Source organism: Raphanus sativus, chromosome 6 (assembly GCF_000801105.2).
Source record: "Raphanus sativus cultivar WK10039 chromosome 6, ASM80110v3, whole genome shotgun sequence".
Lineage (NCBI taxonomy): Eukaryota > Viridiplantae > Streptophyta > Magnoliopsida > Brassicales > Brassicaceae > Raphanus > Raphanus sativus.
This window is the reverse complement of record NC_079516.1, coordinates 20,517,277-20,657,971: the sequence shown is the minus strand read 5'-3', so window position 1 is coordinate 20,657,971 and position 140,695 is coordinate 20,517,277. Positions and strand designations below refer to the sequence as shown.

At 34.8% G+C, this 140,695-nt stretch overlaps 18 protein-coding genes, 1 long non-coding RNA gene, 1 other non-coding gene and 2 pseudogenes across 29 annotated transcripts in view; 8 read left to right on the top strand and 14 right to left on the bottom strand.

Moving 5' to 3' along the window:
* LOC108808082 (uncharacterized) overlaps positions 1-634 on the bottom strand; it is a 2,496-nt gene extending 1,862 nt beyond the window's left edge. The window contains exon 1 of the mRNA XM_018580281.1: positions 620-634. Coding sequence (XP_018435783.1) covers positions 620-634 — 15 coding nt within the window. The remainder of the gene's footprint in view (positions 1-619) is intronic.
* Positions 635-2,924: 2,290 nt separating this feature from the next.
* On the top strand, positions 2,925-4,861 carry LOC108808083 (WUSCHEL-related homeobox 8). The gene is given in 9 exon segments (XM_056987058.1): positions 2,925-3,023; positions 3,210-3,268; positions 3,270-3,351; positions 3,354-3,661; positions 3,663-3,782; positions 3,784-3,823; positions 4,517-4,561; positions 4,564-4,745; positions 4,856-4,861. Coding segments are annotated over 9 exon segments (939 nt in total). The 5' UTR covers positions 2,925-2,926.
* A 4,826-nt stretch (positions 4,862-9,687) lies between these two features.
* LOC130496430 (uncharacterized) lies at positions 9,688-11,937 on the bottom strand. Its single transcript, XM_056988495.1, has 2 exons — positions 11,631-11,937; positions 9,688-10,788 (listed from the first exon to the last, which is right to left on the bottom strand). The coding sequence occupies exon 2, from the start codon at positions 10,786-10,788 to the stop codon at positions 9,730-9,732; it is 1,059 nt and encodes a 352-aa protein (XP_056844475.1). The 5' UTR covers positions 11,631-11,937; the 3' UTR covers positions 9,688-9,729.
* A 3,486-nt stretch (positions 11,938-15,423) lies between these two features.
* LOC108806935 (uncharacterized) lies at positions 15,424-17,269 on the bottom strand. Its single transcript, XM_018579151.2, has 8 exons — positions 17,015-17,269; positions 16,550-16,590; positions 16,381-16,455; positions 16,215-16,301; positions 16,077-16,111; positions 15,898-15,983; positions 15,741-15,806; positions 15,424-15,651 (listed from the first exon to the last, which is right to left on the bottom strand). Exons 1-8 carry the CDS (start codon positions 17,079-17,081, stop codon positions 15,617-15,619), a joined length of 492 nt encoding a protein of 163 aa, XP_018434653.1. The 5' UTR covers positions 17,082-17,269; the 3' UTR covers positions 15,424-15,616.
* Positions 17,270-21,047: 3,778 nt separating this feature from the next.
* On the top strand, positions 21,048-22,254 carry LOC108806830 (transcription elongation factor 1 homolog). The gene is made up of 5 exons (XM_018579032.2): positions 21,048-21,211; positions 21,473-21,587; positions 21,664-21,734; positions 21,808-21,829; positions 21,919-22,254. Exons 2-5 carry the CDS (start codon positions 21,475-21,477, stop codon positions 22,085-22,087), a joined length of 375 nt encoding a protein of 124 aa, XP_018434534.1. The 5' UTR covers positions 21,048-21,211; positions 21,473-21,474; the 3' UTR covers positions 22,088-22,254.
* Positions 22,255-22,303: 49 nt separating this feature from the next.
* LOC108806829 (protein NRT1/ PTR FAMILY 5.2) lies at positions 22,304-26,482 on the bottom strand. The gene is made up of 5 exons (XM_018579031.2): positions 26,240-26,482; positions 25,925-26,142; positions 24,920-25,485; positions 23,895-24,336; positions 22,304-22,717 (listed from the first exon to the last, which is right to left on the bottom strand). Exons 1-5 carry the CDS (start codon positions 26,409-26,411, stop codon positions 22,304-22,306), a joined length of 1,812 nt encoding a protein of 603 aa, XP_018434533.2. The 5' UTR covers positions 26,412-26,482.
* Positions 26,483-31,651: 5,169 nt separating this feature from the next.
* Positions 31,652-34,640, bottom strand: LOC108810982 (protein NRT1/ PTR FAMILY 5.2-like). The gene is made up of 5 exons (XM_018583051.1): positions 34,526-34,640; positions 34,212-34,429; positions 33,050-33,615; positions 32,450-32,848; positions 31,652-32,117 (listed from the first exon to the last, which is right to left on the bottom strand). The coding sequence occupies exons 1-5, from the start codon at positions 34,638-34,640 to the stop codon at positions 31,652-31,654; spliced, it is 1,764 nt and encodes a 587-aa protein (XP_018438553.1).
* Positions 34,641-48,717: 14,077 nt separating this feature from the next.
* Positions 48,718-49,879, top strand: LOC108810456 (uncharacterized). Its single transcript, XM_018582563.2, has 2 exons — positions 48,718-49,104; positions 49,255-49,879. Exons 1-2 carry the CDS (start codon positions 48,931-48,933, stop codon positions 49,825-49,827), a joined length of 747 nt encoding a protein of 248 aa, XP_018438065.1. The 5' UTR covers positions 48,718-48,930; the 3' UTR covers positions 49,828-49,879.
* Positions 49,880-51,777: 1,898 nt separating this feature from the next.
* Positions 51,778-52,302, bottom strand: LOC108808084 (pentatricopeptide repeat-containing protein At5g46100-like; annotated as a pseudogene).
* Positions 52,301-52,823, bottom strand: LOC108810051 (pentatricopeptide repeat-containing protein At5g46100-like; annotated as a pseudogene).
* A 2,032-nt stretch (positions 52,824-54,855) lies between these two features.
* Positions 54,856-58,024, top strand: LOC108805731 (triose phosphate/phosphate translocator TPT, chloroplastic). 2 transcript variants are annotated; one of them, XM_018577661.2, is made up of 12 exons: positions 54,856-55,359; positions 55,444-55,509; positions 55,600-55,665; positions 56,089-56,167; positions 56,384-56,504; positions 56,585-56,680; positions 56,761-56,873; positions 56,953-57,030; positions 57,162-57,278; positions 57,349-57,448; positions 57,548-57,648; positions 57,744-58,024. In XM_018577661.2, the coding sequence occupies exons 1-12, from the start codon at positions 55,109-55,111 to the stop codon at positions 57,759-57,761; spliced, it is 1,206 nt and encodes a 401-aa protein (XP_018433163.2). In that variant the 5' UTR covers positions 54,856-55,108; the 3' UTR covers positions 57,762-58,024. The 2 variants fall into 2 exon arrangements, with proteins under 2 accessions (XP_018433163.2, XP_018433164.2); XM_018577662.2 differs by having other exon boundaries at positions 55,232-55,371.
* Positions 56,257-56,328, bottom strand: TRNAP-UGG (transfer RNA proline (anticodon UGG)). Its single transcript has one exon. It is a non-coding gene; the product is annotated as a tRNA-Pro (tRNA).
* An 8,126-nt stretch (positions 58,025-66,150) lies between the features above and the next one.
* On the bottom strand, positions 66,151-69,057 carry LOC130496182 (uncharacterized). 3 transcript variants are annotated; one of them, XR_008935251.1, is made up of 7 exons: positions 68,750-69,057; positions 68,550-68,662; positions 68,290-68,401; positions 68,115-68,199; positions 67,372-67,494; positions 66,704-66,910; positions 66,151-66,637 (listed from the first exon to the last, which is right to left on the bottom strand). It is a non-coding gene; the product is annotated as an uncharacterized LOC130496182 (long non-coding RNA). The 3 variants fall into 3 exon arrangements; XR_008935252.1 differs by having other exon boundaries at positions 66,151-66,600; XR_008935250.1 differs by lacking the exons at positions 66,151-66,637; positions 66,704-66,910; positions 67,372-67,494 and having other exon boundaries at positions 67,523-68,199; positions 68,750-69,043.
* Positions 69,058-69,225: 168 nt separating this feature from the next.
* On the bottom strand, positions 69,226-70,715 carry LOC108808085 (uncharacterized). The gene is made up of 2 exons (XM_018580284.1): positions 70,460-70,715; positions 69,226-70,340 (listed from the first exon to the last, which is right to left on the bottom strand). Exons 1-2 carry the CDS (start codon positions 70,713-70,715, stop codon positions 69,226-69,228), a joined length of 1,371 nt encoding a protein of 456 aa, XP_018435786.1.
* Positions 70,716-79,352: 8,637 nt separating this feature from the next.
* LOC108808086 (uncharacterized) lies at positions 79,353-82,604 on the bottom strand. The gene is made up of 8 exons (XM_018580285.1): positions 82,533-82,604; positions 82,364-82,447; positions 82,038-82,215; positions 81,757-81,905; positions 81,494-81,661; positions 81,166-81,219; positions 80,910-81,056; positions 79,353-79,724 (listed from the first exon to the last, which is right to left on the bottom strand). Exons 1-8 carry the CDS (start codon positions 82,602-82,604, stop codon positions 79,353-79,355), a joined length of 1,224 nt encoding a protein of 407 aa, XP_018435787.1.
* Positions 82,605-89,673: 7,069 nt separating this feature from the next.
* Positions 89,674-101,374, bottom strand: LOC108812384 (cullin-4). Of its 6 annotated transcripts, XM_056988761.1 has the most exons (22): positions 101,206-101,374; positions 100,947-101,088; positions 100,748-100,872; positions 100,455-100,639; positions 99,994-100,125; positions 99,559-99,711; positions 94,020-94,130; positions 93,589-93,935; positions 93,144-93,324; positions 92,921-93,043; positions 92,548-92,835; positions 91,964-92,089; positions 91,723-91,824; positions 91,555-91,608; positions 91,247-91,353; positions 91,105-91,165; positions 90,887-91,018; positions 90,659-90,796; positions 90,451-90,531; positions 90,233-90,313; positions 90,081-90,161; positions 89,674-89,921 (listed from the first exon to the last, which is right to left on the bottom strand). In XM_056988761.1, exons 6-22 carry the CDS (start codon positions 99,700-99,702, stop codon positions 89,808-89,810), a joined length of 2,271 nt encoding a protein of 756 aa, XP_056844741.1. In that variant the 5' UTR covers positions 99,703-99,711; positions 99,994-100,125; positions 100,455-100,639; positions 100,748-100,872; positions 100,947-101,088; positions 101,206-101,374; the 3' UTR covers positions 89,674-89,807. The 6 variants fall into 6 exon arrangements, with proteins under 6 accessions (XP_056844741.1, XP_056844742.1, XP_056844743.1 ...); XM_056988762.1 differs by having other exon boundaries at positions 99,559-100,125; positions 100,947-101,123; XM_056988763.1 differs by having other exon boundaries at positions 99,559-100,125; positions 100,455-100,669.
* Positions 101,375-110,963: 9,589 nt separating this feature from the next.
* LOC108808079 (alkaline ceramidase TOD1) lies at positions 110,964-118,813 on the top strand. The gene is made up of 5 exons (XM_056987055.1): positions 110,964-111,301; positions 111,406-111,606; positions 111,901-112,353; positions 117,148-117,258; positions 118,440-118,813. Exons 1-5 carry the CDS (start codon positions 111,043-111,045, stop codon positions 118,811-118,813), a joined length of 1,398 nt encoding a protein of 465 aa, XP_056843035.1. The 5' UTR covers positions 110,964-111,042.
* Positions 118,814-120,833: 2,020 nt separating this feature from the next.
* On the top strand, positions 120,834-123,564 carry LOC130496219 (uncharacterized). 2 transcript variants are annotated; one of them, XM_056988109.1, is made up of 4 exons: positions 120,834-120,910; positions 121,325-121,798; positions 121,896-121,952; positions 123,266-123,564. In XM_056988109.1, exons 2-4 carry the CDS (start codon positions 121,335-121,337, stop codon positions 123,288-123,290), a joined length of 546 nt encoding a protein of 181 aa, XP_056844089.1. In that variant the 5' UTR covers positions 120,834-120,910; positions 121,325-121,334; the 3' UTR covers positions 123,291-123,564. The 2 variants fall into 2 exon arrangements, with proteins under 2 accessions (XP_056844089.1, XP_056844090.1); XM_056988110.1 differs by having other exon boundaries at positions 121,325-121,821.
* A 648-nt stretch (positions 123,565-124,212) lies between these two features.
* On the top strand, positions 124,213-125,484 carry LOC130495633 (uncharacterized). The gene has a single exon (XM_056987054.1). It carries the CDS (start codon positions 124,225-124,227, stop codon positions 125,482-125,484), a length of 1,260 nt encoding a protein of 419 aa, XP_056843034.1. The 5' UTR covers positions 124,213-124,224.
* Positions 125,485-128,595: 3,111 nt separating this feature from the next.
* On the bottom strand, positions 128,596-129,204 carry LOC108811198 (uncharacterized). Its single transcript, XM_018583242.2, has one exon. The coding sequence runs from the start codon at positions 129,195-129,197 to the stop codon at positions 128,772-128,774; it is 426 nt and encodes a 141-aa protein (XP_018438744.2). The 5' UTR covers positions 129,198-129,204; the 3' UTR covers positions 128,596-128,771.
* Positions 129,205-129,864: 660 nt separating this feature from the next.
* On the bottom strand, positions 129,865-133,623 carry LOC108806763 (DNA replication licensing factor MCM3). Its single transcript, XM_056987596.1, has 15 exons — positions 133,479-133,623; positions 133,283-133,389; positions 132,982-133,190; positions 132,769-132,899; positions 132,451-132,689; positions 132,131-132,367; positions 131,892-132,055; positions 131,591-131,790; positions 131,352-131,511; positions 131,077-131,276; positions 130,926-130,985; positions 130,734-130,823; positions 130,457-130,650; positions 130,147-130,366; positions 129,865-130,011 (listed from the first exon to the last, which is right to left on the bottom strand). Exons 1-15 carry the CDS (start codon positions 133,539-133,541, stop codon positions 129,955-129,957), a joined length of 2,331 nt encoding a protein of 776 aa, XP_056843576.1. The 5' UTR covers positions 133,542-133,623; the 3' UTR covers positions 129,865-129,954.
* Positions 133,624-135,850: 2,227 nt separating this feature from the next.
* Positions 135,851-136,891, top strand: LOC108812485 (uncharacterized). The gene is made up of 2 exons (XM_018584762.2): positions 135,851-136,365; positions 136,450-136,891. Exons 1-2 carry the CDS (start codon positions 136,152-136,154, stop codon positions 136,608-136,610), a joined length of 375 nt encoding a protein of 124 aa, XP_018440264.1. The 5' UTR covers positions 135,851-136,151; the 3' UTR covers positions 136,611-136,891.
* The last annotated feature ends 3,804 nt before the right edge of the window (positions 136,892-140,695 follow it).

The window sequence follows — 140,695 nt, the reverse complement described above, 5'->3', positions numbered from 1 at the left end:
GAGAGAGAGAGAGAGAGAGAGAGAGAGAGAGAGAGAGAGAGAGAGAGAGAGACAGAGACAGAGACAGAGAGAGAGAGAGCGAGAGAGATGTCGAAATTACCTGAATGGAGACAATCGGAGGAGCAACGATGTGGAGGAGCTAACTATGTTCTTCTTCTTTTCTCAAAACCCCAAAAAAGGAAAACAATCTTCTTCGCGAGAGAGATAGATAATTAGGGTTTGTAATGTTTTTTAATTCGGGTCATGGGTTGGTTGTGGTTAATTTAATCGGGTTTTTATTCTCTAACCGGGTCATAATCGGGTAGTTTTTGGTTTAAATAGGTTAGTCATTGGTTAAGTTTAGTTTAGGAAACACTAACCAACTTTAAACCACTATCTGTTGGGATTAGTTCGATTTTCAAAGTTTAGAGGAAAACGAGTTTCGAACTTTTCTCGTATGTGGAAATAGGTTGTTATACTTTGGTGGTGTGCAATTGAAACGAGGTCGAAACTTTGTGTACATTTATTACTATGTCATAATTATGGTGGGGAAATATGTCGTCTTCCCTTGTTTTTGAGTTCGTGTGTGTGATCAGCATCAATCAACTCAAAGCATATAGTATGTGTTTTAAATCATTACTGGATTCTGAACCATCATTTCTTTCTAAAATGGATATATTTTTTGTTTTAGTTGCTTTTGAAATTTTAATTTTTATATTTAAATTTTTCTTATAATCATATTGTGTTTCATATTAGTATAATTTGATAAAATAATCTCTTAAGTTAATGAAATATATATTTAGACATAATATTTATCAATAGATCATGTGTTAAGTTAGTGTGTTTCACATTTAAAACCATGTTAAGGTAGATGGACTTTACACTTAAAACTAACTAATGATAAGAGGAGTGATCCATCTATCTTATATATTGCTAAGGATTCTTTCCAATATCCGATGTGAAACATTTGTCTCTAATACGCCCATTCAAATGATGGTTCTTTTAGCATCAATCTCGGAATGTTCGGGTAGGATCGATGGGCCGACTTTTGGGCTAGATAGATAATGGATCGGGTTGGACTGTGTGGATCGGACTCTGATATAATGTTAAACTAGATGGGCTTCCAACCTAAAACCAATTGGTGATAAGAAGGTTGACTCATCTATCTTATATATTGTTAAGGATCAATTCCAATATCCGATGTGGATCTTGTCCCTGATATGCCCCCTCGAAATAATAGCTCTTTGAGCGTTAATCTCGGAATGTTTGGACAAAAATCGATAGTAAATCAGGTTAGACTACGTGGATCGGACTCTGATGCCATGTTAAATTAGATAGGATTCACACTTAAAACCAATTGACTTTAAGTACGAAGTCCATCTAGCTTAACATCATATTTCTTTTTAATATAATAATATTAACATATTTTACATAAACATTCAACTAGATACAACTAGAACTCAACCATCCGATGATGCTAACCAGAGAAAAGAAACTGAAATTCACAAATTTTCTTGTTCAAATTAATTGTTAATATAATATTAAATCCGTTATCCTCTTCTGTTCCACATATATCTTCATTTTGTCATCATTCATTCAATAAAAATCCAAAATATTCTTATGTTTTTCGTAGTGCTTCCGCTAGGGCTTTACATAAATAATCATATTTTTTTATTGAAATAATTAAACGTATAAATAACTGTTTAGTGTTTACACTTGAATAAGGTAGATAAAGATGTCTGAACATGGATTAGAGAAAAACGTGTAACGGAAATTTTTGCTGTTTGGTTTTTCATGTTCTTTTAACCCTGGAGTTTTCATGTTTAGGCCCTTTAGGGTTACTTAGAAATTGTGTGTAACGGAATTTATGGTTAGTTTTTGAATGAGATAAAACAACCAGAAACTATTAACACCATTTCCAGAATTTTGTTGAAGTTATAATATATGGTAAATACAAAAAAACGCCAATTCGATTTGGTTCAAAGTTTTTCAGTATTTTAAAAAAAATTCTTAGTCAAAGTTTACCTATATACATTTTGTGTCCTTCTAATTCACAATCTTAATTACTTTAACACTTTCCATGAAACTACCTTTGTAGGCATTAACTTTTTTTGTTAATTACTTATATTTTCATCTAACTACATTTTAAGCATAAATAAAATAAACAATCATTCAATATTTTTGTCTATATTTTCACTTGTTTTTGATGATAAAATATTAAATGATAGAACAATTATGATATCTCGAGTCAATCCAAAACCCACCGTCCCTTATATAACCAATCAATGTCAATAAACTAAGTAAATAAAGTACCAAAAATTATCCAAAATAAATCCATCGTATTTTTTTGGAAGAAAAAAAAATTGTTTGGTTAAAAATTACCATTCATTAGCAGGGCTACAAAATGAGAAGAAAAAAGCAAGGAATTCCTGATTATTAGAGTTGTGAAATTGGTATAGGCAAATTCAGATCATGTGGTTTTAAAATCTCAGAAAATACAATTTGATTGAAAATAAATAATAGAAGCCAAATCCATTCGAAGGGGTTTCAAATTCGAATTACGTAGTTCGAAATAACAAAAGTGAAATGAACATAGGCGATATAATACAAATTCAATTGTTTGAAGAAACAAGAAATTAGTTTTCTTACTTTAAGCCTCTTATAAAAGAAAAATTCCTTACATTTTGACAGATACGTACTGTTTTTTTTTTTTCGCTGACAGACAGATACGTACTGTATGCAATGTTTTTGCTATTTTCTTGTATTTTTCTCTGTTGTTTTACGTTTTATTTCCCATTAATTATGAATGATGCACACCAAAGGGTAGGTAAAGGGGCTTATATATAACGTGAGAGCAACTTTGTTATTCTCATTTAACCTAGATCAACCCTAAGAACTCTCTCTATATTTCTCTGTCTCTAATCATAATCATATCACCAATATCAACATGTCCTCCTCGAACAAAAATTGGCCTAGCATGTTCAAATCCAAACCCCTTAACAATCAGCATCATCATCGTGACATGGATACTTCCTTTTCCTCGGGTATCTATCTAATATATTTTGTTGTTTCCATGTAAATCATACATCACTTATATGACTGACTATAGAAACAAGCTATATGATCTTATGTGTATATAATAATATATATATATATAATATATATATATATATATATATATATATATGTTAAGACATGCATGATGATTTGTAAATGGATCTGTGAATCAGATCGTGTACCAGATCCTAAACCAAGATGGAATCCTAAACCGGAGCAGATTCGGATACTCCGAATCAATTTTCAATTCGGGTATTGTGAATCCACCTAGAGAAGAGATTCAAAGAATCCGGATCCGACTTCAGGAATATGGTCAATCGGAGATGCAAATGTTTTTTACTGGTTTCAGAACCGGAAATCACGGGCAAAACACAAGCTTCGTGTTCTTAAGAAAAACCCTAAAATGCTTGGTTGTAATCCAAACAAGACCAGGAAGGACAAAATCATTACTCCTAGTCCTAGTGTTGATACTACTGATCCTTGTTTTGGTTTGGTTAACCATGAAACTGGTTTATTTCCGAGTCAAAACAATGAGTTGGTAATAACTGAACCGGCCAGTTTTTTATATCCGGATGATAATAATCCAAGCTTTGGCCAATCAGGGTTTGGTTTTGGTGATTTTTGTTGTGCGGCCGGTGGTATCTGAAGAGAGGATTGAGTTCGCCGCCGCTAATAACGGCGTTAATATGAACATTCCGGAGATCAACTTTGAAGGCGGTGAAAATGGTTCTTTCCCTAGTTCGGTTTTCTGCAACTGTTCCATCAACCGTCAATCAGTCACAAGGTAATCAATCAGTTCCTAAAATCTAAACACACACACACACACACATATATACAATATATATCTTTATTATAGACATGTAATGAATCTTCCTTAAGACTTTCACTTGAGAACATAATAGAATAATAACCATGGTAAATTTATATTTCCTTCTGATGTTGTTTTGTAGCCTTACCTAAAGTCTAATGTGATTGGACATCCTCCTGATTTCACTTATTTTATAGATGTTAAAATAAGTGTAAAGAACACATGCCGTTTAAAAGAAGGTTTCCCCAATAAACGTAGGATTTAATAATTGAACAACATTTATATTTATCTAAGGATGCTTATATTGTTATATGTATTATATATATATATATATATATATATATATATATATATGATATGGTATAAGTAAATAATTAATTATCTACGGATCCTAATTAATCTTCTTCTTCTTTTTTGACTGAATTTTTTTTTTTTGACCGAGTAACGCATGCATACGTGTTTTATGGAAATGACGTTTTGGTCTTTTAGATTTGACCGCTTACAGTTAATTTCCAAAAACTCCCTTGGGGAAATTTCTTATATATTATCCAAGCATATTTTTCTGTCGATAGGGTAAATTTCTTCTATTTCTCTACACAAATGTTCTAAAACGTGTTCTATTAACTTATAATTACGATGAGAAATAAGATTCATGGTTTTTTGTTTGTGCACGGGAATATGCAGTATTATTCGGTGGTGGTGATGTAGGAGATTATCTATTCCGGAGAGATTGACGGTGTTCATCAACGACATGCCTTTCGAAATTGAGGGAGGATCATTCAACGTTAGAGAGGCATTTGGAAGCAACGCTATGTTGATAAACTCGTTTGGACAACCTATTCTTACCGATGAATTTGGAGTTACCTTTCAACCTCTCCACAATGGTGCTATTTATTATCTTGTGAGTTTTAATTGTGATTAAAAAAAGTTTTGAAAAAATTTAAACGGTTTAAGTCTTTGTTTATTTTTCAGTCTAAAATTTTGCTCAAACATTTGTGTTTGATTTTGCAGCTTTAGAAAATGATATTGAAGACCTGCGGTTTTATGGATGAATATCTAATAAATAAGGGGATTTCTTCAATTTGTTTAATTTTCTTGTTTTTTTGAAACTTCGGAAAAGATTTTAAGTAAAAAAATGAATATTTTGTTACAACTTACTTAATGTTTGTTTCCAACGATATCAAGTTAATGTGTTGTGCAATTCTATTTATTTTGTTCTCAAATTTTTTTTATTTGATATTATTTTGTGATGTAATGTATATTAACTAATGATGGAAAAATAGATGAGGACTCATTGGATCTTTCAAAGATGAATATGATTATTTATTTTCTATTTCGAAGTCTCAAAACTGCAAGGTAACTAAATAAATTGAAGAAATCTTCTTATTATATTAGATATTCATCCATAAAACCTAAAAGTCTTCAATTCTCATTTTCTAAAATTGCAAAAATCAAACACAAACGCTTGAGCAAGTTTTAATTAGAAAAAAAACTCAACCAGTTAAATTTTGAATAATTTTGTTAAATCACAATAAAAATTCAAAAGATAATAATATTCACTGTTTTGGAGAGGTTGAAAAAGTAACTTCAAATCGTCGGTAAAAAATAGATTGTCCCGAACAATGTTATCAAAAAATGGTGTTGCTTTCCAAAAAGCTTTTTTGATGTTAAATAATCATGCTGTTCTAATCCTAGTGTTCTTGCTTAAGAACTAATCGAACCAAAGAGAGAGAGAGATCGGATGCTTTGTTTGTGAAAGAATGAGATATCTTATTCCATGAGTAATGAGTTCCTTATATAGGATTACATAGCTTGTAGACCAAGTCTAATAACTTGGAGTAGGGAACAAGTAACTTGGAGTAGGGAACAAGTAATTTGGAGTAGGGAACAAGTAAATCTAGAACATTCATACTAGACATCACACAATATTCATAACACTTCCCCTTGATGTCCATTATGCTGCAAGATGCTATCTCGTTAAAAACCGAAATTGTAATGCCATAACCGTCTAGAGTTTGTAATGCGTTTGGAATACTGCCTCGTTAAAACCTTTCCATGGTAAACCCAAAAACCCAATGTGGTAAAAACGGGAAGCCATGGATAGGAAAAAGAGTACAGCCGCATTACTTCCCCTGAAGTGAACATCACTGAAGGCTTCTCAGTGATCGCATACCAATCTGCTGCATAAGCTTCCTGAGCGTGCATGTTGGTAATGCCTTAGTGAAGAGGTCGGCTGAGTTCTCGCTTGATCTGACTTGGAGTACCTTGACCTCTCCTTCCTTCTGTAGATCATGGGTGAAGAAGAACTTGGGGAGAACGTGCTTAGTCTTGTCACCCTTGATGTATCCATCCTTGAGCTGAGCTATGCAGGCCGCATTGTCTTCATAAAGAATGGTCGGCTCGTCTTTACCATCCGTGATTCCACATGCTGTCCGAATATGGTGTGTCATGAGTCTCAACCAGACACACTCTCTACTTGCTTCATGGATCGCCAATATCTCCGAGTGATTGGATGATGTGGCTGATATAGTCTGCTTGACTGATCTCCATGAAATGGCCGTGCCTCCATATGTGAAAACATAGCCGGTCTGGGACTTAGCACTGTGTGGGTCGGACTGGTAACCTGCATCAGCAAAACCAACCAAATCTTCTTTGTTTTGGTTAGCATAAAATAAACCTACATCCTTAGTTCCTTGTAGGTATCTTAGAATGTGTTTGATCCCATTCCAATGCCTCATGGTCGGACATGAACTGAATCTGGACAATAGGCTCACAGCAAAACAGATGTCCGGCCTAGTATGTGTAGTCAAGTACATCAAGGCGCCAATAGCACTGAGGTAAGGATACTCTGGACCAAGGACCTCTTCATCCTCAGCCTTAGGTCTAAACGGATCAGTGTCTAGACCAAGGGATCTTACAACCATGGGACTACTAAGTGGATGACACTTATCCATGTTGAACCTTTTAAGAACTTTTTCAGTATAGGTCTTTTGATGCACAAGGATTCCATCTTTAAGATGTTCAATCTGTAGTCCCAAGCAAAACTTGGTTTTTCCCAAATCTTTCATCTCAAATTCTTTCTTGAGATACTCAACTGTTTGGGAAATCTCTTTGGCCGTTCCAAGTATGTTTAGATCATCAACATACACGGCTATGATCACATAGCCTTGGCCGGATTTCTTAATGAATATACATGGGCTTACTTGATCATTCTTGTAGCCTTCTTTCAGTAAGTACTCACTCAATCTGTTGTACCACATACGACCAGATTGTTTCAATCCGTACAAAGCTTTGTTAAGCTTGATGCAATGCTGTTCTCGAGAACCTTTAGCATCCTTAGGTATTTCAATACCATCTGGTACTTTCATGTATATATCATTGTCCAGTGGTCCATAAAGATATGCGGTTACTACATCCATTAACCGTAAATCAAGATTTTCTCTTATGGCCAGACTTATAAGGAATCTGAATGTTGTTGCATCCACCACGGGAGAATAAGTCTCCTCATAATCGATTCCTGGTCTCTGTGAGAATCCTTGTGCAACAAGTCGGGCCTTATACCTCACGACTTCACCATTCTCATTTCTCTTTCTCACAAAGACCCATTTGTAACCCACTGGTTTTAGATTGTGTGGTGTTAGGAGTATTGGTCCAAAAACACCTCTCTTCTTGAAAGAGTTTAACTCCACGTTTATGGCTTCTTTCCACTTAAGCCAATCTTTTCTTTGCATGCATTCATAAATGGACGTGGGTTCTAGATCCTCATCATTTTCAATGATCTCAAGTGCTACATGATATGCAAATAAATCATCCATGTCGACATGTTTTCTGTTCCATTGTTTTCCAGACATGACATAGTTTATTGAGATCTCTTCATTGTCAGGTGGTTCAGAACCCTGAGTTTTGGCGTCCCAAATCTCATTAGGCCCCTTAGCAACCGTGCCAATGTTCATGTCTGAGGATGCTGGTACGCCCGGCCCATGTCCGGACGTTGGTTCGTCCATGTCCCGGTCCTTTTGGACGGACAGATCGACCACATCGACCAGCTCCTTCATCCCCTCGCCCACGGTCTGTTTAGCACCTTTCTTACTTATGCGGGGGTTCTTATCTTTGGAACCAATTGGTCTACCACGTTTCAGACGTGTCTTAGACTCTGTAGCAACTTGATTTTGTCCCTTTTGGACATTAATTCTTATTGGTGCATTAGCAGCTGGTATATATGACTTGGTCATTCTATTTGGGTCAGCAAAGGAATCTGGCAATTTATTAGCTAGCTCTTGAAGATGTATAATCTTCTGAACTTCAAGATCACAGACTTGAGTTCGAGGATCTTGCCATGCTTGGGATGTATGATTCCATGTAATTTCTTTTACCAGCTTGCTATTATTTCCTCCCAATGTTGGATACTCAGATTCCACAAAATGGCAATCTGCATACCTGGCCTTAAATAAATCACCCGTGGTTGGCTCGAGGTATTTTATAATTGAGGGAGAATCATATCCAACATATATTCCCATCCTTCTCTGAGCTCCCATCTTTGTTCTTTGTGGTGGAGCTATTGGATAATAAACAGCACATCCAAAAGTCTTAAGATGGGAGATGTCTGGCTCTCGACCCATGAGGAGCTGGGATGGTGAATATCTATGTTCACTAGATGGTCTGATGCGTATTAATTCCGCAGCATGCAATACTGCATGTCCCCAAGCTGTGACTGGAAGATTACTTTTCATGAGTAAAGGTCTAGCAATCATCTGAATCCTTTTGATAAAGGACTCGGCTAGGCCGTTCTGTGTATGGACATGTGCCACGGAATGTTCAACTGTCACCCCCATGGACATACAGTACTCATAAAAGGCTTGGGAAGTGAATTCACCAGCATTATCAAGACGTATAGTCTTCAAAGGAAAGTCTGGAAAGTGTGCTTTCAATCTGATGATTTGAGCAAGAAGTCTAGCTAAGGCTAGATTCCGTGTGGATAATAGGCACACATGGGACCATCTTGTGGACGCATCAATGAGTACCATGAAGTACCTAAACGTCCCACTTGGTGGGTGTATTGGTCCACAGATGTCACCTTGTATTCTTTCCAGAAAACCTATGGTTTCCTTTGTCACTTTGACTGGTGATGGTCGGACTTGGAGTTTTCCTTGTGCACAAGGTACACATGTATGGATCTTAGGAACAACTCGTCTACCTTTAAGGTTATGACCATTAGAATTTAGAATAAGTCTACGCATCATAGATGTTCCTGGATGCCCTAGCCGGTCGTGCCACAAAGCAAAGTTCTCCTTGAACTCTTTGCTTATTGTTATAGCATTGGCTTCGACCGCACTGATCTGAGCATGGTAAAGACCAGTGGATACAGCTGGTATCATTTCCAAGACCTTCTTATGGTCTTGGTCGAGCTCAAAGATGTTTAAGAACTCTTTGGCTCCTTCTCCACTCGTTTGAATATGAAGACCATTCTTGCGAATGTCTTTAAAGCTCAACAGGCTTCTTTTAGAGTTTGGAGAATACAATGCTTCATCTATTTCTAGATGTGTCCCATTTGGTAACAAGACATAAGCTTGGCCGTGGCCTTTGATTAGTGATGATACACCAGCTATTGTGCTCACATTGGCATCTTTCAATGTTAGATTAACAAAGAATTTCTTATCTTTAAGAATCGTGTGGCTTGTCCCACTATCAACCACAAGTGTGTCCATACTTCCTTTCATTCTAGACAATAAAATATAATCTGAATCATTCATATTATTATTGAAAATGAAAGTAAACATAGTTTATTCTTAAAATAAAACATAGAATGCAAAAGCACTTAAAAAAAAAAATTCTCAAAGCCTAAAAACACCAAAAGCATTCAAACACAAATCGTTTGATGCATCACATTATTCGACTGGATCATCATTCAGCATAGTGAGTATGTCTGAAGTCTCAAAGTCCATGAGGTCGTCCTTGTCATGATCAAAATCGTCCTCACCATCCTTGTACACCATGTGTGCTTCCGGATTCTTGCCCTTAAGACTCTCTTGATAGAGGTCGACCAGATGCTTGGCTGTGCGGCAATTCTTTGCCCAATGATTCATCATTCCGCATCTATGGCAAGGTGAGCTTGCAGGATTTTGTGGCTTCGAAGAAGTCCCATTGCCTCTGCCTTTACCTTGTCCATTATTGGACTGGTTTGGACGGTCATAAGGGGTGCTACGCCCTTTGCTGTTGCCACCTTGTCCACGTCCTCGCCCATGACCTTTACGGCCACGTCCTCTTCCATATGAGGATCCGCGGCCCTTATGGTCATACCGGACATGGTTGGCTTCAGCACCATCATTAGGCTCATTTGAGGTATGATTTGCCTCAGGGACAGGCTTAGATCCAGGTGGTCTAAGCTCACTGTTCTTCAAGAGCAGCTCGTTGTTCTGTTCTGCAAGCAATAGACATGAGATGAGCTCACTATAGGTCTTAAAACCTTTCTGTCTGTATTGTTGCTGAAGCAACATATTGCTTGAGGACATTGTCTGGAAAGTCTTTTCCAACAACTGCTTATCAGTTACAGTCTCGCCACATAGCCTCAGTTTTGAGACTATCTTAAATAAGGCTGAGTTGTACTCATTCACAGACTTAAAGTCTTGAATCCTGAGATGAATCCACTCATAAGTGGCACCCGGAAGAATCAAGGTCTTCTGGTGATCATATCTCATCTGAAGCTCTTTCCATAACTCATATGGATCACTCACTGTGAGGTATTGAGCTTTCAAACTCTCCTCAATGTGATGACGGATGATCATGAGGGTCTGAGAGTTCTCTTTCTTAGTAGCTTCGTTCTGAGGAACGATGCAATGCTCTAGGCCTTTGGCTCCAAGAGAAATCTCAACATCTAGTGCCCATTGTAGGTAATTGTCACCCCTCACACTTAGAGGTGCAAAATCCAAATTTGCGATTTTGGCCATCTGAAACAAAGATCAGGGTGTTTTAGGTCTTTAGAAAATTTTATTTTCTTATAATTCATCCATCAACTTGGTTTAAAATAAGATGGATGAGAGCATGGTCTTAGTCGTACCTAGGGTACACTTCATTGACTCATGCAGCTTGTGGGCTAGCTGTACTGGAAGGTACTTCATCGACCAATACGGCCTGTGGTCTAGTCGTACCGGAAGGTACTCATCATCGACCATGGTCTATCATTGACCTTATTGTCTAGCCATACTAAGTAGTATGGATCATTGACTAAAAATTCAAGATCTAACCACACAATGGTGTGGATCATTGATCAAAAATGTGGAAACATAAGACTAATTTTGTTGTAGACATATAGCGTATCATCCTTTAATAAGGGGTATCACTTGTTGTCTTATACAAAATGAAAGTCATGTTATCACATGCTTAAAAAAAAATTTCTTATGATTTAAATTTCCTTTTAATCTGATATTAACTTTAAGGATTAGATTTTAAAGATTTAAATCAGATTTTAAGTTTTGGTTAAACATAGACTTTATGTTTTGATTTAGACATATAGCGTGTCATCCTTAGAAGGGGTATCGCTTGTTGTCTATTACAAAACTAAAGTTATGAGGGATTTTAGGGTTTTGAGATCCGAAATTTTAGGGTTTAGGTTTAGAATTTCGGATCTGATCAAATATGATCTAATAGAGTTTATAAGATTTTATAAAATCGATTTATATGTTTTTAAACAAGAACTGGATCAACTTTTAAAATCGGATTCAAAAATAAGAAAGATGAAACCGAAAATAAACTTGAGTTGCAAGTAAAAATTAGGGTTTTGAGATCTAACCTTTTACTTTGCCGATTCTTCTCCTTGGTTCCTTTCTTAGAAACCTTAATCAATCAAACAAAGAAAAGGATTCAAAGTATGATTAGTTTAAGATCTAAGAAACAACTGAATGTAAAAGATCTTAGAGAGAGAAGTGGTTGGCGGCGGCTAGGGTTTATGATGGTCTCCGAGTTGGTTGATCTTGAGCAAGATCGTGCTGATAACGTGTTCTAATCCTAGTGTTCTTGCTTAAGAACTAATCGAACCAAAGAGAGAGAGAGAGAGATCGGATGCTTTGTTTGTGAAAGAATGAGATATCTTATTCCATGAGTAATGAGATCCTTATATAGGATTACATAGCTTGTAGACCAAGTCTAATAACTTGGAGTAGGGAACAAGTAACTTGGAGTAGGGAACAAGTAAATCTAGAACATTTCATACTAGACATCACACAATATTCATAACACATGCCCCAATTTCGAAAGGCATGTCAATGATGACCACCGTCAATCTCACTGGAGAAAGATATTCTTCAATATCCTCACCACAGGATAGTATTACATATCTGGTGGATAGAATCTATCTTATTAAAACAGAAACATTACAACTTTTTCTAGGTGGATTTTAAAGTTGGACCTTATGCAATTAATGTTATATTAATCTATTTATTATTAGACATGCCTTTTTAGAAATAATTAATATCAACCATTACCCTAGTTTTTCACTTCTTACCTTATTATTATATCCACTACGTATGTTTCGTTATATTGCATATATTTTACTATAAGCTAGATACATCCACTAGCATATTATACTATAAGATAAATTATTAATAATACATCTACTAGCATATAATACTATACGACAGATTACTAATAATACAATATATTATATGTATTCATTAACTTGCATCTATCAATATTAGCAATACTATAAAGACGACTATACTTTAAACCTATAAACCATGATATACTAATTTATAACAAAAATGATATTACTGTTACAAATTAATTTTTATAAAAATTATTTATAGCAGCAATTTGTTATATAAGATAAATTTAATCAAGACCCAAATTTTTTTTTTCCTGTTCAGAAAAAATAAACCTACGAATATATACCATTAAGTTAGCAAAAAAATTTCCGAATAAATAGTAAATCTCACCAACCCAAAAATGAATTAAAAATATAACAAAAGATATTATGTTTGAAATTTAGCTCATTGGATCGGGTATAAATCTGTTCATTTCAGGTATGAGTTCTTCGAGTTCTCAACATTTGGATCTAAGTAGGTATTTGATTTTTTTTTGTCCGGGTCAATTTTTTTTGGTTCCAGATCATTCTAACTTTTTTTATTTATAAATCTTAAATAATATACAACATGTATATAAAATATGTGAATCAAAAGATAAATCCGCGCAGGCGCGCGGATCATGATCTAGTTGGGCTTTAAAACAACTTACGTCGACTGGCTAACATTGAGAACAAACATTAACTAAGCTGTAACAAAGTTCCAATTTTTAATTAAATCTTTATAAAAGTTTCAAATACGCAAGGTAATTAAATAAATTGAAGAAATACCTTTATTATATTAGATTATCATCTGTAAAACCACAAGTCTTCAATCGTCATTTTCTAAAGCTGCAAAATCAAACACAAAATACTTGAGAAAAATTTTAAACAGAGAAAAAAATAGACTCAAACCGTTAAAATTTTGAATAATTTTGTTCATCAGAATGAAAACTCACAAGATAATGAAAACATCGTTTTGGAGAGGTATTGAAAAGTAACTCCAAATTCATCGGTAAGAATATTTGTCCAAAAGAGTTCGCTAACATGGTGTTGTTTCCAAAAGCCTCTTTGACGTTGAATAATCCTGCAGTGCCGGTCCGGACTAATACGGCGCCTAAAGCGAACTAGAAAAAATATTGCCCTTAACTAGAATTTGTTACTATATAATCATTTTTAAAATTTGAAAACATTCTATATCTTTGATCATAACTCATAAGACATAAAAACACTAACAATCCTACAACAAAAAGAAGAAATATATAAAATATAGAAAAATAAAATACAACATATATGATATAACATATTAATTTTAGTTTTCTGTATTTTTACAGTTTTAATGTATATCACCTTAAGCTAATTTCATATTTTGAGTTTTTTTTTTAATATAGAAAACTTGCAAAAGATATAAAAATAGTTACGAATGAAAAACTAAATTTACATAGAAAATTAGAAGAGAAGAATGACTAATATACAGTTTTGTAATAGAGAATCTAAAGATTAACAAAAAAAATAAAAAAAACTGTCAATTGCTAAGATAAAAAAAATAATAATTAGTTTTGTTTGATCCTCTTGTTTATTTTATATCTGTAATATAACGAAATAAGTTGTTAAAAGTAATCAGTTTTTTTTGGCTATAATCATTATCAAAAACGAAAATTTAGTTATTGTTTACTTTTGTAACTTTATAATTTGTATCATATAATTTAATACATATATAAATGAAACATACATTTGTTAGAAGGAAACAAAACTAATTAGCCAGGTAGATAAAAGGAAATTAAAGTTGTTAGAAAAGGTATTAAAATCTTTGATTATTAAATATTTTTATTTGTTGCCATTATTAAAAAGAAAAAGAAAATAAAACAGAATAGAGGAAATTCGAACACGTCCCTTGCACATAAAAGAACACTAGACACAAACCACTACACTAAAGAGTATTTTGTAATTTGGCGCCCCTTATAACATAAATAATTTTGGCGCTTAAAGCCCTGGTTTTATGGGCTTTAGCCCAGGGCAGGCCCTGAATCCTGTCGCAACTTCGAAAAGATTGTTGTTGATGAACACGATCATATAATAGGTAAAATGTTTAATTCTATAATACGTTTCAGTTTTCAATCCAACTTGAAAGTATTCAAATTGAAGAGAAAAGTTGTTAGTTAAGGTAAGCAAATAAGGTGGGTTTTAGAACCTAGTGAGTAAAAACGATTAATAAACAATAATCTTAATTCAATCAATTTATTAAGCAAAAATAAGTGATAAGGAAGGTTTAAAGATTAAACTTATGGGATTAGATAATGGATTAAAAATTAATAGGTTCTAACTTAAGATGCTAAACCAATCATCAAATAACAAGCTTCTTCAACTTAAGATGACACAAGTAAATCAATTTATTTCATGATATCAATTCATAAGCTAATCATGCATTTATCATCAATTTCCATTGGTTAATTACACTCAAACATACACTAAAAGCAAGTCCAAATAGTTATTAAATATTCATAACATCAACTCTCATTAGTTAAACATGTAAGCAAGTTTATGTTTAAAAAACATGTAAACAAGTCTAAGTAGTTATTAAATATTCATAACATCAACACCTATTGGTTAAACATGTAAGCAAGTTTAGTTTTAAAAAAACATGTAAACAGAGGAAACTCATTCATGTATTTTATCAAACACTTCCCAGACAAGAAATAACCTAAGATATAGGTTAATATTAACTTAGTCTGTTTGATCTAGCATCAAATACATCTCATGTGTAAACAAACAATGTCAAAACACTTCAGTCGGTGGTTAATGTGGTTGATATAAAAGAGTTACATACAAATTTGAGAAGCGTTTACGTTTCCAAGAAAAAAATAATGCCGTCATATTTAACTACTCGATATAGATATGTTTAAGTATGGAGATGCATTTAGAAGAATAAAAATATTCGAGGAGAAATTAATTATAAAAAGATGAAGATGGTGCATAAGGATGAGTTGGCTAGAATTGTCGGAGATGGTGTTGTTTATAGTTCTTTCAATCGGATGCTAAAAGACTCAATAACTTTCAAATGTATTAGGATCCACACGGAATTGAGTAAATAGGTAAAGGCTGTATCTGTTTACCAATTGAACAAAAGTAAAAAAAAAAACGCATCTTAGTCGCTGAGTCTTGTTTTGTTATATATATAGTTATAAAGTAGGGTAGTTCTCTGATGAGCTTGAACACTTAGCTCATTTGCGTGCATCGACTTTCTTCGCGTCTCTCGCTACAATAAACGTGAGACATTAAAAAATATCAGAAACAATAAGGAGAAGACTGTCTTTTTTTCCAAAACCCAATGATGTTTTATTTTACCTGCTTTTTCCTCTTCTCGCTTCTTGGCAGCTTCTTCTCTCTGTTGACGAATCAGAGCCAAACGATCTGTACACACACACGCACACAAGGGATAAGATAATTAATAAGCTCATCAGGTAACGAAGAAAGAGAACAAGAGGTTCATTGTTGTTTTTACCCAAATCCTTTCTTGCTTGCTCGGTTTTGCCTTGCTCCTGCAACTTCATGTATCGCTCATGAGCTCGCTGCTTCTCTAGCTCCTCCCTGCAGAAGACCATATATGATGGAACTGTTTTAAGAAACTACTCATTAACACATGTTTGTAAGAGATTTAAATGTTCAGTATTAGCAACAAACCTTTCACGCCTTGAGAGTTCAGTGGTTTTACTTGCCTAATAAACAGAGAGAGAGAAAAACACAACGTTACTAACACAAACATAGTTTATATATATGGAGAGATCCACATAAAGTAGAGATTACTCAAGAGAAAATTACATCAAGGTCTCTTGCTTTCAAGGTCTTTGGCTTAGCTCTGTTAGGGTTATCAACTTCGATTAGAGCTTCATGTCCTTTCTTCTTCACCTGATATTATTAATATACCAAAATTAAATATGAATTGCCATAATAGATGAACATAAGATTATAAAGGCTTTCCACTCACATCAGATTCATCTTCGGATTCTTCTTCAGATTCCTCAGACTCCTCTTCGATATCTTCTTCGTACTCTGCTTCTTTCTGATAATGTCATCAAAAAATGCAAAAATCATTCACCACTACACACTTAAACAAACAAACGTATAAAACTTGTACGAAAAAACTGCCAAAGTACCTGCTTGAATGACCGAGGACGTGCAGCAGAAGTGCCCGCAACTGCACAACACACCAAAAAAAAAAAACAATCTTGAAATATTAAATCCCTAGAAAATAAACCGAAAATTCACCGAAAACTGGACCAGATCACACTAAATTGAACACTTCTGAAGATCATCAGAATCAGATATTTTACACATGACTCTCTCAAACGCGCAAAAAAAAACACAAAAATAGTGAATCGAAAACATCAAATTTAACAACTAAAATAATGGAAAGGACTAAGACATGGCAGCTTCCAATAGAGTTGAACCAAGTAAACGTGATACAAAAAGCAGAGTGACAGTTAAGAACTTAACCAAACTCTATCTATTATGTATCCAATGATTATCTTAACTCGTATAAATCATCTACAGAGCAGAAGAAATCAAGAAATTAGGGCAAATATTATATGTTTTACACAAATTCAAGACAAAATTCTTACGTATTTCAGCAGCGCTAGAGAATCGGCGTTGGCCTGTAGGTTTCCCCTTGAACTTGCCTCTTCCCATCGTCTCCCCCCACAAAAACTCAAATTCCGCAAGAGAATGAGATCAAAAATTGGTAAAAAAAAAAGGGAAACAGAGAATCGGATTCCTGAGACGCAAGAGACTATTCAAAAGCGAATAAGAATTAGTGGAGGAGAACGGTCACACACAGCACAACGAGACGAAAACCCTAAAGGCACCTGTCGCTTTTTGTGGATTCTCTGTTTATGTATTGATTGAGGTTGCTACTCTGTGTTATGGTCTACTTCAAGATCTTGTTAATATATAGATCCAACGGTTATTATCTCGTTTTGTAATACTGTAATAAACATTTTTTTTCCTTTTAATTACCATTTATTTAAAATATGTTATATTGCTATATTTCAAAAATATTGACAAAAATAAAATCTTATTACATAAATTTTAATTACACTGATATAATAACTATTAGTCATTGCCATATTTCAAAAACTCTGTTAAAAATATGATCTAAAAAATAAGAAAATTTACTTTAAATTAATATAGAGAAATACCTTAGTTAAACACTAAAAAAGTTTCGTGTCACAAATATATATTTTAATAATTAAAATGATCAAAATGTTTTATTAAACAGGTAAATATATAATTATACTCATTGAGTTAACTAATATAGATTGTGATTGGGGATTAAGTTTTCAAGGCTTTAAGGACTTTACGATTACTTAAAGTTTCTAAAGCCAATAGTTTTACCAATCAGACTTTATAGCTTTCCTAAAATCTCTCAAAGCCCCTAAAATCACTCGAAGTCCGACTTTTTTTTTCCCAAATTGAAATATATTAAAAACTGGCCGAAGCCCAAATTCATACATAAAAATTCCAAACAGCAAGACACATGAAAATAACAAAATACAAGATAAATGGGCCAAGGTCCAAAGGGATTGAACCCCACCGACAGCCCAGACTCGTTTACGCCCCGAGTCTCGAGACCACCTTGAAACCGCGACCGTCGAAGAGACCTCCGCCGGGAAAGGTTACACCATTGCAGAACCGTCGATTCACCGGCCGCACCGCGCGCGTACACCTACGCCGCATCCCACTACTTCACCGTAACTTCTTCTTCCGGGGGAAAGCCTCAATCGATCCTAGAGAATCGAGATTTCGTCCCTCAACCTTAACGCCCTGAAGCTACCTCACATCAATCCATCAGAGAACCGTCGGAACCGTCGGAGAGCATCATCACTCTTCTCGAGCACTCATCCAACCACCGCCTCCATCTCATGGTAACCCTAACTCCACCGTCTCCAAAAGACGGAGACTCAAACCAACCACCCTTACTTTCACCGAGCCAAAATAAACACGAATCGCCTTCATAGCCAAAGACCCCAGAGCCGGCGACGCAGATCTGAAGAAGCCTCCACCTCCCGATGCTTAGACGGCTGCGACAGATCTGAATAAGCATCCATCCCCCGGAACTTTAACGGCGACAACAGAGCTGTCGGAGCCTCTGTGTCCCGAATCTATATGAGACTCTAGCTTTAGAGTCCAAACCCAAAAAGAAGAAAAGGAGATCTCTCCCACTCAAACCAAAGACGAAAAAATAATAAGGAAGAAGCTGAAATCTATGGCATGACCGACCGGACCGACGGTGGCTAAAGGAGCCCACACCACCGGCCGGAGGGATGAAACGCGGCGGCCTTCCCCTCTCTTTCTCTCTCTGCGTTTTTTTTTTCTCTCTGAAGGGGGATGGATTGTGTTTTGCTCAAAGTCCAACTTTTTCTTTTTTGTTCACGTTTGTTTGATTTTTTTTTTAAAAGCCAGAATCTGAAGCTTTAGAACATATTTTTATTTACAGCCACTAAAGCAACAGCCTCATTTTTCTAAAGTCAATATTTCTAAGGTTTTAACCGCCAACAGTCCTAAACAATATATCTTAGAGTTTAGAGTTAAGGGATAGAGATTTAGGATTGACGTTTAAAATAAAAAATAAATATTCAAAATTTGAAAATGAAAAAAATAAAAATAGTTTCAAAAGGTATTTTCGAATTTCAAAAAGAAAATTAAAAAAAAACTTCAAAAAAGCTATAAAATATTTGAATTTGAAAATATATAATCTGAAACTATATAAAAAAATTATTCTTTTATTTATTTTATTTATTTATTTGTATTTATATATCTAGGATATAAAGATATTTTCTCCTATTAAATGAAATATTTTTGTAATTTTCTTCCATATAGTTTATTTTGTGACAAAAGCAAAAAAAATGAATATTTATAAAAAAATGAATATTTGCTTACCGAAAATGATACTCTTTTAACATATAAGTAAATTTATAACACATGTTACAAATAGTTTGATGCTATATTACAGTTCTAAAAAGTCATATCATATTTTTTCAAAAAGATTATGATGATCAGCAAAATTTAAAATTTTACTTTTCAATTAAAAAAATTTTTTGATCGAAAAAACAAAAAATATAAAAATAGTAATATCAAAAAATTTATTATAGTAAAATAATATCATTTTTAAAATTATTGTCGATGCTAGAGTAGAAAAACTTTAGTTCATATATAAAACTATAAATTATATAAATTGACATGTGGTGACATATAAATCATTTTATATGATATAAAGATTTGTTTTAACAATATATTTTTAAAAAAATATTAATTTTATAATAGACACGAATGTAAAGGGATATTGTTCTTGTTCGATTTACCTGCGGCAAGAAATAAGTATGGATATGAGTTCGTACTTTCAAGTTCATTTACATATTCAAGAAATAAGTTCTATCAATGAACTGCAACTTCTCTTAAAAAGTAATCTAGATCCTTCAATAAATCTGAATGCCCATAGTTAATAAAAAAACGGCTCTCAACCGGAATTTTCTTTTAAAAAGAACTGAACATGGAATGCTCTCGTTACAAATAAGAAGAAAGAGTAAACTGATCACGGGTTGGTGCACAAAAAAAAAATACTTATCATGGGTTTTTGATATTATTTATGGTTAATTTGTGAACTAGCCATATATCACGTGTAAATTAGGTAACTAGTTTTAATTTTGACATAATATAGTGTCAGATATTTAATACACAATTCATCTGGTTATGCCCTTTCTCTTAATATGTTACCAGTTATTATATACTATGTGACATGGCGTTACGAAAATCATATGTTGCGAAGTGTTGTATACTTACTATTAGATATACTCAAAATAATATAGAACACACAGACAATAATAAAAGATAGGTAAATAGGATGGAGAGATTGCTCCAAAATTTATAATGTTTTTATATGTTGCACTGAATTACCCACTGCATTGCAGAGTGAACCCAAATCATTCATACTAAATCTAAAATCATTAATCACTAACACCAAAAAAGAGAAATATAAGCCCCGATCTAAATAGCAAAACATGAAAATAGTACAATATTATGTTCCATTCTACATAGTTCACGTAGAATAGACAAACTGTTAAAATATGTGAAGATATGTGTACAAGGGATGACATCATCAGGTGTGAGAGTACGACTTGATCGATGAAATAAATCGCCAAAACGTTAATAGATTTGGCATATGAAAGAATTTTAAGAAGCCATGTAATAAAGTGTAATTAATAAAGAGAGTTTTTACTCAGTTAAAGGAAATAAGTGGTGTCAAAATAAAATCTGTAGCATTTTATGTTTCATGCTATACGAGGAACGCAGAATAAAAATCTGGAGTTACCAGTGTCCACAAATTAACGAGAGATTGATGTCAGATGATGAAAGAGTGGATGACATATACGATGGAATAAATGGTCAATAGAATGTTTCACGCGTAATTTGATAGCAAATAATTAAAAAAAAAATTCTCATTAGGTGACCCGATTGGCTTCAGGAGCATAAATGCATTATTACATAAAATAAAATGTGTATATAAAAAAAAACTAGGTCATTTGGCTATGTACCTAATTATGTTTTTTTCTTGGTTATATATTATTTATATCTAAGTTTTAATTTGATATTCATGAAACCTTCTTCAACGTATGGCAATACGGCGTCGTTTCTCGTAGTATCAAGTTGCAGCGATCTCTTTTTTTTTTTCTTTTTCTTTTTTCTTTTTCTTCCCCAAAATCGCACTATCTAGGGTTTCGTATCTCGCTCTTCCTCGAGGAATCGGTCTTGCGCAGTTACAGGTGTGTAGATATGAAAGTTATGTTCTTTTCGATTCTGTGAATCTATATAGCAAACTTTTTAGATTGAACTCAAATCATCTCTTACGCGATTGACTCTTTTGGTATCGTGATAAAGTAGTGATTCTTTATTCTAGATTGAAGTTTAGCAATTATTGAGATTTTCTTTTCAAGTTGGATGATCTTTCTGGGTACTTGATTCATCATGTATCGCGATAAAGTATTGATTTTTTTTTATTCTTATTTACGATTCACTGTTTAAAGCAATGGGGAAAAGGAAGTCAAGGGCAAAGCCTGCTACAACGAAGCGTATGGACAAGCTTGACACTGTCTTTAGTTGTCCTTTCTGCAATCACGGCTCTAGTGTCGAATGCCAAATGTATTGTTTTTTTTTTTCTTACCTTTCAACCAACTTAACTCTTTTGACTTCTTGTTGTTAACACGGTCTTTTCCAGTAATATGAAAGAGATGATTGGTATTGCAACTTGTAGAATCTGTGAAGAAAGCTTTAGCACCACCATCACAGGTTTTTTTTTTTTTTTTTTTTTTTTCGAATCTTTTCTTACTTTATATGTCTCTGATCATTCTGTTTCTTGCAGCTTTGAGTGAAGCTATAGACATGTAAGTAACAATCTGTTATGACATCATCCTATTCGGTTCTTTCACTCTGTTTTCTAAATCCTCTGCTTTTGCTCGAATATGGATGCCAGCTATAGTGAATGGATTGACGAGTGCGAGAGGGTTAACACTGTGGAAGATGATGTTGAGCAAGAAGAGGAAGCTGAAGAAGAAGAAGTTTATGAAGAAGAGGAAGAAGAAGATGAAGAGGAAGACGACCGTGCGTCTGTCAAAAGGAAGTTTAACTACCGAGACGATTAATCTTTTATCCAAAAAACCAGGCAAGTCCTGTTAGACATTTGCCTTTGTATCTCTAGTATCTATCTATCTGAGGAAATTGCAAGAACAGTCATTAGTGTTTTCTCAGTGACAACAGTTTGTGATGGTTGCCAAATGAATTAAAGCCTTTACCAAATTGGTTTTTATCATACATTTATGTAAAACACATAACAAGATCGAGAAGCTGAATGCATTCCCTTACTCGTTGTTATCTAGCACCTTTGTCTCCTGTTTTACATTTGCTGAGTCAGTAATCTCAGCTCTGTACACATAAGACTTAGCTACCATCAAGAAAAAGATGAAGTTAATCAAGTTTATAACCGCAAAGAGCATGTAATAGTAATCCAACCGCGACTCATTCAAGTTGTTAAGAATCCATCCTCTTCCCTGGTTCTTCGTTACCCGGGCCACCGTCGAAAGCAAAAAGCTGCTCATGAAGTTTCCAACTGCTAAACTCGTGGTCATATACGATGTCCCGAGGCTTTTCATACTCTCAGGTGCTTGATCGTAGAAGAACTCAAGCTTAGCTACTTCCAAGAAAGTATCAGCCAAACCCATTAGCACGAACTGTGGAAGCAACACGAAAATGGTCAAGGGAAGAGGCACATCCGTCTGGTGGACTAGTATAGGTGTCAAATGGGCGGGTTGTCCATTGGTCGTCCACGTCCATATTTAAATGGACTTAATATGGACACACCCATTTTTTCCATGGGTTATGAATGGATAAAATATGGATGACCATTTAAAAAATGGTCTTTATGGGTTTTGGGTTTTATGGACATGGATTGTCCAATGGACAAAAAATTGAGTTTTCCCATCAAACCCGATAAATCGGATTTTTTTGCCAAAACCGAGCAATCGGATTTTTTGCCAAAATCGGGAAATCGAATTTTCTCCGTCAAAATCGTAAAATCACAAAAACCGTAAAATCGGATTTTTCCGCTGAAACTGAGAAATCGGATTTTTCCGCCAAAATCGGGAAATCGAGTTTTCCCGCCAAAATCGGGAAATTGAGTTTTCCCGCCAAAATCGGGAAATTGAGTTTTCCGCTAAAACCGTAAAATCGCCAAAACCGTAAAATCGGGTTTTCCTCCAAAATCGGGAAATCGAGTTTTCCCGCTAAAACCGGTAGATCGAGTTTTTCCGCTAAAACCGTAAAATCGTCAAAACCGTAAAATCGGGTTTTCTTCCAAAACTGAGAAATCGGGGTTTCTAGCTAAAACAGGGAAATCGAGTTTTCCCGCCAAAACCGTAAAATCGAGTTTTCCCGCCAAAACCGTAAAATTGAGTTTTCCCGCCAAAACCGTAAAATCGAGTTTTCCCACCAAAACCGTAAAATCGAGTTTTCCCGCCAAAACCGTAAAATCGAGTTTTTCCAGTAAAACCGTAAAATCGAGTTTTTCCGGTAAAACCGTAAAATCGAGTTTTCCCGCTAAAACCGATAGATCGAGTTTTCCCGGCAAAACCACGAAATCGAATTTTCTCGCCAAAACTGAAAAATTTATCCTATGTTATGGTATTTCGAACTTATATATTATTGTACTTGTGGATTTATTAATGAATTTTAATATTAATTACTTGTATTTGTATTTATAAGTTTTTATATTGAAATTAAAAAATTTCATAAATGGTCACTAATGGATTCCATGGCAGCCCATATAAATATGGATTCTGATGGACATGGTCTTTAATGGACTGGTCTTTAATGGACATGGTCACTCTCTGTCCACAAACTATAAATGGACAAACGGATATGGGCTAATGGACATGGGCTTTCCCATTTGACAGCTCTATGGACTAGCCCGTGCTCAGCAGCGACCTTGAGCCTATACCGTTCTGTTACTGATGCAATGATCATGATTAAGATGTGGAGGATGATACCGATTCCCATTCGTTGAAGCAATGTGATGCCTCTTGGGTTTCCGGTTAGTTTTCTTGCGAGTTTAACAAATATCTGGTCGTATATGACTATGGTGACGAGCATGGAGAGTGTAGTGAAGCCTACGAGACTTGCGGGTGGGATGCTGAAGTTGCTGGTGATGTGACGGTTGAGGAGGGTTCCTTGTTTGACGAATAGAGTGATGACTTGAGCGAGCATCATGCTTGGGACGAACGTTATGAACAAGACAGGTAACATTCTTAACATTTGTTTTGTTTCTTCTACTTCTGTTATAGTGCAGAGACTCCATTTATTGGTTGGTCCGGTCTTGAGTGAAGCTCTGTCTAAGAATCTGCAACACATAGATATATCTTTAGTCTAATGAATGTAACCAAACAAAAAGAAACTCATTCAACTAGGCTTGGGCAAAAAAAATCTGAAACCCAAATTGCAAACAGAATTAGAACCGAAAAACGTTCCATATCTGATTCAGAGTTCTAGTAGTGCCCAAATAGAGTGTAAGGTGATACAAAAATGTATCTGAAATAGAAGTGCTAATGACCAAACCTAAACGAATAACTCAAAAGTTTGAATATCCAAAAGAAACCCGAAAACATGCTTTGAAAATCAGGTTAGTATCCTAAATTAATATTCTAAATACCTAATTTTATATTTATTTTAATATGATATCTAAAACTATCTAAACCTTATTTGATATTACCTGAATCCGAAATGAGTTTATCTCCAAAATGGATCTAAAACAAAGCTATAAAATACATCTGAACCAAAGTATTAGTAAACAAATTCGACTCAAACATATATGAAACCTAAATACAACCTAGAATGAACCCGAAAATTCTATTCAAACCTGAATGTACATGCCTGCCTATATTAAACCGAATAAATAAATATCCAAATGAATGTTCTAACCGAACCTTAGACTTCCTGTAGGATGGATTGGGAATGTTCTCTTGCTCTCATATTCCAACAAAGGGAGCTCATGGAAGCATGTGGGATCACGTGACATAGGCGCTTGAGCTTTACGAAGTGAAGCCACAATGACTCTAGCCATCTTCGTGAATGGGCTTCCCGTGGGAAGTTTATGACGGTAAAATGGAGTACCTACCAAGAATATGATAATGGAAATCGCAAGCCCCAATGTTGGAAGCCCATAACCTAAGGCCCATCCTACATTATCTTGAACATAAACAAGAACGGTTGTGGCAAAGAGAGTACCAAAGAAGATACTAAACATCCACCAATTAAAAAATGAATGTTTATGAATCTTCTCCTTTGGGTCAAAGACATCGAACTGATCAGCTCCTATTGTAGAAATGTTTGGTTTGGTGCCTCCTGTACCAATTGCTAATATGTATAACGCTCCAAAGAAAACGGCTAATTGTAAAACCGAAGCCTTTTCACAGTCTTCAACATTAGTCTTTGTACATTTCGGTGGTCTAAGGTCCGGTACAGAAACTGATAGTGTCAGCAACACCATTCCCTGGGAATGATACATAAACTAACCGGTTAAATCAATTTGAAGTTAACAGGTTTAATCTTGTTGTCATGACAACACGACATTGTGAAAGTCACCGGTGCATTCTTTAATCACTAAACTGTTCTTAAATTGGGTTATGGTTCACCCACGCAGCATGTCTTTTTGGTAAAATACAATAAAATTTTAATTGTGACAATATAATTTTCTTTTAAGTACTATATATTAATCTTTCTAACGTTCATCCGTCCACCAAAATCTATACACGAATCCAACTATATATAGTCATGCATTGCACGTTGTTTCAAAACTGTAGGTTATGAATGATTTTTGGGGGATTATTGTTAAACTGTAGGTTACTCTTTTATTCTACTTTTCTTTCTAAAAGTTGAGGGATTCTATAAATTATACACAATATCGGAAGAGATGATTAAACTATACGTACCAAAAAATAAATAGCGGAAGAGATGACAAAAGTAATGTAGCGGCCGAGATGGGCATCGGCAACATAAGCACCCAATATTGGAGTGAGCCAACTGGTCCCAACCCAATTGGTCACACTGTTAGACGACTGGACCGTGCCTTGGTGCAATTTAGTAGTCATGAATATTACTAGATTGCTCGATATCCCATAATAAGCCATTCTTTCAAATATCTCGTACACTAAACATTTAACATTCCAAAATATCAACCACATATACATTGTAATAAATCACATAATACACAGATATCTAAAAATAAGGGTAATTATAATACATACCAATGACGAAGGAACAAGCTTTCCAACGACCTCTTTGGGATCTTCGAACAGGATTGCCTCGAAGATCAACAGTTCCATCTTTTGTGTAATCATCTCCTACCTCTTGCAATGTCATTTCCTCCCTCCTCTCGTTCTTCTTTTTTTTTGTTCGAGGGTTGTTGCTTGGTCTCATGTATTATGTATATAAAGAGAGAGGAAATGAGCGAATGAGTCACTTGGAAAATCATAATATTTAGATAAATTGCTGAGTAATCACAAATTGCTGAGTAATCACTAATTCTGGATGAGTCACATACCTCAAACAATTAATTCAGGATTATTATTTGGAAACACCCCTTTGGTCAATATTATATTACTAAAAGTACTATTGAAAATAAGTGAAAATACTAAAATCTCAATAAAATTATTTTGACTAAACATACAACAAAAATGTTATCATAACAGGTGTCAGAGATAAGAATGACTCTTTTAAGTATATTTTATATATAAAAAGACAACTATACTAAAATATCTACCAAATTTGTTTTTGACCATTCATCATGTACCACATGTAAAATCAACCTTTCATAAATTTAGTAAAATCTCTCATATGAGAGAAGATCTCCACTTTTCTTTTCATTATTTTTCTATTTTAATCTTAAGATGAAATGTAAAAACTAGTGATGTTATGCACTCCTAGATAGGCTTTGGATTTATTATCCAAAATCCGGATTCGATCCTAGATCCGTTTCAGATTCGCTTGAAAAATAAGATATCCAAAATGTTCACTATAAGAAAATATCACATATATAGCATATGGAAAACATTATTACATGATAACATAGCGTTATGGCCAATGATGTATATCTTCCCTAGCAATTTTTTCTGACATTTTAAATAGCATTTTTGCGTACGCTATGTTAAAATATTAGTTTGATAGTGTTCTTTTAGTTGTGTAATTGTATAACTTATAATAGCAAATAATAACTTTTATTATAACATTATTAAAAAATAATAAAAAATATTTTATATATCGAAAGTGTTTACAAAATATAAATATTTTAAAATTTTATATATCAAAATTGTTTACAAATAATCAAAACATAAACTAAACTAAACCTAAACCTAAACCTAAGAATGGACACATTCTTGAGCTCACTTGACCTAAACTAAGTTGATTTCTCATATATAACTCAAAGATTGTACTCTCATCCTCCAATACTCAGGTTTGCACGATTTGCCTCCTCTGTAGTCAAGCCTCTTGTGCATCCTCCAACTTCCTTTTGCCACGGGATCCTCAACACTTATCCTCAATCAAATCCATAAGAAAAACAACAGATCAAGAGATAAACTAACTCGAAGAAAGGACTGCTACTAGGTGAGTACACATTGAAGATATATTTTTAAGAACCAAGCCAACGAAGGTACCTCAGAGCTTCTCATTGGCGAGGATCCTCAAATCAAGTATGTGCTGTTGAATCCATGCAATAATCTAACGAGATGAACAACAGAATCAATGGAGGAAAAATATTTGTGTGTGTTATGCTCGGAGATTAAGTCGGCAATGAGGTCTTGGAATGAAGAGGAAGAGAAAAGAGATGGAAAGAAAAACATAATACCATCTTCAATGCTTTACTCTAGTTTCTACTCTAGAATCAATAGAGTGACTCTATTTTAGAATAGAAAATAAAGTGATGAACAAAAAAAAGATAATTTATTCTATATTTGGAGTAACCCTATTTTTCACTCTACCATTAAAACATTTTTATTCTAAACTCTATTTTAGAATGAAAAATAGAGTGGGATTGGAGATGCCCTAAACCGTGATTTTTTTTTTCTCTTTTCACTTTCTTTTGTTTTATTTGTGAAAACAAGTGGAAGAATTTCATTTTCCTTTTTTCGCTAAGTACTTAGCGGGAAATTGAAACTTTTTCTGCCTAAACTATAGATAACGTTTTTAACATATTTAGGAATCCGAAAAAACAAACAATAGCATAGGTATTTGAAAACGCTATCTTAAAAAAATAGATTAAGTTAAAGATAGCATTTTAGACAAGAATGCTATCTTCTTGTGCTATATTTTCCCCTTTCCCTTGTAGTAATTTGAATCCAGATTCATATAATAAAATCTTGGTTCCATCAAAACTGAATCTGGATCCCACATTTTAATTTTTAGGTTTAGATATCTGGATCCGTTCCATATCTTTAAAATATATTAATATTTACACATAAAATTAATTTTATAATATTATATTTTACTTTTTAATATTATATACATAGATATAGATATTTATAAATTTATATATATATATATATATTGTATAAATATTTAATTTATGTCTTATTTTTCGAATTTTAATATATATTTTTAATTATTTTTATGAATCTGAATTTCGAATCTAGATATCCGCAGATAATATAATATCTAGACGTATATCCAGAATGTAAATATCTAAAAGCCATGAATCCGGATCCTAATACTAAATCTATGGATTCAGTGAATTCGAATCCGAATCTAGATACTTTAAATTTCGCATGTATCCAAATCTGTCTCATCCCTATTCATACACTTGATCAGATATGATAACTTTAATTTTCAAAAACATTACTATATTTATTATTATATTTTTCCCATCTTACTTTTATTAAACTAAATAAAAACACGTCTCTATTTGTAAAGTGTTACAATGATAATTAAACAGAAAATTACAGAATAAAATACTAGGCTAGCGAGTTACAAGAACCCCTCTAAAAAATAAAGCCACCAGGAAATATGTCTTTCTTTAGACACATTAACCAGCAGAATCGTGTTACTGTTACAAAAAAAACCCAGCAGAATCGTCTTGAGAAAGAAACATGAAAATGTATTACATGAAAATGTAATAAAAAACTCAAAACTGCCTTACAGTGAAAATAACTCAAGAAACATAGCAAACTACTCTAAAGGCTAATACAGACAAAAAGTATAATCTAGATCAGAAGAACAAGAGGATCTACCAAATAAATTAGGAAAATGTACGAGCAGAATATATGTATCTTTTATCGAAAACAAAATACATGTAATGATTCAAATATCTAACATTCTTCTATTTTTATTCTAAATATAAAGGAATGCTATTGTAGATAATATATTGGAGTTGATTCCATCTATATTATAGATTTATTATATTAGAGAAAAATAGCAAAGTACATAAGAGGTGATTGTATTTAGGGATGAGCGTTTGGATATCCATCTGTATTCGGTTCTGATTTATTCAAGTTCCGGGGTAGAGATTTCAGTCATATTCAGATACTTTTAAATTTTGGTTTGAGTTCGTTTCGGATTTTTGCGGATTCAGATCCTTACGGATTTTATTCGGGTTCAGATAACCCGGTTAAATTATTTTTTCAAGTTGAAAATTCATATATATTTTAAATTTTATAAAAATAAAAAATAATAATATATATCATATAAATTTTAATAATGTATGCCAAAATAGCTAAACTTAGCATAGAAATTAGTTTATTTTGAATATTTAGTTGGAGAATAAATAAATAGTTCAAATACTTTTGGTGTTTTGAATATTTTCAGCGATTTTAAATATTTAATTTTTATTATTTATATATTTTCAATTATTTATTTATTTTAAAAATTCTTCTAGATATTAAATACAAAAATAATTAATATATTTAAGTATATTTATATGATTCAGATCTATTCGGATATCCAAAATATTTTGATTTAGCCAGGTTCGGTTTCAGATTTTTTAAATACTAAAATTATTGATTCGTTCAAATCTGTAACCAATTTTGATTTGGATTCGTACTTTTCCCGGATCATAAGTGGTTTTGTTCTTCGGATTTGGAATTTTTACCCAGATCTTATTGTATTTGATCAATTGACTATTCTCAGGCTTTATTTTTATTTTTATTGTAAAATTTTATCTTGTAAATATTTGAAAGACACCCTAAATGTAGTTTTGTTTGTTTACATTGATTATTGGTTGTACTCTCTTATACTTTTTGTCATATTTTTATACATATTTAATTTTTTTTCTTAACAAAGTTGGTTAAATGAGTAATAGGTGACTTTCTCATGCATGAATATTAACGAAATAACTAAATTATACTCCCTCCGTTTCATATTAAATGTCGTTGTAGAGAATTTTTTTCGTTGCAAAATAAGTGTTGTTTTAGCATTTCAATGCAGAATTTATTAACTTTATTCTGTATTTTATTTTTTTATTGGTTGAGATGTATGGGTAATGATGTTTTTGTATCGAAAATATGTAAAATTTAATGATTTCTTAATCTGTGTGCACAACTCTAAAATGACACTTATTCAGAAACAGAGGGAGTAGTAACTAGTTAATATTTTGCTTATATTTGTTTATAAGTTTTAAGTCATTTTGTAATTATATGTGTGAGAATGAATAACAATTTTCTCTCTCTTTTAGTGAAAGCACCGTGGCCTAGTGGTCAAGGTTTAAAGGCTTCTACACCCAAGTCTGGGGTTCGAATCCCAGGCGACGCAATTTCTACACCAGGAGGTCTGGGTTTCAATTCCCGGAGAAGGCAAATTATGCAGAATATTGGAGACAAGTCTTACAAGGGATCTTCAGCATGGCGCAAGGAATACCGTCAGGAATAGATCTCATAGGGCGGCTCAGGATGATGCAGTCAGACATGAATTCTAATAAGGCAGGTAGAATGGTCAGCTGTAGTATCTTCTATGTAATGTTTCTCATTATTTCTAATAGCATAATAGATCCGCCAAAAAAAAAAAATTTGGACTAATTCTTTAATTGCATTTAATTTGTTTTTTGTCTTAAATTTGTATTCAATAGCCAGTAGACCAACTTCTTGTTGATTAAAACAACAAATCATCGACTAGATCCTAAATTTCTAGAGATGCTGTCCATGAAACTGAAAACGATTAGGGTTAGATTTGGGGAAAATTAGACTAATGTTAGTGCGTAACGTAAACTGTAGACGTCCAAGCAAATTACACACTTCTGTATGCCATACTGAAGAGATGGAGATAAAAGTGTGAATTTTAAAGATTTTGAGAATTAAATTAGCATTTTCTTCTTAAACACATTTATATACTTCCTCCGCATCATTTTAAGTGGTGTTTAAAGAAATTTTTTGTTCCAAAATAATTGATGTTCTCAATATTCTAAGTAGGATTTAATAGAATTTGAATTTTGTGACCAATTACAAAATACTATGTATTTTTTATATTGGCTGAAGAAGTTTCATTTAATAATATAATTATATAGCTAATATAAATTATATAAAAATTTGTATTTTCTTAATTTAGGCGAAAAAACCTTTAAAACCACTTATACTGATAGAGAGGGACTATGACCAGAGTATGAAGTAAATGTACAAGGAGATAATCACTGAAATTAAAAGAAAACAGAAAACTGTAGAAAGAACAATATTTCTATATTATTCATCCTCGTTGATACCCATCACCTTCGATTCCTCTTCTTTCACATCCACTGAATGAGTAACATCAGCTCTATAAACATAAAACTTAACCACGACCAAGAACAAGGAGAAGTTGATAAAATTAAGAAGCGCAAAGAACAAGTAATAATAATCCAACCTAGACTCGTTAAGATTATCCAAAATCCATCCTCTTCCACGTTTTATTGTTATCTTAGAAACCGTGGACAGCAAGAAACTGCTCAAGAAATTCCCGATCCCTAGACTTGTTAACGAATACGATGTGCCAAGACTTTTCATGCTTTCAGGAGCTTGATCGTAGAAAAATTCGAGCTTCGCAACTACTAAGAAAGCATCAGCCATACCCATAAGCACGAGTTGAGGAAGCAGCACCAAGATTGTCAACGGTAGTTTTACACCCGTTTGGTGAATGAGTCCATGATCAGCAGCAACTTTGAGTCTATACCTGTAACAAATATGCAAGTAAGAAACAGTAAGGCCATTTATTCAATACAAGAAAACATGAACTACTAGAGCCGGTTTTGGGCACAAACGGATAAAACATTTGACTTCACTTCTAAACTTTAAAGACCTATTATACAGGTCGCATGACCTTCAAACTGTCGAGATTTTTGTAATTTAAACTAACATAAAAGTGTTTAGATTCCCTAAAACTTAGATCAGGCCCTGCTAATTACTAATGGCACTATATATTTTTCAATGGAAGCATTTAGTTGATGTAAGCCCCACTTATGAAATATTTATGCAAAGTGATCATTTTATTTTAAATCTTAATACCTTTCGGTGAAAGATGCGACGGTCATGACGATGGTGTAGAAGATAAGACCAATTCCCATCCGTTGAAGCAAAGTAATGCCCCTTGGATTTCCGGTGAATTTTTGGGTTATCTTGACAAAGACTCGATCATATAGGAAAATGGACACGAGGAATGAGACTGTTCCAAAGGCGGAGAGACTCGCTGGTGGGATGCTAAAATTTCCGACAATCCTTGCGTTTATAGTGGTTCCTTGTTTGACAAACAAAGTGTTAACTTGAGCGATCATCGCGCTTGGGACAAAAGTTATGCACAAGATAAGTAGCATATTTAGCATTTGTTTTGTTTCTTCGACTTCTGTGGTTGTACAAACATTCCACTGACCGATTGTTCCTGTTTTCAGCGAAGCTCTATCTAAAAACCTGCAATATACCATCAGTTATATATGCAAAGTCGGTCCTGATATTTTGAGGGTTGACAATTTAGTAAAAAAAGTTAACAAAAATTTTGGTTCAATAATTTGGTATGTATATTGACTTCCAAAATTTTGAAGAAGTAAAGACAATGTTTCATCTCCCAAAAATAATTCTAGTTTTACATTATGATATACTAAGAATCATTACCTTAAACTTTGAGTGGAGTGGATCGGAAAGGTGCCTTTCCGCTCATATTCCAGTGAAGAAAGTTCGTGGAAGCATGTGGGGTCACACGTCATTGGTGCTTTCGCTTTGCGAAATGAAGCCACAATGACTCGAGCCATCGTCAAGAAAGGGCTTCCCGTTGGGGGTTTATGGCGGTAAAAAGGAGTGCCCAACAAGAAAACAGAAATGGAAATAGCAAGTCCCAAAGTTGGAAGCCCATAACCCCAGACCCAGCCTACATTATCTTGAACATAGACAAGAATAGTGTTGGCAAATAGAGTACCAAAGAAAATACTAAACATCCACCAGTTGAAGAATGAGGTTTTCTGTATCTTCTCCTTTAAATCCCACTCGTCGAATTGATCGGCCCCTATTGTTGATATGTTAGGTTTTGTACCACCTGTACCAATCGCTAATATGTATAATGCTCCAAAGAAAACCGCCAACTGTAGAACTGAAGCCTGCACGCAGTTTTCAGCACTAGCGGTAGGACATTCGGGTGGTTTCATTCCCGGTATAGATACTGATAAAGTTAACACCAACATCCCCTGTAATTAAGAAAATTATCAGTAAACCGGTGGTTTCCGTGATTTAATATTTCTCAAACGTCGCAGCCAACAATGCAGTCTAAGAACTTTAACCATTTTGACGCTCTAACCACTAATATGCCATGATGAGGCTTACTATTTTTCTGTATATTTCTAAATTCATATTCATGAGTTACGTTTCTAGGCATACTACAGGATTCACGTTGTCACAACCATTTTGTTATGTCTATACAGAGCCGGATCTGAATTTAAAAGATCATAAACATTTATAGGTTGATCTTAAAAAAATGACAATTAGGGACCATGCGATATATATGTAATATATTTTTTTTTTTGAACTGAATGTAATATTTTTTTTAATATGTGGAAGATAACGCGAATGATTTATACTGGTCCACAATTGACCAATGTTTACATACTTTTTTTTGTCAACCAATGTTTACATATTTTATTTTTTTGATATTCCAGACTTTTTTTTTTTTGAACAAGATATTCCAGACTAATAGTTAAAATAACACTACACATAGATATATTAATTTAGCTTTTTGTATTTTTTTGTTTCTTATATGTTAAGAGAATAGTATAATATTACATACCAGAAAACAGATAGCGGAAGAAATTACGAAAGTGAGGTAACGACCAAGTTGAGCGTCTGCCACGTAAGCACCCAAGATGGGAGTGAGCCAACTGGTCCCAGCCCAATTGGTTACATTGTTTGACGACTGGACCGTGCCTTGGTGCAATTTGGTAGTCATGAACATCACTAGATTGCTCGATATCCCATAATAAGCCATTCTTTCAAATATCTCGTACACTAAACATTTAACTTTCCAAATATCAACCACATATACATTGTAATTAATCATATACTACACAGATATCCAAAAATATGGGAAATTATAATACATACCAATGACGAAGGAACAAGCTTTCCAACGACCTCTTTGGGATCTTCGGACAGGATTGCCTCGAAGATCAACAGTTCCATCTTTGGTGTAATCATCTCCTTTCTCTTGTAATGTCATTTCTTCTCTTTCTCTCTCTCTAGATTTCTCTCTGTTAGGTAGCTTCTGTGTTTTTCTAACATGGATGTTTGGGTGAACAGAGTCTGCATTTTAACTCATATATAGACAACGAAGATGGCGGACCACACAATGCCAATCTTTTGACGTAATACATACTATCGTCCGAGAGAGTTTAGTAAATTTAATAGACTAACATTCCATTTTAAAACTTTATGGGGAAGAGGTGATGATTCCACTTAATATGTTTTGTCAACTTCTTTGTTTCATAAAGTCCAAAGGTAAAAGAGTACATTTATTTAGCTCAACACGTGAGAACATAGCTAGATACATGTGTATCATGTATAAACAGATTAAGATACGTGTCAAAACGAAAACATGCAAAACGTGAGTCATTTTAATTCTGCCAGTGGCAGATCATCCGCTGCAACCATACTTTCAGGAGACTGAAGAGAGTTAATTACCACTGTCATTCCAGTTTACAACACGGAGCTGGAAGAAATTCCAACGGCGACAAAAGGAACACCGGAAGCAGTAGATAAATTCGCCTCAGCCGATAAATTATCTACCATTTCTGCCTCTGGAGTAAATTGAATCTCTCCCAGAACGACCTGAGAGAATGTCTAAAGTATTGTTGAACAAGAACACATTGTTGAAAAAACAAGCAAGGATTAGTTTTATCAACTGGTGCCATTAATAGATATCAAATTTCTTTAAAAATAGTTATCAATTTTTTTTTTTTTTTTTTGCTAAAACAAGGGTTAAACCCGGGTCACTATTGGAACCAGACCTAACCCCCGGGGGAGTCGCAAGTCCGCGGATGGACTCCTTCTCCTGGGCATTCAAATGGGTCCTAAAGCATGGACCCATATCCGCGTTAGGTGAACAGAACAATGTGACTTAGTTTCGCATAGCAGGAGGATCGAACCTGAAACGTGTTAGCGTCCCAGACCCGTCCACTGCCACTTGACCACAAGGCCCGTTCAGTTAGTTATCAATTTTTTTTTTTAGATTTCAAAACATTATTTTTAAATAACAAAACTATGACACCCGTGCTTTCGAAAATAATAGAAAATAATTTGAAATAAAAAATAAAACGAAATAATAATATAATCTACGAATAATAAACTCTACACCATGAAATAAAAGTCAATACAATACCATAAAATCAAGAGTAATTGCATCGTACACACAAGAAAGATCACCTAATTAGCTCTATACCCATATTTTGTCGTCATTGTAATTGTTAAATTTGTTATGACTATTATACCCCTATATCACATATCTTCGATTATCACGATGTCCATGTTATGTACCAGATTGTGATCGACATAACCGGACCGACCAGGACCGTACCGACCGCAGGAGATAATGCTTATCGACTATTGTACTTATCCACTTAGGATAAACACGACCTGATGTATATATATATGTAAGACTTTTGGTCGAGATTAATAATAAGAAACACGTTTCCCCACTTAGTTTTATAACATGTTATCAGCACGAGACTCTGAAATTCCGAGCTACCTCAAAAACCCTAATTGACGGCCCCACTTCAAACAGCTCGTTCTCTCAAACCGTAAAGATCCAGACGACGATTAATATATCCAATTAAAGCTCTTGACGAGACGAATCCAACGCCGTCGGCCTCGCCTCCAGCGGACTCCGGACGCGCCCTCACGCTCTATTCTAAGATGCGCCGTCAAGTGACCTAAAACCCTGAAATTCTAAAACTCATCCGACGACTTCAAACCGTAAGGATCCAGAAGACGTGTAATATATCAAATTGAAGCTCTTGACGAGACGAACAGATCACCGTAAACCTTGTGTCGATCCGATCTTAGACGCGCTTTCACGCTCTATTTCAATAAGCGCCGCCAGAAACCCTAAAAACCCTAAAACTCTAATCTCCTCTTTTGTTTTACAATTTGTGTTTGATCATTATTTTAACTTGTTTTTGACTCTTGTGTTTAAGGTCTAACCAAGATCAAACCCTTGATTCATAAATTCCATTCAACCCAATTGGAGGTTAAGAAGAGGCGACCAATTTTTTATCCGTTCCGGTCATGCAGTTCGCGATCCGACTCGTTCCTGCTCTCGGTGGTCCAGTTCTACAAACATCAAAGTTTAGGTAATTAAAATTCTGAAATCTAAAAGAGAACCCATACTGAATTTGGTTGTATTGATAAAGGTTTAAGACTATTAAAATTTGCAAAACCCCAAACCCTAAGATAATAGATCCCAAAATCCTTTGAGTAAGTTGGAGCTTTCAAGTCCAACAGAGATTGTTTCTAACAATTAAACTCGAAACCCTAATGGTTTTGAATCTTACAGCTTGATCTATTGATCTATAAAGTAACTAAAACCCTAAATATGACCTATTATGTATTATGGTCTAAAAATTAATTAAAATTCATGATAATCTCCTAAAAATCCCCAAAGTTAGTTTTCCATCATCAGAATCCGACCCATTGGTCTGGAACTATGTGGAAAACGATTTTTCGGTTTCTGATCAGAAATTGACCCTTTCAAATAAATTCCGAAAAATTAATTAAAATTCACCAAAAAACATGATAAATCCTAACTAAGAAACCATATAAGTAGTTTCTTCAAATTCGTTTTTAATCACATAGTCATAGTGTAAATTTTTCATACCGAAAAAGTGCATAAAAAGTGTGTGATTGTTTGAATTATTTGAATCACCTAGAAACGATTGTTAGGATCTCATTCTGATTTTGGTTGAATCATTGGAGATTGCTTAAAAAAATTCGGGGTTTTCCAGATTGCAAAGTTGCAAATTTTACTTTTTTCAAAACTTTCCGGTTTTGTGAAAATTAACTTTTATGGTTTCTGAAAACTTCCATATTAGTTTTAGAATAATGGAAGATTGGTAAAACTAGTTTAAAACCATAATTGAACGTTTTCCAGATTGATAGAATGCAAAATTAACTTTTCTAAAAACTTCTGTTTTTGAGAAATTGTCTTTTATAAGTTGCTGGAAACTTTTCATTTTTCTTTTGGAAGATTAGAAAAATGCTATAATTGTTAAGATTGATCTGATTTTTTTAAGTCATATAATGGTTTCGAAAATAATTATTAAAAATGAAACCATATATTTTCGAAACCCTAAACCCTATTTTCTCTCTCTAGAATCCGATAATATTTTAAATCATCCAGAATCAATTATTTGATCTGATTTAATTTTTTTTCATCTTGATCATGTAGACAATGATTGCTAAGGTTGCATCATAAAACATTTTTTCTTAATTGATTGATCATATGAGAAAATCAGATTGCTAGATTGAAAGAAAAATTGGATTGCATTGCATAAATTCAGAGGTTGAAAGAAACTAAAACCTGCATTGCTATATTGACTAAAAAAAAAATTTGGATTGAATTATAAATAAATGGTTGAAAGAAACCAAATCACATTGCATAAATAAAAGGTTGAAAGAAACCAAAATGCATTGTTTGAATCCGATTATAAGTCAAATAATAAGACTCTAAAATCTATATTTTCAGATGTCGAATTTGGATTATCCAGCCCTTAATCTCTCTGGAGATAATTATTTAAAATTGGCCATGAACACTGCAATTGTCCTGAAGATAAGAGGACTTGACAGATGTATCATCAAAGGCGAGTATGCAACTGAAAATGAAAAATATGGGGCAGTAACAATTATTCGCCAACATCTCACTGAGGATCTCAGAGATCAGTATCTAAATATTGCGAACCCTCTAGACCTTTGGACAGAGTTAAAATCCAGATACACAATAGTGTTATTACCAAAGGCTAGGCATGAGTGGATAAATCTCAGATTTCGGGACTTTAAGTCCGTAGATGAATATAACTCAGCTCTAATCAAAATCGTTTCTAAATTGAAACTATGTGGTGAAGAGGTAACAGAGGAAGATTTACTGGAAAAGTCATTCCTCGCAGCTGATCCAAGGGATCTATTGTTACAATATACCTACAGAAAAAATGTTTCACCACTTATACGAATTTGATCTCGTATCTATTACAAGCTGAGAAGAATAATGAGATACTAAAGAAAACCAGTGAGATGAGACTTCCTGAAGCCAATAAGGCTGGAGAGAATAAGGGTGAATCCAAAGAAGCCACGTCCAGAATAATAAAAGGAGTGGTCGGCTTATACATTGCCTAAGAATCGAGATTTCGACATTCTGATTTTATGTTTTGATGTGTTTGTCATTTACATTTTTTATATAATAAGAGTTGTTTTAGTTTTATATTATCATGTTTGACTTGCTTGATAATTTCTTGAATGATAAATGACAAATGATTTTTTTTTTTTTTTTAAAAAGAGTATAGTAATTAAAATTATCCGACCAAAGGCATTGCCTAAAGGGGGCATGAATTATTCACCCAAATAAAAGACCCATTTGAGTTATAAGATTTTGAAAATGAATGGTTTCCACATTGAACCAATGGGCAAAAGAAATATAAATTCCTTAAGATTATAAAGAAAGTAAAAATCGTCCAAGGCATAAAAATGGTCGAGACTATACTCCCAACTGATCTAAACTATGCTAAAAGATCAGTATGATAAAGGCAAAAAGCCTAGGTAACCAGATAGGTTGACCACGAAATTTTATACACTTTATGGCATGACTGGACTAGCCATCCAGGTCTTTAAAATTGATGCAAAGATTGATATCGAAAAAAGGCACAAAAGAGTTATCCCATAGAATCTCACGTTGTGTAACATGTACACAAGGGAAACTCAATAGGCTATAATGTTCCAAGCATCTAAAATATTTATAGCATGTTCATGAGGGGGAGAAATGACACTCCCGTGATCCATGAACAACACTAAAAATCCGAGTGACATGGTCTATGACCATGATAGAACTTGGCCGAATTCTTTGTGATACAAAGATCACTAGCTAATGCTTGGGAACACATGAATTTACATGTAATAAAAATATGCATCAGGCCATATAAAGTGAGCATAGATATTCCCATCTAAGAATGATAAAGGGTCATGATCCAGACATAGACCATCCTAAGAGATTATGTATAGACCACCACAATAATATGTGCCGTCTAGGATGGAACCTCATAAAAAGATGAGATAAGATTGGGAATATATGTTGGATATGAGAATGCTTTCTCCCACGATTTTATAAGAAACCTTGAGCCAAATATGGGTGATCAGATTAAGGCCAGGTTTACGGATTGCATGATTAAATCCGACTATCCAACATCAGGGGGAGAAAGAAATAAGCTGGTACAAGTATAAAGAAATGGAATGGTATTAACCATCCTTGTCTTGGCAAGATCCTCGGACCAGAGAATATGATTTAAGACGTCCAAAAAAAGATCATACAAAGCTAGCTAAAAGAATGCCAGACAGATTAGACCCGAAAAGAAAAGAAAAAGAATGACTAAGTCATACCAGCTTAAGCACCACGAAATTAATGTCCTAGAAGAGACATAATCAAGTTGCTATAGAGTCTAAAGATAGACCAATATGTTCCATAAGATAAGGAACCTCGGAAATGAAAAGAAAGGTGCATATAAATGACATATCCGAGGTCATAAGGGAAACCAGACCAGACATTGAGATAAGGCTGCGCAGCTAACATCTAAGGTACCAGACCATGTAGTTTGGGACGCCAAACTGCAAGGTAAATGAAGGTTCTTAGTAAGAATGAAATCTCTAATCGATTAGTTCATGTCTGGAACACAATGGAACACTATAAAAGAAGTGTCGACACATAAAAGATAAAGATGCATAAGAAAATAGCACTTGAGTTTAAAAGATATAAGCGAGGATCAGAACCCACGAGAATACAAGAATGCATTCATAGACTAAAGGAAACCGTGGGGGTTCAAAGAAAGATTCAAAGAATCTATAAAAGAGATGGGTGTATTGGCCATATATAGAAACACCATCTGATAAGATAAAACCAGTGAAAAATAGGTCATGTGTGGGAAAGAAGAAGAAATCGTGAGACATGGACTAAGGTGTTCATATTCCTATTTACAGCATTCAAAGAATGGCTTGATTACACAAGGATACACACAAAGACTAAGGAACATATTATAAGGAGATGTACTCCTATGTGGTGGATGCTACTACAAATTCGAAAAGGTCTGGATATATGTAAGAAAGAAATGTAGTAAGTAGCATATTGATCACTGGATAAAGAAATGATAAGAGTATCATAAAGATGAGAAAAGAAATTCTCATAGAATAGTTTTGTTCCTAAACTATTCATGGACTGAAACAAGGCAGCTGCAAATGATAGACTAAGAAAATACTTAGTACAATCAGTCCATAGATCCTTATAGAGGATATTATAATTCCTTGTGTTTATGTTTATACCAAACCAACCTAAAGAGAGGTTCAATGGTTCAATGATTTCAATGATACAAGTTATCGATTGATTTTGGACAGAATATGATGGGACTAGAAACCTTAGCCATATATGGGTATATTGGCGTGTGATGACAAGGTTTATGACTTAACATGTATGTTTTCGAAAACATAGCATTGTCTACGACAAAATGAAAGAAGTCATGAGACATCATCCAGAGATAGTGACCAAAACAATGTCTGAGTCAATAATATAATGAAAGTGTCTACGGTATGGCAAAGCCATGAGACTAGAGGAACCGTGGGACATGAGAGGACCTGCAAGAAAGATTTAATCGCAGGATAGAGGTACATTCAAGTACTGGTCGAGTACTATCCGAGTACTAATTGAGCATCATCCATCCGACCAGAACATGATGACATTGTCGAGTGGTCAGCATCAAAGTAGCACGTCTTGACTATGTCCAAATGAAGTTCCAGAAGGCCGGCGAAATTACAAAATATCACAAGAATCTCATCGACCAGATAGGAATGCATCGTCCAAAGATCTACAGTGATGCATTCATCAGGGGGAGTTCATGTGTTGTACTCTTTTTCCTGTCTATGGTTTCCCATTTTGCCACATTGGTTTTGGGGTTTTTCAGGAGAGGTTTTAATGAGGCAACATTAAGCATGCAACAAACCAGTACCGGATGTGTCGTCAAGGGGGAGTGTTATGTACCAGATTGTGATCGACATAACCGGACCGACCAGGACCGTACCGACCGCAGGAGATAATGCTTATCGACTATTGTACTTATCCACTTAGGATAAACACGACCTGATGTATATATATATGTAAGACTTTTGGTCGAGATTAATAATAAGAAACACGTTTCCCCATTTAGTTTTATAACAGTCCACATATTCTTTAGATTACTTTTCTGTTTATTCATCTATACACGAAATATTGTTTTGAAAAACCTCAGATTTCATTTGTCTCGCAGCCATAAACTTTCGCAATCCACCAAACCCCGTCTTCGTGCTCAGATTTGTGCCGGCTCTCCGCCACGACATGACCACTTCCGCACTCCTCTGCGACGTCTCTGTCTTCCTCGCCATGTTCTTATCCTCAGCAGCCAAGATCGAACCAAGCCATGAATCTACTTCGTCTTCCTCGTACGTAGTCAATTCCGTCTCAATCACCAGGGGATTTTTTGTCGTCACAGCTCATCTCCTCGCCATGCTCAGCTCCACCGTCGAGGTTGTGGTCATCGTCGGGATCAAGCTCGCCGTTGGAATCAAGCTCGCCGTCGTAGATCGGAGTGAGCTCGATCGAAGGCAACAATGGCCAACTCTAACCTTTTTGCACACCTGGTCCCTAAAGTCTTGATATATTTATATGTTGCCCCAAACTTCCATAATTGTAGGAATGACCTCTTGATTTTGACACAATCTTCTGATCGTGAATCTTAGACCAAACGAGTATCCAGAATTCACAGCACTGGTCCCTGTGGTTTCATCTTATATAGTTTAGGCCCCATATGTTTCTAACTGGTTAGGAAGACAATCTTACCGTCTAAGTCAAACAGCCACTTCGTTAAATAACTTTTTAGCATGTTAGCAAACTAACCAAACCTCCTTCTTCATCATTGCACGTATGAAGTTTGGTTGTTTTGTATTTGATAGCATTATCAACAATGTATTCCCATTTATCCCACCAATTTATATTTATTCTGCTCACAATTAAAGTTAACTCGTTAATAACTTATAACCACTCGTTAAGAAGACAATCTCACCGTCCAAGTCAGACAACAACTTCGCCAAATAACCTTTTAACATGTTACCAAACTAACTAAACCTCCCTCTTCATTATTACTTTGCTACGTAACTTATTATTTCTGTAATATTATTTATAGCAGGCTAGAATAATCACCTAGACCCTTAACCCTTATGTGTCATAAGCTAATTCTACATATCTCCATCATGTTTATATGTATAATCTTATTTGTAGCCGGCTAGAACAATTATTACGACATATTTGACTAAAATAAACATGAATACACTTACCAAACATATGACGCGGTGCAGTGGTTTACTGGATTTTTATACGCCAACATGTCACGATTTTGAAACGCAAGGAAACCAATATTTTTTGCAGGCGCGTTTAAACTTAAATGAAGGGCTAAATGGACAATACACCTATCATCTTCTCTATTTTGCAGTTCTGTAACCTAATTCGCAGGCGGCCATTTTTAAACAAGTTTAATACACTGTTTTTATGTTTTTATGATTCATGCTCTAATATTACAAATCTATCATTCATGGGCAGATTAAGCTAATATCGAACAAAAATTTGAGTTTTTACTATTTTCTGAGTTTTGAACCGATGTCACCAAAATCGCGATGGCACCATCCCGCCGAGCATATTTCCGGCGCGTATTCGGTCTCGGCGTCTGCGTTTTCGAACCTAATTTACGACACATCTCTTTTAACCCACAAATCGATAATTCCCAATAACATAAACCTAACCTAATTATTCATCTAGCATTAAATAATTTCCTATGTAATATAAGGGCAGTTTTGTCAATTTGCATCTCCTACTTGCATTATCATCCCCACACAATTTTGCTTTGGGTATTTAGCTAATTATTTGATTTTTTTAGGATTTTGACCCAATTCACTCTAAAATCAAATCTAAAATATAGATAACATCATAACAAGTCCGAAAGTCTGAAATATGAAATAATATAAACGATAAAAAGCTCAATGGTCTCAAAGCTCAAAAACCCAAATAACAGCTGGTGCTCAATAAAGTATGGGATGCTAAACCGTAAACCACATAATCGGTTCATAGCATTACAACTATTTAGACCTAGCTCTAGCATGAAACTAAACACAGTATCTACTACACCACACACAACAATCAATACATGTCTAGTGTCGTAGAAATTTACAACCATACACACAAATACTCTATTCACCCCGCATTCTCCTATAACTCTATATGCATCGCTGTATAGTATTCTACTTTATACCCCCGCAAACCACTAAAGAGTCGTAAATACAAATGTCTCTGTACCCCGCAGATTTCTACAAACAAGGTGTCTATAGTAGCGACGTCTCTATACCCCCGCAAACTGCACACATTGACTCAAATATATATAACAATTCTTAACATCAATCATTTTACTCAACTGTTGAATTTTCTATTATCTTAACAATCAATAATAATAATAATAATCAAACAATATTCTCAAAAAGACTCGACCTACAGAGACTAACATGTTTAAAAACTAAACTTTCCAAAGTAATAGTACTAAACTAGCTCATGATATAACAGAGTAGTCCTCACCTTAGCAATAAATAAAACTGATGTCTATGAACTCTAGCTGCTCATATAGATTCTAAATCTGAAATCAGACGAAAATCCGAATCAGAACGCCCTTCAAACGATTAAAAACGGATCTAGCCAAAGTCTACGAAAAACTCAAACCGCTGGTCAAAGATCAACCTTTGACCAGAAATCAATTGATTTAAACCAAGAGAATTTCCTTAACTGAAATCAATTGCAATTGGACCGTTCGGTTTATCCTAAGTGAAATTTAATTAATTAACCAGTTTCACCTAACCGAAATCTAATTAATTTTAAGCTTCCGGTTTAGCCTAACCAACCCTAACAGACGCAATTAATTTAAACCGGGTCAACCGACCGGTCAACCGAGTCACCGAGGTGACTCTTCGAGTAGAGTCGTCCGAGTTGGCTAAGTCACCGGTGCCGGTCAGCGGCAGCGACGGCAGAGGGCGGCAGTGGCTTACCGGAGGAAGACGGCGGCGGACGACATAGACTATTTCCGACGGCAGAGGACGACTGCGGTGGATGACAAAAACTATTTTCGACGGCGGTGTGTGACAGCGGTGCGTGACACACACGGAAATGTCGAAACTTCCGGAAGTGCGTGCGGCTTTGTTTGAGTTCTGATTGCGGCGTGGTTGGTGGGTACAGCTTCGTCTTGGCGAGAGGAACAAAATGGTGGTCTTGCATGCACGAGATTTTTAACTGTTAGAAAGTTATGATTGATTTAATAAAATGGCCAAAACTAAACTTAAAATTACATGTGGTTCCGACAGTCACCTAGGTGATAATCAATGGTGATGAGCTATGCGTGGACGTGGTGCTCCGGTGACGATCTCTAGTGACCCTCTCTCTCTGCAAAAAAATCACACCACCCCTTAGTTCTCTCTCTATCTATTTCTCTCTTTCTAATATTTTCTTGATGTTTGGTGAAGAAAATAAAGTGATGGGATTTAGTATTTAAAGAAAACATCTTGGGCCTCTGGAAATAGGTTTAGACCTCGACGGACTGCACTACTTTGGCCAGAAATTAGGTTTGAGTCATTACAAAAACATTTAAAAACAACAATCCTTAAAGATTTAAAAATATTTAAGGATTTCAAAACAATCCAGAAATTATTTATCTTGGCTAATCATGCATTTTAAATTAAAAAAAAGATTCAAAAATACTACAAAACTCTCAAAATTGTGCTTATATATATTGACTGTCAAATGTGTTATTCAATAACTAATTTATTAAAAAATAAAATTTAAAATACTACATAAATTATGAAAAAATAAAATTTAAATATACTACATAAACTTTCAAAATCGTGTTCATATATTAATTTTAAAATTTACAGAATTTATCCAAAATAACATCATTTCAATAAATCAAAGGACGACTAATATCTTTGATGGTCAATATATTTATATATATATAAACATGATTGTGAGAATTAGCATTTTATTTTAAAATTTGTAATTTTACATAATTTGTCAAAAGAAACGTCGTTTCGATTTTATCAAGGCAAAACTTGGATCGTAGGCGTTGTTCTATTTGATATTCTAAATAGATATGTACGTACGAGGGAGAGGGAAGACAGCCATTTTATACCCAATATATTGTGGTATGTTCAATTCATATCCGATTTATATAGTTGTGCTAAAATATACTTGAATTTTTAAAAATTTAATATAACATACCTAATGTTTATTTTTCTGGCCAAATCATACTTCACTCGACATATCAGCTGCCATGTCATCTAACTTTACTGACATAGATGATATGTCAGCTAATTTTGTTGACGAGGATGGCACATGTATATTTTTTTGAAAAAACAAAACAATCATTTTATAAAAATATTTTTTTAGAAATGTAAATTTTATAAATTTTTTCTTATTTACTGAAATTAACAAAAAATAAATAAATTTTAATTTTATATAAGAGATATATTTTTAAATGTTTCGATCATATCATAATACCGTCCTTAAAAGAGTTATATAAATGTTGTAATGTTTCAAATGAAATGAGTATTGCAGTCGTGTTTCTTTCGATTAATTATGGTTATATTTATTTAAATTTTAACGATATGTTAATCTAAATTCTTTAAATGTAAATAATATACTCATAATTAATCAAGAGTACCACACTGCAACACTAGTTATTGGGGTCAAAATCGGTCACGATGGAATCAACGCCTGAAAGTCCCCGGAAAATATTTTTCGCAATATAACCTTTGTATAATTTTTATTGAAAAAATTGTACGATGAGTTCTGTCAAAATCAAATGTTAGAAACTTCTCAGAAAAAGTCATTTTTGAAAAAGAGAGATTGAATGAGAGCGAGAAACCTAAATCGAGTTTCAAATCAATTCCGAAAAGAAATCAGAAAATAAAAATCTCGCGGAAGATTGTTAAAAACTTCGTACAATGGAATGAGCATAAAAGTTTGATTGTCCGAACGCGCCGACAAACTCACCGAACGAACATGTCGAGCCAAACAAGACAACCAGCTCGCCAAAATGGCGAGTTGGACCAAGAAAAAAGGCCAAACTCGCCATTTTGGCGAGTTCGAGCACCTCCAACTCGCCATTTTGGCGAGTTAGGCCTAGAGCACGGCCCAGAACCCACTTATGATTTCACACAAAACCGAGCCCATCAATGCTATGACGGTGTATATTACTTGCAGGAGAAGGCGAATCTCGCGGAATCAGAAGATAAATGTCAAGTTTCCAAGATAATAATAAAGATAGAGAAGAAAAGGGAATATTTCCGTGAAGTGATAGACTCGACCCAGGGGCAAAAAAGGAAACGAGAACCGACTTAGAAGGCATATATAAGGGAATCTAAAGCTAAAAACGCGGGACAGAAATTAGACTCTAGAACTCTGCACTTAGAAAACCTAGGCATTATTCTCGACATGCATGTTTCTATGACTTGCGCTCATACTAGACGAACTCGCCCAAGCAGTTCGATCTCTTGTTCAATTCATTCTAACTGAAATACGTTCGGCTTGATCCTCGAAAGGGGTATGTATGCAGCCTTTCACAAGATCCAGTCCGAAATCTTTAAAACTTTTTTTGTATCTTTTCCGTTTTTGTTATCGAGCTGCGTCTCAACTAGGTTTAGGGTTTTGGATGGCTTGAACTGGTCAAAGGCTCTTGCGGCCATAGATTTTGTAACCTTTTGTAATGATTCTACGCTCTTACGCGGATTCGAAATAAAGATCTACTTTTTCTAAACTCGATTTATTGTCTTCACTTATTTTCCTCGTTTATTTGGTTACTTGTCGATGGCTCTCGTAGAGAATCCATGATCTCAGGGAAAGTTAGGGTTTCTTGGCTTCCCTCCGATTACAAAAATCGACGGTGTGAATTTCGGTTCTCGCACTAATATTGAATTTGAATTATTACAACACATATATAACTCTTATAAGTATGGTATTATGATATGATAGAAACATATAAGAGTATATTTATTATAGAAGATGAAACTTTAATTATCTAATTAATTTTTGTTAATTTTACTAAATAATAAAAATTTATATTTTCTAAAAAATATTCTTATAAAATGACTATTATAAATAATGTACACGTGGCACATTTGTCACCAAAATTAGATGATATAACATTGAAGTCAGCAAATTAAATGATATTACCGCTGATGTGGCGATTCAGATATAATTTCGCCAAAAATAAACATTAGATATGTTATTTGAAATTTTCCAAAGTTCGGATATATTTTAGCAAAATTATTTAAGTGGGTATGAATTGAACAAATTGCGATATATTGGATATGAAATGACCGTTTTTCCATACGTAAGCTATGACATGTTCTACAATCGCATTTTCACATTTCAGTTTCATCCGATTGATTTTAATTTTTGTTTTACGTGTATGTTAAGTTTCCATTGTATATACAAAACAGTTACAGATACTGCCAAGGTCCGAAACTATAAGATAGTCATGTATTATAATTAGGGATGCATGAGCATATTATGTATATATTATTTGTTTCAATTTGATTAAAATGATAGCTGTAAATCATTGAATCAATGCAAATATTAAAGATCAATATCTATAAACACGAATCAAATTACAAAATTTAAAATTTAAATGATATATATCTACTCCGATTTAACATATATATATATATAATTAAATATAAAATTTTAAGTGTATAAGTTTATATAGTTATTATTTTAATACCAATTTAATAAGTTTCGTTTACAAAATTTCTTAGAAAAGTATTAAAAACATATCGTGTGAGATATTCTCAAGTATTCATAAATTCTACAAATCGTGTGAGATATCCATATTAGATATTCTTAAGACCCGGAGGAAATCATAAATACAAGTTTTTTGCTAATATTCGTTCCCTGTTTCACCTCTAATTATAATAATATTAAGCCAAGTCAGATGAAATGAAGCAAAGTGGATATTCCACACGTCCAAGATTCCTCTACATCTCAACTTTCTTCTTATTCAGTTCCTTACTCTTTATTTTATACGCAAAACAAATTATTTATACACATTTATGTGTGTGTAGATGTGTGTATAATGATGTGTGTATAATAACTACAAGTCTACAATCAAGACAAGATAATAAAGTACAGAAGCAGGGAAAGGAAGAAGATGGAGATGTTTTTGAAGAAAGAGTACTTAGATTTGGTTCTTGTCCCATTTGGATTAATCATAGTTTTGTCTTACCATCTATTTCTTCTCTATAGAATCCTTTACTTTCCTTACCACACCATCATCGGTTTCATGAACATAGACAAATCCATTTGGGTCGAACGTATCATGCAGGCAAGTTCTCCTTCACTAAAATCTTTTTAAAATTCTCGCATTATCCGTTGTTAGTTCAACTGGCTATAAGAGTGCTGCAAGGATATAATTGGATTATCTACGAAACTACACTATTATTCTTCTTTAAATTGTTAGTTCATTTGATTACAGGCAAAAAAAGATGAATTGGGCTGTGCTCTAACTGTTCTTTCGAGCAGCATATCAGCTTCAACATTCATGGCATCCATTACTTTAACACTGAGTTCACTTATCGGCGCATGGATCGGAAGCTCACCAGTCAAAATGACCGTTTTTACGGGACCTTTTGTCTATGGGGACACAAGTTCAATCACTATGGTCATCAAATACACCTCTCTCCTCGTGTGTTTTCTTGTCGGCTTCTGTTGTTTTGTTCAGTCCACAAGATGTTTCTTACATGCGAACTACCTCATCACCACTCCTGGCGACGATATTCCACCAGAAATGGTGACGAGAACCGTTTTGAGAGGTGGAAACTTTTGGTCGCTTGGTCTTCGGACTCTTTACTTGGCCCTTGATCTATTATTGTGGCTTTTTGGACCGATACCGATGTTTATTAACTCGGTTTTAATGGTTGTTTGTTTGTATTATCTCGACACGAACTCGGTGGTACAGCCTCTTTACCACCGGACTTTCGAGGCGGAGCAGATTGTCAAGAAAATGAGAGGCTTTTTGCCTGATCCGTTGACTTTTAGATGTAATTGAATACAAAATTATTTGATTATTCATCAATTTGCCAACTTGGAAATTTCCATCGTTATAATATAACCAAGTGGTATATTTTCTATAGTCTATAGTTGATTATATTAAAACTTTAAATTATGGGAAATTCGTAAGAAATTAATCGATTATTGCATGAGATATGAGAAAGCCGTACGGAACATGTTTCGGGAACGTCTCTTCTTTGTGTGTTTTAATTATTTGCACGATAAGGCATTAACGAAAAAAAAGTGAGCTGTGTAATTCATTTCTTGGAAGCAATCAAGCAACTACTTAGACATTTTCTATAGCTTTGAAAACAATAATCATTGGGCCGGACAGGACTAATATATTATTGTACATAAGTTTTCCATTTGCTTACAAAAAACAGTTTCGTGACATACTGACAAAAAAACAACTTCCTGACATACTGACATGATTAATTGATTGCTCATGCATTCTCACGTAACATGATTTTTCTATAAATTATTAGGCAAAAATATGTAAAATATGAACACTGGTCTAAACCGGTTGGGATTTTTATATCCCAACTAAACCAGGACCATTGTATACGTAGATTTATAATCATTTTTATGAATATTTTTTTTTAAAGATTACATCACTCACAAGAAAATACTACCAAAGTTTACAAAATCAGCAAAGAACCAACAATTTGATTATTTTCCCTTCCGATTAAATTAGATCATATATTTTTGAATATTTCGTTTTTTTGTTTGAACTAGATTTAGTTTTCTAATTATTTAGCTATTTATATATCCTTTTGGAAAAATACAAATTAATCATTTCTGTTATAATTTTGAACTGTAATTCTTATGATATAATATATTTGTTGAAAATTTGAATCAAAATGTGTTTAACTATCTAAATTAATAATTACAAAATTAGAGACATCAAACTCTACATATGTTTGGTATAGTTTGTCTAGGTTCAGAAGTCAAAAAAATTTAGTTGATAGGGATCCCATAGTTTGATAAGCAGCCACTGTTACTCGAGCATTTACTCAAAACAAATAAACAACACAGGATTCAAAAAAGGGAAAAATGAAATTTGGATCTTGAGTGTTTTGGAGACTAAGGTTGATGAAGAAGCTGGGGGTCAATGGTGCTGGTGGCAACGATCAAAGAAGAGAAAGTTTTTTTTTTGTTAATTGTTAAATTTATTGATCACTTTAAAAGAATATATGTACAGCTATATGAGTTTAAAAGAATAAACTGAGACAAAAAGCTGAAACTACTCAAACTAAGATGTACTTCCGTGCGCTTCAAACCATCGCATCATCAGGCCTTGAAGTCTCGGGTTGGAGGCATACTTGAGGGAAGTAATGCGGTTCCTTATGGTCTTGTCGATCAACTTTGCTAGCTGATCCACCCACTTGTTGCTAGTATTGTGCTTTCTTTCATTACTTCCCGCCAAATGCGGTAAACAGACACTTAGAATGACTAGTCTCAGAAGGATAAAAGTGAGGCGATCATACGAACTCGTGAGTAGGCAAGACAGAGTTATGTCCCAATCAGGATCAGGATCCAAGCCAAATAGATTTCCTGTCGCTTTCAACCAAACCATAAACGTAAAGAAGAGAAAGTTCCACTGTTGTAAAAGCTCAAGAATTTCCTGATATCAAGATGAACAATTGTATACACAAGACTATAGGTCAGACTTCTAAGACACCATGTCATCTAGCTAGCCACTTACCTACAAGGACAGTTCTCGTTAACCAGGTTTTGTCGCTGATTTTCACAAAGGGTTTGCATCCGTAGAAGCTTCACTTTTTCTTACAGACTTGAATGGAACTGTTTGCTACAGACTACAGTTTATTGACTTTGCACATGCCATTATGACGTTTTGGTGTTTGGAGCTGTGGCTATGTTTGTTCAGAATGTAGTCAACTGTTACCACATGTTTGTTTCAGCTGTCTTCATATAATTTTCTTTGTATTTAGATCTCAAAATCTCTGAGAAGTGATTTTGAAGCTTCTCCAACAATCATTTCATCCAATGTGTGACATATAAGAACCTTCAATGTTCCTTTATTTGGATACACCCATCAGCCACTATCTCGCTAACTAATTGAACCGTTTTCTGAAACTCACCTTTTTACACAAACAATTCACCACAGAATCTAATGTCTCAACCTCAACAGAGATGCCTCTACTCCTCATGCTAGATACAGAGCAAATGCGCAAGTTGGATCACTTGTACAAAGACCTCGGACAACTTCATTAGTTTTCCTAACATGAATGTTTCAAGTTAACCGATTTGGAGTTATTCATCCAAGAATCATCTCGTCGAGGAAATTGGCAGCTTCACGAAACTTACTGACAGCACAGAACCCACTGATTATTTTCCCATATAACCCAGCATCAGGTTTCAAACCCTGAATATTCATTCTATCGTGAAGCTCAACATCTTCTTGAATCTTCTGCTCCTTACAGAGACCGGTGATCAGTGTGATGTAGGCATTTCAAGAAATATCTTAACACAGCGTCCACCGTTTTCTCATTTCTAAGAGGGCTTTGATCAGAACATTGAAAGATGCAACGGTAGGAGGCAGACCAATCTCTCTCATGTTCTCGTAAAACTTAAAGCCAGCTTTAACTGATTCTCTTCCACAAGAATCGCAAGAACAGTAACATGACACTTGTGGGTGGATCACAATCAAAATAATCAAACGGCCTATGAACCCTACCGTAACCTTTGCATATCGAAAGCAATACATCTTCACTAACAACACAGTTCTTAGTCTTCATTCTTGCAACGAGATCTTCAGATGCTTTGAATTTATTGGCGGAGACCAAACTCGAGACCATAAAACCAAAAGAGCTCTGGTCCGTGTAAGAACCCGTTTGCATGTTCTGCTGTTGCGGAGTCAAAAACAGCAATCAAATTCTCCACCTCCTTCTCAGCTCTCATCAGTTTGATAACCTGTGAAGACGTGATGTCTTTTGACCACTTGAACATCTTCACTTTGCTGCAACCTATTGCTTAAAAGGTGACTTCTTTCTACAACAAATCAAAGAGAGTAATAGACCGTTACAAAGAAACCCAGCTTAGCATTACGTCGAACACTTGGTGGGCATTAGTGTTTTACAGGCCTCAAACACAAAATTTGACAATCTTACAAATAGAGAGAGCAATCAACATGTAAATATGACGATCTCACTCACATTTTGTTGCATGTCTCTGAAACTACGCGGATTGTTGTTATCCAAACACTTCTCTTGGGTATATGATCCTCCTTTGGTATGTCACCAAAATAGAGTGTACTAAAGCAACAAAATAAAGTAAAAACTCCTATAAATTAATAATGTTGGTACTTATAATTATTAGTTTACAAAAATATATTTAATTTTTTAAAATATATTTATTTATAAAATAAAAATAGTTAACTTCATTGTATATATATTAATTAATTTTAGAAATTATACTTTCATATTGTTTTATTATATTTTTGTGCATATTTTTATGTTTTATAGAATTTAGAGAAAATTTCATAAATATATCTCAACTAAATTTTGTTAATTCTTTTAATGCCCAAACTTTTTTTACTATCCAGTTTAATACTTCAACTAATTAATTTGCTCACTTTTAGTGCACAAACTTAAAAACAAAAAAAACATTTTAAGGTTGTGCTTCTTTAATACCCAAACATTTAAAAAAAACTAATAAGTTTCAAAAGAAATTTTAAAAAATATTCAAAATCTAAGAAAAAAATATTAAAAATATAGTTTTATTTTAAAATTTAGGAAAGAAAGTAAATAAACTATGGAGAATTTTATTTTTTTTTAATTTCAGAAACAGACTAAATTCAATATTTGAATCTTAAAACTTTTCTTTCAAAATTTAAGATTATATATAATTAGATACATTTATTTCTCAAGAACAAAACAAAACTAGAACTTTCTGAGATTTTTTTTTAAATTATAGAGATTTTTTTTTTAAATTTTTTTGAAACTTATTAGATTTTTTTTAAAATAAATAAACGTTGGGTATTAAAATAAGTACACTTTTAAGTACACTTTTATTTTTGTATTAAAATGAACAAACTAATTAGTTGGGATATTAAAATAGGTAGTAAAAAATTTTGGGTATTAAAAAACATAAATATGTGGTTTTAGATTTAATTTTATTAAATATCATCAACATATATTGAAATATTAAAAACAATAAAGATAAATTCATTGTGAATTGTAGAACCAACAATGATAATGTTTAGTTTGTACTTATATAAATATATATATAGATGGATTATTAATTTATGATTATAATGGATCGTATATTTACATATGACTTTCTAAAAATCTATTATCGTATTATTTTATCGATTTGTGTTATATTTTGAAACGAACCAACTTTGAACTGAAAATTTTATTTATTTATAATATTTATTAATTTATTGAATATTAATTTATTGAGTTTTGTGAGTGTATCTATCAATAAATCAATATTTATTTATGTATTTTCAAATTATGGATTGTCAATGGCCTAAAATAAAGACGTATATTTTAATTTTAAATTAAAAATTATTTTTTTCCTAAATAGCACAAATTTAAAATTTTGTAACATTTGTTATCAGTTATAGGTGTCTTGATTAATTTCAAAACATAAAAATGTATAGCATAAAAAGAGAAAGCAATTTGATAAAATATTCCAAATCTGGAAAAGTAAATGAAGCACAGAAGTTACAAATCAAATGTCGACATATGTCACCAATAAAAGAAAGAAATTATCATAAATATTCGTATCTTCAAAACCAGTAAATTTAAGGGGAAAAAATCAACTTTCTTGTGACTCTGTCACGTTCATAGATTTGAAAACCACTCAACACAATTCAATAAGAGGATTTTTCAAAAAAAAAAAAAAATTCAATAAGAGGAAAAATATCTACAGAAATTTATACTGAGATTATTATTATTATTGTCATGTTCACAATGACAAACAAACAAAACATTATACGAAACAGATAAATAGACAATGATGATGATGTGGAAATTCTGACGGCCAATACTCACTCTGTCTCTTCAGCCATACACTTTAAGATAAGATGGGCCCCGCAGTCATCTAACATAAGCCAATAATCTCACGATTCTTATCTAATCTCATCTTTCTTCACCGTTAGATCATATTACACTATCGATCCGCCTGTCATAACGTAGACCGCGAAACACTTGATCACGAAGTATCCACTCTTGAAAACCACATACTTCGCTTCCTTCCCTCTCACTATCACAAACCCCATCGGTTCCAAAACCACTGAATCAATCTCGAAGATGGAGTCACGCGTGCTGTTACGCGCCACAGTCGCCGGACTACCGCAACTGAGACGACCGATCGGAGCGATCAACCGTCAACTCAGCACCGCGTCTTCTCTCACGGCTTTCGCTAAGCCGATCGGATCAGTCGGAGAGGGAGGGAACCTGATCTCCGGTCGTCAGCTCCGACCGATTCTCATCCTCGATAGCTCGCCGGAGAAGAGAGAGATTCTCAAGCCGGTTAGCGCCGCCGCTGGAGATTCAGCTGGGTAAGCAATGAGGTCCGTTACTGGCTCCACTCGGTGTTGAGTCGTTTTGACTCGAGTGATCTGACTCGTTTTGTTTGTGTGCAGGGAGACGAAAGATGGGTTCCTCGGGAAGTATCCATGGCTCGTCACCGGATTCTTCTTCTTCATGTGGTACGTATCCCTCACGCGCTCTGTGGCTTTACCGCCAAAGTTTAATAATCGTGGATTTACGGGTTTACCCTTTGTTGATTTTTATTACAGGTACTTCTTGAATGTGATTTTCAACATCCTTAACAAGAAGATCTATAATTACTTCCCCTATCCCTAGTAAGTAGAATACATTTCATCATTTTGACATAAGAAAACATGTTTACATTTACTTACGTTGATATTTTAGATTTGTGTATCTCCATTTGATTGATTATCTGTAAATTATTGTAAAGGTTAATTCACTATTTTTCAAAGTTTCGGTTTAATGTTTATATATGATCGAGCATCAAATAGTTTTGGACCAATTTTGGAGTCGAATCTGAATAATGTTTGTGGTATCAAGAGAATCCCTTGTGCTGGTCCAATTCAGATATGGTTCTCTGTTTTCTTTATTTAATATTCTTTTGTAAAATGTTCTATAATTTCGTTTAACACCCAAACAAATTACATTTTTCTTTTGAATTTAATTTAACGTTACATTAAATCAAGAGAATCCATTTGTCTTTTTTTAATATAAATTATTTTATTTTCTGTCTTCAGTTTTGTTTCGGCTGTTCACTTGTTCGTTGGTGTTGTCTACTGCTTAATTAGCTGGTCCGTGGGCCTTCCTAAACGTGCCGTAAGCTCTTCTCTTCATAAGCTCATTACAGTTTTCATTCGTGTTTGTACCTTATAATGAACAAAAATTAATATTGCGCGCAAAAAAGTGGGGCGTTTCGAGAATCGAACTCGGGACCTCTCGCACCCAAAGCGAGAATCATACCACTAGACCAAACGCCCAATTGTTTATTTGTCTATGTTATACTTTGTTAATCTCTGTTTATGTCTATTGCAGCCAATTGACTCGAACCTCCTTAAGGTTTTGATACCAGTTGCAGTCTGTCACGCCATAGGCCATATCACTAGCAACGTTTCCTTCGCAGCAGTCGCTGTCTCCTTCACTCACACCATCAAAGGTACACACTCTCTTTCGAAACCATTTGATACTAATCTATACATATAACAAAACCTAACATTTATCCTGTCTGAAACGCAGCGCTGGAGCCATTCTTCAATGCATCTGCTTCTCAGTTCCTTCTTGGACAATCAATCCCCATAACACTATGGTTGTCTTTAGCTCCTGTTGTACTCGGTAACCACTCGGACTAAACTCATTTTCTTATGTTTCTTGTGTCCCAAGTTTGTTGGATTAAACCTAAAAGAAAATCGCAGGAGTTGCAATGGCTTCGCTAACTGAGTTATCATTCAACTGGCTTGGATTCATCAGTGCCATGATCTCAAACATCTCTTTCACTTACCGAAGCATCTTCTCCAAGAAAGCCATGGTTCTTAATTCTCTTCTTCACGCTCCTTATTATAAATCTCTCAAGCTTCCATGTTGAGATTAGGATTTTTTTTTTGCAGACTGATATGGACAGTACTAATGTGTACGCTTACATCTCCATCATTGCTCTCATCGTCTGCATTCCTCCTGCCATCATCGTAAACTCTTTTGAATCCCCGCAAATTATATATAATATATATATATATATATATATATATATATATATATCTCAGTTGCGTGTGAGTCAAGCAACTTATTTATTAGGGTTATTGGTTGATCTCATGGTTAGGTTGAAGGGCCTCAGCTGTTGAAACACGGTTTCAGCGACGCGATTGCTAAAGTTGGAATGACTAAATTCATCTCTGATCTCTTCTGGGTTGGAATGTTTTACCATCTCTACAATCAGGTAACCTAAATTTAATATTCAAAGTTTCATCTTTAACCTTAAAACTTAAGAAAACCACATACGGTTGCAGTTAGCTACTAATACCTTGGAGAGGGTTGCACCATTGACTCATGCTGTTGGAAACGTTTTGAAACGTGTGTTTGTGATCGGGTTCTCCATCGTTATCTTCGGTAACAGATTCTCTTCATCACTTCTTTTTTGTCTTTCTCATGCTTAACTACAGATGGTAAATAATGAATTAATAATTAATGTACTTTGAATATTTGCAGGAAACAAGATATCGACGCAGACAGGTATCGGAACTGGAATAGCCATTGCTGGTGTTGCACTCTACTCTATCATTAAGGCCAAGATCGAAGAAGATAAAAAGGTCAATTCATTATTCGTCATTTTCTTATAAACTTAAGATTAGTAACACTTAAATATATTTTTGTAATGTGAGAAATGGATTTTCTTTTGCTTCAGAAAGGAAAGACGGCGTAGAGAGCGGCGGTCAACGGTTGCATAAACAATTCTTCCGGTGGATAATATATTTATATAATAAAAAGAACCAAAATGCAATAGTATGTTGTATGGTACAATCAACCATTGTTTTCGAGTTTTTCTTCTCTCTTTCTTTTAAATAATATACTATATTGTTTTTTCTGCCTCTTTTGTTTCCAATGGAGAACATTGTTACCATTTCTTCTACATTGCTATCATCTTGACAGATAAAAAGCTTAATAACGTATACTTTTGTTGCTCTTTTTCTTGGAGCTTTACCCCATCGTCGTGGATTACAATTTTTTTCTTGGTAGTTTGTACTCTTATATGTTGAATTGCAGATTGTTTTAAAAGGATCCATATAATAAATATAAACATATGTAAGAGATGCCTCAACTTTTTCGTTGCAATCAAAAACAAAAGGAAGAACTTATACAGATACACCGAAAATTTGTATCTGTTATGTATCCTCGAGTTCTTTTTTTTTTTTTTTTTTTTAACAACGAAAGGTCATTCTATTACTCAAAGAACATGAGGTGGTCTGAGTAACCAAACCGGAATAGAACAACCCATAAAATAGAGAACTCTATGAAAAGATCTTGCAGTCTTAGCTAGAAAATCAGAGAAGAGATTTTGCGCTCGGGGGATGTGTGAAATCTTGAAGTCCGGGAAGCAAACTAAAAGAGTTCCTATATGTTCCAGTTCCGTTGCAAAACTCGGCCATCCTTGAGGGTTCTTGATCATATCTATCACATCCTTGCAATCTGTTCCAAAAATCTGGCATGTCGAATGTTGAAGTATGTTCTCCATCGCCCATCGCAAAGCTTCCATTTCCGAATGTAAAGCAGATTCTCGCCTTGGCATATTCCGAACTCCCATTAGTTGTACGTTCCCCAAGCCATCCTTCCAAACCCAGCCACATCCACTAAACTGCGCTGTATCCGTCCAGGATCCATCCACCATGCAAATGTTTGTCAAGCTTATGACTTGAGATTCATCATTAGATTCATTCCTTCCATTCTCTTGAAGATTTGCAGACACCCTTTCATTTGCACTAAACCAGGCTTGACACTCACTCTCCGCATATCGTACCAATTCCAATGGATCTTTATCAATTCCTCTAAACAACTTATCATTCCTTGCTTTCCAAATATACCAGATTATCCAAGGATAAGGATCCCTGTCTAATTCAGGCACTACAATAGCACTCTTCCTCCAGAATAAAAAGTCCATATTTGCATATATACTCTGAACTGGAAAAATATTCGGGTTTGTTGGAGTAGCTGATAAAGACCATGCTTGTAGTGCAGGCGGACATTCGAAAATGGCATGCGTAACAGATTCCTCAGCTTCCCCACATCGTGGGCAATAATTATCACATCGCATATTTCTCCTAACAAGATTCCTTGTTACCGCTACGTGTCCAGTAATCAATTGCCAAAGAAGATGACAAATTTTTTGGGTACCTTCCAAGCAAAGGCTTGGAGTTTTGTTATACTCGGCTCTAAAACTTCATTTTCCTTCCCTTCTTTCAACATATTTCTGGCCATCCAATAACCTGATTTAACCGTGTATTGGCCATTTTTGGTATAACTCCAGCAAAATGTATCCCGGCGATGCCCTGAGCTTATAGCCATACTCCTAATAAGTGGTATATCTTCCGCTTCAACATAGTTCTCAAGCCTGGTCATATCCCATTCCCCCCGTTCCCGATCCATAAGATCACTGACTCTCATGTTTGCGTGTACAACTGGTGCTATGGACCAAATCGGTCTAGCCGGAATAGTCGGAATCCATTGATCTTCCCAGACCTTAATATCATATCCTGAATGAACTTTTTGTCGGATCCCCAGAAGCAGAAGCTCTCTTGCCGCTGAAATGCTAGTCCACACATATGATGGGCTATTTACCTTAATTGTTCGTAAAGGCGAACTCAAATTATAATACCTTCCTCTTAATACCCTAGCGACCAAAGAATCAGGGTACTGTGTTAATCTCCAGAGTTGTTTCGCCAATAATGCCAAATTAAACTCGTGAATCAATCTAAAACCAATCCCTCCCTCTTCTCTTGGTAAGAAAACCTTCTCCCATTTAGCCCAATGTATCCCTCTCTTAGGTGGATTTGAGCTCCACCAAAATTGTGCGATAGCACTCGCTAGATTTTCACAGATCTCTAACGGGAGTAGGAAAGTAGACATAACATATGTCGGCAAAGCTAACAGAATCGATTTTATCAGCACCTCTTTCCCCCCTTTCGAAAGCCATCTACCAGTCCATCCATTCACCCGATGCATCAGTTTATCTTTCAAGAAAGCAAATAACTTACACTTAGATCCACTGATATCCTCTGGGATTCCAAGATAATTCCCCATACCCCCTTCATTCTGAATAGCAATTGCGTCCTTAATCTGTTGACGTGTATCCGCATTGATCCTCTTACCAAAGAGTAAGGAAGATTTTTCAAAGTTAATACATTGTCCAGAAGCTTTCCCATATTTCCTGACCACTTCCATCACTTCTTCACATTCACGGGGCTCTGCCTTACAGAAGAAAATGCTATCATCAGCAAAGAGAAGGTGCGATACCGAACGACACGCTCGTGTGACACGCATCCCAGTTATCTTCCCTTGGTTCTCTGCATGATTAAGAAGGCTAACGAGCGCTTCCGTGCATAGAATAAAGATGAAAGGAGACAAAGGATCTCCTTGACGTAACCCTCTTTCTGGAACAATGTTTCCCCGGGGTTGTCCGTTCATGAGGACTTTATATTTGACCGATGATATAAACCTCATAATCCATGTAATCCAGGTTTCACAAAAACCCATTTTCCTCATAACCGCTTCAATAAAGGACCATTCCATCCTGTCGTATGCCTTACTCATATCAGTCTTAATAGCCATCCTCTTATTGCGACCACTCGGCTTAGTCCTCAAAGCATGAAATAGTTCCTGAGCTATCATAACATTGTCCGAGATTTGTCTTCCAGCAACAAAGGCTGACTGGGTTTCCGAGATCGTATTAGGTAAAAACTTTTTTAATCTTTGGCATAAGACCTTAGATATTATTTCGTAGCTCACATTACATAGACTGATTGGCCGAAACTGGACATCTCATTTGGCCGGGTCGTTTTTGGTATAAGGCAGATGTTGGTATCATTTAATCCGCATGGCATCGTCCCATCTAGCAGGAATTGATTAACCATAAGAGTTAAGTCCTCCTTTACAATATCCCAGAATTTCTGATAAAAGAGTGCAGTCATTCCATCTGGCCCAGGTGCCTTCTTTGGATGCATAGCAAAAAGTGCCAATTTCACCTCCTATTCTGTAATCGGTGCAATGAGGTCATCATTTATCGGTTCTGTAATCGTTGTAGACACCTCCGACAATGCTTCCTCTAACTCCTCTGGATCCGATGATTTAAAGATCTGTCTGAAATAACTGGTAGCAATGGCTACCAAGCCTTCCTCATCCTCCACTACATTAGCACTCTCATCTAGAAGCTGAGTGATCTTATTTCTCGCTCTTCTCTGTTTAGTTAGGGCATGAAAGAATTTAGTATTCCTATCTCCTTCGCGTAACCAAAAAATTCTGCTCTTTTGTTTCCAGAAGAGTTCTTCTGCCTTAAGGGCATCCGAAAGCTCTTTCAGCGCATCGGCTATTTCCTCAATCGTTGCTGTGTCACTCGAATAAAGACCCTCCTCGAGTTTTTCTATGGTGAGCTGTGTAAAACAAAATATGTTAACTTCGTCTTTATTTTGAAAATATAATATGTTTTCCTTTAATCATCAAACGTAATTAATTTATCTTTAGGAGTGTAACATCTTTATACTTTCGGTGATCGATCATTCAAATTGCTTTTCCGCAAATCAAGGAACAAAACTAATGAAACTATTTTGATTGCATTCTCATCAACTTTTGTTTTGTTTTACCAAAAGGTTGGTAAAGTATGAATAACTATCCTTACCAATTATAAATCCACCAAATGTTTGGCAGTGGTGCACTATCATATTCAAATATATAGTCTCTACTCGACCAACATAAACCCAAGAAGAATGGGTCGATCACTAAATCTCACAGCCCTCCTCTCTTTCAACTTCTTCATCATTTCATTCTTTCTAACGCAAACACAAGCAACAAACAGCCAAACCATAACCGAACTTACCGATACAAACCGTAATATACCGGTGCCAGAGAATCACCCGAGCACAATAGATGAGGAAGAAGAGCAAGAGCCAGTCTTTGTTCGAGATACAGGTCACGGTTATGGTCTATATGGTCGTCACACGAGCCACACGAACACTGAAGAAGATAACTCAAACGAGAACGACTATAACGATCAGTTTTACTATAGAAGCGACGCCTTTGGAAACCGCAATGGTAGATTCTAAATAAGGAGATTTGTATTTCTGTTTCGTTTCTTTTCGGGATTATTTTGAGATTTTTGATCGTTTTGGTTACATGTTCGGATTGGCAGCTCTTAAAATGATATAAAGACTCCAAGTTTTTTTGTTTTAGAAATCAAATCCATGTTCAATTCTTTATTCTCTGATTAGTACGATATTGTCCATTTTTAGTCTAAGTGATAAGCAAGCCCGGCTTAAAACTATTGTAGACCCTGTACTTGAAAAATGCATGTATTGGTATTCTTTATAGTTTAAGCGACCTTTGGTTTGTTGGACAAAATCCACTCAAGTTTTTTGTTTTAGGAATCAAATCCATGTTATATTTTCAACTCTTTATTCTCTGATTAGTACGATATTGTCAATTTTTGTTTTAAATAATAAGCAAGCCCGGCTTAAAACTATTGTAGACCCTGTACTTGAAAAATGCATGTTAAGGGAAGAACAACTAATCACGTCTCCTTTTAATTATTCTAACCTCTAGGGCTCTAGCATCAACATCATTCAAAAAACACCCACCATAAAGTTGAAATTAAGGCCATCTTCAACTACTAACACTCTTTTAGTGTCGAAACCCCACACTATTTTACAGTAGTTTTAACATTAAAAGAGAGTTTTTCTTCAACCACAACACCAAACTTTATACTAAAAGTTATTTTATAATATTATATGTATTTATCATTTTATTTGTCATTTATTAAATTGTATGTTTTATTAATAAAAAAAGTAAATAGTATTTTGGTGAATAAAAGATTGAAATATTTCAATATTCTTATTTTGTTGTACTTAGTCAATGTAGTTACGCAAATATAGAGAAATATCAATATCTCGTGTAACAACTTACAATATATATCCTCTTGTACGTAATCTTAATAAGATTAAGGGATTACTTCCAAACTTTCAGTGAATAGTATCATATCAAATTTGGTGTAAAATTATAATGTTATACTAAAATGGTGTGATTTTTACGGTTGGGTATAGTTTTGGTATAAAAACTACATTCAAATGGTGTTTTATGTTTGAGTTGGAGATGACCTTATAGTGTTCTTTATCCACGATATTCTCATCATTATAACTTAGGCGTTGATTGGCAAAACTTTAACATTAAGATTTTGCTCATTATTATCCATTCAATATTAAAAAAACATTTAGAAAAGTATTTATCAAATGCTAATGCTTTCTAAATACTCTTTGCTCAACGCTTTCATATGAAACTTTTACTAGAGCATCTTCATTTATAATTTATAAAATTAAAAATATATAATCAATTAATTTTATTTAATAATATCATGAAATTATGTTCAAATCAAAAAAAAAAATTTTATATTTTGCAAAATAATTTTATAGTTACAATATTTTTTAAAATAATATTTCACATTTAAAATATAATTATTTTTAAAAATAATATTTTTATTAATTAAATTAAAATTAAAATTTGATTTAAAAAAATAAAAATGCTTTAAATGTATAATTTATTTTAATACATAAAACTATTTTGGATATAAACATAATTTTGATATTATTAAATAAAATAAATAAAATATATAGTTTCTTAATTTTATATATTAATATATATTAGAAATATATTCGATATATAAATATATATTATTTTAAAATAAGTATATTATATAGTTCACCTTCATCTATGTTATATGTTGATTCTCTACCTTCGCTTTAGCTATCTGAACTGGTGGTCTCTTAGGCGACTAGCAATATTATTGTCAAAAAAAAATATTTTATACTAATTTTTATAATAGTTTCAAATAACATGATGCTACTGTTCTTCCAATCGGCTTATTAAATAGTTTAATGAGAACATATTGAACTACATCATATTGCTTCTATAATATATCGAACTTGCTTTATCGCCAGCTCTACCAATCAAGACCTTAGAATCTTTGATTCCGGTTTGGTTAGCCCCAGAGGCAAAGCTTTTTGACTTAAATTAATAATACATGGTTTGACGTCAAAAAAATGTAACTTAGAATCTTAGTTTACGAGGAAAAGAACTTTCAATGTCAATCCTCCACAACATTCCCATCACTCGAGCTTTGATTGAAAAAGTACCAACTTAAATTTCTACTTCCTTTCCTTTTTTTCCTCTCATCAATACTCCTATTAAAAAAATTTGTATGTGGAATGATTCTGTAGAAGCTGGAAGTCAGCGTTAATAGTGAGAGATTATCAATAAAATGATTCTTATGCTTCTAGTTTTCAGAATTTGTAACTCATTTTTCATGTGTTATGGTATTATTTTTTGGATTAGCCATTTTGATGTGTTGTCGTTTGAAATCAGAACTTCATAACCTATCTATGAATAACAGAATTTTAATTTTGATGTGTTGTAATAATCTCCCACTAAACCCTAAATATAATCCGCAAAATTAAGGTAATTTAGATTACCTCATTTTTTAGGCAACATGGAACAACAACAACAACATCAGACATGGAGTAGAGAGAGAGAGAGACTGGAGTACCAGCAAAGGATCGAACAGCGGTGTCAAGGGTCTTAGATAAAGACACCAACCACTAGCACCAGATCCAATCTGGTAATATTATTATTTATTCAATAACAACAACAACATCAGACATGGCGAGAGAGAGACTGGAGTACCAACAAAGAATCGAACACGGAACACTTGTCCAAAGGGAATTAGATAAAGACACCAACCACTACGACCAGATCCAATTATTTTTTAATTTACAAGTAACAGAATCAAAAGAACTTTACCGACACTAGATCTTTTCGCCGCGCTACGCGCGGCTTATGCTTTTTAAATTATCTTTTATTAGTTTATATATACCGTTAGATCTAGTATATATATTTGGTGAAGTAGAAATAAAATAATTATAATCAAAATTTAAAATACTTTTAATATGTGTGAAAAATCCAAATATATATTTGAGAAATTTATAATCACTATAAGTTAGAAAAAAGTCAAAAACTTCACCATGCAGTTCCGAGTTGAGCTAACATAAAATATAACAAATTTCAATAAGATAATTTTTTTGAAAAAACTTATGTAAATATATGTTCGTAATATAAATATAAATTAAAAATTAATGTATAAAAATATTATATAAATATAATCATTATATTTTATATTTTGTTTTCTATTCACAGTAAAGTATATATTTAGTTTTTCTTAATATTTTTAAATGTTCGATGTTATTTTTCATTTTACACTTAAAATGCATTTGCATTTATTGTATACCCCATATAATCGAATAGGAACGATATAGAATACCGTGAAATCATATGTTCTTCATATTTTTACATAAAACATACATCAAAATATATAAATCTCAAAAGGACATATTTGTAAATTAAATAAATATGAAAACCCTAAAATTATTAAGTTATAGAAATTTTACTGTTTTGGAATTGGAAGGAGTATAAATTAAACCTTAAGTTTTAAAATAAATTAATTTTTTTGTTTATATTATATCTTTTTGTCATCATTATATCATTATATCTTTTTGTTTATATTATATAATTTATTTGTTTTGATATAATATTTGGAAAATTTAGAGTGAAATATTTTGAAAGATAATTTTTTTGTTTGGAATATCAATAATTTATATGTAAACATAGTCACAGTTTCTATTAATCTTTTAATAATCATGTTTAAACTCTTTTAAGAGTTCACATACTATATATTTATTAAGTTTTTATTTTTAATTGTTTTATGTATATAATATATTTTTTATACATCATCTGATTTAATTTTAAGTTATTATTTAAAGAATAGGTTAATAACCTTACTTTCATATACATATATATATATATATATTTTCATAAATGTGTAAGTATTTTGAATATTGAAATCTGCAAATTTTATGACCAATAAATATGTTTCAATAATCTTTAGATTTTGAAGCTATAAATTATTTTCAATAGATGCCAAAAAAAAGAATTATTTTCAATAAACTTAATAAAGACAATACTTTTAGAACAACAAACAATACATGTCACCATTTCCAGAAAACATTGGAACCACACTTAGTACGTTGGAACTCTTTCTTTTGAAACGTTGAAATCTCGTATACCAATTGTTAAAGATTAGATATGCAACTATAACACACCTTTGGTTATAAAAAAAAAACACACACACACACACACCTTTGGTTATTTTTTTGAAAGTTTTCCATTGATTTTACTATTGTTTTCCTCCAGCGAGGAGCTTCTTCAAATAAGCTGGCCAAGTTGTTAATGTTACAATGGCTATAGGACGCCATGGCAGTTTCTGTGAATTTGCCTATGTTGAGTTTGCTTCGATTGAAGAGTATTGCCAACAGAGTAACAGAGTATCAGACTCATCAAACCAAGCTTGGTCGGGGCTCCGGACAGACGGGTGTGGCTTAAGATTCCATCAGGAGATTATAGCACTAAATCTGGGTATCTTTCTGCGCTGGAATGCAAAGATCAAGAGTCCCTAACTTCTCAGAATCATCAAACCAACTGGTATAAGGACGTCTGGAACATCAAAGCAGCACCAAAAGTTAAATTGTTTGTCTGGAAAGCACTTCACAACGCTTTTACCTGTAGGGTGGAAGTCACCAGCGTCGCCATATTGTCATCGATCCTTGTGTCCTGCTGATGATCAGCCTTCTTTCCTCTTTATCAGTTTCGCTATGTTGGCTCCATGAGACCAAGCGATCTTGGTTCATGTCTTGTTCAAGGCACTGTGAAACATGATGCTCTACATAACTAAATATAACTCAAGTTTTCTTCTCCTTCCTGAATACCCTGCATAACCCAATACCCACAGCCATCAGAAACAAACAATAATAATAGACAGAACAATTTTCCATATACAATGCAATCAAAAATCAAATCATGTAATCGATACAAATCAAAAATAATATTGTATACTCCCACCTTTCCGGTGGATTTAATATTATGTATTGAAAATTGATTAAAGCAACAAAATAGGAACAAATACGGAACTACTAATAAGATTTTAGTTGACATCTTTTAAAATAATTTGCATAACTGTCTGAATATAGAAAACTAATCATCACAAACTATATAAAACTTCCATTACAAACGCTTGACATTTTCATTTAACAATGTGACACTATTGATTCATACATATGGTCTTTAACATACCTTCTGAACATTATTTCTAAAAACATATTAGATCAATCTCGTCTCTCTCAAGTAGTAACACTTTTTGTAAAAGCAAAAGAGAGGAGACATGAACATACCTTAATCCATATCTGAAACCACTGCTCCAAACATGCTTGTAGGATTTAAGTCTCCCAATGACATCATATCTTATGCCCTGAAAATGGATTAAGTGGGTTCAATCTGAAAGCTTGATAGTAGTCCTACAGGTTTAAAAAGAAAGATTAAGACAAAGCACTATAAACAAATATTAGAATACTAAATCTAACTAATTCAGATTTAATACTTTTCTAGTATCTGAAGCTGGTTTGTACTCTGAAAGTCAGTAGAACTAAACTAAACAAAGTTGGAATCAACTATTTTTAATCACTTTATGAAAGTGAATATTCAGTTTACTAAGAAACTCAGATCCAACTATGATCATCTATGTAAGTACCTAAAAGAGAACCCAAAGGAATGTTCTCAAAGCGTTGATTGCTTTTGAATATTTAAAAGACCTTCATTAAATTTTATTTGGCAAAAAGGAGAAAACTTTACAACATACTTTTGCTGGAAAGCTAAAAAAAAACATGAAAAACTGGTTGAGACAAAAAAGATAAAATAAAAAAACTACACAAAGTAGTAAAGACATAGGCTCACAGCTTGGATTCACGAATGACTGTTGAAAATACATCCCAAAAACACAAACAGGTCAATGTATTCAAAAGAAGACAGTGAGGTTGAAAGAAGAAGCATGCAGCTTCCAGTTCTCTGCTCTTGGCTTCTTCAAGAGAGTTCATGAGAAGCGTTTTATTTAATGGAAGGGACTAACTTAGAGTTTGACCTGCGGTGGAAGTTGAGCACATAAGAACTCAGTTATGACACCATCAATGATTCTATCTTCTTGAGGACAAACCCTCTCTGTTTCGCTGAACCATGTGGAAAGCTCAACGTTAGGGTGGTGAACATGAAACCAAATTAAAAAATATAGCAAACATATCTGACCGAGAAACCCTTACCGCTGCAGGTAACTGGAGTTCGTGGAGCTAAAGAGTAGACCGATCCCGCTTCAAGGTTAGGCTGGTGCGTCGCAAGGCGGTTGACATTCACAGTCACCGGCATCATGGTCGACTGAATATAAAAAAAAACAGCATCAAACAGGATTAAATAGTATGACAAAATTCAAGGCAACAGAGAATTAACAGAGACGATGAATACACATGAACTTCAAATCTTTATAAACAATAAACAAATCATAAAATAATAAGAGTTACATAACCTGAGAGACGATTAAAAGCATGTCGATGCCCATGAGCTCTCCACCAGGTCGGACGTTTCAGGCCTCACAAAAGCGGAGTAAGCGAACTTGACGGTGGAAGAGGAGTGTCCAGCCTGCAGAGCGGAGAGGACCGATACGTTAGCCATTTTACTGATTAGTCTAGAACGAATGTGATGATGTTATGAAAAAGGATAGCTTACCTATTTATAGTCGAACTCTACCGTCTCTGAAACCTTAAAGGTCGCATTGAATCTAGATCGTGCCTGCTCGATTAATTGAGGACTTTAAGGTGATGAATCGGTTACAGGATTTGCCAGGGGAAGAAGATGGAAGGTCAGCGCGCAGACAAAGTCGCCACCAGGTCTGGAGTCGCGAAATCTATTACGCAGCGTTTCATCTACGTGACCTGATAAACCTAATATGGGCCAAACGAAATAAAGCCCAACTGATTTTGAGTGATGCATCCGACGTGGCAAAAAGACTCTCTCCCATTGGTCGATTTAATTAAATGACGTGGACAGCTTAGAATTTGAGGGTATTCCCCTTTTAGTATAGTATAGATTGCTTCTGTTAAATTAGGTCCAGTAGGCATAACCAGACTAAGACTAATTGAAACTTACAAGGACATACTTTTTTTTTTTTTAACAAACCTTCATTATATTAATAGAATAAAAACTCAAACAGAGTTAACAAGGTTCAACAGGCTGATTTTAGCTAAAGCATCAGCTTCAGTATTGTTTAGCCTTGGTACAAAATAGAAAGAGACAGAATGAAAGAAAGAACATAGGTGCTCTATGTCAAAGAGGACACCCTGTGCTTCGATGGATTTCTTCTTGCTTGTGATGGTGGAGATGAGGGACAGTGAATCTGACCGAATGATCAGCGTTCGTAATCCCAGAGTGACTGCCTCAGAGAAAGCAGTTTTAATCGCTATAGCTTCTGCTATAAAGGCAGAGCCGACAAAGCAGCGATTTGCAGACTTTTGGTGATAGGTACGCTTGTTGACAGGATCCTTGAAGATGCAACCGAAGCCTCCTCCTCTTGTGGTTGTGTTCCAAGCAGCATCAACGAAACATTCCACGGTTTGTAAGCTTCCACAGGCTCGTGGTATTCTAGTTGAGGCCGGTACTAGGGTTGGCTTTGTTACTACAGCTTGAGCTGCTTGCCAGGTTCGCGCTTCTTTGATTGCTAGAGTGGCCACCTCCTGCTCAGACAAAATCAAATTTTCAAACACCAGTTTGTTTCTTGCTATCCAAAGATACCATAGAACCCATGGGAAGAGATCAGTGGAGCTCAATCCAGATGGGGGGAGGTTTATCATGCGGTGACAAGCAGTAAGCAAAGAGGCTGGTGTAGAGATAGAGTTTGGGTTCGGTTTCAGTACGGCAAGGATCAAGTTCCACACTCGGATGGCAAAGGGGCACTGGGAGAATAAATGTCTGTCTGTTTCAAGAATTCCACATCTTTTACAGCGCCCTTCCACTTCAATTCCTCTTCTGAGTAAGTTCTCCCCCACTGGAATAGCTTTATTTTTTACTTTCCAGAGAAAGTGTTTGAGCTTTGGTGTGGTTTTGACTCCCCATATAAGCTTCTTCCAGTTGAAATTGATATCAGTATCCTCGACGTTGATCTTACAGAGAGCATAGCCAGTCTTAGTTGTGTAAGTACCCGTTTTATCAGGCAGCCATACTAGCTCATCTTGCATCGAGTATTGGCTTAGGGGTATGGCTCGAATCAGATCCTCATACTGAGGTAGATGTTGTCTTATAGCTTCCACATTCAGTCTGCGTACTGAGCATTAATGAGATCCGAAACAACCATATCTCTGTTACGTTCTGTCAGAGGACCCATTGGCGATAAGGGATGCAGCGTTGATAACCAAGGTTCTGACCAAATGTTGATGCTATTACCCGATCCCACCACCCAGCCTAAGCCTTTCAGAAGCACTTCTCTACCTGCCAAGATCCCTCTCCAGCCATGGGAGGAGTTGCTTGGTGCGTGTGAGGCAAGGAAGGGGGTTGAATGACAGTATTTACCCAGCAAAGTTTGAGCCAGGAGAGAGTCGGGAGTCTTGAGGATTCGCCACGCTAACTTTGCAAGCAGAGCATCATTAAATTGTTCTATCTCTCGAAAACCTAAGCCGCCAGCATTGCGTGGAAGAGTCATCTTTTGCCAGTATACACAAGGACATACTTATCCTTCGGAAATACAGAAGTTTTTAATTAAAGAAGAAGGGCCATTAACAGATTTATATAAAATTTTGTTACGACGGGACAATTTTATGCATATGAAAAAGGCAAAACAGTTGAACGAAACATTAAGTATAGAATATAATTTAGAAACAAAACACAGAGCTCGTACATATACCAATCAAACAAACCATATTGATCAGGAATGAGGCCAGTAAGGGAACTTAGTAAAATTCAATATATCTTCCTCGGCGAAAAACAAATTGCAACGGTCGGTGGACGGTGGTGATATCGTAAATTCCAAAGTTGTATCCCAAAAAATAGATGCAATTAGCTCTGAGACCAGGATGCGAGCTAGCTCGAACACACAAAGGTTCACCATGTTCAAGAAAGATACACAGATATCCAATGTTAAGTGTGTAGAATAACTGTTTTATCTTCTTTTCTAGAGGATGATCCTCTGCTAAAAACACCATGAACTCCACTGTTCTGCTTGTGACTTGCTTCAAAACCTTGGCAAATCTTCTATTTATCATAGAAAAACCTGGAAATATATGGGAAACTCATATCAAAATAATAATAATAATCCAGGTCTAGTATTAAAACAAGAAAACGAAGTAGTTTTTTTGTGTTTTCGTGTGATAAAACTAGACCAATGTACCGTTGTTAACAGTTGAAATCTAACTAGGAACACGATGAAACCAACTTTTTGTGCTAACAACTAGCCGGACGTACCGTTGGTAGAAAAACTTCAATGTTTGTTTGGATCGCTAGTCCGAATATATTATGGACCAAGAAAAAAAAGAAGAGAAAGTAGAGATATACATACCATTTGACGATGAATTGTTTACCTGAAGGTGCCTCCAAGAAGTGGACTGTCTTGGTTAGCGTATTTACTTCCAAGTGTTTCTCATTAAAATGCTTGATTAAATCTTCAGTTCACAAGCCAATGAACTCGGGACGATCATCTTCCGTGGAGTTGGGACCCAAGGAGTACAAGTAATCTCCTCCAGGAGGTGGAATGTAGAAACTTTCATCCATCTTAGAATACTCCAGACTGGAGGCTGTGTATATAGACGGAGGCATGTAGTTCACATCAATCCACGTAGGTTTGCATGAGCGCCTAAAAAGCTTAATCTTAGAGCCATAGAGCTTGACAGCCAGTACCCAATATAATCTTCACCCTCTAGGTTGAGATAAGATGTCATCGCAATGTTTTGGATCACAGAACCTGTGGGCAAAGGAGGAGGAATCACGTTCAAGGATTTTGACGGTGTTTATTGGCAACTAATGAGGATTTTGACGATTTTGACGCATGTCACTGGTCGAGTCTCCCGAGATACCAACTTTGAAGTGATTACGGACTTCACTCACCAGTGCCAGGTCGTTAATCACGATGTGTTTTTGCTTCGAACGTGAGTTTTTCCTTATGGATATGCGACCATCTGAAGAATCATTGCCTGAACCTGCGAGTTTAAGCATGTAGTCTAGTAACATTTACGAGATTGGCATAGACGAGCACCACCGAACTAAGTTGTTGTTGTGTCTCTGCAGCGTGTAGTTAATTTGTTAGTACCTAATCGTACAAAATAACCACTTTGTATACACAAAGACAAAAGAAATGCTTACGAGGATACTTTTGCAGACAAGGAAGGGGCTTCCCGACTCGGCTGAGAAGGGGCGGATCCAGCCATTTTTTTTTACCCAAGTTGAAAAACATTTCCATAAAAACAAAAAGAAGTAAATTACACTACCAGACCCGAGGTCCGGTCCAGGATGCTAACGAGAAAATTCAGGATATGATGGATTAATATTCTTATGGTAATTTTATATATACAGTAAAAGGATTTGTTGACACCACTGGAAATTTTATGCATATGCTAGATTTTCAAAAGAACACAAATAATTGGTTTCTAATTTTCTATTTGGTAGAAGCTAGTCAGTTTTATTTAATGATAGTCCAAATATATAAGACTAAACTTGTTATTATTTCCTATAACTTGTTAGACATGAATTGGTGTTAGCTATAATCTGAAACAAAACATAAATAGAAATTATTATTAAACAGATGTAGAAGGAAAAAAACACATAGTTGGTAAAGATAACCCAGACATATTGATTAAGAATCTAGAGAAAGGGTGTGACGCCAGTAAGGGAACTCAGACCTTAATAGTACACATTCTAGTAAACCATCTTTGCTGTAAACCTTAGTGTAAAAGATACTGCAAGATCTGGTGGTGATGTCATAAACACCAAAGTTATAACTTATAACCCATAATATAGATGCAGTTACGTCTGAGACAAGGATGCGAGCTACCTCGGGCACAAAGAAGGTTCACCATGTCCAAGAAAGATACAAAGATCTTCATTTTTTTCTGTGTAGTGTAGGACAATTTTTATGATATGAGGATGGTTCTCTGATCTATACACAATGAACTGACTAATTGTTCGGCTCGTGACTTGTCAAGGTCAGGATAAGAAGACATCCGAACATATCAAAACTGCAATTTATTTTGTTGAACTAATTTTATATTCTACTGGAGAAATTGAATCTTAACTTAAAACCTCGTATAGAACTTATACATTATTTCTGTCTTATACAATTTTAACTCTCTCTCGACCTAGATTCAGATAGAGATTGTCATTAACAACATTTCCTATCTCTCTATAAATATATATATATATATATCATCTGAGAACATTCTCTCCTTGTCCCCATCACACATTAGAAAAAAAAGACAAAGCTAATTCAAGAATCTTTGATACTCTTGTGCAACACCATGTACAAAATCATTGAGAGTACAATAGGAAGAAAGATCACAATCCTTTTCGGGGCCCGAACAGCAAAACCATCAACGCAGCAACCTTCTTCAACAATAGTCTCAAGCTTTGGCAAGTTTGAGAATTGCTGTTGTTGTTTCTGGTGAGATACAATAAGCCTAGGTGATACCTCTCCCCATGTTTGAACAAACCTCATTCCCTTGGCCATCTTTTGTCTTCTTTCACTTTTTTTTCCTTACAACAATCCGATGTACAGAAGGGAATCTCCGGTTTAGTTTGAGAAAGAAAAACTACGGTGTTCTTTCGCAGGTGAGGAGGGCAGAGGAAGATTGAAAGGTGGTTTTGACTTGATGAATGAAATATCTTTGAATAGATGAAGGACTTAGGGGTGCATATGAAGTGGAGGAGACCAATAAAATAGGTTAAATAGAGAGACCAAAGGTGACAAATATGGAAAATGAGAAGAAAGCATGAATGTTTTTCGGAATACCGAAGAACAAAAATGTGCAGTTTACAGATCACCAATGATGCATTCTCTAACATGCTTTTGTTAGATTTGCTAAATTTAGAAACTCTAAAAACAGGTAGTACCCAAATAAATCTGTCACATTAGAGGTTTAAGACTTCAAAAAGGGTCAAACAATTGTCTTTAGAACCCATAAAACAAACGGTCATCATCTCACAGAGAAAACAAAGGAACCTTATCAGTTTTCTAGATATATAGGCTCCTAAATTTTTTATATACTCCCCATATCTACAACCATGAATATATAGTACTACGAAATACTTTAATTTAGAACCTTCATCAATGCAGATGCTCAAAGGTTAGACTTGGACATAATCATTATAGGTAGACATGTCAATTGGAGCTGAAGTTTGCAGCTCGAACCCGTCTGACCCTAAAAATTATCGGACTTGGTCTTAGTTTATAAACCCCCCAAAATTGGGTTTTTCCGGTTAAGCCTATTTGAGCTTTGGATATATTGGGTTTAAGTCCGTCTGAACTAGGACCGGTCCGAAAACAGAAACTTTGTATTTTACTTTAAATATTATCATTCTTACAATCAAAACCTTTATTAGTATTAATATATTATTTTAATATTTTTAATCCAAACTCTAATAAAAGTATAAAAGTTGTTAATGCACCTTATTGTTTATTGTTTGATCATTACAAATGTCATATTTATATTTTGCAAATGTAACTTCTTCTTTTATAATATAGTTTTTTCAACATACTAAGTATGAAAATTTTGATCATGTTTATCATAAATTTTGTTCTCTTATATGTTTAGTTTAAATTTATATTTTATTATTTAAATCTTATTAAATTTGGTTAGTTTATAATATGTTTTTAAAACATACGAAAAAGTAAAATATTTTTGATAAAGAAGAAAAGTTGAAAATCACTTCATTTTTTTAAAAAATTAAAACTGGATTTTTTTATAAAATTCATATGTATTAAAACAGTAGAAATGAGAATGATAAATTATTCTCGAAAAGCTAAAAAAATCCGAAAAGCTTTATAACCCTATAAAAACTGGGCTGGATTTTGAATTATAGATCCAAAATATTTTCGGACCAGACCAGACCAGAACCGGCTCAAATATTTACGGGTTTAGCGGGTTTGAGCCAGGCCGGACGAGACCAGCCCAAATTGACCCCCTAATTATAGGCTTATTATACTAAGGGCATGTCAAAACGGTTTGTAATCTCATCTAAAGTTTTCAACAATATAAAAATCTCATCTAAAGTCTTCAACAATGTAAAATAATATTTTTAAGCTAATTACATAACTTAATTTAGTTTTAATGTTTTACAGAAAAAATCAAAAATATCACGACATCTGTCCACATAGGCTTCAATACGGTTTCGCAGACTTGGTTCAGAGAAACTATTGTTTCTCTTTCTTCTACTTTTTCCTCCTTTCTGTTAATTTTTCGTTTTCTAATTTTTCTACACAGCTTAAATACTTTGTTAAGAACTCAGAGCATTTTCAACCTCATTATAAAATTTTACTACAAAATAAAGTGGAGAATGCAGTTATGAACAACCAAAAAATACATTAGAGCATCTTCAATGTATTATTCTATTTTCTATTCCAAAATGAAGTAACTCTAAAATAGAATAGTGTTTTCTCTTATGTATTGCTCCATTTCTACTTTAAAATTGAATATTTTTAATATTTTATGTTTTATATTTAGTTTAAAATTAGTAATATCACATTTCATTTATACTATTTGCAAAACAGTCTATTTTCATTTTGTCTATTAAATACAATATTAACCATAATTAAATTTTATTATATAATTAAAATTACTCAACAAGATTTAAAGGAAAACATTTAATACACTAAAAGTTACATTACATTGTTTAAACACAATAATACATCAACTTAAATTATTCATTAGAATTGTTATAATTATTCACTACAAATCTTTTATGTTTAATATTATATATTTTGTTTCATAAAATATTTCATTAGATGGCTGTTTATATAATTAATAAATATTAACAGTAAATTTTATAATATATATAGTAAAATAACATTGTTATACTTATTTATAATAATATTTTATTAAAAACAAAAAATATTTAAATATGAAGGACTATTTTATAAATTATTTAAGTTCAACTCCATTTTAGAGTAATGAGTTGGTTTACGAGAGACTTACGGAAACAGGCACTTTATGGTTTTGTTTCTCATGGAGAGACACATTATGAATTTGAGACACTTTATCCCAACAGCTGTCCTTTTTTTTGACCATTCCTGCCCCTGAGTAGCGTAAGTGTATTGTTCTCTCATTGTTCTCTCTCTCGTTGCCTTAATAAATAATGGTTACGTTTTTTCCCGGTTTGTAACTAGGTGCAATTAATGTTAAAGTAAATAAATAACTTTGGTTGTTTTATTGGGTACAGAGACAAGCTAAACTGTGGTTGGACATAAACGCTATGAACAACAATTATATGGATAGCCCATTTGTGGACGCCGTATATGTGGACAAAGAAATTGGTGGAGAAGAGAAGAGAAACAGAGCCATTTCCACCACTCTGAAGTAATTACCTCCGGTAGATCAGAGATAAAACAGAGCAAATAATTGTTATTGTCAAATAGGATCTCTCGATAATTTGGGTCCGTCACAAAGCATGTTCGACGAAGATTTAACAAAACCCAAGTCTTTTCAATATCTGTGCTCCAAAAAATTCTTACGAAACAAAGTATTTGATACAGAGGCATGGGGTTTTGAAAAGTTTGAATCTTTTACTCATAGAGTATAACGGCGTATCCAAGGATGAAGATCAATGGAATATCGATGAGAGAGTGACGGAAGTCGTAGTTAGTGAGGTGAGAAGAGTGTAGGTGCTTTTGAAATAAAAAAAAATAAACCTTGAATGTTGAGATTGTCTATAAAACCCACCACCACACCATCTCCTCCTCACGTCTTCTATCCACCATCCACCACCACAACATCCACCAACACGGTATCCACCACCACTTCATCCTCCTTACGTCTTCTACCTCTGTATCTCCATCCACCACCACAACATCCACCACCACAACATCTACGACCACTTTCTCTTCCTCACGGCTTCCATCTCAATGTTTACATCCACCGCCACAACATCCACAATCAAGGCATCTACCACCACCTCCTCTTTCTCACATCTTCCATCTATGTATCCACATTCACTACCATAGCATCCACTATCACGGCATCCACCACCACTTCTTCCTTCTTACGTCTTTCACATTTGTATCCACATCTACCAACATATCATCCACCATCACGGCATCCACCACCACGTCATCCATGTCAGAGATTGTCTGTAAACCACACTGCCGAACGATTTCGATAGATTGGATTTTTTTTTCTTGTGAGATTCTAGAAACTGGTGGTATCAATTATTGAAAGCTTGTAAGAGGTGAGCGATTTTCCCAGATTCTATTCTGGATCGAGAAAAGAGATAAAGTGATTAGAGCTCGTTAAGACACGTTTGTGAGAGAGAGGAGAGTTTGTGAGAAGGGAGATTTGTCGATTTAGGAATTTAGATATTTTTGGAGGAAAAGAAAGTTGCGTATCAAAAGTTATTAATGGACTTTTGGTTTTTTTTTTTTTAAATAGAAATTGTCTGGTCACAAGACGTAACAGAACACGTACATACTTAGTTTAAGGATAGATTGGTCAATTCAGTAGATGAAAGTGCTCTCAAAGTCTAATGTGTCTTTTTGAGTAATTGGAAACACAGAATGTGTCTGTGAGAGTAATATTCTCTTGGTTTACTCCATATTTGGAATGAGTTTTGAAGTTGAGTTGGAGATAATTTTACTGCAAAATATTTTTGCAGTGGGTTTTGGAATGAGGTGGGAGATACTCTTACTCCAAATATAAAGTAATATATTTTTTGTTTGTTCATAGCTGTATTCTCCATTCTATTTTACGGTAAATTTTCACATGTTTACCAAAAAAACAGAGTAATATTATAGCATAACAATCGAGATCATTCGGTTCACTAGCTTGGTATATAATTAATTTTCACTATTTTATAAAATTTTCATCAGCTTACGATAATGTTATTTAAACATATTGGATAACCATGGTCCCAAAAAGAAAACATATTGGATAGCCAACAGATCATATGGGGCGTCACGCCTCACCATGTTTGGCTTGAGCAATTATAGAGACCAACATAAGTTTTTTTTTTGATAAAGTAGACCAACATAAGTTTATTAGTCGAGAACATCATGGCCTAATAGTAAAGACGGGTTCTTTCCTGCATCTAGGTTGTGAGTTCGAACCCTGCTGGAGGGAACTAAGTCATGATTTCTGGACACCAACACGGATATAGGCTTATGTTTTAGGGCCCATTTGCATATCCGAAGAGAGGGTCTATCCGTGGGCTGCACCTCTCCTTGGGGATTAGTCTGGGCCCTTCCATAGACCCGGGATATCCCCAGATTAATAAAAAAAAAAAAAAACATAAGTTTATTAATGATTTCATGTCCCACATCACTATCTACGTACACATGCAAACATGTGTACACATAAGTTAATTCATCCCACACATAAGACAAGGAAATTACGAATACAGGCAGTCTGGTGATGAAATTAAAAACTTACTATTCAATAAGTTAATAAAGAATATTTTAACATTATATTATAAATATGTAAAAATAAAAATAAATTATATTTCTATAAACTTATTGTTGCTAATATGTTCAAATGAAAATAAATTATATTTCTTAATATTGGAATTCCAATTTTCTAAAATACAAGCATTTATCAGTCTTGATGACCAAAAGAACTTTTTATTAACAAAATGTTTTAAATCCAATTCTTATTACAAAGTCTAAAAACTAATTGAAGATTAAAAATCCATATTTTCACACACACATTGAAAATAGCTTTTTCATATTTTTGGTAAATTCTGTAAAAGTACCTTTATTTTTTCATAAGATTTTCACAAAAACAACAGTATGAATGTACATACATTTTTTACCTGATGAATAAGTTTAACATTTCATCAAAATTAAATTATTTGATACTAATAATAAATACCTTTAAGAATATTCTTTGGATTAAAAATAAAATTATTTTATAGACCATAGTAGTAAATTGTTTAATAATAATAATAGAATTATTTCACATATTTTCATTTTGGAATTATTATTTTTTGATATTCTAAAATTACATTTAAAGTAATCGATAGAAGACAGAGAGGATTCAGGATTGTATACTTATATATATAGTAATAAAAATCCATGACATGAATTTTTTTTTTTTACCATTTTTACTTGTCATATAAATATCGATCGATTTTATCTCTTATAATATCATCATAAATGACAATGTCCACCAGGTCCTCCAAATGTAAGAGTCTCTCTCGAATCAAAATCTACATACTTAAGAAACATTACATTATAACAATTAGGATCATCAGCATAATACTCGATCTCGTTTGAATTAATATCCACTACTGTATAGTCCGGAAGAACATATTTGAGTTGTTTTATGAAAGAAGACCGAGTCAAGTCTTTTGTCGGAAATTCTCCAGTTCCCATTGGTGGGCTCAGGGTTTGGGCCATTGAAGTTCCTGCAAATCCACCGAAGTAAACTTCAGAAGCTCCTTCTGCCATGTAAGTTTCACGTGGCCAATAGCCTATCATCCTGGTTCCTATCGTCAATACCCAATTTTTGGTCACTGGATCCTGCATTTATGTAGTTTCATATCTTTTAGGTACTCATATATAAAACTGGAAGCAATACTAGATTTTGCCCTTAAAAGGGCGGGTATTTTTTTGTTTTAAATTTAATTTTTGATATTTGTTTTTTCTTCATGTTTATATTTGTATTTTTTTTATAATCATATTTGTGTATAAATTTTAATCAAAATATATTTTATTAAATAATAGCAATTTAGAAATTGATATGGTATACGTACGGTTAAGGTTAGGTTGCGGGTCAAACTCGCCCCGCTGACCCACCAATCCGCGGATTTTCAATCTTGTTTTAGTTAAAAAAATATGACCTGCACAATCAGCAAACAAATAATTTTGTACCCGCACCCACTCCGCTTAATTTTGTGGTTATCCGCGGGTTATATATATATTTTAAACATCATTATTTAATTTAATTATATAAAATATATTTATATTAAAACTTTTATACATGATTTAAATTTTAAATTATTATTTTTAAACTCTTGTATTTAAAAAAAATATTTACTTTTTAAAATATTTTATGGATCAACGGGTAGCCGCGATCCAAAATCCACCAACCCATACTCACTCCGCATAAAATACTCATAACCTGCACCCGCAAATCGATTTTGTAAATATAATCTCAATAGGAATTACTATCAGAATTTAGTATGATAGATTTGGTTTTGTGAAAATAGGATTTGCTATGTATGTATTGCTTAAAAATAGGATATTAGTGGTTATGAAAATATTTTTGTTATTTATATGCGTGTGTATATAAAAGAGTTGTATATATTTTTTAGATTTTACCAAAAAAGTAAGAATGATAGGACGTAGAATCAGTTATAAAAATTGTTAGTTATTGTATCTTATGGTTTGTAACCGTGAACAAATAATATTTTCCAGATAACGTTATATATACACAGATAAGCAGTTATATATAGCAATGATATTTTTTAAAAAATTAGACCCAAATAATATCAGTTGGTCATGCTTCAATTTTAATAGTATTGATTATGATAAAAGCAATATATTATACCATTGATTATTCATATTATTATCAATATTTGTTTTCAAACGAAAACCAATAGTCGAACTCATAAAAATAACATGTCACCAAATAATTCAAAGGTAAATGCAAACGAAACTAAAAACTGAACCTATAATTGTTTCTAAAATTAGGGCTTTCTGTACCTCGGCTACAGAAAGATGGACAGTCTGGTGTTCTCCTCCTGGAACACTGACTTTATGATAAACCATACCAGGGTAGATTGATTTATGAACTTGGACATAACCTCCTGGGCATAACGCATTGTAACATCCGTTTTGTTGTTTCTCTGCCTGTAATATATAATTAATGCATATATATTTGATTATGCTTACAACAAAATTATCAAAACATTGTAAATGTTCATGAAACTCGGGAAGAAAATACTGATTCATTACGCACCATCCATAGCGTCGTTAGTCTTGGACGGTCATCTCCATATAGTCTTGTATGTACCTGTGAATCAAGAAACTGAATTCTTTATATATATATATATATATATAACGAATCGAACCAAATCCGAGGCTTACACATTATTCTTCTAAAACTAATAACTAGAAAATCATACAAACAAAATCAAAATCTTTACTCAGACACCTTTAGAATAATTCTAGAAAGAAACAGATCTTCTAGGATTGAACACCTTCAGAATACGTGTGATGTTCGAAAATTTAATAATTCTTAAAGAAAGACAAAAACTAATCAATTGAGTTTGTAGTAATATACTTACAGCCACACCAAACTGGATGCTGCTCATTACGTTCCCTTGTATGTAATTAAGCCAAATCCAAGCTTTACTATATTGATATTGTCCCACTCGCGGTTTGCTAATATCGAACAAACCTTGCGCTCCATGCCATTTCTTTGTCGTATTTTCAAATGTTTTGATAATTGCATACTATAAATAGATTAAAAAACTAATCATGTGTTATTTCAAGATACTCATTACTAAATAACTATTTGTTTAATGGGTTTTGAGCTTAATGTACTTACATGTTGATTGTACTCCCTAAAACCTTTTGACGTATGCTTTTTGTATTTCTGGGACAACGTTGAAGAATATATATGTTTGTTTTTCGTTTTTGTACGTTGTTTGTTCTTGATCCTTTTATAAACCCGACGATCTTGTCTTAAGAGACGGCCTAAAACATAGAAAAAGTTCTGGGCTATATATTTATTTTTGTCAGCAAGCTAAAAAAAACAAATGTCTGTGTTTCGTGTTTATATTGCCCATCAACGTTGATTAATATTAAGAACCCATCAAGAGATTTTACCTTCTTTAGTAAATTGTTGGGGATATACTCCTATAAGATTATTGGTTACGTTGATTTTTGGTTTGTGAATCGGTACTTGTCCTTTAGGACATTCTTCTGATCCCTCCAAGACAATCTTTGTGTTTGTGTCATCATTGGAAGTAGAGAGCATTGATAGAAGCTCTCGACTTGGTTTAGTCTACAATGCAACAAAAACAAAAATCATAATAATTAGGGGTTTTCCAACAATTGTTTTATAAAACCTCTTTTAAACCAGTATTTGGTGATAGAAGCCCCCACAGTATTTATGTTTGTTCCAGAAATTTTTTTTTATGATTTTTAAAAACCTGTATTTGGTGTTTCTTCATTTGAGGGTGTTGTAGTGCAAATTGTGTGTATATAGAGACGCATTCGAATTCGGTTTCTTGATTCTGCAATACAATTTAACACTTTTTAATACGAGAAAGAGAAACTGATAAGTTAGTATACCACATACTTGATATATGATTAACGTACCAGTGTTGATGTAGCAAGACAAGTGAGGCATATTAAACATAAGGATGATAACTTCAACCGAAGAGAAGCCATTTCTTAAAGTGAGTATTACTTTTCTTTTAGTCTGGAGAGTTGTTTTTCTCTTAATTCACTTTATTAATTTAAAGGCTTTGCATTGGTTACAAAAATAGGGGATCCCTTTTTTTTTGGGGCAGTTATTTAAGCCAACAAAGATATGAAACCAAAAATGGTATCTGAAAATCAATTTGAACCGTAGACCTCGACGGTCAAAAGTAAAAAAGAAGAATTATCCAAAAGAGTCAAGAGTCAAAAGATCAAACCTTAAAATGATCTGTTCAAGACGTTTTTTTTTTTTTAAATGATCAAAGCTTAAAATGATCTGTTCAAGACGTTCAACCGGTTTCTTCCTTAAAACTTTTCATCTCATGCTAAAATAGTCTTAATTCAACACGTCTTTGTAGTTCTTGTAAGAACGCAACTTCTACAATACAATAGGTAGAACTAAATAATTATAAAGCATTTGGATAGATAATTTGATGAAATATAAAATATTGATATAAGAATTTGGAAAGAAAAAAAAATTACAGAGGAGAGATATTTTTTCCTTAATTCTGCAAACGTCGTAGTGTGATGGTTTACAAAGGCGTTCCAAAATCCCACAGTATTACTGCATATATTTTGTATTACACTCTCAGACAAAATAAACTAAAAATATATTCAAGTGGGAAGAGTTGTTTTCTGTTGTTGCACATATCAATCTGCAAAGAGGAGGACAAGAGCTTATATGCTCACCCAAATGGAAAACGTACAATAATGAATTATATCAAGATAACATCAACCATTAACTCTAATTTGTTATGACATCAACCATTAACTCCGATTTGTTATGAAACTAAGTGGGAAAACGTGTTTCTGTTATTAATCTCGACAAGGGGTCTTACATATATATACACAGGTCGTGTTTATCCTAATACAATAAGGATAAGGATAACGACTAAGTTACAGATAAACATAAACTATATCCTAAGTGGATAAGTACAACAGTCGATAAACATTATCTCCTGCGGTCGGTACGGTCCTGGTCGGTCCGGTTATGTCGATCACAATCTGGTACATAACACTCCCCTTTGATCGACACATCCGGTACTGGTTCGTTGCATGCTTAATGTTGCCTCATTAAAACCTCTCCTGAAAAACTCCAAAACCAATGTGGCAAAATGGGAAACCATAGACAGAAAAAAGAGTACAACACATGAACTCCCCCTGATGAATGCATCACTGTAGTAGACACATTCCATCTGGTATCCGAGTCTTCCTAAACGTTGAAGCTGCCTGTGACTTGGTGAAGATAATCAGCTGGATTCTCCTTGAATGAACTAGTGAATGTTGGACGTCTTGATGTCTTTGGAACTCCGTAAAGATGTGGTCAGGATGTACATCTTTGCTGCTGATCACTCCATATCTTGGTCGGACTGATGGCGCTTCGAACGATGTTCGGAGGGACTTTATAGTCTGCAATAAAACTTTACTTGCAGGTCCTTTTCATGTCCCACGGATATACTTTGGTTATATGGCTTTATCAAAACGTGGACATTCAATATATATTGAGTCTTCTGACCCAAACACATATGAACCACTTCTCTTTATATATTTTGCCCATTTTGACTTATTTCTCTTCGTATGTGCCAATTGTTTTATCCACTGTAGCCAATCTTTATTTATTTCCTTTTGTCGATCCATGTTATGTTATAAACCTTGTCTATACACGTCCATTACCATTAGTGTCTAAGGTCATACCATAAATAATTATTTGCTGCAATGGAACTCATCAAACTATGAATTCGCAGTCAAATGCACTCATGTCTTTTATACATGGCTATCGATCTTTTCTTGCCTTTAGCAATACTATATTTATTAAGCCACGACCAGGTATGCTTCTGGTCACTATCTTAGATTATGGTTCTCACTTTAGGCGTGCTTACTTAATCATACACACACTCACACGGCTATGATTTTTCTGAAGTTTTACCATATGTATGACATAGCCTGTTTAATCAATTGATAACTTGTATCATTGAAACTATTGAACCATGAGACCATTGAACCTTTCTTAGGTTAATTCCGGACACAAGGGTTTCTTTAGTATGTATGGACTGAGTTGGATTCGTCCTTAGACAATTCCTTTACTAAGTATTACTTAGTCTCTCATACTGTTTGCAGCTGCTGTATTTTTCAGTCCATGAACAACTTAGGAACAAAGCTTGTTCTATGAGAATTTCTTTTTTTATCTTTCTATGGTACCTTTATTCTCATTATCCAGTGACCCATATACTGCTTACTACACCATTATTCCTTTCTTAAATATCCAGACAAAATCAATCTTGATTTTCTGTAGTAGCACCACCATATAGGAGCATATCTCCTTATAAATTGTTCCTTGGTCCTTGTGAGTATCCTTGTGTAATCAAGCTATACTTGAACTTTATTTAGAAGGAACATAGACACACTATACCACGTGGTCATGTCCTTTAATCTCACGGAATTTCTTATTCTCACAAGATCCATTCACTGATTTCATTCTTAGATGGCGTTTCTGTATGTTCATGGCCATTACGCCCATCTGTCTATAAATACTTTGAATTCTTTGAACACCCCATGTCCCTATATAGTTTTATGATTATTCTTACGTGGGTTCATGATCCTCAGGTTATATCTTTCAGACTCAAGTGCTACAATTTGCTATGAGCTCTTATGTATGTAAATACATCTTAGGTGTCGACACTCTTTTGTTTATAGTTCCATACTGTTCCAGACATGATCTAATTAGATTTGAAATCTTATTATCCAGGACCTTTATACCTTGCAGTTTGGCGTCCCAAACTACATGGTCTGGTACCTTAGATGTGTGGTTGTGCAACCTTATTTCTCTGTGTGAACTAGTTTCACTTTATGAACTCGGATATGTATTTTCTGTGCACCTTTCATTACTTTCTGAGGTTTCTTATTATTTGGAACTTATTTGTCTATCTTTAATAGACATTGTAGCAACTTGATTGTGTCTCTTAGGACATCAAATTTCGTGGTGCTTAAGCTGGTATGACTTAATCATTATTTTCTTTTCGGGTCAGTGTGTCTGGCATATTTTCTGCTAGCTTTTATATCTTTTGATCTCATTCTTTTTGGACGTCTAGATCATAATCTTTGATCTGAGGATCTTGCCAAGACACCTATGGTAAATACCATTATATTTCTATTTTACTCTTTAGTCTTTACCAGCTCAAAACTTTCTCCTTTTAATGTTGGATAATCAGATTATTATCTTTTGCAATCTGTGTTCTTGGCCACTGATTGAATCACCCATGTTTGGCACAAGATACATTATAATTTCGTGTAGGAAGTCTTATTTATCCAACATATATTCTCTTTCCTCATCTGAGGTTCCATCTTTAAATGGCACACATATATGTGGTGGTATATTCATATTCTCTTAAAATGGTTTATGTATATGTCTGGTTTATGACCCTTAATCATTCAGATGGTGGGAATATCTATGCTAACTTGTATCGCCTGATGTAATCAATCTTTATACATGTAATACATGTGATGTTCCTAAGCATTAGGCTGGTCGTGGATGATGTACCACCAGTGAGAGCTTTAAAGCTTTCATGCCGTCTATATCATGGTTTTAAACCATGGAATCCGAATTTATGGTATGGTCATGGACTGTGGGTTTTAGTCCTCTCTCCCCCTCATGAATATACTCATAATTTCGTGATGCTTAGGACAGTAAAGCCTTAATTATTTTAGTGATTTTCCCTTTGTGTACATGTAACACAATGTGAGATTTTACGGGATCACTCTTTGTGCCTTTATTAATTTTACATCATGTTTGGGACCAAGATGGCTAATCTGGTCATGCCATAAGTGTTTATTTCGTGGTGAACCATACTGGTTACCATGGCTATTTGCCTCTTTCATACTGATCCTTAACATAGAATAAATCAGTAGAAAATGTGGGTTTAGACATTTATAATGCCTTGGGCAATTTTTCAAAATCTGAAAAGAATTTTGTTTCCTTTGCTCACTGGTTCAGAATGGAAATCATTCTTAACTCTTTATAACTCAATGAGGCTTTTAAGTTTAAGGTAATTTCGTGCTTCTATTAGGCAGTATCTTTGCGCTGTGGTTTATAGATGGATTGACTATCCTAAGATGTCATTTTGTCATTTATCAATCACAAATTATCAAGCAATTCAAGTAAGATAAACATAAGACCAAAATCAATTTTATTATTGCTGTAAATTTTATAAATGACAAGTAATCAAATCAAAACATAACATATGAAATACAAAATCAGAATGTCAGAATTTATCCTCTTTAGTTAATGTGTAAGCCGGCCACTCCATCTCTTATTTTGGACACGGCTGCTTCGGATTTTCCCTTAACATTTTCAGGTCTCATCTCAGCTTGTAAGAGGCACGTGAATAGATCATTGTAGGTGGTGAAAACCCTTTTCTCTATAGGTATACTGTAGCAACAGATCTTTAGGATTTGCTGTGGTGAAGGTCTTTTCCAGTAAGTCCTCCTCGGTTATTGTTTCACTACATAGTCTCAGTTTGGAAACGATTTTGGACAGAGCCAAGTTGTATTCTTCCACAGACTCGAAGTCTTGGAGTCTGAGACTCATCCATTCATGCCTGACCTTTGGTAATAATACCTTTGTATATCTGGACTTTAATTCTGTCCAGAGGTCACGAGGATTTTCAATGTGTATATACTGTTTTTCAGTTCATTTGTGAGATGATGGCGCATAATTGTTATGGCCCTTTCATTATCACTTTCAGTTGCAAAGTCACCTTGAGTGATGCACTGTCCGAGTCTTCTTAACATCAGGACTACTGAAGTGTTCATTGCCCATTCCAACCAATTATCTCCAGAGAGATCTAGGGTAGTATAATCCGAAAGTTCAAAACTTGACATCTGAAATTATTATTCAAAACAAGTCTTAATTTTTATGTTAAGTAATCTTTTCAGAAATTTTTATTATTCATATCTATATCATACACGCACCAAAGAAAATAAATTCTAAATAATGTATTTCAAGCAATATTAAATTAAAGCCCTACGGCTTAAGGTGTGAATCAACTTTTAAAAGGATTCAGACAAGTATGAAATCAATCATACACCTTTAATTATTTTCAGATTTAAGGTTTTTAAGGCTCTCTTTTTCAAAACACAAGGTTTCAAGGCCTTTAGAGATTTTATCTTAGAAAAACATTTCTAGAAGATCAGGAAAGTATTCCATAAAATTTTATTAAAAGGAGATTCTTTAGAAGAAAACATCTATAAGGGGAAAGTTTCTATAAATAGAAACTTTCTATTATTGGAAACTTTCTAATTTCCGAAAAGGGAAACTTTCAATTTATTTTTTTTTTCGACTTTTAATTAATCTAATCAGAAAAAAATATTACTTTTGATTGAAATATAACAAACAGATTTTTTTTTTCAAACCAAAACAACAAAACAGTTCGGATTTATTCAATTTTCAATCTGATTTTCTTAAAAAATTGAAGTTCGTGTAATTAACAATCCTAAGCTTTCTCTAATCAATCAGCAGACATCGAGAACAAAGCTTTAAATAATTAACCAGACAATCATCTCGGATTTTTTCAGAAAACAATTCAATCGGATTTTTCAAAAAATATTTGTGTTTATAGTATTTTTTTGATTACTTAATTACTTAGATCAATAGATCATTGGGGCTGTGAGATTCAAAACCTTTTGGTTTCGATTTTAATTGATGAAATCAATTTCTTTTAGACTTTTAGAGCTCCAAATTACTCAGGGGTTTTTTTGTGATCTATTAATCCTAGGCTTTCATATTTTTAAACAAGTTTTAATGGTCAAATCTTTATCATTCAATCAAACTCGTTTTATGGGTTCTCTTTTAGAGTTTCAAAGTGTACCTTTAGGACTCTGGAGTGTAGATTTGGACCACCAGATAGGAGGGGAAATCACGAACTGATTGAAGCTGAGATGAGCTTGAGATGTCGTCTACTGGTTCAGCTCTTCTTGGTTTTGAACTCCTTGTTGATATTTGATTTTAATCTCATCGGTTCATGAAATAACAAATAAGAAAATAACAAGTGGAGTCTTAGATGTCATGAACACATAAACTAATCAAGATAACATAAATTCACGAAAATATAAGGAGTTGAGTTCTTAGAAAAATCCTTCTTTGAGTCGGATTTAGTTTTCAAAACAAAATCAACCACCGGTATTGTAGCTGAGCGTGAGGGCGCGTCTCTAATCGGATCGATGTGATTTTTGCGGCGTTGGATTAGCCTTGTCAAGAGCTTCGATTTGATATCTGGATAGTCGTCTGGATCCATAGGGTTTGAGAGATAGAGCTGTTTGAAGTAGCGTCGGATTTTAGGATTTTTTCTGTCTCGGGTTTATTTCTGGTTTTTTAGGGTAGAGGCTATCGTGCTGATAACGTGTTATGAAACTAAGTGGGGAAACGTGTTTCTGTTATTAATCTCGACCAGGGGTCTTACATATATATACATCAGGTCTATCCTAATACAATAAGGATAAGGATAACGACTAAGTTACAGATAAACATAAACTATATCTTAAGTGGATAAGTACAACAGTCGATAAGCATTATCTCCTGCGGTCGGTACGGTCATGGTCGGTCCGGTTATGTTGATCACAATTTGGTACATAACACAATTAATATAATGGATTAATGTTGGAAGATTCCATCAGTTACGGAATTTCAATGGAAAAACATTTGTGTTGACTAGTTTGTTACAAAGTTAGTCAAATCTGAATTCGGTTAAAACAAAAATAAGCTATATGTCTATTTATCAAATTCAAATTCCAATCTTAGAGTCAAGCTAAATTTATTTTCTCCAATACATCTAAATGTATTCAAGGTTTTCTATTATAAACATAAGAGCATTTTTATCTTATATTTTCTTTTAATGTGAAACATTCTACATTATTACATTTTAAGCTTTATAAGTTACCCAAGGGATACACTACAACTTGCTGATAGACAAGCGTCATATGGGTGAGAGAGAAGTCTCTCCAAACTTAATAACCAGATTGAATAAAATCGGTTAAGGCGAGGAAGAAATCGGAATCTCGAGTTCTTTTTTCTCAGATTGAAGAAGATAATGTCGGCCATTGTTTGTGGAATAAATATACAGAGAAGAAATAAAAATTGAAAGAAAAATCGAAAAGGCGTTAAACAGATGGATGCGATTACTAAGCAAGGTAATTATATATCTGAGGGTTGCTCTTGTCCCTCTCCAAGTACTCCCGATCGATCAGGCTTTCGATCCTCTTCTTCAGATCAGCCGGTTTTATTGGGAATTTCAGCTGCAGATCACAAAAAGAAAAAAACAAACATAAATCCATATATTGCATGGCATGTAATTACATTCACAACAGTTCTGAGAACTCTCGTCATCATCATCATCATCGCAACAATGGTGAAAGATTAGAAGAGTATGGCTCAAGAAAGACATCGAAAGTTACCTGTTGGAAGAGCTCAGTGATTAGAAGAGTATGGCTTAAGACTTTTCTTGTCTTCATTATCCGAACAATGGCTGCATCAATCTGTAAGAAAAAGGGAAAAGTCAGTTATGTCACAATCTTCTCTAATTCTACGAAACAAGAGAGAAGTCAACCTGGTATTGTCGGTCTTGGAATACTCTCTCTGTTGTACTCGTGTTCTCTTCTACCGTCTCTTTCATCTGGATCGCATTCACCTGCACCCCCAAAAAATAATAACTTGGTTTATTATATATATACGCACGTAAGGGAAACAAGAGAATAATTGTGAGATTCTAGAAAGCTTGAAGTGAGTGGGGCGGCAACCAAAGGAAGTAAAACGTTTCAGACGTACCTTAATGCGATAGAGAGGAGCTGTAAAGGTGTCATTAAAATCAAATTCATCGCCGTCTTGCACGTCTCTTCCCTTTGGATACTGCAACAACATTTACATAAGAATCCATATTAATATGGCAAAAAATAAAAAGAAGCAAAACCACGATCTCTTTAGTTTCTGCTATCAGTAGAAAGGCGAGTGAACAGAGTCCATATTTTAGCCTAACCTTATGCAGGATACGAACTTTTCCACAGGCAAGCGACTGGAGAGTCCTCCTCAGTTCCTTGTCCTCTATGCCGGTGGAGTCTTTAATGTCTTCAAAGCTAAGTTTCATTGCATCGTTGAATAACATCAACACAACAGCCTGAGACCATCAAAACAACACATCCTCTAAGCAATGAATTCACAAAGTAACCTCGGGAAATAGAAAGGGAAAAAGATAAATTCGACTGACCTGAAAAAGGGAAACAGCAAGCTCCTTTTTAGCTTTGGTGAAATCTGCCTTCAAAACACAGTGACCTAATGAATTTTGCCACATTAACCTCCTTCCACTGTACTTGCTCAAATAGAACTCTTTGAAGATATCCTACAAAAGAAACAGTTAAATTAGAAAATAAGAAAACTTTGTAACAAAAAAAAAACCCATCGCAGTATTGGAACTTATTGTAAAACCTGATAGACATTCAATTCATGAGGAAGTTTAACATCCATAGGTGGATATGTTGGCCAGTACCTGCATCATACATGGAAGATTGATAAGCGTTTACAAATGTGTCGTGTATAATCCTGGATAAATTTGATACATAGTACATACCCTGTGGTTAAAACGTGGACACTCAACTCAATTCCCGATGGCAGTTTTGTTCTGGCCTGAGACGATTGTTTGAATGACTCATTGATTTCCTTTGACAGTTCAATATCCTGGAGAAAAATTCAAGGAAACAGGGGGTATAAGGCTTCATTATAAGTGTTGTACATGCACACAGGTTCCTTAAAGTGGGTATGTTGCAAGATCATCCACCAATCTGACTAGGATATATTTTAAGCATAAAACTAACAAAGTAGATGATAAAATTATGGATCCTTTTGAAAAAAAGAGACATGGAAAAAAGAAATGAGGACCTTGAACATCCCTTCGAGCTTGTTTGTAAACTGGCTACCGCACTCAGTCTTGAGCTGTAAGTGTCACCAATGTTTAGGTCAGTGGGTAAGAACTTACCGATAAAGAAAAAAAAGCAGTTAGAAAGAGATACAGTCAACAGGAATCTCTTTGCAAGATCCTTTTGTTACCTTAGAGATCATGGATTTCTCAGCATCAATTGAAGCGCTCTTTCCTAACAAGAGTCTCTTTGCAAGATCCTTTTTATAGAATGCCTCGAACACATCTTTACCCTTTGATAACCAAAATATAGAAATTCGTCAGCAAAACTGAATCTAGAGGGTCAGAACTGGTTTTCAGACGGTGCACTGCCTGCATGCAGTTACTTAACAGAGACAAACACAGTACTGGATGTAAAGAATAAGAGATAACCTGGATAAATCTAAACAAAACCAAGACTTTTTCAAGGGTATTCTCCAATTCTTCTTCAGAAGTACCCTTATTCCCAGCACGGAGCTTCTCGTCTAAAAATTTGGCTATAAGTTCAGCTGGACGATTCTGCAAAACATACCACGAGCGAATATAGATTAAATACGGTGGATCACTAATGAGCAGAATGCCAGTGTGAACTTTTGTCAAGATGATTCTTGAAATTACATAAGAAAAGTGTTGTTTAAGACCTGGCTAGGACTGGATAAAATTGGCAAGAGTTTTGGCATCGAAGTGATACTAGCAATAACACTACTGTAACTAGGTCTAGCGCCCCCAAAAAAGCACAATACCGAATATATATTTATACCCAGTGCCCAAAAATGTTTCAATTTTTTATAGTAAACACAAGACATAAACTGCATTGGAAATTTCTAGATTGCTATAAACTCCACAAGCTGCAGCAATGAAATTATAATGTTGACATTTCCACAACAATCAGTATGTAGCTTTTATATGAAATTAACTAAGACTGTTAGCAAAAGATTATTCAATGATCAAGTCACAAGTAAGTAAATATTCAATACCTGGCGAAGGTTTATCAGATGCTCAAACGAATCTTTGATGGTGTTGCCAAATGATTCATTCTTGCAATAGCTCTCTTCCCATACTATGTCAAGAGAAGCCTTGAAGTCCAATAGTGACTGTACCATATCTTTATCTTTTTCTTCATCCATAACAATCTTCTGCCCAGTTTTCCGAATGTAGGAACTAAGCGCTTGCCTCAAAGACTCAAGTGCATTGACCCTAGAAAACAGGGTGTACATCCTCTGGAGGTCCTCAGTACGACGTCCATCCATTAATGGTGTGAATCCCTGGAGTATGTTCAGAAAAGGAATAAGCGTAAAGCAAACAAAAATTTGCTAATATACCCAACCACAATGATTATAGGAACTAAACCTTATCAAGGATACCAATTGTATGACGCTCAAGAAGTTGCTTTTCAATAGTTGATATCAAGGGTTTCCTGGTCGATGGATCTATGTATAGTATGCATCTTTCATTCTCTTCATGCAACCTTCCCTGCACCAAACATCAGTAGAAGCCTTAGAGAGACCAGATCAACTAATAACCATTTCGGCAGCTTATCATAAGGAGAAACATATGAAGACACTCTAGGAACCTCGACATGCTTCAGGTACTCAGGAACGTCATACTGCTGCATATACTTCATTCCTTCAGCAGCATAAAATTCAGAAGTGCATTCAAGGAAATGTTTTTCAAAGCTCTCAGTATATATTCCCAGTGCAGTAAACATCTTTAAGAGATGGCTTAGTAAAGTCCTATTAACAGCTTCGGCTAACCTGCAAGACCAATGTCATGCAAATGTCAGTAGATTCAGATGAAAACATCGTCAAGTATATATATATAACTTAAATAGTGCCCATTTTGTCTTGAATTTTATCTACAACTAAATATCACTGCTGGACAGGAATAGTTTATAGACCATCCAAAACTTTAAAAAGTTAAAAACTAAAATGATTCACTCAAATGCAAGACAAATCCCAAAGTGACAAATAAACATTCCTTCTCATATTATTGAAACACGGGAACTATTTTAAGATTACCTTTCCTTTTCAATCATTCTTAAGAGAGCAGTAACTGTCTTCTGCTCAACATCAGGGGACAGAGAAAGATGCTTCCGGAAAAGCTGCAGGCCCATCTCCCATAAGGAACGTACATTTGGGTTCTGTATCACATACTTCCTATCCAAAGACAAGGCTATACTACGGATCATAAGCATCTGGTCACAGAAATCTTGCCAGCATTTCTCAACGAGAGACAAGAAAACAGACAGATCGGTGTCTTGCCCAACCAACGACTGTAAAGCTACAGAGATGTGTTCTTCGCACTCCTTCTCAATCCGTTGGTAAAGCTTTCCTTCCAGCTTATGCAAGCAAAGGTTATCAACAGCCTGACAAAACAACAACCAACATCAGTAAAGATAATGTTTACATATAACCCAATTTAAAAAAAAGAAAAGATAGAAAAATTGAACCTGGTAAAGCCTCTCGAGGTCAAAAGAAAAGGGCTGTTTGAGGAATATAGCTCTGATAGCTGACTGGAGATTATCCCAAGTAGTATCTTCAAAGTTTGTAGGTAGACTTGGCTTGGCTTCACAAAAACGGTTACACTATCAGAAAGAAACCTTCGGATTGATGAAAATGATTTTTTTTATCACAGTTGCTAAATGATAGCCAGCAGCTCTTATCAAACCCTATGAATCTTATCATTAAACCCTAACCACTTATCATCAAAATCATCGTCAATTGCAACACCCACACAGAACCTGAATCAATAGAAATAAACCCTAAAAATCGAGAAGCAAACAACCAATTGCACATATAATCATTTCCGATCGTAATTGATTCCAATCAAATAGAACATCCGATTATGATCGAGAATTCGAAATCGGGGGGGGGGGCGAAAACCTTTGTTGAGCTTGATGACGAGCTTCTTAGAAGGCTGAGGGAGAGTAGCTTTCTTGCGGGAGAGATTGGCGGCGGAGGGAGTAGGATCTTCTTCTTCTTCCTCGATGGGAAAGCGGCGAAGCTTGTCGGCGGAAGGAGTGTTTTTGGACTTCTTCATGGGAGGAGAAGAGTAAGAGGAGCGTTTTGTTGGAAGAGACATGAAAAAATCAGGAGAGGAGGATGGATTCGATACATGTCCCAATTAAAGCCTTTAATCCTTTCCAACAAAACCACTCCTCACTGACCCTACGCTAATTTATTTTTATTTTACTCTAATAGTAACGTTGATTTACATTTAGGGGGTTATTGGGAGATGAATTTTCATGAATTTTGGAAATTTTGAGATTCCTTTGTTATTGGTTCTTGGATTTCATAAATCTTAATAGAATCCATTGTTATTGGTTTAAGAATTTTCAAAATCCATTCAAATCCATATGTTGAATGAAGTCAATCCATATGTTCAAAAGTTTAGATCTGCAAGGGATCGCTTTAACACAGATCCGGAAAATTCTTTCCACATGAGGATTGTTAGTGAGAGGTTAAAGGATGGAAGGATATATGACACACCGACAGCTTCAGAGGTTGCTGCACTGATTCCTGGAGATTTTAGTCTTGATATGAACAGAAGGGATATTGTTCTACAAAAAAAATCAGGAAAACTACTGAGAATAAACGAGATTCATGCTTCCTATCTTGCACTTCAGTATCCTCTTTTATTTACATATGGAGAAGATGGATTCAGGCTAGGTATTAAGAAAGGAGCAACAGAAAAGACGAAAAAACACAAGAAGCCTAATATCAGTATGAGGCAGTTCTTTGCTTTCCGCCTGCATGAGCGTAAGAATGAGTCTCATTGTCTCCTCCATTCTAGAAGACTATTTCAGCAGTTTGTGGTTGATGCCTTCACGACGATTGAGTCTAATCGCCTGCGATATTTGAAGTTAAACCAACCTTCTTTGCGATCAGATAGCTATGACTCCATTAAGGAGTCTGAGAGCGCAGGCAAAGTGGATATGAATGAACAAGGATCAGAGTTTACATTACCAGCTTCATTTGTGGGCAGTCCTAGATATATGAAGAACAATTACTTGGATGCTATGACGATATGTAAGCATTTTGGATTCCCTGATCTTTTCATCACATTCACATGTAACCCAAAATGGCCAGAGATAACAAGATATGTTAAGGCAAGGAAGCTAAAGGCTGAAGACCGATCAGACATTATCTGTAGGATTTTCAAGATGAAACTTGATTCATTGATGGATACTCTCACGAAGAAAAATGTTTTGGGGGAGACACATTCGTGTAAGTTGAAGATTTATTGCAAAATGTGTTTAGATGTTATTCCATATGTTTGATTTTATATCATTGATGACTAATTTTTTTTTTCAAACAGCTATGTACACGATTGAGTTCCAGAAACGTGGTTTACCACATGCTCACATTCTCCTATTCTTGAAGAAGATAAAGAAGCTTACAACAGACGATATTGACAAGATGATTTGTGCAGAGATTCCGAACAAAAAGGAAGAACCGGAACTTTATGAGGTCATTAAGGATATGATGATTCACGGTCCATGTGGACGAGCTAATACTAATTCTCCATGTATGGAGAATGGCCGTTGCTCGAAGTCATATCCTAAATCATTTTGTGAGCAGACCACTATTAATAAAGAAGGATTTCCGGTATACAGGAGGCGAGAACAGTCAGATAACTATGTTCTGAAGAATGGAGTGAGATGTGACAATAGATATGTCATTCCTTATAACAGGAAATTATCTTTACTTTACAGAGCTCATATCAACGTTGAGTGGTGCAACCAAGTTGGGTCTATAAAGTATTTATTCAAATACATTAACAAAGGACAGGATCGTTGCACAGTTGCTGTTGAACCCCCAGACCACATTGTTGCAAGTGAGTTAGGTGATGTCGAGATTACTAAGGAGAAGCTTGAGAAGAAAAGGAATGAACTTAAAGAATTCTTCGATTGCAGGTATAATCTGCGATTTAACAAATCTGTGTATTTTCATTTTAATTTAATTGCTGTTTATCATGAAGTTAACCAACCTGCGATTTTGTTTTTTTTTTTTCAGATACGTTTCAACATGTGAAGGAACATGGAGAGTATTTTCCTTTCCTATTCACTATCGATCTACTGCTGTCGAGAAGCTTAGTTTCCATCTCCCAGGAAAGCAAAATGTTACATTCAGAGGGAAAGATAAATTGATCAAAGTCGTCTCCAGGAAGCTCATTCAAAATACCATGTTCTTAGCTTGGTTTGAGTTAAACAAGATTGATGAATTTGCAAGAACATTGACCTATGCTCAGATCCCAAACTACTATATTTACGACAAGAAGTCAAAGAAGTTTAAACGGAGGAAACGGGGATTTGCTCTGGGGAGGATTAATTATGCTCCTAGGACTCAGGAAGATGCTTATTTCTTGCGTGTATTGTTGAACGTTGTCAGAGGACCTACCAGTTATGAGGATATTAAAACTTTTCAAGATGTTCTCTATCCGAGCTACCAAGAAGCATGTTATGCACGTGGGTTATTAGATGATGATCAGGAGTACATTGATGACATAGTAAGAAGAAGTTTTGAAAGCACAGCAAGTGAGCTACGGAAAGTTTTTGTTATGATGCTTATGAGTAATACTTTATCTAAGCCGGAGTCAGTATGGGAAAACACTTGGTTGTTTTTGACTGAAGACATAGAGCACTCCATGAGAAGGAATTTTAATAGACCAGGTATGTTTTTTCATAAAGTTTTACGAGTTACTGTTTAAATTTGATTAAAAAATTTAAGTTTGCAGAATTATAATTCCTTCTCTTATTTTCCTGCCTTTTTCATGTTCATCGTAGGTTTATTGCTGAGTGATGATGACAAAAAGATGTATGGTTTACTAGAGATTGAAAAACTCTTGAAACGAAGTGGAACCTCTCTCGCAAAATTTACCTCTATGCCTAAACTCCCAACGACACCTGCCCATGATTCTAACGTCTTGGTGCTAGACGAACGCAGCTACGAACGTTCTGCATTGTTAGAGACTCTTCAAAATGATCTTCCAAAGATGACTTGCGAACAAAGAAAGATATACGACGAGATTCTTTCAGCTGTTAATAAAGGAGATGGTGGAATGTTTTTTGTTAGTGGTTTTGGTGGAACAGGGAAGACTTTCCTATGGAAATTGCTTTCGGCTGCTATCAGATCTAGAGGAGATATTGTTCTAAACGTGGCTTCAAGCGGCATTGCATCACTATTGTTGCCAGGTGGTCGGACAGCTCATTCCAGATTCGGTATACCTCTAAATCCAGACGATTTTTCTTCATGTACTATGAAGCATGGAAGTGACCAAGCTAATTTAGTGAAAGCATCATCACTTATCATCTGGGATGAAGCACCTATGATGAGCAAGCATTGTTTTGAGGCTTTGGATAGAAGCTTATCGGATATTGTTGGGAAACACGACACGCAGCCATTCGGTGGAAAAGTTATTGTTTTTGGTGGTGATTTTAGGCAGGTATTGCCTGTTATAAATGGTGGTGGTAGATCTGAAATAGTTATGGCCTCACTTAACTCATCCTATCTTTGGGAGCACTGCAGAGTGCTTAAACTCACCAAGAATATGAGATTGCTATCAGCAGGATTGTCACCAGCTGAGGTAAAGGATCTTAAAGAATTTTCAGAGTGGATATTAAAAGTTGGTGATGGTAAACTTTCAGAGCCTAATGATGGTGAGGCAGAGATAGAAATTCCCTCTGAATTTTTGATTACAGACTGTAATGATCCTATAGAAGCAATCACCAGAGAGATTTATGGCACAGCAACTTCATTGCACGAAAAGAAAGAGGCCAAGTTTTTTCAAGAGAGAGCTATCCTATGTCCAACTAACGAGGATGTTCATACAGTTAATGAATATATGCTGGACAGGCTAGAGGGTATATTTCTTTATTTCTATTTTTTTATTTCCACTTCAAAATTATTGAATCTTACTTGGATTATATGTTTTCTATTTCAGGTGAGGAAAAAATTTATAACAGTGCTGATAGCATTGATCCCTCCGATACAAGTTCTGTCAACAATGAAGCTCTTAGTGCAGATTTCCTAAACACAATTAAGGTTCCAGGTTTACCAAACCATAGTCTTAGACTAAAGGTTGGTTGTCCTGTTATGGTTCTGAGAAATATAGGTCCTACTGATGGCTTAATGAATGGGACCAGACTGCAGATCACGCAACTAATGGATTTTATGGTTCAAGCTAGGATTATAACAGGAGAGAAAGTTGGCGAGATTGTAGATATTCCTAGACTGTTGATAACCCCCTCTGACACTAGATTGCCTTTTAAAATGAGGAGAAGGCAACTGCCTCTTGCTGTGGCTTTCGCAATAACGATCAACAAGAGTCAAGGGCAATCGCTAGGGAAAGTAGGTCTTTATCTACCAAGACCAGTCTTTTCACATGGTCAGCTATACGTGGCTGTTTCTAGAGTCACTTCGAAGAAAGGGTTGAAAATTTTGATTTTAGACGAAGATGGCAAACCTCAAAAGAAGACGAAGAATGTTGTTTTTAAAAATGTTTTCGACAACCTTTGACAAATGAAATTATAAGGTATGTATTCTTCTATGCGTTATTTTAAATGATGTCATTTCTATGTGTTTTGTTCTGTATCCAGGAAAGACTAAAACTTATAATTAATCTATTTTTTTTGTCTTACTAGGATTCAGCCGGAGAGAAGTTCTCTATGGTGGCAAATGCTTTTTGGTTCACTAAGTTTTTTATTGGATATGCAAACAACATTTATTATTTTTTTCAAGAATTATTTCCTTAGAAATTGTTACTTTTTGATTTCTAAGTGGATATCTCCAGTTTTTAGTCATTTAAAACGGTTAAGAAATAAACTTATATATACAACCATTAACATATACCCTAATATACATCACAGCGGCAACTAAACAAAAAAGTCTAAGCATTTTCCAGGGTTCACTAATCTAATTACTTATTCTACGAAGTCCTACCTTTCTTTCAACTAAAGAATTAGTTAAAAGAGATAAAGAATTACTAACCGTAGCCATGTGTGTTCTCATGTAGACATTGTGTTTGATCTTCTTTACCATCTTCATTACTGGTACTCGATTGTCCCCACCTCCAATATCATTCCACACACTTCTGTTTTGGTTGTTTTTTGTTCCACCATATTTGAGCATCATAAAATGTACCTCACAATATCAAAATTAAAGAACATATTAACAAACTAATTATGTATTCACTTCCAAAAAAAATATAGTAATGTGTAAATAATTGAGTCGATGCAAAATAAATCTAAACTAATCAAAACAGGATTACAAAAATTTAAAAGCAATTACGATATCAATAATCTACCAATAATCATTTTATAAAAATTACTAACCACCTAAATACAATATATATCAATAAAAAACCAAAGTTCCTACTTTTTTTTCAATTTATGAATTAGTTTCAATAGGGAGGTGATTACTAACCGTGTAATATGACAAAAATATGAAAGAATTGTTCTCTTCTTTTCCATCTTCATTACTCCTACTTCATTCTCTTTCAACATCTCTTTCCCTGGTCTTTTATATATGTCCCTGGTTTCACATGTCCCTCTGTTTCTACATAAAGAGATGTTGATCTATATTAATAATACATCATTCGATATCAACACTTAAAATCTTTAAAAAAGGATTAAGTTATTAAAACTCAGAAAATATGGATAAAAAAAATATGCTATCTGTTTGCTATGAGAAAAGATAAACAATGGTCACTATATGCATTTAATCAGTTCAACAGATTCATACTATCACAGAGATGTCTATGGTTACAGGGTCGTGTTATTATAGATTATCAGAAACCATCCGTGATTTCTGAAAAGTTTCAAATAGCAGAATGGATTGGCTCTACGCTTAATAGATGTGATATAACTGAGATCATGGATCCAAACCTTTGCGGGGCTTATGAATCTAACTCTGCGTGGAGAGCTGTTGAGCTGGCAATGTAATTTGCTGATCCTTCTTCCTCAAAACGACAAAACCATGTCTCAGGTTGTGTGTGAAAACTCGATGATGAATACCAATGGAGGCCTAGAACCTCAACAAATGAGCATTGTCTTGGATACTTCGGTGGTTCCTGCAGCAATATATTTTTCATGTTGTCTACCTTTTGTACCAATATGAAATTAAAAAATCAATTAGTCATTTGTCTTTGACAAATTGACATACTTTCAGAGAGAATTACCTTTACTGAACGAGAGTCCGCACCAAAAAATATGTTTTGTACCAAAGCCTGGCTTGACATTGTTCTGGGTATAGTCAGCAAATTGTCTCAATTTCCATCCTCGAACTCTACCATCATCACCTGAACTACACAATTATTCCGAAATTCACATCAAACTCTTGAGCTTTGAATAAACTAACTAACAGTTTTATATATCTACCTGACGACCACAGAATCTTCGTCTTCACTGTAGAACTTGACCCATTCGTAACTCTACAGCTTCTACGCATTCTTTACCCATTCGTCTTGAAGGATTTTTTTTTTGATTTTCAATATACACGTAACGTGCTCCACCAATGGATCTACCAATAAGAGAGAACAGTTTTCGAAGAAGAACCTTAGGTCGTATTAAACAAAATGAACAATCAGATTTTAGGCCCGGACAAATAATCGAAAGAAATAAGTAGATTTCGACAAACCTTCCTATGCGACGAACTTCAGGACTGCAGTAGATCTGTGTTCTGTAATCGTTTTAGTGAAAATTTCAAAGACGTTGAACAGAATTACGCCATAACAACAGAGGTATAGATATCGCCGACGAACTCATCGGTTGATATCGTTGAAACCTATGCTTGATGAAAAGCCAAAAGTAAAGTTGTTGTTATCTGTTTTTTTCGCGGAAAAAAAAAATTTATATGGGCTTCTATTTATTATTATTCGGTCCAATGTCATATGGGTTACTAAAATTAATGGGCTTCGATCATTGGTTTCAATTTATATATATATGGTTTCAATTTATATATATATATTTTTTTTTTTTAGTAGAAATTCAAACAAAAAATTTAGTAGAACTACAGATATATTTTTATGTTTTTTTGAGTTACTTTTGAATTGATTTTGTACTTTCTCTCAACAAAATTTATTTTTAAAAGCTGTTTAAACAAAACAACATTTTTTTGTACCCTATTTATCAATAAAATTATTACAAAGCATTTTATTTTTTCAAAATATATTTTTATTATTATTATATTTAATATTAAATTTCTTATCAAATATATTATTAAACATGTAAACCTCCACAACATCCTCTAATATTATACACTTTATATTTTAAAAACCAAGAAAACAAGTGAAATTTAAGTGATAAAAAACTTTAAATCTTTAAAAAAAATGAAATGAACAAAATACCCAAATATCCAAACTCAAATAAAATATGAAACAACAGCATCAATGTTTTTAAAACCATTAAAAAAAATAAAATTAAATAAACACCCGCGCGGGCGCGCGGGTCAAAACCTAGTTTATTTTTATTTTACTCTAATAGTAACGTTGATTTACATTTAGGGGGTTATTGGGAGATGAATTTTCATGAATTTTGGAAATTTTGAGATTCCTTTGTTATTGGTTCTTGGATTTCATAAATCTTAATAGAATCCATTGTTATTGGTTTAAGAATTTTCAAAATCCATTCAAATCCATTGTTATTCAAAAAGTTTTGTTATTATAGATTCTCTAATTCTAACTAAATCTATTGTTATTGGGACATGAATTCTATTCATTTTTATTCATGAGACTCAACTTTCAAAATATCATATGTATCCATGTGATTTTCAAAATCCATGTGCAACTTTTACCAAATTATGTCCAAATCTATAATTCATTACATTTTGTATACCATTACACTTTTGAAAACATAATTTATATTTATAATGTTTATCATTTTCAATATATAATTAAATTTATATATAAAAACTTTAAATAAAAAGTTTATAATAGTTTGGAAAATCATTTTCAAATTTCAAAAAGAAAATTTAAAAAAAACAAAATTTTTATAAAAATGTTAGAATTTGAAAACTATAATTCGAAATATTTTTTTAAAAAAATATTTTTTATTATTCTTTATATATAACAAGTGTGTCTCTTTAATGAAACATCTTTTGGTAATCCAAGTTAATGAAAAGCTAGACAAATCTAAGAAAATCATGATCAAATTCTATAAGTCAATGTATATACATTTTCACAATCCACATAACTTTTAAAATCAATCAACTCTTAAAATTCACAAATTCTATACAAATTCTTCTCCCAATAACCCCCCTTTAGTATTTCATTTTTTCGAACTTGCAAAATATTTGCGATCGGTACATATTTGCGATCGGTGAGTTTAAACGAGTACGATTTATTCTATTAAAAGAGAAGTCGTGTAAAAAAAATCTACTGTTGGTGCACCTTTACCTAGACTTATTTTTTTGTCCTACTATTAATGCTTCTAATTATACATAATTAATAACTATAACTACCACATTATCTTTTTGTGTTACCGTAAGAAATAAATGGAATACTCAAACTCCTATTATTATGGGATCACTATCTGATGGCGTGGGATATCTAAGCTAAAGTAATATTCGATATCCCATACATCAACTAATAATATCATTAAACATATTATTGTACCATAATATCTGACATTATATAATTTCAAATATTTACAAAAATAATTTGTTAAAACATATATTACGTTAACTTATTTTTTATAAAAAGTACAAAGTAAAAATATATTAAGAAAGCTTAAAAACTATTAAAACCTTACAAATATGTTCTATTGAATTAGTAAAAAAGTTCTACCAAGTAAATCTTAAGTCATATAAATTTAAAATTATACAATTTTTATAAAATACAAATAAAATATAATGAGAGAGTAGGTTTGAGTATTCGGATATTCGAGTCAGGTTTTTTTTGTATCTGGTTCTTTGGGTCCTTGATATTTAGACCCTAATAGATATTTGATTTATTTTTATTCTGATTTAGGTCATTTTCTTTTATGTCCGGGTTGGTTTGGAATCATAATTCATACATGTAAATTACATATAATATTAGGTACGTAGCAGGCCTAGGTCTGTTCAGATATTTAAGATCTGAAAAATATTAGAAGTACTCGAAAACCTGAAAATTATTTGAAATTTTAAAAATATTCAAACATCCAACAAACATAAAATATATTCAAATATCCAAAAAGATCTGAAATGCTTCCCGAAATATAACCAAAAAATCAAGAATATCCAAAATTTTATCTGAATACCTGGAATATATTTTTTAAGAATTTGAAATTTTATCTCAAAAATCTGAAAGTATAACTGAAAACTCAAACCCAAAGATACAAAAAAATATCTATAATGCCAAAACATATTTAAAATATCAAAACATACATAATGTACACAAAACATTTCATATACTTTGGATATTCAACTGGGTCTTGGATAGGATCTGTACCGAACCAAAGTTTGCTGATCTAAAGAAAAAATATGTACATTTCCCACGACGCGGATCCGATCAGTTTTTCTCTTTTGAATTCAAGTAATTCCTAGGCTTAATAGAGAGTTATATATAAATGTACATACTAAATCTTAGATAAACTAATTAATAAATTATATAATTTTAAACATATTCTCTTCTTCGATATAATACATTTGTAACATTGTAACGTACAATAATTCCAAAACAATAATTCATATCAAATTTATCTATAATCTATAATAATAAAGGGATCTTTCGAGCCTCCACAGAGCATCCACATCGTTTTAGAGACCCTCTTCGAAAAGAAGCTACGTGGCATGACTAATATTAGTATTATTTTGTTATGTTTACTTTTACATTTTTTGAAATATTGATATAATGTATAGTTTTACATTTTAATATCACTGATAAATTTAATTTCAAAATAATAAATAATATGTAAATACACAAAATTATAAATGGAAATATTAAATTAAACATATGTAATATTAAATTATAATTTTGAAAATAATAAATAATATGTAAATATACAACATTAGAAATTAAAAAACTAAACTTATGTAAGATTACCATATATATATATATATATATATATATATATATATATATATATATATATATATATTAAAAAACCGCGCTTTCAAAGCGCGGATCAAAATCTAGTTATTCTTTTAATTATGCTATAAAACATAACACAACACACACTATATTATAGCCGATAATTTTATTGATTTTATATAGATTTAAGGCATCTCCAATGGTACACATAACTCACTATATATTTTACTTTATTATAAAATTAGATTGGATTTGTTTCGATTGTTCACTTTATAATAGAATTACTCTATAATAGAGTGGATTATAGACTAATGTTGTTTTACTCTATATTTGGAGTCAAAAAACAACATTACTCTATAATTCATTTTATTAAGGCATCTCCAAATTCACTCTATTTTTCACTCTAAAATAGAGTCTAGAGTAAAAGTGTTCCAATGATACTTTATTTCTCACTCTGTAATAGAGTGAAAATAGGTTTACTCCAAATATAGAATAAATTGTTTTTTTTTTGTTCATTACTCTATTTTTTACTCTAAAATATAGTACTATTGGAGCAAACTCCAACTCTATTATATAATCACTCTATTTTAAAGTAGAAAATCGTGCAAACTATTGGAGATAGTGTATAGAGTAAGTTGTTTTTTTGTTCATCACTCTATTTTCTACTCTAAAATAGAGTACTATTGAAGTAAACTTCAACTTTATTATAGAATCACTCTATTTTAGAATAGAAAATCGTGCAAACCATTAGAGATGGTGTTATAGAGTAACTCTATTATAGAGCGAACCATTTAAGCAAATTCAATTCTATAATAGAATTATTATATTTTAAAGTAAAATATAATAATGAGTTTTTGTGTGCCATTGGAGATGGTCTTATGTCTAATTATATCATCCTACACTGACTAGTAAAATCCATTCATGACTAAATTTTATGTGTAATGCTGAAAATTTCTTATACATCTTTTTCTAATATTTTATATTGTTTAATTTTTATGAAACTTGAAATTCAAACTTTTATTATAGAAGTACTAATAATTTTTAATCAAATTACTAAAGCAAAAGCGTTTTCACAATTTTTGATTATTCTTTGTTTTAGAACAACCACAATGAAATATTTAAAATTATAAAATTTAAAATGTTTACGAACTGCACCACACTACAGTTAATAGTAATAATTATCTACATATACATATGTATCTATATGTAGAGTTGTCAGACGGGTTGACCCGCGTCCACCTGGACAGTCCGACGGCGGGTCTATTCGTTCACCAGACCGTGCGGGTTTGTCAACGGCGGGTTGCGGTCCGAATCCTCTTGTCCAAGCCCACCCCGCTAAATTCACCTTGTTTGCGGGTCGACCCGCGGGTTACCTGCACAAACAGAATATTGGAACTTGTGTTTTTTAACTTACACTTTATTCTTCAAGGCACGAGAGATACAAACAAACATCATCGTATATACTTTGTTATATACAAGAGAGTAACTAAGAAGCATCTATCAAGAAAAAGAGGCTACAAAGCATTATTTCGTAAGAATAAGTTTAAGCAAAGGTCGGAAGCAAATGACCACCAAAGCTTTCAAGTTTTATGACTAGAAAGTCTTGAATTCAAATTGTAATAGCTATAGTTTTTAATATTTGTTATCAACGAGATTCCACACAACAAAAACTTCATAAGCTGACAAAATTCTTACTAAGAACTCTAGCACAAATCAAATTTAGAACATGAATCCAATAAACCAACGTAAAGAACATCAAAGCAATAGACTGTAATAGTTCAAAAGAAACACCAGATAAATTCCAGTCAACAAACTTAAATTCTGAATGGAAATATGAAAACCAACAAGCTAAACTTAAACACTAATAAAACGATTCTCCATCAACCGTCATCTTCTTGTTCACCGACAATGGATTCAAAGGATGGTAATGTCACATCATCAACATATTCTTCATCTTCCTCTACATATATGATCCAAAATGAGTTAGCTAACTATAATGAAGAACAAGAAGCATTGTAGTAGACATAATTGGCTGCTATAATTAAAATTATTACCATTTTCGTACGCTTCAAATCCCTTTAACCAATTTCGACTACATATCAGTGCTTGAACATGTTTTGGCAGCAGACGACTTCTGTATTTGTTCAAAACTCGAGCGCCAATGCTGAAAGACGACTCAGAAGCTACGGTTGTGATAGGTATGCTAAGAAGGTCACGCGCCACTAAAGCCAATGCACCAAAACGTTTCGAGTTATCTTTCCAGTAGTCCAGGATCTCCATACTCTCAAACACCTTTCCGTCTATAGGGGGTTCTTCGAGGTATATCTCCAGTGGTGATTTTCCACTGACAACAACATTTGCTTTGCAGAATGAAAAGAAGTCCTGAAAATCAAATATTATATGTTCTTAAGGTGTGTTTAAATCACTATTTAAGAGTCAGTTAAATAATAAGAATCAAAAGCAAACTCACATCATAATTGCTGAAATTTCCACTTCCTTCATCCTCTGCAACTTGGTGTGGAGCAGCTTCATGTGTTTCTGCAGCAGGAGAATTTGATGTTTCCTTGTTCTCATAGGCGCTAAGCAAGGTTTGCAGTTTTTCACGCAAATGTTTCATCTTGTTCTCTAGAGAATTCTTGTCAACTTTACCAAAGCAAAACTCTGCAAGTTTTAGTTTCAAACGTGGATCTAAAACTGTAGCCATAGCAAAGATGTCGCTGACTTCTTCCCAATATTTTTGAAACTTCTCCTTCGTCGGTATAACCATTCTTCGGACAACATCATCTCTACTTGTTTCATTCAGTGTCAGCCAGTTTTGAATTCTCCACACTTGCATAAAATACAAGTTGGAAGTAGGATATGTAGATCCTGACATGAGGCGAGTAATCTCAGCAAAGGGCTTCAAGAAATCACCCATATCCTTCGATCTTCTCCACTCATCCTCGCTTGGGTGAAACTTGTAAGTCCTCTCAATAAGTTTGAGATGACCAAATGCTGCTCGATACTTCAGGGCCATGTCGATCATTTTATATGTTGAATTCCATCGTGTGGTAACATCCAAAAGCAACCCACCCTTCTCTTTAATACGTACAGATTCAACACATTTAGCAAAGAGCAGCTCACGAGATTCAGATGCTTTGACAAACTTGATACTCTCTCTGATCTTATGCACGGAATCGCCGATTACTTTGAGTCCATCTTGAACAATAAGGTTGAGGATATGCGCAGAACATCTGACATGAAAGAATTCTCCACCACAGACCAAATCATTTCGCAGCACAAGCTGAGATTTCAAGATATCTTGCATAGAATCATTGTTTGTAGCATTGTCAAGTGTGACTGAAAACACTTTTCTTATCAATACCCCATTCTTTCATTTCATCAAGAATATTCATAGCTAACTGAAAACCTGTATGTGGAGGCGGTAGAGCACAAAACGAAAGAATCTTGTTCTTCAATTTCCAGTCTCTGTCTACATAGTGTGCTGTCAAACACATGTAACCTTCATGTGTGATCGCCGTCCACAAATCAGAAGTAAAGCTAATCCTTCCAGGAAGATTAGCCAATTCTTTTTTCAGAATATCTGTCTCAGACTGATAAAACTTGTAAACATCTTTTGCAGCTGTGTTGCGACTGATAAACTTCACATCTGCATTCAAGTATGTCCAAACAGATCTGACCCTCTCATATTCAACGTATGAAAATGGCAAGTCATGCAGAATGATACACTTTGCTACCATCTGACGGAAAACAGTGTGATCATACTTCTTTGCTTGCAGTTTTGCTTCAGCATTAAAACCGCAGTGCATTGTTCCATATATTATTACCATTGTTTTCTAAAACAGTGCATTGTTTTCCGCAGTGCATTATTAAAACCGCAGTGCATTGTTCCATATATTATTACCATTGTTCCATATATTATTCTAAAACAGTGCATTGTTTTCTTTATTATTACCATTCGAAATATATAGTCTCAATAACATTAATATTATATTGTAATTTAGTGTTTAAAATAAAATTAGACCATTTAGACAGTTATATGTTTGAAATTTCTTTGTCTGGGTTGCTTGAAATATTTTCATTTATTTGAAAACTTCCTTGAAAATATCTACTCTTTTGAAAATATTTAAGAACAAAAATTAAACATCTCTCTCTCTCTCAAACTTGATATTCAGCTTACTTGCATAAGAGAGAAAAGACCACACAAGTTCTTCTTATATATATAAGGAGTTTATTATATTTAGCCTAGTTGGATTAAGGTTTCTCACCCTTCTCCATAAATCTATTACGAATATTTTCAAAATACTTACATCTTTCATAACTTCATGAATATATATATATATATATATATATATATTCCATCAGTAGCAAGACAATTGTAATCCAGTCGCAATATTTTGCGACTGCACAATCAGTTGCAACATGCAGTCGATAATTTTATTTTTGTGGAGTGATAATATTTTTAGATATTATCGAATTTTATAAATTTATAAAAGTGACATTTTTTTTTCCTGATATGATGTTTATGTCTTGGTTTAAGTCAAGTGATCTTGTTTGATTGCTATCACCAACTTTTGACGTCTCTCATGTAGTTTTTGATGAATTCCAACACCATCAGTGATCCATATTAATCTATACTAAGTAAAGTAAGGGTAACTTTACTAACCCAGTAGAGAGACTTCACATGATTTAATTACACTCCTTTAGGAATAGATTGGCATTGAAAATTAGAACTCTGTTTTAAATTGGAAACTTGTTTTATTAAAAAAAGAAAGATCGGTTTTTAGAAACATTGAAAGAAAATCTGATTCCAAAGAAAAGAAACCCGAAGGAAAACAATTAAAAGGAAACAAAATCAGGTGATAATTGATGAAAAACCAAAAACCCCTAAACTTAATTAATGGTTAACTGTATGGGGGTTATTGGGAGCTAAATTTGGGTAGAATCTATTAATATTAAGAGTTGGTAGATTATAAAATTTATGTGAATTATGAATATATATACACTGACATACAAATTTTTATCATAACTTTTCTAGATTGTTACTTCATGAATTTACACTATTTCTTTTCTATCGTTCATTTTGTAAATTAAATATACGGATAAAATTTACTAGGGTTTTTATTATAAATAGATACTTATTTATTTAAAAAAAATAATTAAAAATAAAGTTTTAAAATAATTTTTTTAAAAAATAATGAAAAGATCGAAAAATTGAATTTTTCTTTTTATTTTTATAAAATTTGAACTCAAAAACATAAATTTAACTATACAAATTATGTTCTTTATTTTTTTTTTAATGATAAAACAATAAAATATAATCATACATTCAAAAAGATAATTATATAAAATATGATGAATTATAATTTTAGACATATAATTTGGGTTGAAAGTGATATTTGGAAAGAGTGATTATTTTGTTGTCTAGACTTTTCTATCACGTAGATTTTATAAATCTCATGGATACACATGAGATTTTCAAAGTTATGTCTTATGAGTAAAAATAGAGAGAATTTATCTTCCAATAACACTAGATTTAGTTAGAATTAGACAATTAATAATAACTAAACTTTTTGAATAGCAAAAGATTTTAATAGATTTTGAAAATTCATAAACCAATAAAAGAGATTTTAGTAAGATTGTTAAAATCATTGAATCAATAACAATGGAATCCCAAAATTTTCAAAGTTGACGAGAATTCATTTGCTAATAACCCCCGTAGTCAAATCAAACTTAATGATTATTTCATGGTGTAAAATGTTTAAAAGCATTAATGATAAACCTAAAAATTAGTTAAATTTTAGTGGCAGAAAAAAATATTTCACATGAAAAAAGAAGTTATTTCTATAGCTTCAGTTTAAATAGGATAGATGACAACGCATCACTGTAGTATATATGTTACAATGTATTCATTTCAGGCTGCTATTCATGCAGTGTGGAGAGAACGCAACAAGATTAAACATGGAGATAAACCTCTACCTTTACCTACTCTGAAGAAGATGACTGAAAAAGGGGTTCGAAATAAGCTCAGTTTGATGAGAGGAAAGAGTATGGAAGAGGTTCTTCAGTTTTGGTTTGACACTAGACTGTAAATACTTTTTTTTACAGTTTGAATAGGGGTTTATTAACTACTTGGAAAGCTTCTGTTTGTTCCGTAAAGGTTACACCTAGTGTAAATAGGTTTAATTTTTGATGAATAATAAATTTAACATTCATTAAAAAAAAATATGAACTCGGATTTTAATTTTTCTAATAAATGATTTTTGGTTTTTATTAAATAACAAAATGTATATATTTTTTTCAAGTAACGCCTCACACCATAAAAAGCTGCTTAAGTTTCTAACTCAGTTTATTCATCAGCACAAAAACTCAAATGAAGATCTTCTTCATCATCGACACTAAATGCCAAGAAACAAAAAAAAAGAAGAAGAACAAAATGAATAAATAACAAATCTTTCTATTCGATGGGAAAACTTATCAGAATCACCGCATCTTCGCCTCTCTGTGTCCGATCAAAGCTCCTCTGTTTCTCACTTGTCTACTTACTCACTACACTTTCTCTGTTTCTCTACTTCTCTTTCTCACGAAACCAATGCATCTTTCGATACTCACCGTACGATCCCATCCAAACAAAGATCTTCTCATATCCTTCTTCTTACGGTGAACACAAGTACGCTCTTCCCACTCACAGATCTTCTTGTTCGTCTCCTGTTTTCTTCTCAGGTATTCATTTACCAAAATGTGATCTTAGTATCTTACATTATGGATTACTGTCTGTCGTGTAATGATTTGGAAACTATATTTGTTGGTTGTATGATGTGAATCAGATTACTGGACAGTGTTTAGTGAGATACGGAGTATCTGCAACGAGCCATCATCGTCGGAAAGTTTGAGATATATTCACGGAAAAAGCGAAATTTTTGGTGGAAACTTTAGTACCCAGAAGAGATTTTCTTACTTTAATCATTCAAACAATGACGTCGAAGTTCCATGTGGTTTCTTCAGAGATTTTCCGATCAGCAATTCCGGTGAGATATTATCAATTGTATAATAAGTATAAAGATATCCTTAACCGGTTTAGTCAGTAATCGGCTTGTTAATTATAGTTCATTAATCTCCAGTCAAAATTTATAACACCGCAGAAAAACAAGATCATAACGGTATTTAGTTATTTTTATTTTACATTTTTGTATTTAAATTATATATTTTCAAGAAAAAAAAGTAGTGATAAACTGACATCTCTTATTTATTACTAGATATTTTATTTATCACTACAATTTCTATTTGTATTTAACTATTTTTCCTGTGATTTGGTTTGGTAGATAGAGCTGATATGGATAAATGTGAACTAGTAGTTGCATCCGCCATTTTCAACGACCATGATAAAATCAGACAACCCGTGGGACTTGGAGTTAAAACCCTAGAAACCGTTTGTTTCTACATGTTCATCGACCATAAAACCCTAAACTCTCTCTTCCACCACAGTGTCATCTCCAAAAACAATCCCAAAGCTTACAGAATCGGCGTGTGGAGAATCATCAAAATCTCCCAGTCAGAAAATCTGTATCTTAATCCGGCTATGAACGGGGTTATACCAAAGTATCTAATACATAGGTTGTTTCCAAACTCAAAGTTCAGTGTATGGATTGACGCAAAGATCCAGCTCATGATCGATCCGCTACTTCTGATTCATTCCATGTTGGTGATTCCTGATGTCGATATTGCGATATCTAAGCATCCGTTCTTTGTAAATACAATGGAAGAGGCTATGGCTAAAAGACTTTGTAAAGAACTGAACTTTTACTCTTTTATGTTATAAAACTTGCTTGATTACAAATGAAGCATAAGCTTGAATATATACAACCTGATAGAATCCTCTAGATCTTATCTCTTATCCAGACTGTCACTCAGTCGTCATTGACCAGTCTGGATAAGGTATCAAAACGGTTCTGCATAGCCAGCTGCGCCTCTCCGTACATGGAGCCGTTGCTCCTCTGTTTTGTCTCGACTCTGTTTCGGAGAGACTCTTGAATGACGGGCTCTGCAGTCTTCTGTTGGGCCGTTGTGGTAAGGCCCATACTTCTATTACTCATATTCCCCCGCAAACTTGGCGTGGGAGGAAAGACAACGCCAAGTTTGTTTCTTAGCTCTTCAAACGGACGACGAGGAAGTGGCTTTGTAAAGATATCTGCGAGCTGTTCTTTTGCCGGTATGTGCTGAGTTTCTATGTATCCCAAGGCAACCTGTTCTCTTATGAAGTGCCAATCATTCTCAAAATGTTTAGACCGCTTGTGCAGAGCAGGATTTGCACTGAGATATACCGCCGAGAGATTATCACAGTGAAGAATAGTTGGATCCGGTTGATGAGCTCCAAGATCTCGCAGAAGAAACGATAGCCAAGATATCTCACGAGCAGTAGCTGAGAGAGCTCTGTATTCGGCTTCAGTAGATGAGCCTGAGACAGTATCCTGTCGCTTAGCTGACCAGGAGAGAAGGTTCGACCCAAGCAGAGTGCAGAACCCTGTCGTTGATCTCCTTGTTTCTCTGCAACCCGACCAATCGATGTCGCAGTAGGCTGAGAGAGTTAGGGATGATTGTCTTCGTATGTGCATCCCCATAGAACTTGTGCCTTTTATGTATCTCAGGATGCGTTTAAGCAAGGCAAAGTCTCCCATAGTTGGCTCATGCATCCTTTGACATACGAAGTTCACCGCAAACTGGATGTCTGGTCGAGTGATTGTCAGGTACTGAAGCTTTCCTGCAATGCTTCTGAAGTAAGTGGGCTCAGGAAACGGATCATCTTGCACTGTATCCAGAGTGGTCGGAAGCGGAGTAGGCATAGGATTGCACGTTGCCATACTGGCTTGATGAAGAACGTCTTCTGCATAAGCTGTTTGATGAAGAAAGACTCCTTCTGATGTTTGCTCGATCTCAATGCCCAAGAAGTATTGTGGGTAACCCATGTCCTTCATGAGAAATCTAGCATTGAGTTTCACCAAGAGGTCGTCCATGAGTTTCTGATCATCTGCAGTCAACAGGATATCATCCACGTATAGTAGCAACACCATATTTCTGCCATTTCGATTGTAGATAAACAGAGAAGGGTCCGATTTGTTGCAGATGAAGCCAAACTGTAACAGAAAGCCACTAAATGTGTCAAACCAAGCCCTTGGTGCTTGTTTGAGACCGTACAAAGCTTTAGTGAGTTTGCATACGTAGTCTGGCTTTTCTTTATCAACAAATCCTTGAGGTTGAGTCATGTATACAGGTTCCTGCAATTCTCCATGAAGAAAAGCATTAGAGACATCTAACTGCTTCAGGTTCCACCCTTTTGCCACGGCAACATTGAGAACAATCCTTATAGTTGCAGTTCGTACTACAGGACTGAACGTCTCCAGGAAGTCCAAGCCTTCTTCTTGATGGTTTCCTTTTCCCACTAACCGAACCTTGAGTTTATCAACATCTCTGTTTGGTTTCAGCTTAGTCTTACACAACCACTGAGACCCAATGACATTCATATCTGGTGTTCGAGGAACAAGAGTCCATGTTCTCAACAGGTGGATCCTTCCAATTTCTTCCATAACCGTATTACTCCACCCCGGGTGAGCCATCGCTTCATGTATTGATTTAGGCTCAGTTGTAGAGAACTTGGAGGCTAGAAGAGCATAGCGAGTGTTAGGTTTGCGTATACCCGCTTTGGCTCTTGTAGTCATGGTGTGAGTGTTGTCTACAGCGGGCTGTGTTGCTGGATCAGGAGCTGGTGGGGCAGGTGGGGGTGTTGGCGGAGCAGCTGTTACTGGAGGATTCAGCGGTGGAGCAGGGTTCTCTGCTGCAGGCGAAGGCAGGAGAGCGTGAGACTGACTTCTTGGAGCAGCAGATGTTGACGGTGCTGGTTGATTAGACTGCCAGGCACGATGGAGAGGGGTTGTATAAGCAGGAACCAGGTGTCTGTAGTTGTGTTTGAAAGGAAACAAGCTTTCATCAAACACAACATGTCGACTGATAAAGACCTTTCCACTTGGTGGATGTAGGCATATGTAGCCTTTGTACTGACTGTGATAACCAACGAAGACGCATTGCAGACTTCGGGGATCAAACTTGTTGTGTGTCTGAGGACGGAGACACGGGTAGCACGCAGAACCGAAGACACGAAGCGCAGAGTAGTCTGGTTTCTTACTGTACAAGACTTCGAATGGACTCTTTTCTTCAAGCGTTTTGCTAGGCAGCCGGTTTGAAATGTAAGTGGAGGTGAAGAAGGCTTCAACCCAATACTTGAGTGGAACTTGACTATCAAACAGCATTGTGAGACCAAGTTCCACAAGGTGTCTATGTTTCCTTTCTGCAGTGGCATTCTGCTGAGGTGTGTGTGGGCAGGATATGCGGTGATGAATGCCACAGTCAAGAAAGTGTTGCTTCAATGCGTGATTTATGAACTCACCACCACCGTCACTCTGAAACACCTTGATCTTTGTTGTAAATTGGTTCTCAACTAGCTTTTGAAAGACTTTAAATACTTCAAAAAAATCAGACTTTGCTTGAAGAGGATAGAACCAGGTAAACCGAGAGAAGTCATCCACAAAAATAACATAGTATTTGAAACCTTGGTTCGATACAACAGGTGCAGGTCCCCAAAGATCACAATGTACTCGATCTAGAGGTTTAGAAACACGAGAATCTGAAGAATAAAACTGAAGTCTAGATGATTTTCCAATCTGACACGGCTCACAAATAGGACTTGTTTTGCTCTTATTGACTGCTATCTCCTTGTTGCTTCTGAGTTGTTGCAGAATCTGAAAGTTGGAGTGTCCAAGACGCTGGTGCCATACATCTGCATCTGCACTACACTGACGACTTGAGTACAATGCTTCAACTTCCTGATTCCTCAACACGTAGAGACCTTTAAGACGTGGTCCCTTTGACACCACTTTCTGAGTTTCCAAGTCAATCACACATACTTTAGAGGCATCAAAGAATACACCACACGGATAATCATCACATAGTTTTGAGACTGACAGAAGAGATTTTTGGATCTCAGGACAAACAAGCACATCGTTAAGTGATAGATTACCTGTGGTGTTAGGGAGAGATACAGATCCCACATGTGTGATAGGAAGGTAGGTTCCATCTGCTACCATCACGGTGTCATTCCCGTTGTATGCTTCAGACGAGTGCAGGTTAGCAGGAGATGACGTGATGTGAGCGGAGGCGCCTGAGTCTGGAAACCAATCCTTTCCATTAGGATCTGCAACTTGCATAGAGGCGAAGGCTTGAGGGTTTGTAGTTCCGTTGTAGTTGTTGTCAAATCTGTTGTAGCATTTGACTGCGGTATGTCCAATGCGTCCACAGATTTGACAGACAGGACGGTTGTTGTTTGCTCCAGGTTGAGTCTGATGCTGAGCAAAATCTCGGCCCCGACTTGAGTATCCTCCCCTTCCTCTGTTTGAACGACCACCACGTCCTCTGTAGTTGGGATTGTACTGAGGGGTGTTGGGAGGGTAGTTTCCTTGTTGAGTCTGAAAGGCTTGGTGGGAGGATAGAGCAGCAGCTTCATCGTATGACTTCAGCTTAGCATCATAGCCTTGAACCTCAGAGATGACATCATTAAAGGTAGGAGGAGGAAGTTTAGAGAGACTGTTCTGGATCACCGTTGTCACCGGATCATACTCTCTGCTTAGTCCATTAAGAAAGCCGAAGATTTTCATGGACTCGTCAACAGGCTTTCCAATGGAGCTGAGGGCGTCACAGATAGCCTTGAACTCGCGACTGTACTCAGTCAAGGTTTTTCCTTTCTTCGAGATGAGTTGCAGGCTTCTTCTCAGGGAGAACTCACGCGACAAAGAGCTCTTGTTGAAGTTTTCTGCAAGGGAGAGCCAGATCTCCCTAGATGTGGCGAGATTGTGAACAGAGCCTAGGACTTCTTCAGACAACGTTCCGAATAGCCATGACCGGACTAGTTGGTCAGAGCAGAACCACGACTCAAACACCGGATTTGGGACCGTTGCGACAACACCACCGTTCTCGACTTGCTGCGTGGGTTCTGGGGAGACGACCGAACCGTTAACGAACCCAATGAGCTTCTGACTATAGAGAAGTGACTCAAACTGTGTCTTCCATAGCAGGTAGTTGCTGTCGTTGAGCTTCAACGTGACTGAGCTAACGACATGAACTTTGCTTGGAAACAGAAAAAAGGTGGATCAGCCATTGCTACGTCTGTTAGAGCTTACAATGGCTCTGATACCATAAAAGACTTTGTAAAGAACTGAACTTTTACTCTGTTTATGTTATAAAACTTGCTTGATTACAAATGAAGCATAAGCTTGAATATATACAACCTGATAGAATCCTCTAGATCTTATCTCTTATCCAGGCTGTCACTCAGTCGTCATTGACCAGTCTGGATAAGGTATCAAAACGGTTCTGCATAGCCAGCTGCGCCTCTCCGTGCATGGAGCCGTTGCTCCTCTGTTTTGTCTCGACTCTGTTTCGGAGAGACTCTTGAATGACGGGCTCTGCAGTCTTCTGTTGGGCCGTTGTGGTAAGGCCCATACTTCTATTAATCATAATGGCTACCGCGAGGTGGAAGAAATGGGGAGATGTCGATGGGCTAAGAATGCAAATGGAGACTTATTGTGAGCATGGTTTAAAGCCTTGGAGTTCTCATAAGCTGCCATATCCCACAGGTAATAAAATCTTCCCTAACCAACAAGTTTTGTTGTTTTTAGTGATTAATTAATGATATATTAGTTGTCTTTGCCCGGTATTTAGGAAGTTTAGGTCAGGGTACAAATAAGTTTATAATAGAATAATCTCAAAGTGTTAGTTGTCAGTTTCGTACATATATATACCCATAATTAAATACATAGTGGATCTAATAGTGCAAGCTTATGTTTATAAATTTTCCTTTTCAAATTAATGTTGGTACGATTTTGTTGGCAAAAAAAAATGTTGGTATTATTTTAGACATTTTTTTAAGATTTAGACTTCATCTTCTGTTTATTTGTAGAAGTTATTTTTTAATTAAAACCCAGTGAATATTTTTCTATTAAATATACTCTAAAACACTCTTTTATTTAAAATGAAATGCTCTTTCAAATCAATTATTTTCTTTATGCATAATGTATAGTTAGAGTACTCTTCACTCTTTTAAGTGTGCTAATCATTCTACGGGCTCTAGTTGGTTAGGTTATGTTCATTTCATTTGTGAATTTTCAAAATTAGAGTCACGGAGATTCATGAAAAGTGAAAACCATACTTTCACTGATCCAATTTGCAGAGAGATACCTTGGTCTGTTAGTAACTGATCGGATATTATTAATATATGTAGTTGATTATAGAGTTATATATATATATGAAGATAAAATAGGATCACAAACAATGAACATTTTAGCATAAAATGGATAATATGCATGCGTTTCTTGCTTAGCTTGTAGCCGTAGATTTTTATGTTTTTATTATGTTGGACATATATTCCTTTAGAAATCAGATAAAACTATAGTTGCAATCAAAGAATCACGACGTGGTCCCATATAACAGATCATGAGAATATCAGATAGCTGGAGACAGAAATGTAATAGTAAATAAAATTACGTGAGGGGCCCAAAACTTAAGATGTTCTATGGCGTAAAGTGGATACAAAAAAAAAAAAAAATTAAATGCATATAATTGAAACTAGACTAATTATATTTTTTGTTTCTATTACATATGTATGATAATGATACTATATTTACAAGTTTACGTTCATTGGATATTATGATAAAATATATTTGTCAAATTAATTGTAATGATCAGCGAATTAAAATATGTGATGTTTTCTACTTTCAACTGACATAGTGACATTTGTTATAAATTTTGTTTGGATTAGATGTACCAGACAGTGCGATGATACTAAGAAAACATGGAATAAGAAGCAACCTATTCTCGTGCTTCTTATTTAACGAGTTAGAAGCGTTTAACCCACGAGACCAGTTGGCGTTTGCGTTTGTGAGGGATCACATAAACCCTAGGGTTAAAATGAACATGTTTGAGGTAGAAGTTTTTGAGCAAATAGTTGTTGAATACAGACACAATCTCAAGAAGATTGAGACATCTTCGTACGAGGAGCAAGAAGAAGAACACAAACAAGAACCGTTGAAAATAATACAAAAGAGAAGAAAATGGTTAAATCATGAATATTGGTCTCTCAATAGTAGTATTTGTAAGAGTTATCTCATGGAGATGTGGGGTGATCACCATTGATGTTTTGCCGATATTTTAATTTGTTAATGTTATTCAACAACATATAGGTTTACAAAATGCTATTACATATATACATTAGACTTTTGAAATAGTGTAGTTTCCAAACGAGAAATCAGTACTAAATTCTTTGGACTGACTCGTCGCCGTTAGCAATTTTAAAACTTAATATGTATACTAGATTTTGACCCGCCCTTAAAAGGGCGGGTATATTCTTTTATTTTAAATTTGTTTTTTCTTTTTGATTATATTTGTATTTTTGTAATCATATTTGTGTATAAATTTAGATCAAAATATATTGTAATTTAAAAATTGATCCAGTATACGCACGGTTAAGGCTGAGTTTCGGGTCGAACTCGCCCTGCTGACCCGCCAACCCGCGGATTTTCAACTTTGTTTTGGTTAAAAATATGACCCGCACAACTTGCAAACAAATAATATTATACATGTATCCGCTCCACTTAATTTTGTGGTTATCCGTGGGTTATATACATATTTTAAAAATCATTATTATTTTTAATTACTATAAAAGTATATTTATAATAAAAAATTTATACATGACTTAAATTTTAAATTATTATTTTTAAATTCTTGTATTTAAAAGAAGTATTTACTTTTTTAATTTTTATTTTTTTCATAATTTGCGGATCGACGGGTAGCCGCGATCCAAAATCCACCAACTCATACTAAACCCGCATTAAAAACTCATAACCCGCATCCACAAATCAATTTTTCAAATAGTTGGACGAAAAACAATTAGTTAGTGAAAGGATTCAACAAATTTTTTAAGTAAATTTTTTGGTAGTGATTCCCTTTTTAATAGTATAGATGAGGTATAATGTTGTTTTAAATTAATTCCACACCATCATTCGATACAAAAAAAATTATATAAACATTAATAATAGAAACAGTGGTTTGTACAAATCTTTCTTACGCACATATTTAAAATGTTAGAAGTCAACGGTTTAGATTATAGTAACATTTAAAGTCAATAACAGTAATAGGTTTTATTTAAATGAAGGAGAATCTTATTAAGTTGCTATAAAATAGGTTAGTTATAAGATTTTGTTATATGTAATAGGTTGGACTGAAAAAATGTAAGGGTCCAAAACAACTTATATAAGTCGACTTTTCAAGACTACTTCTTTTTTAATAGTATAGATGTGAGAGAAAATTTTTGAACCAATCATTTATCAATATGTCATAATCATGATTTAATAAAATAGACCCGTTAAATAAATAAACCAAATAAAAAACTTAAAATTTGCTATCAGCCCATGATCTGATACCGGTTGATCAAACAAAACTCCAAAAATCTAATAATACCTATTATAAATTTATATTTCTGTTTATTTTAGATTCAAATTTTATTTTCATAATAATATTTAAAATTATTTTGAACACTCAAAATCTTTATCTATTTACATTGAACCGGCAAACCCTTATATATTGATAAAATAATTATAGTGAACTGGTTATTTTTTCCGGACCATGAACTGATTTTTTTACACCAAGAAACCAAAAAAATATTTACACATTATTGAAAATTCTTGCACCGATTTTCTATTTTTATGGTTTAGTTGAAACTGTTACCATTTAAAATCCAACATGTGAACTGGATTTAAATGTTTTTTTGTTTAGGATGTATATAAAAGTATGAATAAGAGTATATCAATCATTAATATGAATGAAAGTGGCTTGCATAAAACACTAAGACTATGATTAATTAGCGTTTGTGATATAAATATTAGTCGACTATATAGTAGTATTTTATTATCACATTCTCTGTAATGGTTGAGTGTTATTAGACCACCCACAATGGGGGATCATAGCGAATCCTTAGCGCTAAACCTTAGGGAAATTTTAATTAAATAAGAATAATTATGGTAATGTAGCTAAGGATTGGTCCGTCGGGAAGGGTTTTAAGGATTGAGTCCGTGAGTACGTGTCAATGCAGGAGTGGATGGGGTCGGTTTAGAGTTGAGTGGGTCGGGCTGAAGGAAAAAAAAAGAAAATCATTTTCGACCGAAGGAGAAAAAAAAAAACCCTCTGCGGCGAAAGGCGATTTCGAAGCGATCTCTCTCTCTCGGCTCGACGAAGGTAAATCCAATCTTCAGAGCCGTTTATTTCTCGATTAAAACAGTTTCCATCTTCTTTGTTGTCCGTAAAGATGGATCTTTTGTTGTTTCGATCGATTTGGGACAAGTTGTCAAATTAGGGTTTTTTAAAATTTGGGGAAAAATCGATTTCTATATTATTTGGCTTTGTAGATATAGATTACAAACAATTTTTGTTTCAATCGGAAGTAAATGTTGTCTTTATTTCTTCTTACAAATTTCATATTTTGTTTCAATCGATTAACGGTTTGATAAACTTATCCTTATAGAGTTTAGTGTTATCTTTAGTTTAGTTGTGTTCGATTTCAATCTGTTGTATAGAGTTTAGTGTTATCCTTATGTCGTTTGTTTCGCTGGTTAATGAATGTATATTAATGAATCGACTTGTTGTTTTCAGGTTAACCATAATGGGGCAAGATTACAGTTACAGCCAGCCATCTTCATCATCAAACTCTGTAGACATAACCTCCCTGATTGAAGCAGAAGCTCAGCTGTACGCGGATGAAGCTGAGAGTAGCCACTTCAATGCAGAGCCGCTTCAGTACCAACCGCAACCAGAGTGTGATGATGGAATCCCTAGAAGCTGCTACTGTGGTGCTGAGCCAGTTGTCGGCTACTCTACAACTCGTAAAGACCCATACAGACGTTACTTCACGTGCAACAATGCTGAAGATGGTGACTGCCACGTTTGGAAATGGTGGGACGTGGCAGTGATAGAGGAGATGAGGGACATTCAGCGGGAGCTTAGGGAGCTTAAGGGTGCACTTAACGAGAGTGAGCAGAAGGTTGTTGTCCTCGAGAAGACAGTAACCGAGTTTTCAAAGAAGAAACCAGGAGTGAAGCTAATGGTCTCTACCTTAGTTTTAACCGGGTTGGTGTTACTTATTCTAGTTGGTGAGTATGTGGTTGTAAATGAATTGTTTAATCTCTTTTTGGTAGATTATTGATAGTTTCTTCTCTTTTTACAGGAATATTACTCAAGGCTTCAAAGGACAGTGGCGGACCTCGCTTGTTTCTGAAATAAGGTAACAAATTAGCTTTCTTTTCTCATAATGAATAGGTTTAAATGATAAAATCGTCCTCTCTCATCTGATTTGATTGGCTTTTACTATATGTTCTGTTCCCATATGTGTGTTCTGTAGCTAGTCCTATAAGTCGTATTTAATTGCTTGTGTGTAGGTAGTATTAGTTATGTTTCTGTAAGTACTTCATTGCCTTAATTAGTTGTAAATGAAACTTAGTACTTAGTTATTTACTTTCCAGCTTCCCAACTGCATAGATTTGATTGCCATTAATTAGTTGTAAGTCATAGAAGGCTTACTTAAGCCTCTGTGTCGCTAGTAGAGTGGCACAGATCAACCATGGCTAATAACTCGTCAAGCTATGTTAACCTACTACAGAGTCAACTTCCAGTTGATCTTGATGCAGCCGAACCTTTATGGTTCGGTAGCGAAGGTCCTGATGAGGCTTATGTGATGTCTGGTAGCGAAGTGCCTGAAGCATCTGGTGTGAAGTCAACTCCCCAACAATCTGAGAGAAGGAAATGGTCTCCCAAAGAGGATATAATCCTCATTGGGGCATGGCTTAACACCAGTAAAGACCCGATCGTCAACAATGAGCAGAAAGGTGGAGCATTTTGGAAGCGGATTGTGGAGTACTACAACGCAAGCCCTCTGTTGGTTGGGACGCAACCGAGAGTCCTCCATTCTTGCAAGCAGCGGTGGTCTCGGATTAACGACCACGTTGCAAAGTTTTCTGGTTGCTATGATCGTGCTCTTCGCCAGCAAAGAAGTGGTCAGAATGATGACGATGTGATGAAGGCTGCTTTAGATTCTTTCTTCAATATTATGAACATAAAGTTCACCATGGATCACTGCTGGAGGGAGCTGAGGTATGACCAGAAATGGTGCTCACTGGTTCAGGGTAAGGACACTGTTAAGGAGAAGCGCAAAGTGGTGGACCTCGATGGAGAAGAACCGGCTGTGGGAGAAGAAGAGGCTAGACCTCCCGGGGTGAAGGCTGCGAAAGCTGCTCTTAAGAAGAAGAAGAATGGCAGAGAGGAGGAGTTGTCAAACTTACATGGCGTTTTAAAAATCAAAGAAAAACTCTCAAGGCAGAAGCTCCTTGATCGTTTATTCGCGAAAAAGGAGCCTCTAACTGAGATGGAAACCACTGTAAAACTCAAACTAATGTCTGAATTGCTTTGATGTCTTCTCTGTTTGGTTTCAGGTTATTTCTTTCTTGGTGCTTTGATGTGTTATGATGTGTTATCTATTGTTTTGTCACGGGTGCTTTGATGTGTTATCTATAACTCTTGTCTTTATTCTCCTTGTTTCAGGTTAAGTTGGTCACGGGTGCACTGAAGGTTGGGCAAGTCACGGGTGCATTAGGAGTAGTGGAAGTCACGGGTGCTTTGAAGTAGTTCACGGGTTCATCTCTTGAAGTTTATGTACTATAAGTAGTTCTCGTTTGGCCTTTAGATTTGTATCAGCTTATCTTTGTTTCCTCTGCATCAAACGTTCTTCTGTTTGCTCGGATTTGTTGTAATATTTTCTTGGAGTTCTTCTCAACCCGATTTTTCACTTGTAATATCTGGGTGTAAGAAGTCCTTCTCTTGTATCAATATTAACACTTGATTTCGGCTAATGTAAAATGTTATTCTCGTTTTCGAGTTGTCTTGATTTACCAACATTCTGTTTTTAACTCTTGTCTTGTTTTTAACTCTTGTCTTCATAATTATTCATATTTTCGGGTTCTCTTGATTCACCAACAGAGGCTGTGGAGAAACCAGCAGGAGCATTCACCAACATTCTTGTGTTTTTAACTCAAAAAAAAGGTTTGATAGTAAAGAGTAAAAAAATATCAAATTATACATATTTGAGACTATTAGATAAAAAAAATAAAGTTATACATTTTTAAGACTTATAGATAAAAAAAAATATGAAGTTATACATATTAGAAACTATAAGATAAAAAAAAATATAAAGTTTTACATATTTGAGAGTTATAGATTAAAAAATAATAAAGTTATACATATTTGAGACTATTAGATAAAAAAAAAATAAAGTTATACATATTAGAAACTATAAGATAAAAAAAAATATAAAGTTTTACATATTTGAGAGTTATAGATAAAAAAATATAAAGTTTTACATATTTGAGACTATTAGATAAAAAAAAATAAAGTTATACATTTTTAAGACTTATAGATAAAAAAAAAATATGATGTCATCAGATAAATGAATAACTTATAAGTTTAATTTGTCAATCAGGATGTCATCATCTTCATCCAATGAAATGGAAGAATTGGAAGAAAGATTGGACGAAGTTTTCGAAGATATCTGTGAAGATACAATCAACAACATTATCGAGGCCCAAACCAAAAAGCAAAAGAAACGAGCATTTATTGAACGAAACCGTGAAGCAGGACACATCCGGTTATGGAATGACTACTTCTCCGAAAATCCCACATATGAGGAACATATCTTCAGACGCCGTTTCCGTATGAACAAGGAATTATTCATGAGTATTGTCTATGCCCTCTCACAGAACGTTCCATTCTTTCAACATAGACCAGATGCTACCGGGAGGCTTGGTCTTTCGCCACTACAAAAATGTACCGCAGCAATTCGTATGCTTTCTTATGGTTCTGCAGCCGACGCGGTTGACGAATATCTCCGACTTGGTGAGAGCACGGCACTTTCGTGTTTACATTATTTCACTGATGGAATAGTACAGTTATTTGGAGAGCAGTATCTACGAAGACCCACGCCAGAGGATCTTCAACGACTCCTCGATATTGGAGAGAAACGCGGGTTTCCTGGGATGATTGGGAGCATTGACTGTATGCATTGGGAGTGGAAAAATTGCCCAACGAGTTGGAAAGGACAGTACGCCCGTGGATCAAACAAACCGACAATTGTCTTAGAGGCTGTAGCTTCACAAGATCTTTGGATATGGCACGCTTTTTTTGGTCCTCCAGGTACCTTAAACGATATTAATGTCCTCGATCGATCTCCTGTTTTTGATGACATTATAGAAGGTCGAGCTCCAAGGTTAGAGTACGTGGTCAACGGACACAAGTATAAGTTGGCTTACTATCTCACTGACGGTATATATCCAAAATGGTCAACATTTATCCAATCAATCTCACGTCCTCAAGGTCCTAAAGCACGGTTATTTGCTAAAAAACAAGAAGCAGCCCGAAAAGATGTGGAACGGGCTTTTGGAGTTTTGCAAGCTCGATTTGCGATTGTCAAAAACCCGGCTCTTACATGGGACAAAAAAAAGATAGGGAAGATTATGCGAGCATGTATCATAATACACAATATGATAGTCGAAAATGAACGCAATGGATACGCTCGCATCGACGTTTCGGAATTTGAAGAAGGAAGTGTCACCAGAAGTTCACACGTGGAAACCCAAACCGAGATGCCTACAAATCTGAATAACATATTTGTCAATCAGAACGAGAGTGAACTTCGGGATATCCGTATACATGAACCACTGAAAAAAGATTTAGTTGAGCATATTTGGAATAAATTTGGTGATGAATAATTATTGTATCTTTATGTATAATTATTGTATTTTTATGTATAATTATTGTATTTTTAATGTTTAATTATTGTATTTTCTTTTATTTTTTGAAAAAAAAATATTTTTTTTTCTAAGGATTCCTACTTCGGGATCACCATTGGACACACTTTTTAGACTAAGATCCTTAACTATTCAAAAAAAAAAAAAAAAATAAATAAATAGTAAACTAATCATTAAAGATTCCACAATGGGTGTCACCATTGTGGATGCTCTTATATGTACTAGAATGGACCATATTTAAAAGCATTATTTGTAAAAGAAACGATGCAGCCCTCCACACACTGGTACAAAACGCAACGTTTTATTATTTCAAAACTCACCAGACCAAACACCGAAGCCCATACAGGCACACAACAAACAATAACTTATCGGATTATTACACCGAACCGAGAGTTAAATCAGATCAAACAATAAATCACTCTACCAAATAGACCAGAAATGACGCGGGACCCACATGCATTAAAAAAAGTCCGACGTGGACCCTCTAGAAAGAGAGGAAAGTCCCTCATTATATATATGATTTGATAGAAGTGTAATTGCGACACTATCGGAAGTAAAGAGAGAGGAAGTTACAACAATATTATTAACTGTTACTTATACAAACGGCCGTTTGTATAATCAAATTGGCAGTTAGTATAATAAATGGTCCCTTAAGAAAAAATTAATTAGACTCAACTATTATCAATTGGTCATGCTGAAGAATTAATAGAATAGATATCTCTCTCACAAAGGACAAAGTAAGAAGAACATAGTTCGTTTATTCATTACATGGTTTGGTGTTAAAATTCAAGTTCTCTTTTGCAATGGTTACATTCAGCAAAAGAAAGTTTGAAGCCTATATATGTCAATTATTTATATATTGAATATTGTATTTGATTCACTTTGTTAAAACAAGTTAGGTTTTAATTCAAACATTTTTATCAAATCATTCAGCTAAGTGAAACTGTTACTAGTTGAATATTTTTTTGCTTTGTTACTTTTTTTTGTCAGCAGATTTTATTTTATTTTATTTGATCAATTCATTTAGTTTTTTTAAAGAATAGATCCCTCCTATTGTAGATCAAACCGTCACTACAAGAAAACATCGTGATTCTGACGGATATTTTCCTCGGTATGTCCTCGGAATAACGGTATTCCGAGGACATACCGACGAAAAACGTCGTCGGAAAAATTTGGTCGGAAAGTTCAGATTCCTCGGAAATCCCTCGGAAATTTCCGAGGAAATTCTGAGGACACTAGTTTCCGACGAAATTCCGAAGAACGTTTTTGAGGACCATTTCGTCGGTATTTCCTCGGATATGTCCGATAGAATATTCCTCGGAAATGCGTCGGTATATTTCCGAGGACATTTCGAGGACATATGCCCTCGGAAATTTCCGAGGAAATCTTTCCTCGGAAATTTCCGAGGGAATATTTCCTCGGAAATTTCCGAGGGCTGTGTCCTCGATAAAGTCCTCGGACATATACCGACGCTTTTCCGAGGATGTGTATCCCTCGGAATATTCCGACGACCCTTTCCTCGGAATATTCCGAGGGATACACTTCCTCGGAATTTTCCCAATTTTTTTTTTTATAAAATTGTAAATTAATTTGTTTTTAATTGGAATTAGAAAATATAAAATTAGAATTAGAATTGAAAGAAAACATATTAGATAATATTCAAAGTTGTACAAATTAAAATAAAACATTCAGAGTTTTTGAAAAAAAAAAAAAGAAACTACGGGAACTGCTCGTTCGGGTACATTCTCTTCATCATTTCCATCATTCTCTCGTTCTGCCTCCTCGTTTCCTCCCATCCCGCCTGTTGATCCGCCATCCTGGTCTCCAACGCAGCAATGCGGTCATCCCTGTCCTTCAACTGATCCATAAATACTGCTGGATCAACTGAGGACGATGGTGCACAAGGAGGAACCGACTGGGATCGACGACCCAAACCGACCAAACGTCCCTTCTTCTTCGGTACCGACTGAAATAGAAAATAAATAAATTTAAATAATAGAAAAGATGATAAATGAAAATAAAATAAATGAATTGAACTTTTAAAGAAGAACATACCGATGCAACGATTTCGTTGATTCGAATCCGGGACAAGTTGGTAGAAGCCGTCGAAGTGGCGTCCATGTCGGTTTGAAGCTGAGATAGACGGATCTCTTCGTCTTCCTTCTGAGTTTGGATCAGGTCGATCACATCCCTCACAACACCATCATCAATCAGCCCAGTATGCTTGTTGGTATGCGCCTTCCTATATAGGAGGAGATCATCAACCGGCTCGCCATCATTTTCTTCCGCCTTGAAATAAACATAAGTTAAACAAACGTTAGAAATTAGAATAAATGCATAAAAAATAAAATAAACATATTTAAATAATTGGAAGAAAAAAAAATTGAACTTACCAAGCGATCTCTGAGAGTGGCAATAGTCTGGGCACCCAAATTGTGCTTGTACATGCCCTTCCCGCCACGATCGCTCTTGCGGTTGTTGGAGTTGGTCAAGGAGATTTCTTTCGTCTCCTCCTTGTTCCAATGCACACACAACTCCTTCCAGACGGTGGGGTTGATCGACTGCGGGACCTTTTAATAAATAAAAAAAATAGTTAAATAAATTCAAAAATAGTTTAAAAAACTTTTAAAAAATAGTTTAATAAATAAAAAAAACCTCGTTGGCGAGCCACTTCTGCTTCCACTCGTAGATCTGCTTCCCATAGTTGTCCATAACTTTATGGACGAAGGCGTTACGGATAAAGGGTGTATGATCGGAATGCCAGTTGAACTCTTGCTGGAAAAAAACACAATTAGTAGAAATTTTATATTAAAGATTAAAAATATAAATAAAAAATTAGAATACTTACCGCAAACTGACGAAACCACATCTGCTGGTCCTCGAGAGGGAAGTGAGTGAAAGTCGGATATCCCTTCTCGAGGGTCGATTTCATCATACGGTTGATCCACATCTGCTAGTTTTTTTAAAGAATAGATCCCTCCTATTGTAGATCAAACCTGATATCTAGAGTCTTTACATTCTCTGTAATTAAAAGACTTAACCACTAGATAACTCGTTGTTAGTAATTTTTGATGTTTGACCATTTAGTCATTGTAAATTTAATAAAATTATGAAAACAAAAGATGCAGATAAATGATGTCAGACGCACAGAAACATTGTTACATAAAGATGGTTTTTATTTTAGCAAAAAGACGAAAAGGAAAGCCGGGAATAAAAAGTCAACGTATACCGTTGACAAATAATATCTCTTAATCCTCGAAAGCAGAGACAGGAAAAGAACGTGACAAACCCGACGGACCAGCAAAGGTGATTTTAGTCGTATCTTGATCATCAACAAAAATCTCAGAGATGGTAACCCAAATCAAAAGCTCTTTGCTCTTGATTCCAGTAACACTACGCAACCTACGGTTCTCAAAGAAAGCAGTAACCTCTGAATCGTATGATACGTTTTTGCCGATGGCTTTAAACTTGTGCTGAACCTTGTTCTTCATCTTGATCCAGAAATAACCGGTTGATTTGTTGAAACCGATCTCGGTCATTGTGTCTAAAGGGAGAAGTCCTTTAGGTAGATTCATGGTCGATAAAATCTCGTGAGCTTTTTGCTTGCATATTGATTCGCCATTGAAGATCTCTGCTCCTTTTCTTTGGTCTTGTTTGGTTTCTTGAGACGACATTAGATTATGAGTTATGTGATTTTACGGAGTATTGATTTGTTGCTCTTATATAGGTGAGTCTTTGAGATTATTGGAAGTAAATTATGAAATCGGGTCTGTGAAAGAGGGAGGAAGATACGTGCGTACTACGTAGGTTGGTAATGTGACGCATGCACGTTGGATTCGTGGAATACTTTTCTCTTTCCAACTCGTGGCAAGTTGAATAATAAACTATATGACCATAAATGTGGGTGATTTGAAAAGTTTGTATAAGTAAAAAGAGTAGCAAAATGCTTTATATTGGTAAAATTCTCTGGTATATATATTGGACAAATATTAACAAGCTTTAAATGTCTTTTGTTTTTGTCACGAAACAAGCTTTAAATGTCTTGGATACACAAACTTGTTACCTTTTAACAGTTACAAGTCCTCTGAGTCCGCAGTTGGTATTCTAAGCTTTCGTGTTGTTGTCAAAATGTTAATGTTGAGTTTTAGTAATGGAAAATCTAATCCATTTGATGACGTCATCTTCATTTGCATATTAACGTGTTAATTTGTTGATGAGCGATTGATAAGCAATTCACTTTCATCTCTTGGCCATACTTTGCTCAGCTTCTGTAATCTCTAAATCCCAAAAAAATTGCAATTTAATTTAGTTTCTTACATCTCTAGTAGTAGATGCAAACACAACTTAAAAAGTATGATATTCCAAATAGATGCTTTAGTTCTAATGTAATAATGAATTACTTCTTCTTTAGGTGCATTTTTTCATGAAGGATCAAATAATATGAACTTTTCCGTCGCTGATCATCACCTTGTTATCATCTTGCAGTTTCTGCAAAAAACCACAATAGAATAAGCAATGAGAAAACGGTATAAAGAAGAAATGGCTCTCTTTCTTTTTTCTTTTTTTTTGTATAAAAAAAGAGAAAAAAGAATGAGAAAGCTTATTTCATATTTTGTAATGTACCTCTAATAGAGCCATAATCTCATCTGCAGAATAACGAGAAGCTCCAACTCCATTGTTGTTCACTACAGTCTCTATATCTGCAACAGAAATGTCGTCCAGCCTGTTTGTCCTCATGTGCTGCCCAAACACTCGCTCAAACGCCTCAATCCTTGCTGCAGAGACCGTGCCACTAAATTGCTCTACGGGAGGTTCATCTACGTCCATTGGATCTGCTGTTTCACTGAGTGTACCACCAAAAAGGAGGAAAAAAAAGAACAATGCTGAGGATAGCTGCGATATGGGTTTCTGTGGAAGAAGTCAAATTAGGTACCTTTCAACATTTGCAGAGACATTCTCTTGTCCATTATCATTACTCCTGCGTTGATTGCCTCTTGGTGTTCTTTCTTGTTCTGTTTGTTCCCTTTGACGTTCTTCTTGCTCGCGTTCATCCATCTCTGTCAGTTCTTGATGATATATTGCAAAGTTCATCAGCTTCAAGGCAGCCTCTGCATCAGCTTTAGTAACCTTTCAAAACAATAATACTACCATTTTAGGAGTGAAACTTAATAGAGCTTATTCAAGACCAGAAGGACAAGTTTGTTTGTTACCTTTCTGCTTAGCTTCATTTTGGCATGTGCCGTGGCAAGACGGATTATCGTCTCTAGTGTTCTTGCTGTTATAGGAAGTGTACCTCCAGTCTACAGAGATAATTAATGGTCATGTCAAATACTGAAATACAAGTTCCTCATACGAAACACATCACTTATTATCCAAGGGTTTAATGTTGTGAAATTATTTACCTTGGTATCAGAACCTGCATTTCTGAGATCCGCATATGCTTCTGCAATACGTTCTGATGCCTGAAAATTCGATAACAAAAGAGAGATTTAAATCCAACAGCTTAATAGATATAAAATATGTAAATTTGCATGTTTAAGTTCGGTGTCTCACTTCATCAGTGAGCTCTGGCTGAATTCGATGCTTGGCATAGTGAATGTACTTCTTTAGGAACTTAATCGTCAGAGTTTTCTCATTTGTTTGGCCTCTTTTCTTCTTCTTCCCATGCAGCATTCGGTTATACTTGACAAACACTTCACTTTCACCATCGTCCTCTCTTCCGTACGGCAAGTTCCCATCTGGTCCTGCCTCACCTATAGTTCACTCAAAAGTCAGATGTTTTGTGAAAATGTTCAGTACACCTGAGAAGTATGATGTGTATATTCTACCTCTGTCGTTTTGGTAACGATGCATGCGCAAGACGTGTTCCGAGATCATGCTATCAATACCAGCATCCATTTGATCCAAGACAATAAACAGCAGATCAAAACGAGAAAGCAATGAGTCTGGAAGTCCAATGTTCTTTGTTGGCGTCAGTGATCTGTCATACTGCAGGCACATGAGTAAGACATTTTAGCGAGGGATAATTGCTAGTCAACAGATCAGGATGAGTTCTATGCAAACTTACGGTTCCGTATATGGGATTTGCTGCTGCAACCACACTGCACCGAGCATTTAGTGATGCATGGATCCCGGCTTTGGCGATTGTTACAGTCTGTTGCTCCATCACTTCGTGTATAGCAACTCGGTCCTGATCGTTCATCTTATCAAACTCGTCAATGCACACAATTCCTTTATCAGCGAGGACCATTGCACCAGCTTCTAGTCATGAGAAAAAAACAGAGAATTGATTTTCATGAGACAACACTTTGACCATTTTCTAATTTTGGTTTTGACGTTTTAAGGAAAACATAGAAAAGGCTTTTATGTGCGTTTACCTGTTTCTTGATCAGATGTAACAGCAGCAGTTAACCCAACACCGGAAGAACCACGGCCTGTAGTTGATATGGCCAATGGTGCAATATTCATTATTGCCCTCAGAAGTTGAGATTTGGCAACAGATGGATCACCAACCATCATCATGTTGATGTCCCTGAAAAGCAAAAGGTTTAAACATGCAGATTCTTTCTGAACTGAATCTGAAAGTAGTATCTAAGCATGACCTTACCCTCTTAAGTGGGTTCCGTTCTTGAGGTTCTTTTCCATACCGCCAAGCATCAGTAGTATTACTGCTTTCTTTATCCAAGCGTGGCCATAAATAGAAGGTGCTAAAGACCGAGAAAGGAGATCAAATGCATCATCTCTTGCTGCAATCTTTTTAATCTCCTGTAGGTCTCGTGGGGTGTATATAGGTGCATTTGCCTCTTTGTTAAGCAGAGAGATATTATTGGCAATGAGGATAGTCCTATAGAGAGAGAGAGAGCACGGTCAAGATTATCACACTGAAAAGTCAATCTTAAACTTAACAGGTTGTACGAACACACGCACCTAAAGACTCCATTTACGCTACCCTTGCTTTTGCCTGGAAGAGCTTTGTAAATGCCAACAACAGCCACTCGATCTCCTGGCTTGCATGAGTCAACCAAGTCATCCTCAGCAATGACATCAACGCTTCGTGGAAGCTGACCAGGAGCAGCGTTTTCAGGAACTTCTTGAATTGACAAGGTCTGGTGATCTTTGTATTTGCAGAGCCCATACTCAGTCACCAATAAGTTACCATTATCATCCTGAACAACCAAAAATTTCAGTAACAAGCAAATCTTCCGGCAATAAAATAGGTAAAAGAACAAAAACCAGATTACTTACCCTTGTGGGATAGACAGACCCAGTGGGCAAACCAGCGTGGGACGTTATGTCTCGATACTCTCGATTGGTAAATTCACCGGTAGAAGGACAAAAGTGTACGCTTTTAACAACCTTAGGCCTCACAAGAGAGCCTGCAAAGCAAAACATAAGTCAGAAAGATTTTTAACTAATCAATAGCAGAAGAGTAGTAAAGTGAGAAAAAAGGGGGGTTACATTTGGTGACAATGCCTTCAACACAGACCAAAGATCCAATAAACTCAGAGAGGAGCTCCCTAGGTGTGACACGGCGAGAGACGAAATGACCTTCGAATCCAACAAGGACTTGCTCTCCTTCTTTCAAGTATTTGGGGTCAATGTTGCGTGTAGCTTCAGTGGCTGCGTCACAAAACGACTGCATATACTCAATCGGATTCTTCAGTATCCTACGCAAAGCAAATCAATACACTGAAATCCCCAAATTCACAAAAAAAAAAACCCTAATTGAAATCGATAACTCTTCTAGTGAGGTACGAACCTAGAGGAAGATTCAGATTCGCGGAAGTGAGTATGGATGTCGGATACATTGATGATGAGACGGTGACGCTTGTTCTGAACCAACGCCTTGATTTCATCCATGTAGATCTACATAAAGAACCAAAACTCACAGTTATTACGAACAGAAATTGATTGAGATGGCTCGTGACAGAGAGGAGAGAAGAGATGGAGTTTACGTTTTCGAGGAACTGGATGAAATCTCGCTTGTGGCGAAGCCTCGTCTCCTCCGGCACATCCATTTCTTACCAAAAATCTCTTTTCTTCGTCGTCGTCGTCGTCGTCTTCCCCCGAACCGGAGTAGCGATTGATAATTTCGATTTCGAGAGGGCACAAAGGGTGTAAGGTGTTTGTTGTGGCGGGATGTTGTGTAGTGGTGGACTTGTTCCCTTTTTGGCGGGAAGATTGAGTCATTTTGGGCCCATCTAAATTGGGCCTTTGTCACGCTCTTTTTTTTTATCTTACTATCTTTTTCTAATCAGTCCTTAGCTATGAATTTAGCCCATGAATAGAGCTTATTTTAAGCTCACTTTTGCCCAATTTTAATATTTATAAAATTTAAATAGGGAAAATTGACAAAATAATCCTAAACTTTCGAAAATAAGCCAAAAAAACCTCTAACTCATAAACATGCCATTTTAACCCTCAACTTCTAGTCAAACACGAATAAATCTCATACTTTCGTTGACCAAGCCATTCAATCTCGTCAAAATTCAACTGTTTAACACCGTTAGTTATATTTGCCGTTTGACTTTTAATGAGGCCAAAATGGCTTGGTCAACAAAAATATAAGATTTGTGGTTCTAAATTTAAAAGCTAAGGTTAAAATTACTTAAACTTAAAATTATTTTAACTAAATTTTTTTTTTCTTATTAAAATCAAATATAATAATTTAAAATAAAATACATACCGTATAATATTTTTAATATTGAAAGTATTACTACTTTGTAAATATATTTAAAGAATTTGATTTTTATACCAAAATGTGAAATTTATAGAACTAGATGTTTTATCCGTACATCCAAATATTTATCTGACAGATATTTATTAATAAATAAATGATAGTCCAAGTATCAGTATAATAAGTTATTATTTAGGTTCTTAAGAAATAAAGGGAACATCAAACTATTTTTATATATGACAAAGTTTTTTGTCAAAATATATTTGATTTTTATTGCATTTAGGAGAAAAATAGAAACACAAACATAATACACTCACTATATTCATAATGCTTTCTTATTCATCAATTATCAATATCTTCAGTTTATCTTTGTTTAGGGAAAAACAATCCAACTTTTCATAACATGTAAAATTAAATTTCATTCATATATATCAGAAAAACATAGACACCATAAAATTACCTACATATCAACTTGAATGATAAAATATTCTGGTGGCAAAACAAAAAATTATCTGAATAACAAAAATATTGCACTTTTTATCGGTAGTAAACTTAAATATATTAAAATTGGATTATTAAAATATCTCAAATATTTATCAAAAAAACTAGTTATATTTTAGTTTTTTTACTTGTTTGGGAATTATACTGATTTTGATAATTATAATAGTAAAATATTAAGGTAAATCTAAAGATAATTAACTTTTAACTTTAATGATTGAAACAATTTTTTTACGATAACAACACAAATATATGTTGGAGTTATCTTTATAGTCTGATTTCTTGGCCAATTTTTATAATATTAATTTATAATTGGATTTCAAATAAATAAATATAATTTATTTTACTAAGAGTATTATGATTCTTAATCCAAACCAATACAGAAAATACACCCCTTAATTCCTAAATAAAATAATAAAACAAATATATATTTTATAAAGATAAATTTCCCACGGTAGATTATGGACTTATAGTGGTTTTACTTTAAATAAGTCTCTATTTAAGGTCTAAATTTAATCAAGTATATTACACCAATAATATAATTTACAAATAGTTATTCGTATATAGAAAATTATAATTGTAATGTAAGATTATTTCTTTACTCTTCAGTTTAACGCAAGCAACACCAACTTTGGAAAAATATTTTGTGTAATAGATTGTTTAGAGAAACATAAAATTATTAATTATTAATATATATATCCCTTGTTCCGAAACGCGCTAGGCGCTACGCGTGCGGCATACATGGGCCTAGCGATTTATTAGAAAAACGGGAAAAACTCGGGGAATACGCGGAGAGGAATTTTTGTATTTTTATACGTATAATACCTAATTTATATGTATAATACAACATATTAATGTATAATATAATGTATTTGTGAATAATACATATTTATATATAAAATATCCTTGTATAAAAATTATAGATTTGTGAATAAATACCAAATTGATCACAAAAATATATTATATATATTAAAGGGATTATTAGTAGCTATTTTAAGTTTTGTATGTGGTATTATATTAAATTATTAATATTGATTTTAGTCAATATGTTTCAAGTTCGACAGCTCATTTTGTTATTTTGTTTTTTTTTAAAAGAAAATGGCATTTACGTAATTATCATTATCTTCTTCATATCTTTTTTTTTTTTGTCACGAAAAAGTTTCATTATGGGTCAAGGCCCAGTGAAAAACAAGATAAAGTTTAGCCCATTAAGGGTGTCGTTACAACACGAAGGGCCGCTTTTGCTTGGGAATCAGAGAGAGAGTTTTGCGATCTTGAGAAAAAAGAAAACGAGATAGAGGTAAATCCAGTCGAGATTGATCGGATGTCGGTGATGATTCCGATCAACTCTTTCCTCTGGATCTTGCCGTTGATTGCTCCGATGAGCGTTTGGCTGTCTGAGAAGACGTTGAGTGTGGTGAAGCCGTGAATCGTTGCCGAATTGAGCGCTGCCATGATTGCTAGAGCTTCACCGATGAGAGGGGAGGCGACGTACTCCTGCGTGATCGATTCTACTATTGTGGAGTCTATTATTGGCCCCGAGAAGTTCCACGCTAATCCCGCCACTCTGTGGGTCTTGTTCCAAGCTGCGTCCGTTTTGCATGTGATGGCTCTGTCCATCGAAGCAGTGTTCAAAGTTCTTGGATGTCGATTCCGTATTCCTTCCGGTAAGCTCTTGCTTTTATTCCCCTTGCCTTGCGCTTGATTCCATTCCAGGGCTAATGCGATTCCTTTGGTTGCTGTTTCCGCAGGTGAAGATCTTCTGTTTTCAAAAACGTGTTTGTTACGGGAGATCCAGATCGACCAGAGTATCCAAGGCAGAATATCCCCCACAATCCCTGTCGGTGGCAAGCAAATTGTTCCTCTGAACTTTATTAGGGCCTTCGTGAATTCTGATTCTGGATCTACTTGAATCGATCTCGATGTTGGGATGAGCTTCCAGACGTCTGCTGCAAAAGGGCAGGTAAAGAAGATATGCATTTTTGATTCTACTTCATTGCATCGCGGGCATTGAGTAGCTGACACCAATCCTCTTTTTCTTAGGTTTTCTCCAATAGGCAGAGCATCATTGATTGTTGACCAGAGGAATAGTCTCAACTTCGGTGAGCACACACTCCTCCAAACATCTTTTATCCAATCGAAGTCTTCATCTGTTCTTATTGTCTGAGGTTTATTCTTTTTTGCTGCAGCGAAGTATCCTGATCTTGTGGAATAGATGCCTGTTGGTAGCGGTTGCCAGATCACTCTATCTTCTGCTCCACTTCTACTCGGTTGGAGGCAAAAGACTTCCTCCGTAAGCTCAGGTAGGATCTCCTGAACTCTACTCTTATTCCACTGCATATCGGTAGTTAGGAGGTCCGACACCATGAGGTCCATATAATCTTCCTTGTAAGGGCCAAAGGGTTTGTTGTCATTATCTAGGGATAGCCAGGAGTCCTTCCATAGCTTTGTTGTCTGTCCGTTTCCAATGGACTTTCCTAGATTCTCCTTTAGTAGATCTCTACCGAATAGGATACTTCTCCAACCGTGTGAGCAACCACTCGGTAGATTTGTCTCTAGGAAACTTGATCTCTGGCAATATTTTCCTTTAAGTACTCTAGCGAGAAGACAGTCAGGTACCGTGATGATCCTCCAGGCTAACTTAGCTAGCAATGCCTGGTTAAAGAGTTGAATGTCGCGTAGACCCAAACCCCCTAGTGCTTTAGGGGCTGTCATTCTATCCCATGAGACCCATCACATTTTCTTTTGTCCTTCACTTCCATCCCACCAAAACCTTGTTAAAACAGATTGTATGCGATTGCAGAGGCTTACAGGGATTTGGAAGCAGCTCATCGTGTAGGTGGGGATTGCCGCTAGTACTGCTTTCAGTAGGGTTAGCTTCCCGGCTTTGCTGAGGAACCTTGTCGTCCAGCTCAACGACCTTTGTCTGATGCGATCTACAATTGAGGTAAACAGATCTCGCTTTCTTCTTCCAAAATGTTCAGGCAATCCAAGATATTTGCCCAAACCACCCGTTTTATGTACTCCTAATATTGTTTTTGCTGCAGCCTGCAATTCCGGAGGGGCTTTTGAGGAGAAGGTAATAGACGACTTAGCTTTATTTATTTTCTGTCCTGAAGCTTTGCCATACTCCGTGAGAATTTGCACTAACTTTTCGCAACTTGTTCGGTTTGCTTGACAGAAGAACATCGTATCATCCGCGAAGAGGAGGTGGTTGACTCTTGGACTTGCTGTTGCCACTCTGATGCCTTGGAGTGTACCATCTCTTGCCGCTTTTTTGCATAGACCAGTCAGTACTTCTCCACAGAGAATGAAGATGTACGGCGACAACGGATCCCCTTGCCTAATTCCTCTGTAAGGTTGTACACTTCCATAGACCGAATCATTTACTAGGTAGGAATAGTGAACCGTAGTAATGCATTGCATAATCCAGTTAACCCACACATCATCGAAGCCTAGTCTCTTTAGCACTGTGGACACAAAGTCCCATTCAACCCGGTCATAGGCCTTAGACATGTCTGTTTTCACAGCCATTGTGCATTTCTTTTGCGCCTTTGAGATCTTGAGATAGTGTAGAACCTCATGAGTTATTAGGACATTATCTGCTATGGCTCGCCCCGGGATGAAAGCTGATTGATTCTCCGATATAATGTTGGACAGTACCGGCTTTAGTCTTAGGGCCAATAGTTTAGAGATGATTTTATAATAGACATTGCAAAGTGCTATTGGCCTGTAGTCCTCCACTCTTTTTGCTGTAGTAGTCTTCGGAATCAGCCTAACCACTGTTTTGTTGATTTCTTGTTCGAGGTGCCCTGTGATGAAGAAGTCTCGAATTTCTGCCGTTACCGCTGGGCCTACTGTATCCCAGTTAGCTTGGAAGAAGCATGCTGAGAAGCCATCCGGTCCAGGAGCCTTGTCTGGATGTATGGCAAAGGTAGCTGCTTTAATTTCCACATCAGAAGGGATTGCTTTGAGTTTCTCATTTTGCTCTCTGGAGACGCAGGGTCTTAAGGCTTTTTCTACCGTTCCTATTTCATCAAAACGAGATGAAGTGAAAAGAGAGGAATAGTAGCTGCAGATGACCTCAGAGATCTGTTCTTCATCATAGGAAGGTACTCCTTCGTCATTTTCTATTACTGACATTCTGTTTTTTGCCTTTCTCCCTTTTGTTGAAGCGTGAAAGAAACCCGAATTTGAATCTCCCAATGTTAACCAAAGGATTCTGCTTCTTTGTCTCCAGAATTCCTCTTCAGCTTTGTAGAGATGGAGGAGCTTCTTGTTGATCTCACTGATGAGACTGTCATCTGAAACTGGAGCCGTCATAGCAACTTCTAGATTTTGTTTCAGAGTTTCCAAAGCCTTGCTGCTATCCTCATGGTGAGTCTTGCTCCACACACAAATAGCCTTTCTGCATCTAGTAAGTCTTTCTTCTACTGGGAGGTTGCCGTGGCCATTCCATACTTCCTGGATTAGTTGTTTTATCTCTGGGTTGTCTTTTAGACGTCTATCGAACCTAAAGATTTTATTTCCTCTTTTCTTTGTAGTATCCAAGAACGAGAGAAGGGGTCTGTGGTCAGAGCCTTCAAACTTCAGGTACTGACTCCTGCAGGCTGGGAAGATCTCTGTCCATTCGCTGTTGCTGATAGCTCTGTCTAACCGGCAGCGAACCAGATGTGAGTGTCTCTGCCCTCTCCAAGATAGGAATGGTCCCGAGTACTTTAGATCAAAAGGCCATTGCTAGATAGGAATGATCTGAACGCAATAAAAGTGCCTTCTGCCCTTATAGGACCTCCACATTTCTCACTATTGTCGACTATTTCGTTAAAATCCCCAGTTAGGAACCAGGGATCCTCAGGGTTGGACCGCAGCCGTGAAATATCATTCCATACTTCTAGTCGTTTAGTGTGATCTGGTTCCCCGTAGACAAAAGTTGCATGAAAGGTTTTTCCTTTGTAGGCGATCATAGTATCGATATAGTTCTTTGTTGATGATAAGACCGTTAAATCGATATCTTGTCTCCATGTCAGGTACAGGCCCCCGCTTCCTGGGACCTCAGGGGGGACATCTACGAAGTTGTCAGAGTTAAACCATTGAAGCTCCTTCCTGACCATGATCGTGGGGTTTTTTGTTTCGCAGAGGAACAAGATATCAGGAGAGTTCTTCTTGTTGATCTCCTTCAATCTTTGGACTGTTGCGGGATTCCCCAAACCGCAACAGTTCCAGCTCGCGATGACTAAGGACCCTGGTGTGGAGAGACCCGAAAATCCGGGTTTCTCTTGGAGGCTGCAGGCCTTTGGCGCATTGGAGGATTTGTCGAAGGCTCGATTCTCCTCTGGGCATTTGGGCTCGTTCTCAGCTGAGTGTTCTCGTCCCTTTGCTCTCTTGCAGAAACTTGTTGACTTGTCGAAGTTTGGTTAGTTTGGTCCTTCTTTTTGCTTGCAGGGATGAGCTGGATAGCAGGTCTGTTTGTGCCCTTTGAGGTCCCAGTTTCTTGGCGTTGATCACGTTTGCTTGTAGCCGTCGTCTTTTGGGTTTTTTGCTGCTCTCCCAGATGTCGCCTCTTTCCTTCACTCGGTGAGTGTTGGATTTGTGAGAGCTTCCTCTTTTTCGAACTAGCTCCTCTAAGTATGTTAGGTGTGAGCCTTGGCGATCGTAGTCTAGTTGTGTTGGGAGCTTTATCTTTCTTCTTCTTTCCTTGACCCCCTTGTGTAGGTTCCATACCCGGTGCTACCTCGGTCTCTAGTCCTGTCTCAAGTCTAGGAACCTCTAAATTTGCATTTAGTGTGTCTGAGGGGCTTACTACAATGGACTTAAGCTTTGCAGGGATGTTAATCTTCTCGGGGTTTCTTTCTTGTCTCTCCAATGAAAGATTAATCGCAATATGTTCCTCCAGGTGCCTCCTCTCTGGTGGAGGTGTCACTTCAGCGTCTGATGGTTGCATCGCCGTCTCAAAGTCGATCCCAGGTGGGCTTACTGATTTAATTCCCAGCTCCCAGG

Excerpts from the sequence above, each read along its gene's own strand:
- LOC108808085 (XM_018580284.1), bottom strand. The coding sequence starts at position 70,715 with ATGACTCTTCCACGCAATGCTGGCGGCTTAGGTTTTCGAGAGATAGAA. Across the intron at positions 70,341-70,459 it reads AGGCTGGGTGGTGGGATCGG|TACGCAGACTGAATGTGGAA; the intron begins GTAATAGCATCA and ends ATTAATGCTCAG.
- LOC108806935 (XM_018579151.2), bottom strand. The coding sequence starts at position 17,081 with ATGGGAAGAGGCAAGTTCAAGGGGAAACCTACAGGCCAACGCCGATTC. Across the intron at positions 16,591-17,014 it reads CTCTAGCGCTGCTGAAATAC|TTGCGGGCACTTCTGCTGCA; the intron begins GTAAGAATTTTG and ends TGTGTTGTGCAG. Across the intron at positions 16,112-16,214 it reads TGAAAGCAAGAGACCTTGAT|GCAAGTAAAACCACTGAACT; the intron begins GTAATTTTCTCT and ends TCTGTTTATTAG.
- LOC108805731 (XM_018577661.2), top strand. The coding sequence starts at position 55,109 with ATGGAGTCACGCGTGCTGTTACGCGCCACAGTCGCCGGACTACCGCAA. Across the intron at positions 56,505-56,584 it reads CTTCACTCACACCATCAAAG|CGCTGGAGCCATTCTTCAAT; the intron begins GTACACACTCTC and ends TCTGAAACGCAG. Across the intron at positions 57,031-57,161 it reads GCATTCCTCCTGCCATCATC|GTTGAAGGGCCTCAGCTGTT; the intron begins GTAAACTCTTTT and ends TCTCATGGTTAG.
- LOC108810982 (XM_018583051.1), bottom strand. The coding sequence starts at position 34,640 with ATGACATTACAAGAGAAAGGAGATGATTACACCAAAGATGGAACTGTT. Across the intron at positions 34,430-34,525 it reads AGCTTGTTCCTTCGTCATTG|TGTACGAGATATTTGAAAGA; the intron begins GTATGTATTATA and ends TTAAATGTTTAG. Across the intron at positions 32,849-33,049 it reads CACTCCACTCAAAGTTTAAG|GTTTTTAGATAGAGCTTCGC; the intron begins GTAATGATTCTT and ends GGTATATTGCAG.
- LOC108810456 (XM_018582563.2), top strand. The coding sequence starts at position 48,931 with ATGGAGATGTTTTTGAAGAAAGAGTACTTAGATTTGGTTCTTGTCCCA. Across the intron at positions 49,105-49,254 it reads GGGTCGAACGTATCATGCAG|GCAAAAAAAGATGAATTGGG; the intron begins GCAAGTTCTCCT and ends ATTTGATTACAG.
- LOC108806763 (XM_056987596.1), bottom strand. The coding sequence starts at position 133,541 with ATGGATGTGCCGGAGGAGACGAGGCTTCGCCACAAGCGAGATTTCATC. Across the intron at positions 131,791-131,891 it reads TCAAGAAACAGGTAAACGCA|GACTAGAAGCTGGTGCAATG; the intron begins CATAAAAGCCTT and ends TTTTTTTCTCAT. Across the intron at positions 130,986-131,076 it reads AGCCAGAGCTCACTGATGAA|GCATCAGAACGTATTGCAGA; the intron begins GTGAGACACCGA and ends TCGAATTTTCAG.
- LOC108806829 (XM_018579031.2), bottom strand. The coding sequence starts at position 26,411 with ATGAGACCAAGCAACAACCCTCGAACAAAAAAAAAGAAGAACGAGAGG. Across the intron at positions 25,486-25,924 it reads CTTCCGCTATTTATTTTTTG|GGAATGGTGTTGCTGACACT; the intron begins GTACGTATAGTT and ends TATCATTCCCAG. Across the intron at positions 22,718-23,894 it reads AGCACGGGCTAGTCCATAGA|ACGGATGTGCCTCTTCCCTT; the intron begins GCTGTCAAATGG and ends CTAGTCCACCAG.
- LOC108812485 (XM_018584762.2), top strand. The coding sequence starts at position 136,152 with ATGATTGCTAGAGCTTCACCGATGAGAGGGGAGGCGACGTACTCCTGC. Across the intron at positions 136,366-136,449 it reads TCGATTCCGTATTCCTTCCG|GTGAAGATCTTCTGTTTTCA; the intron begins GTAAGCTCTTGC and ends CTGTTTCCGCAG.
- LOC108808079 (XM_056987055.1), top strand. The coding sequence starts at position 111,043 with ATGGGAAAACTTATCAGAATCACCGCATCTTCGCCTCTCTGTGTCCGA. Across the intron at positions 111,607-111,900 it reads TTTTCCGATCAGCAATTCCG|ATAGAGCTGATATGGATAAA; the intron begins GTGAGATATTAT and ends TTGGTTTGGTAG. Across the intron at positions 117,259-118,439 it reads TAAGCTGCCATATCCCACAG|ATGTACCAGACAGTGCGATG; the intron begins GTAATAAAATCT and ends TGTTTGGATTAG.
- LOC108806830 (XM_018579032.2), top strand. The coding sequence starts at position 21,475 with ATGGGGAAAAGGAAGTCAAGGGCAAAGCCTGCTACAACGAAGCGTATG. Across the intron at positions 21,588-21,663 it reads TCTAGTGTCGAATGCCAAAT|TAATATGAAAGAGATGATTG; the intron begins GTATTGTTTTTT and ends GGTCTTTTCCAG. Across the intron at positions 21,735-21,807 it reads CTTTAGCACCACCATCACAG|CTTTGAGTGAAGCTATAGAC; the intron begins GTTTTTTTTTTT and ends TGTTTCTTGCAG.
- LOC108808086 (XM_018580285.1), bottom strand. The coding sequence starts at position 82,604 with ATGGCTTCTCTTCGGTTGAAGTTATCATCCTTATGTTTAATATGCCTC. Across the intron at positions 81,662-81,756 it reads TTAGGGAGTACAATCAACAT|TATGCAATTATCAAAACATT; the intron begins GTAAGTACATTA and ends ATCTATTTATAG. Across the intron at positions 81,057-81,165 it reads GACTAACGACGCTATGGATG|GCAGAGAAACAACAAAACGG; the intron begins GTGCGTAATGAA and ends TATATATTACAG.
- LOC108811198 (XM_018583242.2), bottom strand. The coding sequence starts at position 129,197 with ATGTCGTCTCAAGAAACCAAACAAGACCAAAGAAAAGGAGCAGAGATC.
- LOC108812384 (XM_056988759.1), bottom strand. The coding sequence starts at position 94,651 with ATGTCTCTTCCAACAAAACGCTCCTCTTACTCTTCTCCTCCCATGAAG. Across the intron at positions 92,090-92,547 it reads ATCTGATAAACCTTCGCCAG|AATCGTCCAGCTGAACTTAT; the intron begins GTATTGAATATT and ends TATGTTTTGCAG. Across the intron at positions 91,019-91,104 it reads ATGAATTGAATGTCTATCAG|GATATCTTCAAAGAGTTCTA; the intron begins GTTTTACAATAA and ends TTTCTTTTGTAG.
- LOC130495633 (XM_056987054.1), top strand. The coding sequence starts at position 124,225 with ATGGAAGAATTGGAAGAAAGATTGGACGAAGTTTTCGAAGATATCTGT.
- LOC130496430 (XM_056988495.1), bottom strand. The coding sequence starts at position 10,788 with ATGGCCAAAATCGCAAATTTGGATTTTGCACCTCTAAGTGTGAGGGGT.
- LOC130496219 (XM_056988109.1), top strand. The coding sequence starts at position 121,335 with ATGGGGCAAGATTACAGTTACAGCCAGCCATCTTCATCATCAAACTCT. Across the intron at positions 121,799-121,895 it reads TCTACCTTAGTTTTAACCGG|GAATATTACTCAAGGCTTCA; the intron begins GTTGGTGTTACT and ends CTCTTTTTACAG. Across the intron at positions 121,953-123,265 it reads TCGCTTGTTTCTGAAATAAG|GTTAAGTTGGTCACGGGTGC; the intron begins GTAACAAATTAG and ends TCCTTGTTTCAG.